The 126,268-nt window shown below is 39.3% G+C and overlaps 3 protein-coding genes and 1 non-coding gene across 6 annotated transcripts in view; 2 read left to right on the plus strand and 2 right to left on the minus strand.

Moving 5' to 3' along the window:
• The window catches only part of LOC139449972 (monocarboxylate transporter 12-like), a 4,214-nt gene extending 1,000 nt beyond the window's left edge, over positions 1-3,214 (minus strand). The window contains exons 1-4 of the mRNA XM_071231586.1: positions 3,150-3,214; positions 2,123-2,316; positions 1,573-1,716; positions 1-203 (exon numbers count right to left, since the gene is read on the minus strand). The exon at positions 1-203 is cut by the window's left edge and continues 553 nt beyond it. Of these exons, the coding sequence (XP_071087687.1) occupies positions 1-203; positions 1,573-1,716; positions 2,123-2,316; positions 3,150-3,214 (606 nt within the window). The remainder of the gene's footprint in view (positions 204-1,572; positions 1,717-2,122; positions 2,317-3,149) is intronic.
• Positions 3,215-27,222: 24,008 nt separating this feature from the next.
• LOC139450264 (uncharacterized) lies at positions 27,223-27,928 on the plus strand. The gene is made up of 2 exons (XM_071231941.1): positions 27,223-27,729; positions 27,851-27,928. Exons 1-2 carry the CDS (start codon positions 27,223-27,225, stop codon positions 27,926-27,928), a joined length of 585 nt encoding a protein of 194 aa, XP_071088042.1.
• A 32,826-nt stretch (positions 27,929-60,754) lies between these two features.
• LOC139450395 (uncharacterized) lies at positions 60,755-121,050 on the plus strand. Of its 3 annotated transcripts, none has more exons than XM_071232086.1 (6): positions 60,755-60,842; positions 96,880-97,044; positions 113,467-114,450; positions 117,013-117,189; positions 117,641-118,060; positions 118,840-121,050. In XM_071232086.1, the coding sequence occupies exons 2-6, from the start codon at positions 96,969-96,971 to the stop codon at positions 120,159-120,161; spliced, it is 2,979 nt and encodes a 992-aa protein (XP_071088187.1). In that variant the 5' UTR covers positions 60,755-60,842; positions 96,880-96,968; the 3' UTR covers positions 120,162-121,050. The 3 variants fall into 3 exon arrangements, with proteins under 3 accessions (XP_071088187.1, XP_071088189.1, XP_071088188.1); XM_071232088.1 differs by having other exon boundaries at positions 117,025-117,189; XM_071232087.1 differs by lacking the exon at positions 60,755-60,842 and having other exon boundaries at positions 96,833-97,044.
• On the minus strand, positions 74,453-74,526 carry Trnan-guu (transfer RNA asparagine (anticodon GUU)). The gene has a single exon. It is a non-coding gene; the product is annotated as a tRNA-Asn (tRNA).
• Positions 121,051-126,268: the final 5,218 nt, after the last annotated feature.

Raw genomic sequence — 126,268 nt, forward strand, 5'->3', positions numbered from 1 at the left:
GAGATTGAAGACGATGGCACCCAGAAGCAGGAAGGCTCCTCTCCATCCATATATCTCAAGCATCCAAGCATTAAGCATTGGGGAAAAGAACCCCCCAAGCCCATTCCCAGCCGTGAGAAGGGAAACGCCCAGCCCTTTCCTGGTAGTAAGGACAGCATCAACAGTTATATACGAGGCAAGATGTGCGAAGCTCAGTCCAATTCCTGGAGAAAAAAAAAGCACAAGGAACGTCAAAATGGTATATTGCAATGTAGACTGTAGTGAACATATTTACAGTTCCTTACATTTTGAGAGAATGTACATTGTTTCATTTTTGGTTCAAGCTTTGTCTATGGTAACATACATGGCCGAATTGAGAATTGATATAATATATCCGAATCATTACTCACAAATGATTAATGTTTGATGCTTATAGTTTGTCACTGATTAGTTTGACGGAATACGACATATTAAACTGGCGGATGATGTATTTTGTAAACAGGTCTGGGTTCCTGAAATATATGAGTCGCTCCTGGTCAACAACAAAAGTGGAGAATGACTACATAGGCTTTCCGAATTCGACAAATAAAAGTTCCCAGGCCTTTCCCTAAAATTATTATTGGGACATTGTGGATACACCATGCCTTTTCTGAAAGTAATCAAATGTTACATTTGTGATTAGGCGCCTCCCTCTGAGAGTGTGGGTTCAAATCTCGGATCGGATGCATCCCCAAAAAGTACTGAACTCAACCAAAAACAGTACTAAAATTTATACTTTACTTTGGAGATTGATTCGGCCCATGCCACGCCGTATAAACGAAGTTTGGCTTATTGGAGGAGTATTACAATTATCATGTCATCTTTAACGTTCATTTGGTGTTTCTCTTCACAACACTTTCGTCTTTTTTGGTTGTTTGATTGGCATGTATCACCTAGTAACACCTAGTCGTTCTTATTCTTATGCATCAACATGTTCCCGAGGCAAGGGTGTTAACTGACAAGAGGCCAGTTTCCACCCTTGCCGAACTAGTGTGGAATTTCGGCTGTCCTAACGGGTCTATGCTGGGTCCAATTATAATTCACGTAATGAATTCGAAAACAACATGGCGACTGCCAACCGTTTGCAGGATTTGCAAAGCATGTGTACCCTCAACTGGGCGCCGACAGATACTCTTCAAATCCTTTTGTAATAAACGTGCACACGTGATTTGATGCACTTCGCGAGACCCTTTTTACTACAATATGGATCTTGATTATCGATCAGATCATCTTATTTGGCGCCGTCATTTTCTTTGAAGTAAATGCAAGCGATATCAGAGTTGAAATCTGATTAGTTCAGAGGAAGCACACAGAAGGGACATTACTCGAAATAGCCACTGGTGGCGCTGCGATCGAGCCACGAAATTCCAGGATAGTTCGGCAAGGGTGGAAACGGGACTTTTCCCTTTTTGTTTTTCTGTTATCATCTGTTATTTGATATTCCCTATGTCTTTTGGAGGGTAAATTCAGCCACTTCATCAACTGATTGTTTGTTGCCATGTGATGTGATGAGTAGGGTGCTATTTAGTTTATGGATTTGACCGCAATATTGACCTGCCACAAATCCGATCGAGAAAATGATAATATCCATGTTTGGGGCAAAAGATCCACCAATGCATCCTGTTAGTGTTATTGCCCCTCCCAATATGATGGCATTTCCGGGTTTAATCTTCTGAACAATTGGACTGGTAACAAAAGCTGAAAATAATTAAACATGTAAGATTAGAAAAACTGTGAATATATATATATATATATATACATACAAACGTACATACATACATACATACATACATACATACATACATACATATATATATATTACTAGTGGCTTGCTGTACCAATGGATAACATTCTTCAAAACTTTAAATTCTTCAAAAACTAATGTATATACACATTGTAAGCTAGTAATGTCTTATTTCGCCCGTATGACAGTTGTTGATTTATGTTTAGGAGATAAGCTTCTATTTAAATATGTCAATGTCCTAGAATGTGGCAAGCTTGCACGTTATTTAGCATGGCATGAAACAAAACTCTCGCCATCAGTTTGTCATGGTCCTTTACTATATTCAACACGACAAGAATATCACGGCGTCGATCAACTTACACCCAGTTAATACGATACCAACACACAATGACAACATCAGTGAAGTCACAGCCCTGCTGGTCTGAAATATTTCCTGTATTGGTACAAAAAGAACGCCCAAGCCAAGAGCGAATCCAAGAGACAGGAAGTTGACGAGGAAACACGTGATCAGCACCACCACCTTGGTTCCAGTATCTACTACTGTTGGACTTGATCTTTAAAAGTAAAAATCAAGCTGTCGAACAATGGTTATGTGTTAAGTTCCTAGAATAAGCACATGCTAGGTTAACCCAGAACACGGTACGTACCGAACGAAATTAGGCAAATCCGCGGAAAATAAGGGGTATTGAAAATACCACACTTTACAATCGATACCTATCAATGATAATGTAGTATGTAATTTCAACATGTTTAATTTGTTTCCAGTCATATGAGGATTAACTTCGGCCAATGATGACAATGTTGTTAAATATGTTGTTAAGGTTTATATAGCCCTGAAGGCATGTTTAACAAGAGGCACTTGTATTATTTTATTGGAGTGTTCAAAAAGTGGATATTTGCATCATAGTTATTCCTTATTCATTCACTATGAATAGATAAAGGTCATCTGGAGTAAGTCATTTGACAGTATGTTTGGAATCAACTATGTCATATACTTATGATTAAGAGAAAGGAGTTCCACAAGGTACCATACAGAAATTCATAGTTTATCGAAAGAAAAAAAATGACTCTAAAATGTGGATTCTTTAAATTTAAATCTTGCCGTAAAAATATATGCTCTATTGCAGCTTATCCTTTAGGAAATAGATGTTTGTTCACAGTTTTAAATTTTCCACAAAAAAAAACAACAACAAAACAAATTGCATTCACACCTACCGTGAAATATAAACAACATATCGATCCAGAACTTTATGCAGCTGAACTCCAATTGAGGTAGTTCAGGGAGCCAAGTTCTTGTGTAACATCTATACCCATCACCTAACGTTTTTGCAGCACATGAAATGTAACACAAAGTGTGTCCATGCACAAGTAAAAATATTCAACGAACTTATCTGTCTTGGATTCATCTGTTGGACTTCTGTCAGACTCATTCATTCTTGAGACGTCTTCCATTGCAGTAGTCGTGTGTCCTGAAACTACAACTCATTAAGTTTGGCTCCTGGAGATGATTGACAACTATCAGTTATTGTCAAGCTGAGTCTGGGATGAGGATATTGCACCCAAACATTGATATGGTGTACCATGTAACAACATTTGGATTTTAAGTTACCAAAGAGAGACAAATTATTTTAAAAAGTATATTTTATGACGCATTAAGCTTTTCGCTTTCATTTACGAATGTAATTCTTTTATATGATATTAATCTTTATCAATTAAACTTACAGAGATGGTAATAAACTTCGAACATAATCAACTTTTCAAACAAATTTGGTATTGAGTTTTGTGTGAAATGTCACATGCCCCTTCTCATAGAAGGGCATTGGCACGTTTCTCCTATAAGAGTTGAAACTGGACGATATGATAGGTCTCCTTTACCTGAGAAATATGTTCCCGTACTTTTTTACGGTGTACTACTGAATTGAATGTGATTGTGACGAATGTCTCCGATGGGTCAGGATATGCCCCCCTTTTCGCGAACATCTGGTATCATCACAATTTGATAGTGATTCATAAACGTGTGGTCATGATTTAGTCGAATCCCACAATGGACCCTGATTTTAGTTGAGATTTCTGATGAAAATGGAATGTTCTTCTCACTAGTATTTTCAGTTATTAATCATTTAAAGAGAAATAGTTGTACTGATGCATGGTTTGGCAGATGTCTTCCCCAGTAAACATACATGCCTTAGTGAGTGAGTGAGTGAGTTGGGTTTAATGCCGCTTTTCACATTATTCCAGTTATACATACATGCCTTATGTGCGACATTATTTGATGTGTCACTTGTACCAAACACTTGATCAAACAATTAATGTAGCGATGCTTACATATAATGGTCATGTTATTTGAGGTCCTGTCAGTGTAAACAAATACAAAATGTTCATGTTAAGGAAGCAAGACTTTGAATGACGGCTGTTTGGGACATAACTGGTTTCAACTCTGCTTCCTCTCTTTCATTTTGAGCATTTTTACTAATGATAACACCAACATGCACTGAAAGACAATACAGAGGTTCTTCTTCTTTTATGGCCTGTTGTTTTGGTTGATGCTTCAACAGGATCCATAACGATTTTGAAATTGTGATCCCAGTTGGCTTGAGGCTGTTCATGATATTTTAATCCGCATTTGAATATCTCACAAAGGTTGTTCGTGTCAACAATAGAGACGTCACCTGTGGTTATATGGCCTACAGGTTGGGAGCAGTGTGATGAGTCTTGGCAACCACAGGCAGTGGCGTGTACATCATGAGCTGCCAAGTCCATGGTGTGCAACACATTCCTATAATTGAACATCCTGGATGAAATGGTGTTTGTTCTGAAAATAACATTTTTGGTGGTTCCTGCAGTTTGAAACATCGTGGGACAATATGAAAAAATGTTGTTTGTCTGGGAATGCCACTTAATGTTAAGGCATCAATTCCCTTGTTTGCAATTTCAAAGTCAAGAACATGTGATCTTTGTCGGATTTAGGGGAATCTGTTTCTGGTTTGGCCAAACGTTTCCAAGCAATACCAAGAACTATATACTATCTAGTCGATACTGTGGGTTCTTACTGTTTGTTGACCCCCCTCGGGAAACGTTGCTGGAGTCGTTTAATTACTTTCTTTGTATAGTATCGTTCTTACTTTGTGCAGACCTAATGGTTCCTGAACTTAAGGCAACACATCTTCCAAATGAATGGTATCATCTGGCCTTAGTCCTTTCCTGTGACCATGGCTGAACCTGCGTTGACGTTGACGTCAAATGTTATACATATCATATAATTGTTTCAATATAGCCTTTTATAGAGAATGTAAAGCCTGTAGAAAAGAGGGGAAAGATGGGTATAATGGTTGGGTGTAGATGCATGACAGCATGTATGCCAAAAGTAATTTTGGTACAGAAGATTATAACATATCGCATTCACTTGTTCATTCTATGATAATTTAAGGTTAAAATGTTTACCATGTGCATATTGCCAAATATGTACAAATTTATGTTTAATGACAAACCAAATAAAATACTACTGAGAAAGAAATTTCTGTACAAATATAAGGCATGTATATAAACAACGAGAAGGTTTTGTTACACTGGTCATAACCACTTTTCGTAGTGAGGTAATGTTTTAAATGTACATGTTTCTATCACCGTGTACTAGCATATGGTCTATATACTGAATACAATACATGCTATTGCTTACGAATGTAACTCAAACTGAGGGGATCTCTTTAGCTTCTATTTCAAATACTTTATACTCTTATATAGATCCCCTGAATATATTTTTACATGTTTCCATCATATTATTATGTAAATTTATGTATCCGCACATTTACATGAATTAACAAGATCAAAAAACAAACTACTTATATGTCGATCTCAATATTCAGATTCAGCTAGTGCTGAATAAGTTACACCCGAGGCATTTCGAGTCTTCTATTTCTGTCTCAAATGCAGGACTAGAATTCAGAAAGATAACAGAGAGGATAACTATACTTGTTTCCATCTTCCCGGTTTAGTAGCAGGATGAAGTTGCAACTTCTAAACCCCAGTACAGGCTAAATTGCCTTTAATACGTTTATATCGAACACGCCGAAGACCCGGGTTCGATTCCCATCATGGGTACAATGTGTGAAGCCCATTTCTGGTGTCCCCCGCCGTGATATTGCTGGAATATTGCTAAAAGCGGCGTAAAACCATACTCACTCACTCATATCGAACAGGCACTGTTTCGCTTAATCAGAAAATCAAACCTGTTGGTGAATATCTGCTAGGAACAACCAGAATCTATCGGAACTAGATGCTTCCTGTTTTGTCAGATGACTTCATGACTTAGTTTGATGCCTCTGAAAGAAGTGTGCACCTGTGGTACATTGCTGTCATCTGTCATGAAAAATGGAAGGAGCATCTTCTCAGGGTGTTGGCTACTGTCATGTCTCTGACACTGAGGGCATTGATGTGTCTGTCATGGCAATGCTGTCCATTATATATGTAAGTTTTAGTTAGTTAGCAAGTACCCCCAGTAAATAAATTAAATACATATTCAAAATAAATGCCTCTCCAACGACAACTTGGATGTGGCAGAATTTGACCTAAATCGTGGTTATTCGTCACCATTGTCAATGGCTGTCAATGTTGTTATTGATAGTCTTTGTGCATCTGAAACCAGGTGACAACTCATATTTCTGATGTGGTTTAACATCAACCTGTACATTTACTGAGAAGGAGCCTGCTTATACATTGCCAATGGAACAGTGTTGCATGGAAAAGGAGGGGATGGCCGACATAAATTTAGAAAACCACCGTGTCGTGTTGTGTATTGTCCAGCGATATGGGTGAATAACTACCCCCGGGGACATCACGAGTCACAAGCCATATCTATCCTGATACCTGGACAATGGGCGGTAAGAGGTTAATCACCTTGTTTCCAGAGCAGCAGCAAAACTTACAACGTTCACTTAACATGGTCAAGTAGTTTATACACAACTTGACATATTTCTACGCTTAACTATGCACAGAAGGAGTATGGTGTTTTCTCTGTAAGGGTCAGACACATGACCTTGGTGAGCAGGGTATAACTGACGACGCACGACCTGCTAGGGACAGTGCAAGCCCAGGGTAAAAGTTGACGTATTCTCTCACGTCAGAATGGTTGTCCGAACCTCTGCCTCCTGTACTAGCATTTTGACTTATCGTGTCATTTCCTTGTTATTTTGTAACAATAAAAGTTTTCGTCGCTCGAAGTGAAATGGTTCTCTGATGTTAATTTTCTCTATGTGAATCCAGAGCGATTTTGTCACATGAGATCTTTTGGTGCCGTGACCCGTATCCCCCAAATTGGATGAAGAGGGGCTAAAGGAGGCCAGGTTGACATCGGAATCAGCCACTGGGGAATGATCGTTGATAGGTCTTAAAATCTTTTTTCACACAATGGCTAGTCAGGAGAGGCTCTCCGGTTAACGGGGAAGTTAGGAGGGCATCGAACAAGTTTGTCAACGACGATCGGCGCGCCATGGATAGCTCAGATAATACGTCCATTTGAAGAGGATCTAGCAAAATGTTAGGCGTTGTCAAAGACTGTATTATCTTTGATACAGATAAAATAAGACTAGTTGTCCAAATATGTCCAGAGCTTTGCTTAGGTATATACCGGCATATTAAGGCTCAATGGCAGGAGATAAAATACTGAAAGCCAATTTTGTTCATTAGGATAAACGAATAATAGTGATGAGCGCAACCCTCAAACGGGAGAACAAGGTTCATGTAAAGAATGGGGATACTGGCAACTTATGAATGCTAAGACATGCAACGTATTCTAGTATAGTCAGGGATTGTAGTTACCTAATGAGATTCAGTGTTGTTTTCTTTGCTACGAATCTTAGGGAGCTGTTTTATTTATGATATTGTGTAATAAGCAAACAAACAAAATACAACTGGTTGATAAATGGGATGGAAAGTATAAACAGAATAAAAACTAGCTCGACAGTATAAGAAAAAGGGACAACTTAAATGCAAAAACGTGAATGCAATCAAGGATCTAGTTATCAAGGATCAGTATTCGTTCGCTGATAGGGTCAAAGGCGTACTGACTGATAACGGGATTCTCAGACCTCACTAAGTCCAGTAGCCACAACAGTGATAGAGAAATTATCCCTTTAAAAAGATGGCAAATAGATATCCAGGGAGAGATCGGGTTCAGAAGAATAGATATTATTCATCTGGTGGAGCTGGCCAAACGAATCAGAGCTAGGGACAACAGCAAACAATGTGGTGACAATAGACAGTGAAAGGGATTCCCCAACAGAAACCAATATGAACAGTCAGTTAAATCCGCAGGGTGATATTTCATCTGACATGGATATTCACAATAGGTCAACTGTGAAGAGACCGATACGGACAGCATGACTTACAAAACAATATTTTCGGGAAATCAAATATTACCACTATCAGGTCTAGAGTGAGTGAGTGAGTATGGTTTTACGCCGCTTTTAGCAATATTCCAGCAATATCACGACGGGGGATACCAGGTCTAGATAGCTAGTTACTTTTGTAAAAGATTTGAAACCATACTAGGATTTCGTGAACAAATGTACAACCAACATAGCAGAAGTATTCCTAGCAATAAGCAATTAATAAGTCAGTTTTATTCCGCAGTGGATACTGGACTGACTGACTGAGTACGGTTTTACGCCGCTTTTAGCAATATTCCAGCAATATCACGGCGGGGGACACCAGTAATGGGCTTCACACATTGTACCCATGTCGGGAATCGAACCCGGGTCTTCGGCGTGACGAGCGAACGCTTTATCCACTAGGCTACCCGACCACCCAGGGGATACTGGAATGATGATCATGTTTCTCAAATGAGACGATGAGACAATAGGGTTAAATAGAATACTGAATACTGGAAATTGCAATCTTAACACAAACGATTAATTTTACCGTTTGTTGGGAAGGCTCTGAGTTTTCTTTTAGGTAATGATCCTGGTGCTGATTTAGAACCCATTAAACAAAATATTCGCAAATTATCACAGAAAAGAAGATATGGCACATGTGGTAACTTCAGGTCTTTCTGTACTGAATACATCTCGAGTACAGATCTCCGAGAACAGACATGCTATTAATGAGATAGTTCATGATCACACCATTGATGAGAAAAAGACTAATGGCTATGGAGCTAAAGAGAGTAGAGTCATAAAACTGGAACAAGCAAAAAAATATATTTTCAACTTGAACTGGTTTGGGAAGAAGTAAGAGACATGCTGCAAACTATGACATTTTATTTGGAACACTTACAACCACAATTGAATATGTAATGGTTGGGTCATCTGTCTCCCAGCACCATAACACAAAGCAATATGAGAATACTATTAAGAGAAATTCAATTTCACTTACCAGCTCGTTTCAAGTTAACCCAGACACTGATTTGGGGTACTTTTGTAGCTCACTGACCCGTACAACAATCTTAGAATATGATAAGATCTGTGAAATCCAATTACATCATTAGACGCAGATGGCAAATTTGAAATATATAAAGCACATAATATACAAGTGTGTGTGAAGAAAGTAAAACCCTTGCTAACCAAGAGAGAACGTGTTGGGTGCCTTTTGAACGTGCCTTGGTCGCACCTGAGTTGAAACTGAGGCGGAAGAGTATCCTCAGCACCCCTCATGATGAACAGTGGTCCACAGACAGAGCAGACACTGGAAGACAGGAGTGGCTCATCTCCAGCCATCAGACGCATTTACCCGATGTTGGACAGGTCGACTTTCCCGTGAAAGAAAGTAAAATTGACCTTATAAAAAGAAGTGCGCAGTGATATGCCATTAACGCACCTGACCCAGGGAATACCTATTAAATCATGGTGACTAACCGTGTTGCGTGTAAAGGGACACGCGTATTTTCCGGAGGACACAACTGTGGTTGTGTTTTAGTGAACATAGGTATAATATTACCTGTGTCACTCTTAGTGCTAGACTATGAGTGTTACGGTGGACAGTCTGATACATATATCGCAGGAGGAAAGGTGGCTATCAATATGTTTGATGCAACGATTAACTAAGTACATTACCTAGACGAAAATCGGATGTTTTGTAAAGATATGTAACTTTTGTAGATATGTTAGATAACATTATGAAAAAATGGAAATAGGCGTATGTAGCATACTATTCAGCCAGAAGAATATGTCTGACATATATTTATAAAATCACTGTGTCATGTTGGGTATTGTCCAGGGATATGTGTGAATATCTACACCCAGGGACATCACAAGTCACAAGCCATATCTATCCTGATACCTGGAGAATGCGCGGTAAGCGGTTGATTTCCTTGTTTACAGAGCAGCAGCAAAACTTACATTGTTCACTTAACATGGTCAAGTGGTTCTACACTGACTTTTTGTTGTATCAGGACCATATTTGCTCGGTAAAATTTAACTTCATAAGTGTCTCAATGTTGTCAATCACATTACTGTCAAAATTGACAGAAAAATCAATGATATAAATGTTTTCACTGGATTAATCAAAAAGGACAAGATCAGGTTTGTTGGCCTGGATATGTCTGAGGCTGTATACGGGCCTATTCCAAAGGATTTGTATTTATCATTTTCCATGACGCCCTCTACATATTCCGGGTCGTACAATGGTAGGAAATGGTACAATGGTGTCAAAACCACAAGCTTGGCGAAGACGGTAATAAAATGATCGAGCTACACCATCATGTCGTTTAAGCTACTGTGTTTGTGCCAAAGCTGGGCATCCACTGACAATGTGTTGGACAGTCTCATTAAATTATTACATAATCTACATTTCATATTAACATTTTGATGCAAAATCACACATTGACGTTTTCGAGTGGGAAGTGACTGGTCCTGAGCAGCAAACAGAAAGCCCTCTGTTTCATTTTTCAGGCCAGACGACTTCATCCAAGGACTCTGCAGGATTGCTGATCTTCTCAACACACTGGACATAAGCTCTGGGCCGACTTGATATGGCACTTCGCTTGGTTGACACTCATTTCTGTACCGTCCAGCAGTACAGCACCATCAACATCATTAGGGCTCCAAGCCGAAAGGCTGTAGAGACCTATTGTAATCGTTCGATTTATTATTATCATTATTTATTATATATTATTCCGCCGATGTTTGTACCAGACCTAGCAAAATAACCACTTGCTCGAATTTGTTCAAATTTTGTGTGTGTATGTAGAGCGTTAGGTACTAGTGTCCGAAAACCCAAGGCCGTAGGCCCAAAGGCCAAGGGCAGATTATTGAAAAACAAGTATTTTTTGACGATATATTTTGTCCTGCTGCTCCGTAACCGCTTTTCCGATTACTTTGAAAACTTGCATGTGTCTGTTACTCTGGGTGCTTGACAGTTTTTGTTCTTTGACTTAGGTAATTGGTCACGTGTTTTGGCAGCCATATTGGATGTAAGGTTTTCCCAGTGTGTTTGGGTACATGTCTTCAAACGCAAACTCCTCCGAGCCCACTGCATGAAATGCTTCAAAACTTTCTGGGAATTCTCTCCATACATAACACATCAAACCTTAATAGCCGATTTTTTATATATTTTTTTAGTAACGGCCGTATTGAATTTTGATTTTGATCATTTTTTTCAATGAAATTTTACTTTAAAGATCATATCTTGTAAGGTTGTTGACAGAAACTATTGAAGTTGACATGAAGTTAGTCGGACATATGTACCTCATCTTTCGTTCTTGGTTGCATGCTAAAAGTAACACCGCTTGGTGGTAATATTTGATTAATATTTGGGACACCCCTGGAACACGCCAATTTCGTAGCGGCGATGTCCGCTGACTATGTTTTGACGGAGTTGGTACAAGCAAACCCTTTGAGGATTCGAACATTGCCGTTTGTGCACAGTGTAACTTGGAGCCCGCCATTGCTGCTTTGCAGTTATTATTATTATTATTATTATTATTATTATTATTATTATATACTGCAGCTATCCATGTACTAGTATCTGCTCAATTGCGGTTTTATTTGTTCCCCGAAAATAGATATTCAGTATTTGTATTTCGTTCAGAAGATATACTAGCAACTGATTTTTTAAATGTATGAAATCCAAACACTGACGTTGAGCTTTCGAAGAAACAATATCCTATGTAAGTCAAAAGCAAGTCAAATTCTGATTTTAAATAATACATCTTTAAATCCGGTGTTTTGAAATTTGATGTAGTTTCACTGTGGAGTAGATGCCTCTTATTTTAAATTGGAACCTAGTGGTCATTTCTTTGAAATCAGTGCGACAAGTAATTTCTTGGAAATCAACATGACACCTCCCATTGTAGGCGTGGCAGGTTGTAGGAATACTGAAGAAAATGCTGAAAGAATTTATTTCTCAAACAAAAGTTAATATTAATTAACATTCGGTTGTTTATTTAAAATATGCAACCCTTCGTTCTTAGCAAGTATTCCAAGTAAATTAAACATTGGCTGCATCCGGCCTCGGCCAAGGACGTAAACATCGTCACCAAAAACAACAAATATCAAATTACCATATTTCATCTATAAGAAGCGCGGCCTCTATTAATACGGCATGAGCTGGCGTCTATTTGCGTCACATATACGACTTTTGTGGGCGTCATTACTTAGACAATAGAAATAGAATGCGTTGTATATATTATTTAAAAATAACTCGTTTCTTAAAATTAATCGATCAAACTGTCTTCGGGAATTAAATTCAATGCTAATGTACTTGTAAAGTAGAGTTTAACGTTCCTGCCAGGTGAGACTAGATATCCGATTGAAGTAAAGGCTTTTTGTTTAAGCGGGAATATTCATAGTTATGTTACAATTCTTTATCTAATATACGGGGCGGTCGGGTAGCCTAGTGGTTAAAGCGTTCGCTCGTCACGCCGAAGACCCGGGTTCCATTCCCGACATGGGTACAATGTGTGAAGCCCATTTCTGGTGTACCCCGCCGTGATATTGCTGGAATATTGCTAAAAGCGGCGCAAAACCAAACTCACTCACTCAGTCACTATCTATTATACGGTATGGTTGTTATCAAATGTGCGTCCTGATGTGAGTTGTGTAATTAGCAACCACATATATATATATATACAGACAGTAAGTCAGACATACTACGCACGCACGCATATATACATATATGACAACTTTACAGAGGGAGACACAACCCAACCACATACATATTTTGACAAACATATACTAAAAATATACACAATATATAAGAATGACAGCTGATTTAACGTATGTTATGTGTGGGAAGTATTAGTAAACAGATATCTATTTACAGCCTTGGTTGTCTCATTCCGAAACATTACATCACTTGTATATAGACCAAACAGTAATGGGCTAAGCATACAACCTGCATATAGCAGTGAGAAATTCCAAATAATCTGTGAGACCGTTTCTCGTCGAGTGAGTGAGTGAGTATGGTTTTACGCCGCATTTAGCAATATTCCAGCAATATCACGGCGGGGCACACCTGAAATGGGCTTCACACATTGTACCCATGTCGGGAATAGAACCCGGGTCTTCGGCGTGACGAGCCAACGCTTTAACCACTAGGCTACCCGACCGCCCCGTTTCTCGTCGAGACTTCAACTTACTGTATATATTTCTACATCTAGTGTTTACCATGAATACCATAAGAAAAAAGATGGTACCATAATCGCCCACACTATATGACAGACACTATGAAATACATTCGAAATCTATAAATATATAATATAATCTACCTTCACGTTGAGTGTAAATATTTTCGTGCTATCGCTTACAAATTTAAAATGTGATTTGTTGTTGAACTATTTTAATGAAAACAAGCTGAATATTCGGTTAAAATACTTTGGTTATGTACCCGCTTTGAAAGTCTTGCATTTAATACATGCAGACTAAATGTAGAAGTGGTCATAACACCCTTGGTATCCAGTTGGTTCGTAGAGGTTTAGTGAGTGAGTGAGTGATTTAGTGAGTTTTGGTTTTACGCCGCATTTAGCAATATTCCAGCAATAACACGGCAGGGGACACCAGAAATGGGCTTCACACATTGTACCCATGTCGGGAATGGAACCCGGGTCTTCGGCGTGACGAGCGAACGCTTCAACCACTAGGCTACCCGACCGCCCCAGAGGTTTAGTGTTATATACTACTGTGTGCTTTACGATAGTGAGCCGAAATATTTCATTCGCCAAACTGCAAGTGTTAACTATTATTCATTGCAAAGAATACGTATACGTAAGTCAACAAATGATAATGTCATGTTAAGCCAGGTTCCTCTATTACATCTTCACAGTAAGATAAAGCACTTGTTTATTTTCCCTTAAGAAATAATTCTCTAAAATGGTACATGTATATCTTTTTGTACCATTGGTCTGATGGCCTTCATGTCTGTCTATTGTTTTGCCTCGTATGCGGTTACTTATGGTGGCCGAGAGGGGACTTCGCTTCCTCGCTCTATCGCTTCCTCGCTCTATCGCTTCCTCGCTCTATCGCTTCCTCGCTCTATCGCTTCCTCGCTCTATCGCTTTCGGTGACGAGCGAACGCTTTAACCACTAGGTTACCCCACCGCTCCCATCGCTTTGACAATGGTGTTATCACAGATGATGGGTGCACTTTGGTAAACTACACATATGGAGAGGGTCCCTACTTAGTGTTATCATACAGTTAACGTTGACACACAGTTAACAATATGAAGTGCACTACTATGGTTATCTATAACATATGTTAAATCAGCTGTTTAGCCAGAAAAATGAGGTCACAAATGATGCGTTACACTGCGTACCGATCTGAGGTTCAAGGTCAAGTGTCTTTGTAAGAGGCCATAGAAACAATGTTTATAAATACATGAATAGCTATTGTTCAAAATGAGAAGGATTCATATTACGCCAAAGCAATAAGTATATCTTTGGTTACAGATATAAAGAATCTATTGTACAGATTTGGTATCGGTTACTGTTGGATTGCTCAAGATGGTAATGACGTAACTATGTTGTTTATGCAATTTCCCCAGTTTTCGCAATTGTCGGGGCCAAGAATGGTTTTCAGATATGAATAATTCTTCAAAATGTGTTCATAGAGTCTCTAATTTAAATCTCTACTTCAATCTGAAAAAAAATATCTGTTTCATTTAATACCTTACAAATATCGTAGCTGTCGTAACACGTTACGTCTGTGGGTATTTTGCACAAAACTATAAATGTTATTGAAATTGAATGCATCTTCATTTTCAGCAGATGCTTTTTTAAGACATAAATATATTATACATGACATTTTCAGAGTAAATCCTGATAAACAAATAATTATTAATTCCATGTGTGTGTGTGTGTGTGTGTGTGTGTGTGTGTGTGTGTGTGTGGAGAGAGAGAGAGCTTGACTTTCACTGGTTAATGCCCCGTGTTATGGGAAGAGTGACGATGTCTGACTATAGGGCCACTTGACATTGAACCTCAGATTCGTGTAAGCTTGCTCCATTACGGCCCCCTATTTAACTGAGTTCAAAACGTTTCCAAACAAATGTTCAACACATAATCTAATGTCCGGCATTTAGACCATAAACCTTGTGATTAAATTCACATGGAAAAACTATGAAGTGGATGATGATTTGCAAAATAAAGTAAAACAAAGTAAAACAAGACGCGAGCGTCATATCTGCTGAAACAAAACAAAAGTATGATGATTATGCTGTCGCAAGTAACAGTTACAATAACTAACTTCAGCGGATAGTAAGAATCAAAAACAACCTACCTGCGATGGATATACAATGTTTCCAAGTGAACTCCTCGGACGTGTGAAGCAGTTTGGCCACTCTTCAAGCGTGCTACTTAACATGACTACAGACACCTCGCCTTTTCAGAACTCATGTGATGAAAAGATCTAGGGCTTGTTCAGAAAGCAGCAAAGCGATGTATTTGGTTCACTGGACATTAGTTCAACAGCATTCTTACACATCACTGGTTAGTGTCCCGTGCTATGTCAAGTGTGACGATGTCTGACTATATTAGCCTGACAAAAAAAAGTATAAAAAGATTGAAAATATTTGTTACATGCCAACGGAAAAATACAAATCGTGCGTGCGAACAAACATTACTGCTTTCAACCAATCAGATTGATCCACACACAATAAAACCATGAGCACAGACCTTCATGCGCGGGTAACCGCCGGGGATAAGGACGATGATAATCATGTTTGCTTGACACGGTATACTTTTCGGACGGAGGAAAAAGTACGATGGAGACTGTGGCAAAATTTAGGCTTGTAGAACTTCTTAAATCAGTCGGATTTGTTTGTTCGGCTTTGGACTTTTTGACTAGCCCACGTTAAACCTCTCTGCATCATTTTCCCTCCTAAATCATTTCGAAAAAATGAACTTTGATTAGTATTTGCCGAAAGGAAATCGCTACTTTGATACGTTCTTAGATCCCACCATACTATAACAATAGTAACGTTAAATGTGACCAGTTCTAATTAGAAAACAAAATGATTTAAGAAATTAGTGATTCTTACACAGTTATATGTGGTGATAAGAATGCATGTAAAGGTATGAATGCATGTACAGGTGAACAAAACAACCAACTTGCTAACTTTGATGATGCTTTTTGTAAACACAACATTCCATTTAGTGAGGAGGAAGATCTACCTGTTGTTGATCGTAAATCCCATGACAGTGTGATAAACAGATTTGGGCAGATATATTTAGGAGATAAACATACTGTGTTTTCAATGTAGAGCTGGGTTATCTGAAGATTTAACACCGCTAAATTGAATTTGTAACCGAACGCACAGCGTGGGTTTCAAATGTTCAATTTAGCGTGACTAGTGACTACCATGACTAAATAAAACGCGAACTATTTGGTGCTATTGTCAATCAAGCAACAGCGTCTACACCGGTATTTCTTCTTCTCAGATTCATTGGTCAGTTCTCGCATGTTAGATTACAGGCCGGAGCTTGACGCTGCACTCGTAGCACTTAGCGGAAGAGGTGACTTCAATCGTTCTGCGCATGCGGATTGTTTAATGCTTTATCCAAATCTTCCGTTCTGTGGATGTGCGATTTCGCGGATTGTTTTCTAGATTTAATGTCACCACTATTTGACAGTGATTCATAAACACATTCTCGTGATTAGGTCGGAATCCCCTCTCTCTCTCTCTCTCTCTCTCTCTCTCTCTCTCTCTCTCTCTCTCTCTCTCTCTCTCTCTCTCTCTCTCTCTCTCTCTCTCTCTCTCTTTCTCTCTCTCTGTAACATTCATGGCTGCCTATCTTTCTTTGATGTTAAGACTGACGAAATCTTTTGAGTTATGATAACAGGGCTATTTGATATGTACATATTGTAAAATATTTACGATATTTATAAACGTGTAATTCGATGCATGCAGTGCCACGTGAGTATGAGTACGGATACAGGAAGGCGGTTATACATGTAGTTCCAGTTATTGTGGGATGGATGTAAAGGAATGGTAGGAGGGTGTGTGCGTGAGTGCGTGCGTGCGTGTGTGGATACGAGGGTTGGCGGAGATATAGTGAGATGATTGTGTATGTAAGTTAAGTGGTTGAGGATGCATGTTAGCAGGTATGAGTATGGGAGGACAGGAAGACTTGGGGTAAGGGGACTGGTGTCCTTTTCGTGTTTACTGATTTATAGTGTTTTCTTTTAATCTATAAATCGTTTACGCTTTTTAATTACTTTAATGTCTCATATGTCATATTGCGGGCATTCTATTTATCTATCCGAACTACGTAGCACTTTTCATGCTGTACAATGCGTGACACTTAAATGAAAATATTATTCTTCACACACACAAACGCACGCACGCATGCACGCACGCACGCACCCACACACACAAACACACATGCACACAATGAATTTTGTTTATTGAAAGTATCCTCGAGAGTCAACAAGAGACTAGAAATAACTGCCTTTGTTCTGTAAAACTCACAAAGTTTCAGCTGTCGCCTCTTCCTTTGTGGAGTAAGATTTCACAGGTGTAAAATGATCTCTCCTATCTGTCTGTACCATCAACTACCCCTACCCCTGCAGTTCCGTTCCATATTGCCAAGCGAGTTTCACCTGGCCCTCGCTCAGTCCAGTTATACTTAGTCTGTCATACAGACCCTGATACAAACATATCCAATACACCCCATGCAAATCTATAATGTTGGGCAAGTCTAGATAACTGCTGTACCTGAAAAAGAAGAGAGTGTCTGGGCTCCTTTTTATTGTTGTTTTATTTAGACTGAACAACTTTTTTTCTGTAAGATATGTCCCTTTCAGTTTTATGTCATCCCAATATATCAATTGAATCCTATTTCACCCGTGAATATCCGGGTTAGAATAGGTCTTTAACAAACGATGGTTGCCGTTAGAGGCGACTATGCTTGTCATAAGAGGTGACTAACGAGATCGGGTGGTCAGGCTCGCTGCCTTGGTTGATGCCTGTCATCGTATCCAAATTGCGTTGATCGATGCTCATGATACCAATCACTGGATTGTCTGGTTCAGATTGAATTATTCACAGATCGCCTTCGTATAGCTGGAATATTGCTGAGTGGGGCGTTAAAAAATCAATAAAAAACCCAAAACCGAAGCCTACTTATTGTGTGGATACTATAAAAATATATCAAAGTTTCTTTTGAGTTGGCATGAATATCATAAAATAATTAGCAAGTGTCATAATTCCCTCTATTGGTCGTAAATAATGAAATTAACGCAAAAGTGAGTCACCACATTAATGCATTAAAACGCGTCATGAAATTTATGCGAGTAGCATTGCAAGAAACGCCCAGAATGTAGGCGCATAATTGCATAATGTAGTATTGGCTAATATACGTTCAACCGAAAAATATAATTCGCTATCTTCCCACACTTAACTGTTCATCTAATGTATGTTAAATAGTTAACATATTCATGGGTTTCTTCACCAAATGCAGAGAGTATAGAACTACTTCAGTTAAAGATAAGTAACATATAAAATAATTATGATGTTATTGTCATTTATATTCCTTCAGATTATTACAAACAAAAGTTATTACTTTTCATGGAGATTGGAGGTATGGAGATTATGCAGATTAATTTTAACAATGTCATTATAAACATAAGTCCTAATTCTAATGGATATTATGTTTTGGGGGTTTGTTGTTTAATGCCACATTCAGTAACGTAGGGGTATTACAACATGCACACATTTATTACAGTTTGAATTATTTTGCAGATATTACAGAGACTGGATCATGCATATCTCGTGCGACCGCCCCGGGCAGCATATATCACGGCTCTGCATCTCCTCGGCACTGACTGGATAAGTGTACGAATTCTGTCCTGCGGAATTCCGAGCCATTCTGCTTGTAATGCGTTGGCCAGTTCTGGGAGTGTCTGCGACGCGTTCTGACGTTGACGTACACGTCGATCGAGTTCATCCCAGAGGTGTTCGATTAGGTTGAGATCTGGAGATCTCGACGGCCAGGGAAAAACGTTGATGTTGGCATTATGAAGGAAGTCTACCGTGACAAAAACGAGCAACTATGTTTGAATTAAAAAGGAGCCTCATTGAGATGGATATTTCAGCCTGAGCCTGTTGATAATCTTTCTTCATTTGGGGTTAATAGCAATACAGTAAGGGCTGGGCTGGGCGGAAGGGAAATTAATATTGTATAGGGACTTTGAGACAAACTACCCAACGGTCTTAAGCGCCGCCGTGGTCTTGAGGGCTAAGCAATTTGAGCAATCTGAGACAGCAACTCGACATCCGTTTGCACCCATCAGACTATCACGTCTTCTCTCTCCTAACGAAATATAATACGAAAAATGTCGGAAGTGCATATTTTTAAACCTGCTAATTTACGATTTAGATGCATGCTTTAACTTTAAAGTAATTTTATGTATAACGTGTTCAAATTGAATTTATGTTATCTGTGATGATGGTACAGTATTTGTCGTCATTGTGTAGCTTTTGTGGAATTATAAGTAATACCAAATACATGTAATGATCTTTGGACTAGCAAAAGAGCTCTTCCGTCCGTGAGTTGTTTCTGTCTCTGGTATTAATGATCCTAGGGCTATTACAAGTGTTCACTGATCAACTGGCCGGGCATTGAAGGTGATTGTAAAGATGTGTCAAATAGGTACTGAGGTAATTCATAGATTGCCGTAGACTGTCACAGTTGTCTGGACACGGATCCAGTCGATACTACGATAGTTTGGATGTGCCTTTCTTTGTTTTGTTCTCTAGGATGAGTTGCACGAGGAATATCCTTGAACGGCCATGCAATCAAACTCGCTGACTTATGCTAAAACGTTATGTTAAAAAATAAAGGGTCTAAATGATCAGAAACAATGTTTCTGTATTTTGTCGTGCTAGGAAACTCCCCAGGAATGTGAAAGTAGTCCTTCAGTGTTTACGTCATTTTACGAATACAATCTCGTGAAAAACAAAATATACATATGAGCTTCAATTTCGCCGCCATGTGACCGACCCTACGTCCAATGGAAAAGCTGTATATTCGTTTAAACTTCACATTGAAATAATATTTACTGTTATAACCAAACTCATTGTCCAATAGAGGTAGCTGTGAATAGCGGATGGATATGTTATCTCAATTACTTTGGTAACATGGTTTAGTTTGACTTCTTGGCGCGTATCTGAATACCATTAAGAGGTTACATATCCCAAAACTGACTTATCAGCAAATCTCGCTGCACTGCGCGCAACAGATACTAGAGCAAATACGAAACCTAATGCTTTCTAAAGGAGGCATTGGGTAACGTGTGCGAAAAAGGACCAGCGCAATCTGATTGTCAAATAACAGTTAAGGCGAGCAAAAAGCATTGTTTTTTCAGTCCATTTTACGCTTGCAAAATTCGACACTTTTCTGGACACTTTCTAGACGCTCACCAATTAATCAGTTTTAATGAATTTGTAGTCGTTTTTCCGTCCAATGACCATATACGGGGAAAAAACGACGTTTGCAGTGTATATTGAGTGAGGCGGCACGGGTTGAGTCCAGTGTTTTGAGTGGGTGGCCGATGTGATTTAGGGATTCACCGACAACAGATTTTAAACAAAATATGGCGCTGTATATGCTCAGACAGTTTGTTTACACATAATACTTCACTCGAACATGTGACAGATATTGACAGCATATAAGCTAACATGAGTTGGTCACCCCCCAAGAAAACTAAGCAAGCTTTGCAAAGGTTTCGTTCTACACCACACGTCACCATTATGACGTCATATAACCCAATGTGACGCAAAAGATATGACGTCACAGTCTTATATAGAAAAGCGTCAAATTCTAAACTCTCTGTTGTCCCCAAAACTTAAAATACATTCTTTTTGTACATTTCTATCGTGTTTTCTCCACGACATGTATTGCCTCACATACTTTGAATTTTGTCGTAACCGTAACTTTGTTTTTTATAACATATAACTGTAGGTATAATTATGTAAAAACGCACACCGACAAAGACTGAATACAGTTCTATGAATATGAGTGAGTGGGTGATTATGGTTTTGTGTCATGATACTTGAAAGATATACATATATGTATTTGCGAAACAAAAACATGAGTTTTGAGTAAAGGAAAATATTCTCGCTCATGGGCCAAACCTTTTGCTCACCCATGGGCGAAATATTTCAATATCGCTATAAAATCGTTGAATTAAGTTAAAATGAGTTACATTTTGTGTCGTGATACTTGAAAGATATACACATATGTATTTGCTAAACACAAACATGAGTTTTGAGTAAAGGAAAATATTCTCGCCTATCGGCCAAACTTTTTTCTCGCCCATGAGCGAAATATTTCAATGTCGTTATAAAATCGTTGAATTAAGTTAAAATGAGTTAAATTTTGTGTCATGACACTTGAAATATATACATATATGTATGTGCGAGACCAAAACATGAATATTTCAATATCGCTATAAAATCGTTGAATTAAGTTAAAATGGGTTACATTTTGTGTCGTGATACTTGAAAGATATACATATATGTATTTGCGAAACAAAAACATGAGTTTTGAGTAAAGGAAAATATTCTCATAGTGTAAATTTTGAGTTTCTGAACAATTATTGTTTTCATTTTTTCTTCCTTTGTATGTTCCCATGAAAACAGCATGTTTAATTTTGTAAATACCTTTGACCGAGACTGGGCAAAGACCGTAGAGTTTCTGGACTATTGGGTTTCTAGAATTAAAATGGGACGTGTTGAATGTTTTTGCGCAGAAACATGGCGAAAACGATCAGCTTTCTCTCGTTGTATGCCATAAAAGGCCTCGTTACAGCTGTGGAAGCGTTGTCATGGGTGAAAGTTCAGGTTTTACCTCGTTGATTACGAACTTTTTAAAAAAATAATAACACATATTATGATTTTAATAACGTTTTTTATTCACTAAGAATACACGATATCGTAAAAAAAACATGTTGCATCACAAAGTATACGTACATGTGTCATATAAGCTTAAACAAATTCAAAATCACAATTATGTCAATTTAAGGTGTCGTGTCTGGCCTTAATGAGTATTCGGGAATAGATTTGTTACATCAGTAATTATTCGAGGATTACTAATTTGGCTAATATGCAAGATAAGATCCTGGAAACTCAAGACTGTTTTAGAAGAAAAAATACTCAGCGTCAGATCCTATATTCACATTATAATCAAAATATGTCTATCGGGTCGTAAACACAAAATGTATGTAGCCTTTGTTGATTAAATAAAAATGCTTTTGACTCCGTTGATCCTTAAAACTATGGAACAGTAAAAGAACATGGGGAAAACGTACTTTCTGTGAAAGGTATTTATTCAAATATCAGATCATGTGTACCATGTGGTGACCGACAAGGATGTATCCTGTACCCGAATATACAAAACCAATAAGTAAATTACATGTGAGACTAAATATACTCTTATCAAATAATACAAATATCATGTCTGTGTAGTGATTAATAAGCCGACGCAGACCATGTTATAGTGAAGTGTGAACAGACACGCCCACTCAGTAGTTATACTCTCTGTAGTTCGTGAAGACACTACTCGGGGAACGTTGTCTCTATACTTTCCTTGGTTCAGTTGTTCCATATCTCAACAAGACCAAAGATACTGTGATCAGTGCAAAAATACTTGAAGATGTCATTATTTATTTTATTTTATAAACCGTTGTGACTGACAGTATGCTGCCTTGAGGATCGCCCTGATCTTGAGTGAGTGAGTGAGTTTGTTTTAACGCCGCTTTTAGCAATGTTCCAGCCATATCACGGCGGGGGACACCCTGATCTTGATCGAATGATCAGACAGGGTAAAGCCTACGCGTACTTGAAATATAATTGTATCTTGTTTAAAAAATGAGATATGAACTGAGATAATCTGCCCCTCAATCCAAATTCATGCAAATGTTTTAAAATACCACATTTCGACCATGACGACACAGAGCTGATCCTACAAAGTCTGAAGATCTGTTTGGCGGATAGGTTGAGGAAGGTGGAAGATACAGTGAACATAATGTTAACATCATGTTCAAAGTAACAGGAACAGCAACAAATTGTAGAGTAGTGTTGAGTTGAATGGATTATGCCCTGCTTCACCAGGATAGAAGAATTTGGTAAAGTTCTATCACCAGGACGGGAAAAGGAGTGGTACGGACTGTACTGACGGATATCAAATTGATCTGTATTTTTCTAAGTATACTGACCTGCTTTGAATACGCACCAACATGAATCAATGAAGATATCATGACAGTTGGAAAAGAACAACGAAAATACCTCATGGTTAGGACTTAAAGAAGCTCCAAAACTGTTGTCGAGTTTGGTAGCCGTTATGAGTCGTCACCAAAAACGCAAAAGTGAACAGTACCCACAAACACGTTTTTACACGTGAAAGCAACGAAAAATGCTAACTATCATAACCGTTTCGTACAGAAATGGACTATGAAGGGATGGCTTTCAAATCATTCATAATCGCTGAAGCCGCAGAATCGCACTGAGGGTGTAAATTCCGAGGTCGTCATCATTTCGTAAGCTCGATTCTGACCATATGGCACCGCAATGCATGTCTACAATGGTCGCAGGGGAACAGACAATATTTACTTTGACGCTGGCATGGCGTTCTCTTCTCTGACGAATCCAGATTTCACCTCAGGAACGCCGACTGACGTATTCGGATATGTCGTCGCCTTGGTAGACGTTATCACGATAATTGTGTTGTGCAGACTGATGTATAAGGTGGCGGAAGTGTGATGGTTTGGGGCTATATCAGTGTTTGGCACAGAACACAGTTCCATACATGCATAGGTCGTGTTAATGTAGTTGACTACAGGGACGCCATTTTTAAACGCCACGTTGTCATATTTCCGTCAACACCAAGAGCTGCATACTTTCCAACAGGACGCCGGAGCACACACAACAAGTTAGAGAGCTCGCACTTGTCCTGCAACGTGAGTGGCGTAGGATACCACAAGTTATCCAAAGACTGATAGTGTCCATGGGAAGGCGTTGACATGTATTTGCATTGCAAACAGGGGCGGTCATACCCGGTACTGACTTTGTCTTAGTTTGGACCCATTTCTTCTACATTGAAAATGTGTACCTTCTTTCCAATGACACTTGCCTTTACTAATGTGGAACATATTTGTTTCATGCGGAGATGGAGTTACCTCCATGTTCCGAGACAAAAGGAGTTATGGACCTCTGTGGGGTCCTCTAAAGGAGAGGAAGCATTTGCTGTTGGGTGTTCTTTTTGCTGTTTTTGTTTTAATAATTTGTTCTCTTTCTTTGAAAGGTGAACAATTTCTGTTGCTGGTCCAGGTGCTGGTTCAGTCTGAGACTCAACATTTTTTCACAGTTTTGGGCTTTGAAGGAGAAACAGACGAAGGTGTCACAGCTGATGTTTGGACGGAAGCAGTTGGAAGTGGCTGGACAGACTTGACCCATGTAAGATCAGTCTGGCAGTCGATAGAGGTAGTGGTAACAGGACGAGAGACAGCAGCAGAGTAGGAGACAGTAGGAGTGGTTGTGGTAAGACCTACAACCCTCTTCTTAGCTTCATGGTAAGAGAGATTCTGTTCAGTTTTGATTTTTACAATTTGGGATTCACCTTTCCACACAGGATGGGATTGTGAAGAGGCCAAATGGTTCCCACCCAGTTTGCACACTTCACATCCTTCATGCAGTCAGCTCGTCATCGCAGCGGTAACAAACAGTAGAGGCATGGCAGGACTTGGATCCAAGTCCAAACGCTTAGCAGGTGTAGCGCCGGAGCGGATTGGGGATATACACCTCCACACTAATGCTACAGTAACCAGCTTTAATCGATTGAGGGATAGATGTTCGAGGATATGTGAAGAGGTAGGTGTTGATCGTTTCGACTACACCATCCTTCTTGACGGTTAATCGTTTGACAGCTGTGACGAATGTTGGTCAAGTTCCTTGGTTATTTCATCTTCAGTCATGCCGGACAGGCAGCGAGCTCTGTCACACACAAGGCCTTTACACGATTTCAGTGTCTTGAGATAGCCACCCTGATATTGCCAAACTCTTTTAATTTGAGTAGACTGACAGATTGTTGTGTCTGTGCACATTCTACAAGGAGAGATCCAGAACTGAGCTTTGTGAATTTGTAACCTCTCCGCAGATGCCACTGCCTTAAATTACTAAGTAACGTGGTCAATAGTCGACTCGATTGGATGTGCTCTCGTTAGACGATGTATTGTCAGTATCTATGTATCATCGTTTTGAAACAGGGTTTTGGAAAGTCATGTCAAAAGGAAAAAGATTCAACACCCCTTTTACCCATCCACCATGGAGTGTCAACAGGGACAGTCTTATACTGCAGTGGATCTCATAGCTGCAAAGACCGGGGATAAAGGGGTGGTATACTCAAGCAAATGTAACACGAAAAGTTATAACTATCTACCAAATTAAAGGCCAGGCTGGTTAGGCACTTAACAATCAATTGGAGACGTGCAGAATTCGGAGAAGAGAATAAATTTATTTTCTATACCGAAACTTTGTGCGAAATAGTTTATGCACAGGGCACATGAGATGACCAGCCGATTGATAGAATCGGGCCCATTCTACCGCACGTCTGGGCAAAGTTAGGATCGAATTGATGTGTTGGACTAAGGCTCCGGCGCCCTCAACAAAAAGACTCATCTGCCGACACAGGGACGCAGCCCACAGCAAACAGGCCCATTCGATCGCCTTTTACGACCATCAATGGGGTGCTGAGGACACATCTACCGCGGGTCCCCACGGGGGCCGAAGAGGTTATGCCCTTTATGTCATTCAGCTATGGAAAATGAAATTCATTTCACTTTTGCATGTTCTTATTATTGTGATCTAAGAAACAAATTTATACTAGAACACTATCTGTCAAATTATCCCTGGTTTTATTTCTTTTCTCTCTTCAAAAGATGATACTGTCATATGAAAACTGGCTGTATATGTTAAAAAGCAGTTTCACCCAGAAACAAATTGTTACGCATCCAATTATCTTAAACTAATTATCTGTGGCATGATGTGGTAGTTTGCCTACACTCATAGTAATACATCCCTAACTGACAAATGGATAAGACCAGTCACTTTCTCGTTACAGGTTAAAAAAATTAAACAAAGATACTGTAACAACATATCAACTCTCTGATCTTGTTATGTTGTTACAATGTATTTACCTGAGTATCTTTCATGAGTAGAGAGAAGCCACCATATAATTAACAACAAAGTATAATATCAGTAACAACATTTAATCAAGTATGAGGTGAGGTGAAATGTGGTTTAACGTCGCGTCCAAGATTATTGCACTTATATAACGACGTGCATGTACGTGTGTGTGTTTGTGTGGCTGCTTTACTAGTCCGGACTGATGCCGATTTATAGTGCTAGCACACTGAGATACCATGCCGCAGTTTAACACGAATACCCCACTCAGACACAGTATACTGACTCCGAGCCGACCAGTCCTTGTTTTAGCCACTTAATGCCGAGCGCCAGACAGGGTAAAAAACAAGTACCATCTTTTAACGTCTTTTGGTATGACGCGGCTGGGGATCGAACCCCGGGCCTTTCGCTCTCCGAGCGGACGCTCTACCATTAGGCCACGGAGGCGGTCTAATCAAGTATGAAGGCTCAGCCATACAAGATGATACCTGTTAGTCCAAACATGCAGCTGCAGTGAGTAATAGGGATTGAGGACTCAAACTGGAGTTTAGCTACAGTGAGTAATTGGGATTAAGGACTATAACTGGCGTTTAGCTATAAAATATGTTGGTTATTTAGTGCGAAATACGCTACAGTCGGAAAGCGCACGTTAAATCTCCTATGTCAGTCAGGCAGTCAGTCAGTTGTCCGAAACAGGTACGCCCCACAACCATCCTCCCGAAGATGAGGCCAACAGCAGATTCCTTAGCAATCTCCGAGGTCGAGTTCAGGAAGAGACAACGCCTGTTCAGGCCATCTACAATGAGGAGCTGCAAACCCTGAACAGAGAAGAAGCTGCTACCCTTCAGTCCTACATATGTCGAAGAGTGGATTGTACCGTCGACGAAGAAAGACAACACCTGCCCTACCAAGGTCCTTGACTCGGGTTGACCTGCCCGACACATTGAAGACAACAGATGGTCAGCGCTTCCTCTGCATTGATGATGGACAAGATGACAGAATCCTATGCTTTGCAACAGATTTGAATTTTCGCTACTTGCAACAGCTGACATCACTGTATATGGATGGTACGTTCTACTCGTGTCCAGCCCTCTGGGATCAGCTGTATGTAATCCATGGACTCATTGGCACCAAGATGACCCAGTTTGTCTTCTGTGTTCTGCCTAACCGTCGACGTAAAACATATGCCCGCCTCTTTGACAGATTTAAGGTAGTTGTCCAAGAAGTCACCAACCATCCTCTTGCGCCAGAAACCATCCAGACAGACTTTGAAGCAGCAGCTATCCGTGCAGAGGAGGATTCATCCCCGAACACAGACATCCGCGGGTGTTTCTCTCACTCTACTCAGTCCATTTGGAAGAAGGTACACATATGTTATGATATAAGGTCATTACATATTATATTTTATATATTATTATAAACATGAATATCAATTTTAACATGTTATCAATATTAATTGTAAATATGTTATTATTTTCACTTAGGTCCAGCAGCTTGAGATGGTTAACCAATACCGAGACAACCCAGAAGTCAAGAAGGATGGCCCAGTCACATCAACATGACGGTCCAGCGTGCCCATCCAAACATCTTCGCCTTGATCCGAGTGTTGCAGCCACTGGAGAAGACCAAGAAACTGGTACAGTTCCAGCATGGTGCGCAACTGGTAGTCTAGATCAGGTACTTTGAGTACCCCCCTGACAAGTGTAAATTGGCACGGCTCACGGCTCAAGTGTTATCCCAAATATAACATTAGTTACATTTGACCACTTTCTAAATGACATTGTGTATTCATAGCTTTCGGCCATGGGAGCCGTGCCAATTTACACTTGTCAGGGGGGTACTCAAAGTACGTGATCTAGACTACCAGTTGTCGGACTTTCATTTTGTGGAAGGCTCGGTGGCTGAGTGGGTTAGATCGCTGACTTTGTGTGCTGGCCATTAGGTGCCTCACCCTGGCAGGTGTGGGTTCGAATCAACCCCAAAAAGTACTAGAATCTGTACTTTACTAAGAAAGTGTTATCCCAAATATAACATTAGTAACATTTGACCACTTTCTAAATGGCATTGTGTATTCATGTATGGCAGTACTTTCCACGGGCTATGAATCTCCTGTTCAAATGTTCAGTTATATATGACTACTGTAAGTTATTATCTTACGCGCATTTGTAACACTTTGCTGCTCCTAAATTTCGCCGATGCAAAGTCATGTTCAAATGTTCATTGAAGCGAGCTGTTGTTAAGAATAATCGTTTTAAAGACTAATACTGGCTGGTATAAATGATTTCCGGACCCTGTTTATTTCAGCATCCACATGCCCTTTTTTTATCAATATTTTAGGAGTTGGCATTGCAAGTGAGTTTTGGATGGTCTTCTTCTCTTTTGGATGATTCTTTTGACATATGCTTCGTCAGCATCCATCAGATGAAAACGTTGTGAAGCCAATTGGTGGGAGGCTTCTCATGATATATATATATATTTATATGTCGAATGATCAAACCGGTGAACAAAACAAGTGACCGTACAGACTCGAATTCATATAGAACCATTACGCTTCCATGGTAAATTGTTAACGATGAAATTAAATGAATAACTAGAAATTATTATTTTGTGAGCAAAAACACAAGATGGATTTCGACATAGCTGTTCTAACTCGGATGGCATTATTAAATTTGATTTTATTTAATATCATAGAACCCCCAAAAGGAAAGGTTTCGGTGAGGTCTTCGATAAAGTTTGGCTTTTCGGACAAGTTTTTGAAAACATTATACAAGGAATATGTGTTCAAGTAATATTTGATATGCACCAGGACATTACGTCGTGTATTACTATTAATGGAGAAAAGTAATCTTGTTTTAGTAGTCTCATCGGGGCACGGGTGGCCCAGTCGTCTAAGGCGTCGCGATTCGCTGTGTAGAATTGCGTTCCTTGGACACACAAAAACCCTATGATTTTGGGTTCGAATCCCAGTTCGCCCCGATTATGTTTCTAGGTTTGTCAGCACCATACCCGTGCTCGTGGGTTTCAGTGGAAGGGTAAACGTCTAAAACCTGCATCATTTCGGGCTTTTCTCCCACAATAAGCTGACACGCCGCGATATAACTGGAATACTGTTAAAAGCGGCCTTAAACCCAACTCACTCACTCACTAGTAGTAACATCAGAGTTTGGCAAGGTGAAAGTGTATCGCCGATTCGTTCTAAGGTCGTAATATTTGTTTAAAAAAAGAATAGCGATTTGTTTAGCATTATAGTTATATGTAAATATAAATACGTGGGTTTGATATTTAAACGTACTGGCAACCAAGACGTCGTTAGTTGCTTACTAGAAAAGCCATGTATTTACTTCATGGACATAAAAAGTAATTTAATCATCAATATGCGGCGGTCTGACGTGACCCGTAATGGGATGTTGTTTAGCGGTATCGAGATCAAAGATCTGATTTTAATGAGATTGTTCTGTAATTGGAATATTTTCCCATCAACTCCAATACTTGGATCAAGTCTAAAATGAATCAGACTATTAATGTTATCTTAGTTTGAGAAATGTTGTCAATAACATTTAATACTTTCTTGAAAGTAATTTTTTCCTTATGAATGTCAAACATATTTTCGATCATGGTAAGGTTTTCGAATCCCCAAGTGTCATAGCCACATCTTTATACGTGAATAACAATTGTATCACAAAGTTGACTGACTGTTAATTGACACATTATAATACCTAGGAGAGAGAATTTGTAAATGTCACCTTTTTATTATGAGGTACACAGCGTTTCGGAGTAGATGCATACTCTTCATCATTATATTCCCCCAAGAGATAATGTTCACGAGACAGCTCAGTGTAAGTACACAAGATAGGATCAGTGGGCGTCGGATAACAGCTCCATTAAGATAACTTCAGAATAAAAGATGATATACCTTGTGAATTATTTAGCTGATGTAGCTAGATGTAGAAATACACTGCTGATTAAATCTAACTCTCCCACTACTCTACCCTAGACGGAACATATGCCATCTGTTCTTCAGCTTCTGATGGGTGGAAAGGTATTGCATATATATTTGTGTTGGTCTACGCCTCAGTAAGAAACTTGTCAGAAATCGTAACTGGACCAGACAAATCAATGGTCGATATTAAGAGCGAAGCCTCCGCAGCACACTCAAGATTACATGCAATCAAACAGGTTACCGAGTCTGACCACCCGTTCCAATTTATTCGACTCTTACGACAAACAATGCTAGTAAACACACACATACACATACACATATACACAAACACATATTCACACACACACACACACACACACACACACATACCTAAACACACACACACAAAACCAACAACAAAAGCAAATTAATATATTGTGGTACGCGAGGAGATGCAATGTAAAGTCTTTTGACTCACTCAACAAATCATTCAGTTTCTAATGCTAATTTTACAATTGCCAAGTACATTATGTCACCTACAATGCATACTTATGTATCGAGACACAAACCATCTCAGCATATCTCTGTCTTGGTCTTCATCAAATGTAGACCAATACCACAAGGATCCAGTCAAAATCATGGACGGTCGAGGGGACCTCAGTTTTGTAAAGTACTGTAGTGTTGTTCTTTGTCTGCTCTGTTGGACAATTTCGGACGCCACGAAACACAGCCAAGATGCATTTGTCAACGATGCCAACTATTACATGGGCTTCATTGATGATTCTGTCGGTGGCTGCTATTGACGAACCAAAAGTACATGAATGTTTTTTTAAAGTATTTGAAAAAAACAATACGGATGTTACTGTATTCCAACAAAAGAAGGCGGTTTCTTACCTTGCGTGTGGATTACGGTGTGCATTTGTACGAGGGTGTCATGCATTTCTGTATCAGCCTTCTACGCCAGTCTGTATCCTGTACCGTCTCTTCAGGGCAGAGTACGGCGCTCCAGCCACAAGTAATCGTGGCTCTGGTGGCAGACTCTACACTGTGTATGGTAAGTTGAGACCCGGCAACAACATTCAGTCCTATTATGTCCCATTATCTCAAATTCTGTTACGCCTTAAACGTTCATTTAAACTGCAAACATGACATAGTATGTGCATTTATACATGTGTATGTAATGCCATGTATCCAAATAACGACAGCTATTTAAAGAACACTTATTTTAACAATTAGGAAATAAACATACTGACTGTGTTTTCAGAGTAGAGCTTAATCTACAGGTAACCTAGCTCTCATAGGAAAGGCAGTATTTTTATTTCAATTCTACCATGACCAAACAAAACGTAACCTCTTTGGTGTTAGCAAATATATTGAGTGAAGCGGCATGGGTCCGGAGTTTTGAGTGGCTTGTCGATCTGAACTACGGAATCAAAGACAACAGTCTATAAACAGCAGCGATCTATATGCTCAAGCGGTTTGTTTCCACCGCAAAGCTTCACCCTAACATATGACATGCATTGAACACACATAAGTAAGCCTTGCAAAGCTTTCGCTCTATAGCGCTCGTCACCATTATGACGTTATATCGCTCATTGTGACACAAAGATATGACGTCACAGTCACATATAGAAAAGCGCCACGTTCCAAGCTCCCTGTTGTTCCCAAATATAAAATACATTCTCTTTGTAGATTTCTATCGAGTTTTCTACAGTAAATGCATTACCACACATCCTTTGAATATTGCAGTAACAACAATTTTGTTTTTTGTAACCTATAATTGTAGATATAAATAATAGTTTTAATATGTCTACTGACAATGACTGAAACAGTACTATTCTGTGATTATTAGCCTCCGCAGTGATGCGGCCGTCATATCGGCTGTTTCACCCAGAGGGGATTATTGTGTTTTGACAACCTCTGATTGACCAATCAGAATCGAGTAATTTCCAAATTTATGGTAGAATACAAATTAATGTATGACAGCTTGTATGTTGAGACAGTAAAACCTTCAAACGAGCGCTTCAAGACATTTCTTTTGTTATTTTGTTTTGTTTTTTTTAAATTTAGTCCTGATGGAATTTGTCAAATTAAATATTGGATTTAAACAATATCATATTCAGGACCACTAAATATGTCTTTTTTTCAAACGTAAGAGGCGAACTAACAATATCGCAAGATTTGTCATTAAAGTAAGCGTCAGTTCTGAAAATTGGTTATAATGTACATTTGAATCTAAAATGTTCATTACCAAGCATTTTCAAATGGATGTTCAGATGAACAAGGCGAATCGAGGGAGCAGTCTATAATCGTTCTATAACCCTGATCTTAATCTAGCATGGATGTTTTGAAAAGATCAATCACCTGGAAAGAAATACGGAGGTACTGATGAGTTAACGTTACATCCTACAGCTGGTTTGTTGGCGATACTTTCTGCTCCCGAGTAAGATTATATGATTATGTGACAAAGGTGAACAAATAAACGTTCCGAACAAAAAGGGTACGGTTGTGACTATATATGACACTATATTTTCGAAACGAACTTAAAATCTACAATTGGTCCGAACCAATTTAGCTAAGATCATTATTATCCCCGAATATACTTGACAAAATGACGTGCGAGAGAATATTCAAATAAAGAATCTGCTCTACGTTTCAACATTGACATTTCGTTTCATGGTGTTTTTTTCGTTCTTTCTCTTTTCATGGTTTCATTTCAAATTATTTTCATGCAAAGACGTACATCGGCAGGTAATACATTTCATAACATTTAGTAGCATTTTAGTACACTAGAAATGTTTAGTTAACTAACGATGATGAAAGTGCAGATCAAGTTTAATGACGCTTACAAATTTCAGGTTCATAACTTTGTTGTTTTTCAAGCCTGCTCATGCATGAGGTAACAGATAATACTGTGTTCGATATGGGGAGATTTCAATGTCTTCTTTCATGATCAGGTTAACAACAAATAGGTTTACAACATATACACTGTGTATAAATGTCACTTTAAAACCCTCATATCTAACCGCCCTTCCATGCACATACACGCCCATACACTCCATACACCCACTCATAAATTTGCACATGCACACATACATATAAATACATATTTCATTTCATGTTTAATTGCTCGATTCAAATTGACACTTCGGAAACACTAAGAACAAATTCACAGATTTCACGTCGGAAATTGTAACATGACACCTGTTCAATTATTGTACAACATACAACATAACTGAATTATGTACATGTGTCTTATCAAGTATTACACTACATTCAACACAGCTGTAACATGTACATATGTCTCAGCAAATACTGTACTACATTCAACACAGCTGTAACTGGTATATATGTCTTATGAAGTATTGCACTACATTCACCACAACTGTAACATGTTCATATGTCTCATCAAGTACTGTACTACATTCAACCCAGCTGGAACATGTACTAATGTCTTATCAAGTACTGTACTACATTCAACACAGCTGTAACTGGTGTATATGTCTTATGAAGTATTTCACTACATTCGCCACAACTGTAACATGTACATATGTCTCATCAAGTACTGTACTACATTCAACCCAACTGGAACATGTACTCATGTCTTATCAAGTACCGTAGTATATTTATCGTAGCTGTAACATGTACATATTTCTTATCAAATACTGTACTAAATTCAACACAACTGTAACTGGTATGTATGTCTCAGCAAATACTGTACTACATTCAACACAGCTGTAACTGGTATATGTGTCTTATCAAGTACTGTACTACATTCAACACAGCTGTAACTGGTATATGTGTCTTATCAAGTACTGTACTACATTCAACACAGCTGTAACTGGTATATGTGTCTTATCAAGTACTGTACTACATTCAACACAGCTGTAACTGGTATATGTGTCTTATCAAGTACTGTACTACATTCAACATAGCTGTAACATGTAAATATGTATTATCAAGTATTGTACTACATTCAACATAGCTGTAACATGTACACGTTTCTTTTTAAATACTGTACTACATTCAACACAGCTGTAACATGTACATGTTTATTATCAAATACTATACTTCTTTCAACACAGTTGTAACATGTTCATATGTCTCAGCAAATGCTGTACTACATGCAACGAAGATGTAACATGTACCTATATCTTATCAGGTACTGTACTACATTCAACACAGCTGTAACATGTACATATTTCTTATCAAGTTATATACTACATGCAAAACAGCTGTAACTGGTGCATATGTCTTATCAAGTACTGTACTTCATGCAACACAGCTGTAACGTGTACATATTTCTTATCCAGTTATATACTATATTCAACACAGCTGTAACTGGTGCATATGTCTTATCAGGTACTGTACTACATTCAACACAGCTGTAACATGACATTGTGCACGTGTTTTATCAAGTACTGTATCGTTCAAATAATTAACACGTACATCTATGTTTTCAAGTACTTCACCACCTTCCAAACAGCTGCTACACGTACTCCTGTCTCTACAGATACAATGGGACGTGCAGTACTGGGGTTACTTTCATCTTCACCTCTTTGTAATCAGCACAGCAGAATAAGTGATGTCGGCATGTCTCTGTATCAGCAGTATAAGGTGTAAAGGTGATAAATAACGTGAATTGCACCTTATGGGATGAGAAACGTGTACATGTATAGCTTTCTCGGTTACAGCTCCTCCAACGTTTGCCACGACACCTCCTGCCACGACTACTGCAGCTGGTCCATGTGCCGCCTCTGTACACCAATCACCAGGGAATGGTCATATTTATATTATCTGTTTGACTTAACATTGGGGTTGTACGTGTCTCTCGGTTCAGTGGGATAAACATTAGAAACGGAAGAGAATTTCCTTTTGTTCAGTTTTCAAATTTTGATGCGATACATTTGCAAAGCGTAGTCTGGAATGGAAGTCGCTAGTTTACCCTCTCCTCCCACATTACACCATATTTAATCTTTTACACTAGCCACCCCATAGTGGAGCAGAAATCTAAAAACAAAATTAAATTTCCATTTTGTTTGGCACCTTCCAACAATTCGTTAAGCAAGTAAGAAAAGACATTTGGCATTACCTTACCGAAAAAGCATTACTGATCAGGGGAATTAACACACTGTCAGGGGAATGGAATACTCAAAGTAAAGTAGCAAATTAGGAAGGATAATCTTTACTTATGTATTTGTAAAGGTAAAATCTTGATGGACACGCGTTCGGTTCCAAATTCAATTTAGCGGGGTTAAATCTACAGGTAACCTAGCTCTACATTGAAAACACAGTATGTTTATCTCCTAAATAAGGCAATGGATGATTAGCACAATTTGCTATCATGTAGATAACCTGACGTGGTTAAAGACACTCAGTTTATTAGAATTAAACTCAATCTCATTAACTGTAAGATCTGAGGACGTCCCGTTAAAATGAGGGTGGTATTTGCATACAGTGCCAATACTTTCATTATCTTCCATTAAACTCTCCAAATGTGTCTTAGGCTAGTTCGGACTGCTGCCTATTGTCTTCACAGAAATCAAATATTATTCATTTGCGAGGATGGAAGCGGATATTGATGTCTCTGAGGTCTCGTTCCCTAACAACGCTCTGTACTTGTACAAACTCTGTTAATCCCTTAAGTACCCACACGTTAGATTGTGTCATTATTTTTTTCTTGCAGTTTCCTACAAGTATATTGGTTGTTACATGGACAAAACGATATCTCGTGTATTGCCCGACACCTGCAGGAAGAGTGACCCAAGACAGCTGACAACTGAAGCATGCTTTGTGTACTGCTATGCTATCAACTTCTCTTTCTTTGGTACTGAGGTAGGTTGCATATTGTCTTGGTTGTCAATCAGCCGTATTGCAATCTCATCAAAATCAGATCTTCGCTCAGATTTAAAACAAGGATCCGAGGACAACCTTTTAGAAAATAAATCGATATGAATAGTATTAATTGCACATGAACATATTTTAATGTTAATTGTTGATATGTATTTAATGTTTATAAACTTGACCCCATCGCTTAACTGCTGAAATATTATCGATGCAATATGAACCTTTAACTTACTCACTAACTAAAACGAGGCATACAGAGTGGAGAATATACATGTATGATGCCGCGGCTTGCCTTTCATTGATTAATTTTGTATATCGATACAAAAAGATGTAAATGCAAAAAAACTACTCCACAACAAACACGAGCTAACAAAGTATACCACAAACGACTTCCAGTGTAGCATCCATATGAGAAGATAGCTGATTTGCTCTCTCTGACCATCCACTCCCAATCATCACAAAAATGAGAACATCAAAGGGCTCAAACAAGTCTAAACAAGATTTATATATCAAACACTTCTAACAACAAAAAACTACCCGATCCAGAAATCAAAAAAAAAAAGGTTCGAAACAATCAACGGGAACCGCCATTACGGTTGATGCACAGGGTGACATGAAAAACTTAATTTGTGAGTCACTCAAATCACACACTGCTGAAATTGTCGGAAAACCATTGGTCACCATGTAATGAGCTCTATTGGGGTATCCAATCCTATCATTCACCCTCTTTCGTGACACAGCACAACAAAATTTACTTCCGATTAACAACGTTTGCACGGATGACAGATAGACAGGATGCTATCAATTGCGGCTACAGGGAACCTGAGGTCCTGCGAAATAACCAAGTCGTTTTCTAGCATGCAAAATATTAAATTATACAGGACATAGTTGGTTGGTTGGTTTGTTGTTAAACGCCGCACTCAGCAATATTCAAGCTATATGACGGCGGTCTGTAATTTATCAAGTCTGGACCAGACAATGCAGCGATTGACATCATGAGCACCGATCCTCACAATGTGGGATCGATGACATACATCAACCAAGTCAGCGAGTCTGACCACCCGATCTTACTAGTCGCCTTTTACGGCAAGAATGGGTTGCTGAAGATCTATTCTACCCCGGATCTTCACGGGTCATACAGGACATAGATATATAGTAATGAGTTATGAAGATTACACTTAAGACCATATCAAATCCTTCTGATGAGCTATTGAATGGAATTATATACTCACACGCAAAGGAAACGCAAGTCGAGTATGCAGTATACATGTTATTTATTTTCAACAGTAAAGACAAGAAATACTAATAGGGCAAGATTGACAAATATTTGACTGAAGACAGTTTAATGGATTAAAAGGGAGATGATATAATTGTTTTTTTCAAAGGTTAAGGGCTTACACAGTTTCGGGTCAATACCCAAAATGTCAGTCAATACCTGGTGTGACCACCAATAGCATTGATCACTGCCACACATCTCCTGTACATTGAGTGGATCAGACGATTTGTGAAGGCCCTAGGGATCCTCCTGCACACATCCAGAGCAGCTGTGCGTAGTTCATCGTCAGTTATAGCGACGCAGACGCCTTTGAACCTCATCCCACACGTGTTCGATGGGGTTCAGGTCAGGGCTAAGGGCTGGCCACGGGAGAACACGGAAGTTGTGTTGTTGCAGAAAGGCCATGGTAGCTCTGGCAACGTGGGGACGAGCGTTGTCCTGCTGGAAAATGTGTTGTTGATGTTGAGCAAAAAACGGAACAACGTGGGGTCTGATCACTTGGTCGATATGCCGCTGAGCAGTGACGCCGTGTCCCCGATCTTGACCAACATTCAGAAAGCACATGGGTCCAAGTCTCGCATTAAGTCCAATCCCTGCCCATATCATGATGCTAGGTCCACCCTGTGGATCCCTTTCCACAACGTTTCTGTCAGCGAAACGATCACCTCGACGCCGCAAAATTCTGACTTCTCCGTCTGCATGGGAGACACAAAAGCGACTTTCATCAGAGAAGATGACACGCCTCCACTCACGATGACGTCAATTGTGATGACCCTGTGCCCACTGAAGTCATGCTTGTCGATGCCGTGGTTGGAGAACAGGACGACGTGCTGGTCGGCGACATCTGGGGTTGTTGGAACGGAGACGTCGGATCACAGTGTCCCGGCTAATGTGTCGATTATGTGTTCCTATGGTCTGTCGAACACTTTCACTTGCAGTTAGGAACGGATGTTGCTGGTGTTGACGGGTAATCCTCCGATCTTGTCGAGGTGTGGTGACTCTAGGACGACCGCTCCGAGGAAGGTCATCTGTGGTCCGTGTAGCATTGTGTCGATGCAGGAGACTGTAAATTGTGGTTATGTTAACGTTGAAATGACGGGCAACATATTGGACAGACTCTCCAGCTTCCAAACGTCCGATAGCCTGGTTTCTCTGAATTTGAGTTAGGCATGGCATTGTTGACCCAGGAGTGGTAAGTCCAAGAATCGGCCACAGTTTTATACCCACTACAGTTCGTGACAGTTCGTGCATTTTCGATTTCGCGAGAAATGGGTGCATGATACCCACATATTCATTGAAATGGTGCGTTTTGGCGATTCGTTTTTTATGTTGCATTTTTACTCGGGGCTTCCAAAATGCAGCCAAAAATATTGATAACATCATCAGGCTTCACTACATGTTAAAACTCGTATCACTCGAAAATTCTTTGAATGGTAGACTATTTCAAACTAGTATCGCAAGCAAACTGGTAATGTTGATACCCATCTTATATGATGCCCAGGACAGACTTCATGCTAAATAGAACGTCAAACGTATGCAACTGCCTCATGTCCTTGTATAATAATATTTTGATTATAATGAACTGATACATATACCCGTTTTATGTGTGAATTCAATAAATGTGAAAAGTGTGTTCATGTCATCAATTGTTATGAAGTACTGATATAAAAGATATGTAAACTTATACTGGTTTTAGGTTGAGTTTGGCCTTTACTGATAAACAGATTGATGTAATCTGGGTTTCTTTTCCACAATACAAAATGCGGCCATTTTATGTTATATCCATTAAGGTTCAATGCATAACCTTGAAATCATTTTCTGGTTGGACACTGCAGTTGCCTTTGATAAATATTCACAGAAAATACAGCCTGAATCATTTGATGACTTTATTTCGGAACTTATCTTTTACATCAAAGCCATCACCATTGGTGAAGAGATTATGTTCAATTCTAAATGGTTTGATACAGGTGTCAGCCAAGTACTAGACTCTATTAACCCTGACGGAAACACTTGATTTAAACAGAGGTAACAAGAATTAAAAAAATAAGTTGAAAATAAGTTAACCCACATTTTGCCCAAATGAATGGTAATCTTATTGTCAGGTAATTGCTTTCAGTTAAGAAAGGAGCAGGGGATGTGTTCTTTTTGAGTTAGAGTGGGAAAACATTTGAAAAAAGCTTGAGATCCAAATTGAGATGGTTTCAGTTCAGAATAACACAGAATAAACTTATCGGACAACAATTTATGCTCTTTTTGTCAATGTGCAGTTGAAACAAGTACCCACTTTTGGGGGGAATTTAAAGAAGCAATCACTATTTATAAGCCTACTTAATGAAACGTGTCCATATATTCAGAATTAATAGTTTGATTTTCAGGTTATTCTGTTTGCTTTGACGGAGAATATATATACTGATGATGTGTTTGACATATTCTTGCTTTTGACCAAGTTCGTTATTTATAAATGTAAAGTTTTTGAAAGCAACTCAAAATATTAATTACTTTAAACATTATACTCACAACAGATTTAAAAAACAGTTGATGAAAAAAAAACTATTTTTGATGAAGAAAAGGAAAGTACATGTATGTGGTACTTAATGTTAAAATAGGCTAAGGCTGGAAAGGAAAGCTTGAAATTATTGGCATAATGGATTTAAAGACCATAAGAGAGAATCACATCTAAATGAGAAGCGCGTTATATGGCGACAGCCAAGTCCGCTAATGCATCTCATATAAAAATCTGCTGAATATAGCAAATCATTCAGAAATTATAATATCACAGTCAGAAATGCAGTGGGGAAAAAGATCTTGGAGTCTCTTTGTTGTATTATAGAGATGTAGACATGGTAATGAAAACAACTGCTTCAACATTATTGCAATATCGCAACAAAATGAACCAAAATCATAAACTGCATGTGATAAATAATCAATTGCTTTGGGAAATGCTAGTGTTGGAAATAAGAGCGATGAAAATATACTGCTCATCAATAAAAAAGGAAAATGAGATAGAGTTAGGAGATAAATTGAAAGATTTAGAAAGTGAACAGTTGTGCCAAAATTTTAAAATAATATCTCCGCAACCTCAGAAGGATAACTACTACTCGAAAACCTGTAGCAGCCTCAAAGAAAATGAAAAGTGAAAAAAGCCCAGGGCCAGTGGTTCTACAACAGGAATACTTAATTAATTAACTTGACTAAGCATATTGATTTCGATCTTTATCCTTTACACAGAAGCAAGGTTCAATGACATCACTTCCAAAAGGTAAAACACCTAAACAATGTTTGAAAAAATTGCGTCCAATATCGTTTCTAAATACCTCAAATAAGCTTTCGTCAGCTGTAATTGCAAAGTGAATTAAGAAGATATTGCCTGAAGTAATCAGTGAATCTCAAAAATGGTGTGTCCGGTCAGATGAATAGGAAAAGTTACTGTTCCCTTAATATAAAACATGAAATTCAGCCAACATCTCTCTTAATTGGGAGGTTTTTAACAGAAACGAAATTCAATTTCCCTTTTTTCCCATCTACGTCTGACATTTGCGAGTAGTGATGGAAAAATAATCATCTGCGAGACAGGAACTGCAACATTGTCCCCAACACGTACGAAACGCAGTGACTTGTTGCTCCTGGTGATCCTCCGAGAAGCGTGTGTACGGATTCCACTATATAGTTCACTGAAGATCATCGTTAAGCAATTTAAAAAAATAATAATGGTTGATCGCATTTACTTGGTGCGCATTAAAGTCCAAATTTGGTCCGACGTACTATTTTCGAGCCGTATTTTATTTGTATTTTACAATAGTTAAAAAAAAACCATATAAATAGTAATGTATGATTTAATGTTGATGCATCTGTGTGTGAAAACAATACAGTGAATAGATCCTTATAAAATAACTTTGTCCTTTTGACTTCTGTGAATAAGATTTTATACTCATATACGATTATTTACAGACCGGCTTCATATAGCTGGAATATTGTTGAGTGCGGCGTAAAACAACAAACCAAACCAAACCCAAACAATTGCATGCATTAGGCAAGCTGTATTGCCCAATGCACGAAATGGGCAGTTGCACAGATTAGGTGTAAACCATACATGTACATTGTTCACAAATACTGCTGTTAGAAAGGACAAAGCATTGTTAACAAATACTAGTATAGCACATACTACGTCCCATCAATGTGATGGCAGACGTTTAGTCATTGGTCCATGCTGTTTAATTGTGATTGGATGAGCAGCGATGAGAGACGATTACAGTACCCCATTAGTTCATTGGGGTATGGTTCTTATAGAAACTAACCAATTATTTTGAAGGCTGGACATGAATGTCGCTGTGGTGACGCATTGGCAGCTGGGAGTAAGAAGACGTCTGGATGCACCCACAAATGTCCAGGGAACAGCAAGCTGAGGTGTGGGGGACGTTATAGGACATCTATCTATCGAATCAACTGGAACTGAGGGCCTGTAGTCTTAGTCCCGAATGTTGAACCAGAACTTTTACATTCATTTTGCTTAAAGGTTTCATTTAATGAACATGTCTATATGATGCACGGTAAGAATATAGGTGTGCGTGGTATTGATATGTGACTTTAATGAATACAGTCACTATCATATGAATGCTTAAATTCCTTAAATAAGGCCACCGGCCCAGTATACGATATGAAAAAGTATCATTGTACATTTCTCTTGGAGACACACAACAACTTTGTTATTTTTCAAACGCTTACTGAGTTTTTTAAATGCTAGAACGGTAGATTTAGCCGAGGCTTGAATAATATGAACATAATCAGATGTCAACAGCTGGACAAACTTTCTTACTGTGGGATATATAATATAATATAATATAATATAATATAATATAATATAATATAATATAATATAATATAATATAATATAATATAATATAATATAATATAATATAATATAATATAATATAATATAGTTGGGAAGAAGTTGTTGTCATGAATCTAAATAGAATGGACAAATGCAAAGGGAAAAAAATGATTTTACTTTTCTACAGTGGGAAAAATGCGCAGTGGGCATAATCGGTTATTTTTTTAAACATCCAACTTTCCACCTTCAGAAACCATCAAGTCAAGAGATGAGCTACGATGTCGAGATAAAACAATTCTTTGTGGTTTAACATTTACAACAGATATATGTAATCTTCAAGTATGACATATATATATATATTTATCATTTAACTAAAGCATTTATCCATGACATAAGCTTAAGACATAAAAACATGTATGTCATACCCCAATGACATAAGTATGCAAATTAGATATGCAAATTAGATATGCAAATTAGATAACCGGAAGTGGGACTTTTTTCGCCTGTGCATGTGAGTAGGTGTTTACAAACAACATGGATACCTTTGATGTTGGAGACAATGTTTTAATAGATCAAAGGGGAAGTGCTACAGTGATATCCGTGTTGACAAATGGATATTACAGGTTACAGGTTGATGGTACCGAATTTGAATTTGACTGTCATGAAGGCAGATTATCAAAACTTCCCTGTGGCCAAAGTTTCATCATCGAAACGCCATCGTCGAACACGGCGAAGCAGACGACGAACACAAGACGAAATACATGCTCTCACATTAGCATACATGTTATGTAACAATATTACCCTTGATATTTCCATTCCATAGTTTATGTAAGAGGGCCTTCCGTGATACAGAATCGAAAGAAGCTTTCAAATCAACCAAAGCACAATACCATCTCCCTCCATACAAAGTCATATACTTTTTTTTATTAGTGCCTAAATTATAAAAAAATATTATTAATTGTTTGGAGACCACTTCGAAAGCCCGGCTGTCCATTACATGAAACACTTTCTTGGTCCGCCCGCGTTTTGCCAGCTACATCCAATTGAGTGATATTGAGTGAATTGAGTTCCTGTTATGTGAAAGATCATCGAGATTTCCCTTTTTATGAACGGGTGTGTCTACACCCGAAGTTTTACATTAAGGGTTACGTGTTAATATATATGAAAGTAAATTAGACTGTGTTGCTGTAACTGTTTGGATATGTTAGGGTTACAATAAAAGCCAATTCACCCCGGGCAGAAAATCCGTAATTCCGAGTTTTGAGTTGGTTATTCCACATGTTACTCGTTGATATTTTAAGAGAAGACGTATGAAATGTCAACCCTCCTGGGACACTTCACTAAATTCGCAATTGCATTTAGATGGCGTAATATTATCACTTTGTGACGTCATATCGTATTTTGCAGAATCGGAATTGACAATCGCTAAAATAAATATGTACGAATGTAGAAAAGTTATTACACACGATTATTCTGTCCTGACTGGTAATATATGACTTTTATGTAGATATTTTCCACGGAATTTCAACCTGTATTTATTAACGTACATTATAATGTGTTGCTGAAGCTCTTGAAATATGCCAGGATCACAATAAAGACCTTACATGTTTGCATGGTACGAGTATTGTCTAACTGCTTTCGGGCGTCCAGTGCGACCCTGATACAGTTACTAAATGTATTGCCGTTCCTGGTCCTTGTGGTCAATTACGCCATGACATTGCCACTCGCCTTGTCCGCCGCGGCTCGGCTCCGTCAAGGAGTGATTGGTCTAACGACGCTTACTCCAAGTTGTCTCTATCAGCATTCACACACGCATAATAAAGAAACGCAACACCAGTTTTATACTCACATAGTTTTACTTACTCTCAGCCCATCTATCCATACAGGACAGGATCAGACCGGCCAGACTCGTCACTAACTGGGGTAAACTTAGAACGATCGGGATTAGACTCGATCGATTGCAAACCGCGCTCTCCTCTCCTAATGTGGAAGGTATCATTTTATAGTGTTCGAGCCTGGCCTGTCCTTTTCACAGGTCACAATACCTCATTTTGATTCGTTAAAAGTTAGATCTGACCATGAACTCATGTGTGTCGTAATCGGAAAAATACAGAAGCCTACGTGCCATATTGCTCCTCTCTCTATTGATTTTGTGACACGCATCCGGAAGCTCCAAATGAAATATACCTTGAAACTCTCTCTTTGTTTCATTAGGGGCGGTGGGGTAGCCTGGTGGTTAAAACGTTCACTCGTCACGCCGAAGATCCGGGTTCGATTCCCGACATGGGTACAATGTGTGAAGCCCATTTCTGGTGTCCCCGCCGTGATATTGCTGGAATATTGCTAAAAGCGGCGTAAAACCATACTCACTCACTCACTCACTCTTTGTTTCATTAACTAATGGACGAAAGCCAGGAACCAATCCAATGATAATTATGAAATGTCCAGAGTACACTTGTGATGAATGTGAAATGTCTTTTATCTATTAATTCCTTTCAAACTAAAAGTTCTGTCACAAACTATATCTAATGCAACTCCTCATTGCAGCTATAATGGTTTTATTTGTTATCATTATCTAATGTTTTTTAGATGCATTTTTAACCTTATAACACCCTCCGCCTGTGGACAAGAGCTGGCCACAGCTCGGAAGACCTAAGCATGAGTTCAGGTCTCAGATGTAAAATACAATCACAATAAACACAATGGAAGTAAAACAAGATCGATTATTCCCTATATGAAATTGTAACCGATTTCAATTGTTTTAGAAAGATCCGGAAAGCAGCGAATACTCTTACAATCAAAATGTATTTACCTGGTAAAGAATAAGAGAAATGATCCTATGTTACTTTGTATAACCACAAAGCATAGTCATCACGAAATATTATTCAAATACAATATAGAATTAATTAATAGCGATGCAGAAATGTCAAATGTCACTGCACATGGCCACAATATGGCACCACCATTCACAAAAGTTCATTTGTCGCTGATGCCAATCGAATTCACTGGCTCCTTTCTTGTTTCGAACAATCAACTGGCGGAACGCTGTCCAACGTCTTTGAATCCTTGAAAACACACGGCCTATGCACACAGTCTGGTCCTCGGTTGGGGTGGCAAAGCGAGAGGTCAACTTTTCTTGACACTGCTTGAGCGTTGACCGGTCGCTGTCGAAGGATGTTGTATGCCGATAGAGTCACAGCGTGTATGCGGGAGTCGTGAGCACCTGTAGATGTAGACGGCGGGGGTGCTGACAGATATGGATAACCCTCTGTGGCTTGCGGTCTGTGTTTAGCGGCAGAGGTGATAGGACAGCGTTCATGCTCGACAGCAAGCGTGTAGCCAGAAGCCAGATTAATTATTTGGCGTGGACCAGACGACAGCGGGGGAAGTGCTTGACTGTTCGCCCTATAGCATGGGGTACGGTCATCATCTACAACACTTAAAAATACTGGTAATTCACGAACAACAAGTGAATAATACCATACTAACCATAGAAATATGAAGACATATAAAGATGTGACAGCTGCAGCTCAGACTTCTGCCTGTAAAAATAAGACTATATAAACAATAATAGTCTTCTGGCATATGCATATCTGCATATAAGGATGGTAACGGCAGGAATCGAATTTCCGATCGATTGCAAACAGCGCTCTCCTCTCCTAATGTGGAAGGTATCATTTTATAGTTTTCGAGACTGGTCTGTCCTTGTCACATGTCACAATACCTCTTTTTGATTCGTTAAAAGTTAGATTTGACCATGAACTCATGTGTGTGGTAATCGGAAAAATACAGAAGCCTACGTACTATATTGCTCCTCTCTCTATTGATTTTGTGACACGCATCCGGAAGCTCCAAATGAAATATACCTTGAAACTCTCTCTTTGTTTCATTAACTAATGGACGATAGCCAGGAACCAATCCAATGATAATTATGAAATGTCCAGAATACACTTGTGATAAATGTGAAATGTCTTTTATCTATTGATTCCTTTCAAACTAAAAGTTCTGTCACAAACTATATCTAATACAACTCCTCATTGCAGCTATAATGGTTTTATTTGTTATCATTTTCTAATGTTTTTTTAGATGCATTTTTAACCTTATAGCAGTATGTATAAGCACATGAGCATTAATTAAACACCACCTGATTGAAAATCCAGTTATGAAAATTGACGACGAACCCTGATCTGAACCGAATTGAACTCTTTTGAATTTACCTTGGCCGCCAAGTGAGAGCTAGTGACCCTCCAGTTCAAAACCTGAATTAACTGACCCAGGCACTGACTGCACTGGCAGTGGCAGAGGATCCTCATTTTGAAAATCAGATGTCTGATCATCAGCATGAGGAGACGCCTCGCTATATGTCATCCATGAGAGGGGTGGACTCTCCAGATACTGATTGTCAATGGTGATTCCTTGTTTGACAATAATCGTTTTTCACTGTATAATGTGACAGTCCGATTCGTGCTGTTAGTGTTGTTGAAATAAACGTTTTCCAACTTCTTCGCATAGCGCCAATACATTGGTAGCTATTACTAGTGTGAGCTGCATTAGTTGTGTGATGGTAGTGCCAGGCGTTCTGTTTGTCAGCACACTACTAATTTGTCCCTAACCCTTTTCTGATGTAGCTCATATCTGAAGACGTGGTTCAGCCCTCCGTTAGCCAACAAATAAATAGTCTGCATGTAACACCATTATGCCATGCTTACACATATTTGCTTTGATAATATTTCATGGACTATACTTTAGATTATACTTTAGTTAAATGATAAAAGTTTGTTCGCAATCAACCACTGCTAGTGCCGAAACTCTGGCACAACCTTTCAGTACAATTTCGCCGTTTGTCCAGTATCCGGTCCGTATGAAGATTATAAGCCAAAATGATGAAAATTATACAAATGAGAATTTAATTTATAATGTATAACTTATTTACGTGAACCATCCATTTTGCATCCATTGACCCTAGGGCGACCTTCACCACGCCAATGTCTTGCAATTGTAGGACATCTTTGCAGAATATCTAACTTCGTGCAGGCACAGCAGTAATGCACCAGCACACAAAGGACATAAGTGAACCTTTGTGTGTTTCTGAGATTATTACGTCCGCCCCAGAATGATCAAAACAAAATGAAGTAAATAACTGAATTTAACATCAAGGTGGTAATGGGAACGATGAAGGTCTCGGGTGTTGCATATTTGGGGTCGGATTTGCATATTATTTTTGTGCCACATTTTCATTTAAAGGAAGCAAGTTTGTTTTCGAATTCTATATATTAATGCTCATGTTTGTCTAGATCTATCTTTAAAGAACAGCTTCATGATACTTTTCATCATTAATCAATTGTTCATAACAATAATATAAGGAAGTATACCACCGACAAAAATGGACATCAGTATTAATCATAACATCAAGATTCATTTTCAATTGCGGTTTAAGTGTTAAACTTGTACATGTATTTAAATCTATGTAAATGCTTGCATAGATTCCAAGCTGGGTGGGGCGGTGGGGTTGCCTCGTGATTAAGCGTTCGCTCGTCACGACGAAGACCCAGGTTTGATCCCCAACATGGGTACAGTATGTAAAGCCTATCTGGTGTCCCCGGCTGTGATGTTGCTTGAATATTGCTTAAGGCCTTACTCACTCACTTAGAGCTATTGATATCCCTGAAAAATTGATGACGTCATTGGGAACCTCCTGGCTAATTTTACCTAGGAAGAAGACAGAGAACCATGGGCCAGTCTAACTGTCTTAGGAAAGATTTGTGTCGTAAGTAAGATAACGTTGCGATAGGTTTAAGGTAGGTAAGATTTAATGTTTTCTTTGTTTTCGATTAATTGATCTAGTTTCATTTTCGAAAGGGGAGTCACCGTCCGCTCCGCTGGGATCAAAGGTATCCGCGCCACTAACGTGGCGTCATTTTAAGGATATAATGTAATATATGACGTCATTCTGTTGTTGTTTCTTCACAAATGTTCCATGACGTTACGTACAAAATTCCGATATGGGTTACACTGTCTGCAGGCAGCGGGCAAGATATATAGTACATATCAGGACTTATGCATGCTGTATTAAGTCGCCGTTGTACAGTGTCATTGCATTCTGTTTTAGGGATTTAGTGGCCCAACTATTTCGTTCTCTTGTGGTCTAATGACACTCTTAAATCATGTATATCAAATCATGTTTTATCTCGTATATGTTCGCTACCTTATTATTGTATTGAAACTGTTATTGTAACTATCAGCGTAATTTATATGTACACTTAGATATTTCTCATGTTTTTATGATCATTTTTGCCTCAACAATAATTGCACATAGCTTGTTGTATATCCTTAACCGTTGGAAAGCTAATGTTCTGCGCTTTATTTTGATACTTACATCTTCAGTATAGATATAGTAGTTAGTCTGCTATTCGCGTTTTCAAAATGTTTAGAACCCCTCTTTGGCTGAGCGTTCCTTCTCATGATTTTCTAGCTTTTTGGAATTTTTAATATTTCCTTGCTCAGTCAAAGAGTGTCGAGTTAATTGACTCAGGTGTTAATAGGTCGCAGCCGACTTAATTGTCTGTCTACACCCCTGGTCGCTATCTTGTTAAAGTATTGTTTTAGCTACTCTCTCCGCTTGTGTATTTGATCCGATGTAATAAATCATTGATCTTGATCAGATTGGGTTTATCTAATCTTTTATTGTCATCTGTTTGTACAGTTAGCTGTTATTAATATACCGGTGAACGTATTACCACGTTTTCATTATTAATTTATTCCTATTTAATGACACCCCTGAACATTGGACAAAGGCTCATTGGTTATCTAGGAGAGTTACTTTATTTATCTAACATCAGAAATTACTTTTTTTTTCACACGACCTTCACCCGACCTTCACCTCATAGCAGTTACCAAATATGTATAACATATGTCTATGTATGACATCACAACCGATTATCGACTTTTACAAAATGGCGTGTCCATTGACATCATTATGCGGAATTGTACATGTATGTAGGGACTTTCATTGATTCAGGGATCGTATATACATAAATGTGATGTGCAAGTATTCAGAAACATTTTTAAGTCTGGGTATTTGTATTTGTTTTTAAGCTTTTTTATTGCAACCAAGAGAAATAGTCAGAAACGCCGATAAAGAGACGTCGTAGTTTTGCGTGATTTTGCGTCAGTCTTGCCGTCACACAGGACGGAAACTTTTACTTCTGTTGAATGTACCAAATCATGGTAATGTATCTATTTTCCAACTGCCAAATTCTTGATCAGATGCTCTTCCCGTGAATATTCTAAAAATATAGAGCCATTGTATCTATCAAAATAGGAGAAAATGCTACACAGTGTAATATGTGAATTTGCTTTGTTTACATTTCAAACATCTGCAGTTTTCCAAGCACAGCGTTTCGCTTTCACACGTAATATATTTCGCTTGACAGTTTGTATTGGTGACAAAGACCTTTTAACAATTGATTCTAAAATGTATGAGCAGTGCAGGGATCTATGTATCGCAGATGAGGTGTAATAGGCGTCTCATAACTGGCATACGTGAACGTGATCTTGTAAACATTGTCCAATATGGCTGTAAGTTCATTTTGGCGTTCGTGTTTGCGTATTTTCCACAATATTCTAATCGATTCTAGAGTTATCGGCGACGTGATTACAAAACTCCGAATAAATATCCGAAATTTAGATTTCAAAACATGCTGGAAATAGCGCCGTGAAAGGTGATTTATTAATTTAAAAAATGGCGACATTTACGATGTTCTTAATTTTCAAAGGTCATTTTTAATAATTTTGCTTTGCCTAAAATGACAGTGGCTGATATTACAGAAAAGCGAATATCCCACAGTATTCAAAACTGTGAAAGTGAGGGTAGAAGAGGAGGGACATATTTGTCACTGTGGCATCCCCTGGGTAATGCGAATATGTGAATAAGTGTTTCATGAAACCTTGAGTAAAAAAGAAATGTTAATTTATTGTCCGACTTTGCCGACCCTGACGATCGTAACCAGGGGAGAGAATAGAAACTTATTCCTCTCGGGGGTTACTTTGTAAACGTATTTTTTTAAGTTTGTTGAACAATGAACGTGTCATGTGATCAGCAAATAAACCAATCAAATCATCGGAAATCCTTTAAACTAGATATGTATGTAATTCATTTGATCAAAAGCACAATATACACACTAAACAATCTTGAGCAGCAACCTCCCACAAAATTCCACAAATCTTATCATCTGTAATGATTAACATTGTCATATTTACGCGAATTATATAATTTTGGTACGTCATATTTTGTTATGAAAAACTTTATATTTTGCCCGAGGTTCGGAGTTGACGTTTTAAGTTTACCTCATTTGCATTCCAAAGGTCAAGATAGTATGAACTGGCGATTACTAGTTTGATGATAATACTTTTATTATTGATGCCCTGAATGCCGTGATGTTTACATAACTAGGATACAAGGTTGTGAATCCCTAAACTACAATATATGCTACATCCAAAAAGCATGGCCTTTATAAAGTTAATCCAAAATATGAGCACCATACGCGTGATTGTGGGTAACGTCTATGACCGAAATACGGATCACGACGGTGATGAAGCAAACTCACCCACGAAATGGGCGAATGGGCCAAAAGAAAGATAATATCATAACACATGATCAGAACTGTACACATATTGAAATATTGTCAAATGAAACTGTTTTAGACGGCCTAACCGATGACTCGCTGTTACACATGATGCCATGTTAATGTGTGATGCACAGACCATGCATGTCAATATTAACCGTCAATGCCAGTGAATAACTGGTCCCGATCCAACGAAACAGGATCTATCGGACGTAAAAGGTAAATATAGCAGTGAAACTATGTGAAAGGACATCTATTGTGTGTATTTCTTCTCCACGTGGTGTCTAAAGTACGGTGCAGGTGCACAAATATATTCCTGCATTCATGCACTCTTCCTCTCGGGCCATATATGTCCTTCTCAGACGAGTGTATTGAACAGATGCTCTTCGTGACGAAAATGTTTCCCTTTTTAGAAAAAAAGATTGTGGTTTGTATAGTTCGAGTAACGTAGAAAGCAGCATCTTGTTTCGTAAAACTGCAATAAACTCACTTTCAAAATAGTTTGATTAATTGTTTGCAACAAGGGGTACATAGTGTATATCTGTTCCCAAACGCTATAATTGGCACATATACCGCCCTGGGACTACCAACTTTTACGTATCACACTATTTCGCTTCATTTATGCAAATATGAAAATAACAGGAGTGAATTTAATTAAACGCAGCAAGTGTATTTCAGTCAATTCACAGAGTTTGCGCTTGCCGCTTTGAACAGCATTTCAGTTAAATCACGGCGTGTCAACTTCAAGCGAGAGGAAAGCCCGTGATGCAGGTCACATTAGTGAAAGACACGAACTCGATCTGTAACCAACCAATCCTGGTATCATAATCAGGGGGAATACTGAAAATACTCGGAAACAAGTAATACACTGAAAGGCAAAGGAAACGTCATGTGGATGTATCATATAAATATCTTTATTTTCAAATGCTTATATATGTAAGTTAAGACATCGGAGAAAATCAGTGTTTGACCCATTTGAAATTAACAGTCTGGGGAATGTTTTTGCGAATTGTGAATTTGGGGATGCACCAGAAGACATCTCAGCTGGGGGGTTCAAAATCAGTACCTGGTGTGGCCACCACGGGCGTTGACTACAGCCACACATCTCCTGTACATGGAGTGGAGTAGCCTGTTGATGAAGGCCATTGGGTCCCCCATGAACGTTACACGCAGTTCTGCTGCAGTTGTCGGCCTTGGGCGTACGTCGTTGAGTCGGCGTTGGATCTCATCCCACAAGTGTTCAGTGGGATTCAAATCCGGACTGAGGCAGGCCAAGGCATGATTTGGATGTTGTGCTGCTGGAGGAAGTCCCTGGTGACTTGGTGGCAGTGTGAGGACGGGCGTTGTCTTGCTGAAAGGTGTGGTTTTGATAACGGGCACAAAAAGGCACGATAAGGGGTCTGAGGATTTGGTCAATGTAGCGCAGAGCTGTGATGCCATTACCCCTGCCTGGACCAATAATCTGAAAGACCACAGGTCCCACTCTCTGGTTCAGTCCGACTCCACCCCAAACCATGATGCTTGGGCCGCCCCACGGGCCTCGTTCCATAACATAAGCATCAGCATCCACCGTTGAAACACAGTCGCGACTTTCATCACTGAAGATGATTCTTCTCCATTGCTGTTGACGCCAATTTTGATGCTGCGCATTGCAGTCGGGCCTGTCGGTGACGATCTCTCAGGATGAGTACACGCGCAGGACGGTGGCACGAGATGTTGTTGGCAGTTAGGCGACCTCGGACTGTACGATCACTGATGGCACGCTGGTGGTTGCAAATAGTGCCGAGCTGTTTCAGTGGCCATTCGGAATCGGTTCTGCAGATGTTGGCGTATCATGACCGATCTTGGCTGTAGTGACTCTAGGACGACCACTACGAGGTCGGTCGTCGGTGGTGTTGGTGGTGTTGAGGCGAGTTGAGTGCAAACGATATATCGTTCTTACGTTGACATTGACTGCATTTGCAACGACCTGTGCACTCTAACCAGCTTGCAGTCTCCCGATCGCTTGTTGTCTCTCATTTCCTGATAATCTTGGCATGGCTGAATCGAAATAACGACAGTTTTGGGTGTCTTTTATACCCATACCATCCACAATATGCATGTGCATAATGTTTTTGACAAGACATTTCCGCAACTGAGTCCCATTGCACGTTTGTAGGCTGCGTTTGGGCAAAGCACTCCATTTAAACTTAATTGTCAAATGGACTTTAAGGCAAAACAAAGAAGCAGTAGAACGATAAATGAGTTTATTGACCACAGAACATGTAACTGCCAGTGTGTGTTACGTTTTATCAGTATTTTCAGAAGTGACGTTTCTTCTGCCGTTCAGTGTATTATGCACTCATCTGCTATAAACTGACTGAAGCGGGGATAAAATGTTTATATTCTTCATAAATAATGCGTTGGAAATCTATGCTATCTAGGCCCCCTTATTATTTTGTCCCCTTAACGGAATTAAAACCATTGAAACAGTATTCCATTATGGCAAATGCACAGGTTGATGCACAGTTTATTCCCAGTTCTAAAGTAGTTCAGTATATGTTTTTTGCTGGATACAAGATCATGATTAAGACCAGAAGTAAACAATTCATTGGATTTGGAGCTACCATGAACACCGCACAGTACTTCGTCACGAAGCACAATGGTATCCTTAATTAAATCAACCGAACGATTCAAACCTGAAGAGACTTAAACGTAGCCATCCAAATCTGCACTCATTCATTGAGAAACTGCAGCTGGAGCAAGACAATACTGAGATCAAAGTCACCTAGCTCCGATCAGGTAGATTGATGCCACTCGAGAAGAAGCAGTATCGAGACCTAGAAGAAGAGTCAACTTCTCGTCAACCATAAACCAGTGAACGATTATCACAATGCTGTTCCACACCTAGTTTGACTGTGAATATGAAAATGGAAATGATAAATATGAAATTGGACAAAAAAGACAATATTGTATACAGTGCTCATTATTATTATAAATTAAACGAATGCCAGAGGTATGTTATGTGATGTTGTAAATACACCAAAATATCCACATTAAGCTAATCATGATCAGGGTCTATTTTACTGACGGGCAGTCAGTTTGAAAAATTCTTTTGGGAATTTGATACGCTGAGCTAATTTAAAAAAGATGGTGAAGTTGAGCTTGAAATGAGTCGACACTGTCTTTGTTACTATTTGTGTTGTAATGTAGACTAATTAATTTGTAGAAATCATGGAACTTCGCCTTCGCTCGGAAAATATATTCTACGACACAAACTGTGTAAGATACAAGATTCTCCATTGTTACTGATGTTAGATAACAGGTACACGTATGCACCTATTTGTCTGACAGTTGCAAAATCACTTACTCGAAAAACGGATACTATTGTTCCAAGTCAGACTTTGCTGAACGTTTCGCGCAAGATAGGCCACCGTCAAAACTCGTGTTTTATTGTATTGTGATTGATGTTTAAACCCGAAAATAGGTGTATACCTCAAAGTAACATGGAGGTTAGATTGAAATTCTCACCACTTCTAAATCTATCAGACTTTCAGATCAAACGGGAAACATATGAACGTGATCATCTAAGGTATCACACAGATATAAGGTAAAGCGAAGCCTTATATAGCATACAAATATACCAGGAATTCGCTATCGTGTCACTTGATTGTCTGGTTTGTTGACAGGCCGCCGTTGCTTGGCATGGGTACTGCCGTGAGGCGTCAGGAAACACACAAACATACAATCTTATGCAAATTGTGTGAGTGTCGAGTGTTAACGGTAGATTGGTACATGTTTTTCCTTTTCACGGAGAACTGGTGTGTCATCACTGATTTTCAGTGATCCATTCATAAAATTCTCATCACTATTGTGCATTTTTCGCCCAATAGATTCTTTTTCTTCAGATAAAAAAGACTGGTTAGTCTCTGGCTTTGGGACGAACCCAATTTGACTTGACAAAAATGAATAAGTAGTTTAGAGCTGTCATTTATTTGAATTTGACAAAATTATAACAAATCTATGCATGATATAGGTCATTTTACACAAGAGGTGAAGTTGTATCAAAGGAACAAGGAACGCGAATACGCCATTATCACACTGTGAAAGGAAAGCTCTGCTTATTGTATAACAGTTTACCAGCAGAAATATGATTCCATTATATACGTCGTACGAAACATTATCTGTGCATGTTTTAGAGAAAACATATAATCCATGATCTTTCTTCAGTGAAAACCAAGTCAAGATCTTAACACGTTGAACTGTGTGCGGCCTCGTTACATAATATTATCACGAAGTGTCATGTTGGTCTCCATGACATAAAACCACCTCTGTAATAGTTTCATCAATTTCACTCAATATTTCATCGCGAATCAATACGAGATGATTAATTTATTACGTCGTAACGACGTGGAAGCCCACCATGTAATTCTATGTCGTAAAAGTGATTCCATTCATACCTCATACAGCGCCTGGTTCATTGATCGCAAACAATCACGGTTAACACTGTCGTAAAGTGTTCATAATAGGATCTTTTGAGACCTTGTATTGAATAATGAATTCTATTTTAGAAAGGGTATATCTTGGTTCTATTTTTACGTTCACCTCGAAATTATTGATGTTATGACGTTCAAAGCAAGATCTTCGTTTAAAAATCCCTTTCAGTTGGTTCCTTTAAAGGAATTTGTGTTTCATTTTTAACGCGTGTTTTTGCCGAGAAATCTTTTATGAATATATATAATAATGAATCGTGCACATACATTGTACAACGTCAAACTAATCTCTCTCGGCCTATGTAACATTTATTAGAAGATATAACAGTGGGATACGGTTCTATATGTGATACCAGTACATGTAAAGTTCATGGCCTGAAATAAACAGTTATATATATGTAATATAAATATGTTATAATTTTTTAAAAGTTTTATTTACCGAATCAATAACAAAATAAACTGCAAAGCAAAAAATCCAAGATTCGGCCAAATTGTGATATTTGGTATGTCTGCAACATACTCGTCTCGTTGGTTTCAACGAGGTGATAAATACTTCCTCCGATTGTTAACTTTTTCTCCAAATACATGTTCAATATTGAAGTTGTGAGTAGTGACGATTAGGAATGAAATAATCGCCACATCTGGGAGACCTTGTACAACTTGAGTCTGAAATATGTCATCGGCCCCAATGACGGCCTTTTGGAAATACTCGTATATTGTAGTTTGATAGAAGTTTTACATTGCGATCATATTGATGCCTACTTACATCGCATGTGACTGAGAGTGAGCTTTGCGATGAGAGGCAGCATGCATTTTTATTGGCTTATACACCTTAATTGACCTTCATTTTCACACTTGTGAACGTAAACATGTTCAGGGATTCAGTGTTAAAATGTGACATAAAGAGTGTGAAGATCTTGTCCATAATCTATCAGTGATATCATGGCATAGCCCCTGCACAGCTGTCAGACTTAATATCAATGTACACTCCAACTAGAAGTCTTCACTCTGACAGTAAGATGCTGCTCAACATTTCTCTGCCAAAACTGAAGTCATTTGGACATAGATCGTTCCAATATTAAGGTGCTGAACTATGGAATCAACTGCCGCCAGCATCCTCTCTAACATCATTCAAGACTGGGCTTAAGAAATATTTGTTCACAAAGTTCTATTCTTCTACACGTTGTTAAACTTACCTGTGACAAATCCCTCGTTTGTGGACAGTAAAGACGTTGTATAAAGCTAATTTCCTCATGTAATCAATGTTGTGCTATGAGCATTCACTGAGTGTATACAATTTGTCGCCAAATAAATGTTCTTCTTCTTCTCATTATACATTAATGCTTAAAGTATTTTATACGTTTTGGTCGAAACCCATGGGCATGGGTATGGTACTTAAATAACAAGCATAATAATTTGAGAAAATAGGAAGTCTAAATCAAAATAAGCAGATCCTGACGCGCCCAAGGGACGCAATATTACACGGTGAATTAAGACGCCTTAGACCCCTGCCTCCCTGGATTTAAGAACGGGTTTTGTCACATTTCCCAAGCTTAGGATTTGTGGTCATTTGTCTTTCGGCTTTCAAATAATGACAATACTATTTCAATGTACAATGCTCTTAAATCCAGCAAAGTACAGACGTTTTTAGCTCATGCGTTGAATACATGTCATCCGTTCATATAATTTTCACCGCTATTTTCCTTTAAATTTCACTCCGAATAGAATCTGTTTCGGGAGATAATCGAGACCGATTATACTCTAGCATTTACGTTATATATTTACATATACCACATGGAACGTCCACGTACATATCACTTTAATAAACGTACAAATATTCGCCAAATAATTTCATTATTGTATATCATAATTTGCCTAGATATAGGCCTCTCCTTACATAATATAATACAGTTCCCCCTCATGACACAATGTGTACCAAAATGGTGGAACAAATCTGCTGCCACAGTAATATGCAGTGTTAGCATCCAGGCCACCGCCATAGTACACGGACTTATTCTAAATATGAATACATTTGAAACATTCAGTCTGTAACAATGACCGTTTTAGTCTCCTGTAAATCTATTGCAAGATATGATCCTGTTAACCCTTGACGCCATAGACTGTCTAGCCTGCAGTCGACCTATTGCTCATTGACTACAATGCACGTGCATTGATCTGCGGCTTTGTTCCACCAGAAAGCCTGATCGACTTTCTCCATTGTGCCACTTTTCCTGGCTAAACCTAACCAGCAGCAATTTCCCATTGGACGTCCTTTAATATTGATAAAAGCTCTGTCGTTATAATCATTCGTTACGGATCGTGATTGCATTGTTCTTCAGTCTGTTACTGCGTCTGTCAAACTGACTTTCTCTATATGATAGATACTGATTGTGATATAATATTAGGTTGTATTGTACCTGAGTAATGTCAACTGCTAGCAGTGGTTAGAGCTATGCTGAGGAATCCGTACTCGTTGGCACGGATATCGATCGGTGCTAAGGTAGCTGTAATGCCTACCTGTAAGCCGCGCTGGAATGGCGACTGTGAATGAGATGGATAGGTGTAATGCGCTTACCAACATGCTCCACTTTCTGAATGTAGGGCTGTGTGACACTGGTATTTGACAGAATCACGGTTCTGCTGTACCATTGTTCGTGGGGTGAGCAGGATGGCCTTCCCGGGTCAAGGTGCAGAGGAGAATTTGGGGCAATTGTTCACAAGCTGTATGACAGTGGGGACAGTGGGGGGTTGGGGTGGGGGGGGGGGTGGGGGATAAGTTGTAAATACCCTTTTTGGATGAACGAGCTGTTAACATTTCGACAATAAGTTTGAGAATTAATACACTTCACATGTCTGATTAACGCCATACGTGATAGATCTTGAAACACTTATAGATATGTATTGTTTTTGGTCAAACAAGAACAAACTCAGTACGCCATGTCACAGCATTAAGGGGAGCAAAACAATCCGTATTTAAGAAATACAAATCTTGGTTTCATCAATGATTTTCAGTCATCCATACAAATAATTTTCATCCCTGTGATGCCTTTTTTTCAAATGGAATCTGTTTCGGTAGATAATCGAGACTGATTGTTCTCTAGCGTTGGCGTTTTATATTAACTGCCGAGAGACGCATGCTTTGGGACTCATATTTATTTTAATAATGTTTGGTTTTACACTTTACAATAAACATTTGATGTGTTTCTTTTTCAAGTCACAGACATATGTGTGGTTGTTGATCAGCGAATGAATGAACATACATAGTATAGAGATAATATTTCACCTGTAGGTTCTAAAAGACATTGACTTTTTTCACTATTTTACTTCACACGCTGACCTTTTACCCATTGCTGTAGACGGCGACATAGTGGTCTGATGTACCTCTTCATCGTTCAGCATCCCCAAACCCTTGTCACACGTGGATATCTAAATATTTGCTCAGCGGTTGGATGGTTATCTTTGTCCTGCTTGCTGCAGTTCTACTGCCTTTAGATATTGTGATAGGGGTGTTGCATCTAGAACTGGGAAATTAGTTGTGAACTTTCGAGGGAGTGTGGGTGAGAGAGTGTGGGTGAGGGAGTGTGGGTGAGAGAGTGTGGGTGAGAGAGTGTGGGTGAGGGAGGGTGGGTGAGGGAGTGTGGGTGAGAGAGTGTGGGTGAGGGAGTGTGGGTGAGGGAGGGTGGGTGAGAGAGTGTTGGCGAGGGAGTGTGGGTGGGGGATTGTGGGTGAGGGAGGGTGGGTGAGGGAGGGTGGGTGAGGGAGTGTGGGTGAGGGAGTGTGGGTGAGGGAGGGTGGGTGAGGGATTGTGGGTGAGGGAGGGTGGGTGAGGGAGTGTGGGTGAGGGAGTGTGGGTGAGGGAGTGTGGGTGAGGGAGGGTGGGTGAGGGAGGGTGGGTGAGGGAGCGTGGGTGGGGGAGTGTGGGTGAGGGAGCGTGGGTGAGGGAGTGTGGGTGAGAGAGTGTGGGTGAGGGAGTGTGGGTGAGGGAGTGTGGGCGAGGGAGTGTTGGCGAGGGAGTGTGGGTGGGGGATTGTGGGTGAGGGAGGGTGGGTGAGGGAGGGTGGGTGAGGGAGGGTGGGTGAGGGAGGGTGGGTGAGGGAGCGTGGGTGGGGGAGTGTGGGTGAGGGAGCGTGGGTGAGAGAGTGTGGGTGAGGGAGTGTGGGTGAGGGAGTGTGGGTGAGGGAGTGTGGGTGAGGGAGTGTGGGTGAGGGAGTATGGGTGAGCGAGTGTTGGCGAGGGAGTGTGGGTGGGGGATTGTGGGTGAGGGAGGGTGGGTGAGGGAGTGTGGGTGAGGGAGGGTGGGTGAGGGAGGGTGGGTGAGGGAGTGTGGGTGAGGGAGTGTGGGTGGGTGAGTGTGGGTGAGGGAGTGTGGGTGAGGGATTGTGGGTGAGGGAGGGTGGGTGAGGGATTGTGGGTGAGGGAGGGTGGGTGAGGGAGTGTGGGTGAGGGAGGGTGGGTGAGGGAGTGTGGGTGAGGGAGGGTGGGTGAGGGAGGGTGGGTGGGGGATTGTGGGTGAGGGAGTGTGGGTGAGGGAGTGTGTAAATATATAATTCTTTGTCAACGAGTCTCAGAACGACAGAACAGCTCAGTAACATTGATGCCTAAATGTTGTTTTGAAGTCTGTGATACCACTGTCAACTATAGGGGTGTGAATCATTCTTGTATATAGAGTACGTACGGCCGTCGGAAAAACCCTGCGTCACTACCTACAATTATTATCTGCTCGAAGTTGTCAACCGATCGCTTCCTTTTTTGACATTTGGATTGTGTTTTCCTACTTTGAAATCTTAGATAGATGCAGTGACAACAAGGATAAATATTTAAATGTTTGGATAAAACGGTGGTTATTATTGTTTCTACCCACACACCACAATATAAGACGATGTTTGTATGACAACAATGTTGCTCATATGGGTAAAACAGTACTCTCCCTGAGTCACGACGTGAGTAACTATGTTTCCCCATTTGTCACCATCACTTATATTTCAAGAAATAGCGATCACACATTAATAAATTATTTCTCACTTTACAAACAATGAATACATATCGCGAATAAACTGGTTCAGTGTTATAATTAAGCGCCCAAACAGTATAATCAAAATCCAATTCTCTTTGTCTAAACCCGGCGGTTTAATACAAAGACGTACCAGTGCCACCCAGACACCTTGGCAGAAGCCAAACTCTGAGGAATCAATAAAACGGACCAATCACATCATCGCATGATATCACGTGCCTCGTCTACGAGGGAGTTTCCATTGTAGTGCAGTGTACAACCGAACTGTACTTCGAGTACAGGTGAGCTGTCTGCAAGTGTCAATTATTCATCAGTCTGTGCACGGCTGAATGAAACTGCTCAACCGGGGAGCAACTTGTGCCGAGTGAGCATGCGCGGGCATCGTTAGTTGTCGATAGCAGCAACCCTGACCATGGTTCCATGTGACAGGGCATGTACATTTCTCTGCGATACACACTGACAGAGACAACAGGTGATGGATTTCTAACTTTCACACCAGGTGAGAAACATGACCAATATTCTATTTCAATTTTTCGTTAGTTTTTAAACTATTTTTCGCATTAACAGTGTCATTTTAATGAGATTAGATCTGAATGTATCGATTTTAAGTCATGGGTTCAGCCTAGGGGCGCGCATCGCAGTCGTCGCGATTTTCCTGTATGTTCAGGTGAAATGAACAAGCTTTGTCTGTCATGTATGTCTGCCAGGCACTAGAGTGATGAAGTGTGTGCATCTATTTCCCTCTGTCTGACAGGCATGTGCGATGTATTGTATGACAGATGTCTATGAGGCTGTACGTTCTCACAGGTGTTGCTCTAGCAGTGTGGATTCCATTATTAATTACAGCTGCATCTCATAAAAATGGTAGTAGTAATATACATTTACCATAGACAAAACTTAACCGCGCATAGGAAATGACAAACAGGGCGTAATAATTAGCCATTGTTAAATACAAACTGGATCCTGGAAGTTGTCCATCACCCAATAACACGCGTGCGTGTGTGTTCCCTTTGCTATTTCAACACATATTTTACTGCGACGTTTCTCTCGAAGATTCATTGTTTTAATAGTTAATGGAAAAAACCAATAAGGTGGGATATATACTTGTATTTATTCATTATACACTTATAAGTAAACCCGAATGGAAGACATTGTTTCAAATCGGTAAGTGACTCCTTTCTGACGTTTCGTGTGAAACCATGATCCAATATAGGCATCAGTTCATAAACAAAGACGACGGGAGTTCATTTGATAGCTAAGGACAAGGTGGTTGTTCAAACCCTTCAACACTAATCCTATATTATAGTTCATGTGATAATAAATTTCCTCTGTTGTTGATACAACATTGGAGAAATGTGTGGAACAACTTTGTCTCTTCAATAACCGAGTTTAGATATGACATCCGTACCAAAGTGGAAATATGCTGATGTTACCAGGACGACACACCCGATCACAGCTGGTTTCATCATGGGGTAGATGTGCAGACTGATTGTTTCAGGAACTGTTCAAATATGTCTTTGTTCACATTGTGATCAATATTCTTTGAACGCAAGAGCGTGCAAATCACGTTCTTGAGATTTGGTCGATTGCTCAGTGATTACAACCATTCCCATGAAACCTTTACCCTTACTTCGTTCAATATTAGTTTCTTCTTTGTCAGTCTTGTGATCCATCGATAGAATACGACAGCGAAGTTATATGGTCTGATCTCTTTATATTCTGGACTGGAATATTTATCTTGAATTAAAGTCAACATTATATCTGTACTTTTGAGTGATACCAGTAATACATGAATAGTAACTATTCAATTGTATATTATCATAAATAAAACATAATACGTTTGGTTATTGCAATGTATTATTATTATTATTATTATTATTATTATTATTATTATTATTATCATTATTATTATTATCATCATCATCATTATTATTATCATTATTATTATTTACAGATTGAAATTAAAAAATGTTTTGTTTGGGTGATCCTGGCACAGTCAGGCTGGTTAGGCTCATCATCAGCTCAGGGCCCTTGCTCCCTCTACACGCAGCCCAGACAGCGAATGGGACTTCTCCCAGGAAGCGCTGCCTAGTCAAACCTACCCAGAACTTTTCGGAGAATGTGAAAACAACCCAACACTGCAGCCTTCTGCATTACTCAAAATGTCAGAAGGGCTGTATTCCTGGTAGCCTGGTACCCGGATACTCTCCCAATGTCAGTCAACAGATTGGGAGGTATCAAACCTAAGGCACCGAGAACAATGGCGAGTCAGACAAATTATTATTATTATTATTATTATTATTATTATTATTATTATTATTACTGAATAGTCATTGTCCCTTGCATATGCATTAGTTAATTATATATCAACCTTATGAAACTATACATTTTGAAGTCAAATATAGTTTGCATATATGACTACCGGGACATTAAAAAGATTGCAAATGTTATTGATTATTTGCACGCTGGCATAAAGTCTAATCTAAAGTAGACTAGAGTAATCCAACTATATTTCATTACATTATTTCAATCATGTAATCAGCTGTTCTAAGACCGATCACACACACTAGAGCCATACATTAGTCTGAGTGCTGGCTGATGACGGTATTTCGAGATCCTCCTTCCTCCGACGTGTGCTGTACCAAAGGCTACGTTTCAGCATGTTCGTGATTCCAACAATGTCATTGTTCAGTCGGTATCTGCCGAGTATTGAGTTACACATGGGCCCTGAGTCTCACTGCATATGATGCAATACTGATTGGGTCATGAAAACATGTTGCTAGACGAGACCGGTATCTAACTATTAAAACAGACTGGTTTTCCCCTAATGAATGACGTCAATCATTTCAATTTTCTTAATACAAAACGTCAACGCCAGAAAATATCTCGATTATCTGCCGAAACAGATTCCATTGGGGGTAAAGGGCAAAATAGTGGTGACAAATATATAAATGGATCACTGAAAGTCAGTGATGACACCAGGTGTTCGCGAAAAGGATAATTAAGAATGTCCCGTTCTACCGGGGGCACCCACCATTCACACTATAGCTATTTGAACAAATAAGGGAATGTTTGTTTGTTGCCTAACGCCGCACACCAGTACTCCTGCCAAGAAACTTTAAATCGTTACGTCCATGAACGGTTGCCACGCTACGTTAAACCGTTCAATTATTTGTAAGAATAGCGACTTAAAAACTCATGTTCATTCAAGGGATATGCCAAGGTGGCTCTCCAGGTGGGGTCATTTTGTAGTGATACTTCCACACTAACCCTACTGGTCGTGTTCGGAGGCATTGATAGTGAAGCTATCATCCACTGGTTTGCTTTAACTGTTGTACTGTTGTGGACTGGTACACTAATCACCAGGGGAGAGGGGATATTAAGTACATGTTTGGAATTCGCACAATGTGTTTCGCCATGACACATAAAACAACCATTAAGCAATACATATAAATAATATTTTAAAATAATGATTTTTTTTATTATATCATGTTGATATTTCATCGAGGTTTCATGTGAGGCATTAGAAGAATTGTCAATTCTTTCCGATCAGTTACACACCCATGGCCATACATGATGTTTTTACATTCAGTAATTCGCCAACAGAAAGCGCATAACTCTAAGATGATCACTCCTAGCGCAAAATAATCACTGTCACTTGCTTGTCTCAAATCTTCAGAGCAACAAGACAATTAATACAAAGTTAGTTTTCTCAAAGGAATCCCATTCTGACATATAAGTAATTGTAGCACGTAGGAACTGTAGAAATATCTCTTATAGCTACTGAACAGACAGGATGGTCTACATCTGAAGCGACCTGTGTTTCCCGACGCCTTTGTGATCAACCGTAAAGAGGGATGCAACGATCCCTCCAAACCACAAGAGGGATTAGGGGATTTGTAAACATCCTTTAATAAACCGTACAGATCCCCGCAGGATTAACACGGTTATACCACTGTGATTTAAGATGTGTCATGTTGTGATTGAGTTCCTCCGATACAGTATCACGTTGCCATCTCAGGTAGGGTTATTTTCACACTGTTATTCTTACTATTCTTGGGCATGTACTGTTTCTGGAAATTGAAATGTTAAAGTTGAAATCCTACTTCGTTCAGAGAACATTTAGATTGAAAAACTTGTCTTAATGTTTTGTTAATATAAAACAACTTGTGGCATTTATGAAGGTTTAATAGAAAATATATTGCCTTTTTGGAACGATTTTTTAATGAAAATATATCTTGTGTCTATTAGAAAATGATTCATTTACCATCATTCTGTAAGTGGCTAATATATCTCAACAGTTTGAAACCATTCATTGCACTTCGTTTCAAAGAAATTAGTCAAGAAGTGATCGTATGCGTGTGTCATCATCTACATGCTGCTTTAATTATGTTCATTGGTAGAATAAACCATGAGAATGAATTCGAGAATCTACAACAGAAATAATATTGTACGTGTCAAGTGCCGATATGTCGATCAGTACTCAGAGGCATGACATTGTAGTTGATGGTTATAGATTTCACATTATATTGCTGGAGATAATGACACTTAATTGATCTTTATTGCTGTCGAGCGAGAAGCACAAGTGCATATCGGGAAAACTCTCATCTTTAGAATTCGTAAAACAAGATATCGCAACTTAAATTTAAAATGAAACTTTTATCAAACTGATAACTGGAGAAGCTGTGCATCCGTATCATGAATACTGAACGAGATCTAGATGGAGTGTTTCAGTGACAAAATGCGAAAGTGAATAATACAATATATAGGATCGTTTTTTCCAAATTTTTTCCTGACATCTAACAATTTCTTACATTCGTTCCTAAATACATAATTCGCCTTCTTGATCAGGAAATGTTGTATAGATCATTCAAAGTTGCACCAAATATAAGTCCTTTTCTTTCCCATGGCCATAAACCTTTTTTGACAATTGATGCAATTGATTGTGAAATAATATCGATGAAGATAACACCCATGGATCGAAGGCTAGGTTAGATTGATATTGTTTGACCCTGTCAGTGACAGGAATGGGACATGACGCCTCTAAGCATTGTTAAACCCAAGATTCAAGTGTAAAATATTCATTTGGACACATCAATTCCAGGCTGGCTTAGCGAGGATAGTTCCTTGTCCTGGTCGCCATTGAAGCCAATATCCCTGCTAATACCTGCCAGACAAGCTGAACTAGCTTCATCTAGGGTTCCCTCGGGGACATCTCTACGTCACGGCTTGTTGATGGCTCACACCATCACTGCCACCTCATTTGCCGTTGTATCTGAACGTGCCACTGAAATATTTGTAAATAAATGTATACTGACATGACCCTTTCCTGTGCATTTTCATTCGCAGAAGAGTAATGCTGTTCCTTTTATTGTCAACAGCACCTACTTGTAGGTGCTGATGTGTAACATACAGACATAGGGCAGGGGTGGCCCAATCGGCGTAAACTACGCAATACGAAGTGATGAGTTACGCCCCTTAGACGTGCCAGGACATTATGACTATGGGTTCGAATTCAAGATTCGCCTTAATAATTATCCTTGGCTAATTTGTCAGCAAGTTATCAACCCTCGTATGTTAAACTCAAGTGCTATGGTTTTTCTGCCACATTGAGTTGACACATGGTTATATACTGAAATCCTGTTCAATGTGGCGTGATCCATTCACTCAAAAGTTGATAGAAAATACTACATCCGTTTCATATTAAAGCATATGTACAGATAATTTCTCCTCTTCAGCGAGAATTGAAAATAGTAGGTAGCGGATTTTCTTGATACTGTCAAACGGTGTCAATCTGACACATCATTACCTGTCAATACACATTACTTCGCGGATGTCCTTGATCAAATGCATTGCTACTCGGTTTTGTATATAGTGAATTGATTGCTGGCAATGCTTTCGACCTTTAGATAAAGCGCACAAATACATTTCTACTTTGCATGCACAGACCTATTTATGTTGACTTATCACTGCAATCATATAGTACCAGGAGTCTGGTACAGCTCTGGGAGATCATATTGTGTAATACCATATGAAAATCAATTTTAGCCGGTAATACGGATGAATCTCCTGATGGCTTTTAGATAAGGTGAATGTGATTCTTGTCAAACTGTTTCATTTTTTTATTAAATGCATTTGATAAAAATCACAATTGACAAGGTATCGTTGTGAAGTGGTAATAAAGGAGTTATATTTCGCTCTTCGAAACGTAACATTTCAAACCTTACATCTCAGCTCAGGACAAACTTCGAAACTACACGCTTTGAACCACAGTCACTTCGCATTTTCAATATAGTTTCACATCTTTGACATTCGCCCAGTTAAACATGTATAATTTATTTTATGTTCATACAGAAATCGTCATCTCATCCATTCCAATGTATAGGTACATGTATGGCATGCATGTGATATTTATTCTAAAACAAACAAGCTTAAGTGTCCCGTTAATATAGTAAGAATTTGCAGAAATAGAAAACGCAAGAGATGTGTTTTCAGAAAATATGTAACCTAATAGTTTCTCAATTACGTCCTCCATTTCCCTCCTCAAGGTACAAATGCAAGTGCAGCTACCGCGTCTAATCACCAGGTGGTCTCCATGTAAACTGCTGCTTCACTTAAGTAACGTACGCTAATTCATCCAAGCATAATCAATACTGTCGCACTCATGACTACAGTCCACAGAGCAAGCGGGGCTGCTGGTATGCAGGAAACAGACAGCTACACAGATTCAAGTTTAATCAAATCGCCCATGTATAAATCTAGAAATCTGGAGGAGGTAAAATATCGTGTTTCTTCGTGAATAATTGATCAGATAATATTGTCAAATTTCCTCCACGTTTCCACTACTCACTTAATCAGAAAGTAATGGCTGATAAGATGTGACCCAGCATAATTTATCTTTATTATCTTGATGACCTTTGCATTTGAAATCAGATTCAAGGAAACTATGATTGATAACAAACGATTACTTTTTCAATTGTACTTGTAAAGCTGTTCTCGATCATATATACAATGGTATTCAAACATGATTTGACTGTAGGCATAGCAAACTGAATGCGTACAAACAATTCTGGCTGAAAATATCTTGTTCCCTTGTATTGCTAACACTGTACATTGGCTGAAACAAATTATGCTTGACGAATAAAATCTTTTTGAATTTGAATTAGATTTTAACCAATTTATATAGCACTGTTGCCCCAAAACCAATTACTATTGCCTTTCCGCTGCTAACACCCAGTGGGAGATGTCATCCAGTCTCGAAAAAAAATAATCAAATAATGTGAAAAACATTCCACAAAAAATTGTCAGCGAAGAGCATTAACGAGACTACGAATCTCGTTTGAAGCTAAGTCTCGGTATGACCCTTGAAGATGACCGTTATTACTCGCGAAGTTCTTGATTTGACTTTTGCATGAGCTTGGCTGATATTGAAAGTCTGGAATGGGATCTTTGACTTGACATCTTACACGCTGGGACTATTTTTTTCCCCCGTAGTTCATTCGGATCAATAGGAAAATGACTCTTTCGGTGGGGAAATTATTGAGCGAGAAACAAGTATTTTGTGTAATGCGGACGTTAACACTTGTTACCGACTCACTGTAAGACTAGCAAACGTGACTGTTATAACTGAGGAACAAAGATCAATGGCCAATGCCAATGACACCAACTAATGAGAGCTTATGGACAGGAATAGCTACTTTAGGCAGGAACCTGAGGCCATGTCCTCATGCAAAGCGTTTTGTGTGAAATTAGGAAGTTGACCGTGAAAACCCTTTTTATTGTTGTGTTTTGTTATGAAGGCAGCCTATTTTGGTTTGTCGTTGTATCGTGGTACATGAACCTAAATCCCATGGTCCGCAGTGTGGGATACCATTGTTATGGTGACATGGAACATGTGGAAGTGATCAGTACTTGAGCCGCGGGCAGTGGTGTAGACAATATAATGTCCATGGGTTACTACATTATTGTGTTTGATAATCTCTGTACACAGAATGTGTCAACTGGTTTCTGTTGATATAGACTGATGACGTGCTGTGTTCCTGTACTTCGTATTTCGAATTTAAAATGCGTGAGTGAGTATGAATTGTTTTGTCATCTTCAGCATAATACGACTGGGGGGACCCTAAGACTGTCAAATCGACCTCGGATATTCGGAGTGAGGATTTACCCGCTAGACTACCCCCATCGCCCCAGTATATTCAGTTAGCTGCTATTCGCGTCTACTTATAACGATTAAAAAAAGCTTGCAAACATAACTATCGGAGGTCAATGCTCAGAGTGGCAGAAATAATAACAAATTGTCACAGAGTAGAAATGATAAAATCTGTTGTTTTTGTAGGTCATCTTTGTCATCACATACATTAGTGTAATAGTTCTGGCTCCTTGAAATAAACAATGTTAATGATATAGAACAGAATGTAGTTAATAAATTTCTTGTGAAATGTGCAAATCCCTCGTCAATCCCGCAGATCTTATATATCTGTAAATCAGAGCAATGACAAGAATCACTATCTAATTTGATCACCAGTCGTTGTCCGGCTGGTCCCAAGAGACGTCAGAAGGTTGGCATCGGAGCTAAATTGGTGAGACCGGATTAACATCAGAGTCAATTATCACTGCCCAGACAAACATCTCTGTGTCAGCTGCAGTCGCTGGTGAACGACAACCATGTGTGTCATTAATTGATGTTATTTGCTCAATGTAATTTACAAAACGTTTCATGTCTCAATACACAGACTGACGATTGTGTCGTTGGTAGACACGGATAATTATTTCAGATATTAATATCCTCATACATTTACCGTGTAAGTGACTTTGGTTGATAGATACTCATATGATAAATGCCGCATTGGACGCTCTGGTATTCTACATGTACAGTCTGTCGGGGTTTTGTATGGATGCCTGACTTGATAAACTGTGATCGTATATAAGATATATGTGTATGTGGTATCTGAACATTATTGCTGTGTAAAATGTTTGAATGCAAACATATTTGGAAATGTAGTGCCTCCTATGGTTGTGATGCCCGGCAACTACTCAAAATACCACACACATTTCTAAAATACTTTGAAACACATATCCGAACCTCCCGAACAATATCCAGCAAATGTAAACAGTTGGATTCCATTCATTTATGTCCCTCGAAATGCATTGTCTTCTTTCATTTGTGGAATTCCAACTTTCAACTGTTACTGTCAATTTCAGCGAACATGTAGTCCTCTCGAATGAAACTGACATGAAAATGACATAATCTCGATATAATAACGTGTCATCTAATATTGATTAGCTGATCAACGTTAACAGCAATTGGATACACGAGGGCTGAAACAGACAACAGCTGTTTGCTTACCCAGCGGACAGAGACCTCCTCGTTGTTTCAGTCATCTCCGCAGTAATTGTCCGAGTTCTTCATAATTACTGTCAACGTATGACCAGGCCTCGAGATGCCAGTAATCAGGGCTTCATTTATTTCGTCATAATTACTGTCATTATGTCTGGACAGTAGTATTATGCCCTGCAGATAGCTTGATATTGACAACCTTTAATGATCAAAGACAATGGCAACGTGATAGAAATTGATTACTTGTCTGATGCAATGTTGAGAATTTTTCATCGAACCGAAACTTATGACAAGCTTTGGACTTTTAATTAATGTAAAGATAGGTACAGGTAGGTAAGATGCTCTGTGGCATAAAGTATGTGACGTGATGTCGTGTTTTGAGGGAGCGAGTAAAAGTAATTAATTAGTTTCATATAAGACGTCTGTCATTTGGCTGGTATTCAGAGAATGTGTTGTCATTCATCTCTACCAGACAGCGACCATGGTCAGAAACAGGTCACCCCTAGGGGTAGCCGAGAAACATGTTTTCTTCGACGATGTTCCTTATGTTTTTGCACTCGGTATTGTAAACGAGGTTGCGGGACTGACATTTTCTATGTTTGTCTGACCACAAACATCATCAAATTTGAGATGGGTTAGACATGCTACTATGAAAACACCTTGCATGTGATACCAGGCATGGATTTGCAAACACTACAAACACACATCTAAAGAGGATGAGTGACCAGAAATTATTTAATTGTGAGTTGCTATTTGAATGTATGATCTGTAATAGTCACACGAACACTACTTTTGTAAATTTAGTCAAGGAACAACACTGGACAAATCAGGACACTGGAGGGGATATGAAATGGGGTTTAACTTAGCGTTCAAGATTATTACACTTACATAACGGCGCGCACGCGTGCGTTTGTGTGTGTGTGTGTGTGTGTGTGTGTGTGTGTGTGTGTGTGTGCGTGCGTGCGCGTGCGGGTGTGTGTGTCTGTGTCTGTGTCTGTGTGTGCTGGTGTCTGTGTGTACTGCTTGTACTAATGTCGATTTTATAGTGCTAGTCCACTGAGATACCATGTCGCAGTTTAACATGAATACCTCATTCAGACATTGTATAGTGACTCCGAGCCGAATAGTCCTTGTTTAAGCTCTTTAATGCCAATGTAGCATCAAGTGCCATCTCTTCACCTCGACTGGTATGACGCGGCCGGGGATCGAACCCCCAACCTTCCGCATTCCGGGCAGACGCTCTACCACCAGTCAACGGAGGCGGTCTCGTGACACTAGGACAGCAATAAGTTTGGATTAAGTACAAGGAGAACTGCTCCGTGTTATTATACATATAAACAACTTTTTAAAATGTTCTAGAAAATTGATAAATATAAATATTTACGTGAATGCTACCTATACCAATTTATATCACACGACACACAACGGCAGAGAATGTTGAAATCAACTTAAGATATTCCTAACGACGTGGTTCAACGCTCTTTCAAAGGCGTTGTTTATCAAGTGGTTGTATTTTTATTATACTATCACAAAGACCTATCACATAGCACACAGTTAAACTATTCACGTCAGTCAACATAATTGTATATACCGTGACAGCGGAATGTACTGCCTGCCAACACTGTTATACAGTTCATGAAGTCGTCCCATTATCCATCGTGGTCATACCTCACCATGTCAAATCTGACAACAGTAATTGTTATTTAGTCACTTTATTCCGTGTAAAGGCGTCTTAAAGTAGTGTTCGGCCGCCTTTAAGTCACGGGAGAAAGACCTATGTATATATAGGAGTGGTTATCATACGTTATCGTTACAATCTTGATATAATACATTACCGATGCGAAAGGAGGCAAATTCTAAAAAAACATTCCTTTTATCCTGAAATTTCTTATTCATGTGCGATGACATTACATGAGTTTAACAGTTATTGTCCATTCAGGTCATGTACGAGAATTCCATCCGGATTATATCATAAAACAATTTTAGAAACATAGTCACATTTGTGTTTTGGCTAACAATGACATTTTTGTTCAGTCGGGAAGACGAAGAAAGACAGTTTCGTGACAAATATAAAACAAAATCTTTCGTGTTGTGATACCTTTCAATCAAGGTTAAGTAAACATTTTGCATTCACATTAAATTTCTGCTAAGTTCTGTATTATTTTACAAACAATGCATGCTATTTCTGTATCTATCATATACATTTTTTTTTCTCAAAAGGTATCATCATCAACTTCCTTCAATCGGACCCTTTTTATAATGCCTTTTCAGATATAATGACTGCAGTTATGTCCAAACGTAAACAGGTAAGATAATACCTTTCCTCCCCTTAGCATTCAATGATCCTGCAAATTGGTAGCATTACAAACAGATAAATGAAGGTCGTTGTTCATTAGAAGGCCCATGTGTTGTCATCCCAGCGTGAAGTCTTCTGCTTCCTGCGATCTGGGGAAGCTGAGTTGAGCCATCTGAAGACGATCGATACTTTGCCGAGGGACATTAGAAGCTTCAGGGTTTAGTTCTGATCGCTAGCTTTGGGGAAAGCTTTTGAAGATTAATAGAGGTTTCAGGTTTTCTAAAAGCAGTTTGATGATGCATGGTGGTTTTTCGATCTGCGAGTTTATCTTTACTGCTTGTGATTCGGAGGTTATTTCCTTCCTGTGTAAAACTGCTTTTCTTGTAAGTCAACTTGTGCAGATGACTCGTTTAATTTGTATAAAAGTCAAATACCCACTGAACCACACTTTGGTAGCTAATGGTATGGTTTCAGTAATATTTGTGATATTGTGTCGTATGTGTGATTTTCATCACAATCATTCCTTAATGCCATATCTGTGACATGGATACCCGGTATTTCCCACAACGAAGGGAACGTAATTGTCATATCGATTCTGTTCTTGTACTGTGTTCCTTATTCCCGTGAAATAAAAAGGTTCCCTAACACGTGCATTCCATGTGTGGACACATACATCAGTTCAGCCTTCACATGCATCGGCTTAGTCTCCCGGGAATCTGAATCTTTAATCGATAAAATATCCTTAAAATGTTACCTGCATGAACTCGTTACAGGGAAAGCTGGGTTGATACGACAACCCATGATTCTACCACCGCTACCGTTATCCCCATCGGTGTCGCTCCCGACACCCCCGCCTTGCCAGTATCCACTTCCACTATCACCACTTTCTTATATGCCTTTACTAAGCACTGCATACATCTTGTACCCCTATTCCTGGCTACACACCAACTCCATCTCTGCCCGACCCGTGAAGATTCCGGGGTAGAATAGGTCTTCAGTAACCCATGCTTGCCGTAAAAGGTGACTATGCTTGTCGTAAAAGTCGACTAACGGGATCGGGTGGTCAGGCTCGCTGACTTGGTTGATGCATGTCATCGTATCCCAATTGCGTGGATCGATGCTCGTGATATTAATCACTGGATTGTCTGGTCCAGACTCGATTATTTACAGACTGCTGTCATACAGATGGAATATTGCTGAGTGCGGCGTAAAACAACAAACCAACCAACCAACCAACCAGCTCTGCCCTATCACTAAAACAAAGGATGTGCACGATTGAAGAACGTGTTCACTTGACGTACTTGAATGAACCACAGATCATATGAGATGACGTGACGTCCTTCTTAGGTAATTATGTAAACATGTCACGGCTGTCATACGTTATTTATACCACCACCACACAGCCTGTCACATGTGACACATCCTTGCCACTCCAGGCAGCCAGTTTCACGCACGGAATAAAGTGTCGGGCATAACCTGAAGTGTAGACCCCCATAGCTTGAGATGCGTTCATGTACGTGGTTGAGAGAAGGGTGTGTGTCACAACATGACGTATACATCCGCCTTGTATTGAAATGTGTAAGTGATAATTATTTCAACAAAAGATTTGTCCCGCGGTATGGTCATGTTTTAATGTCTATGTAAGAGGATTAAGAAAGCGTGAACGATATCATTATGTATTATCGCATTATGCGACTATCGATACGTTTTGTTATAAAAATACACGATACGGTAAGGAGGATGCGTAATAAACCTCATTCAAAGAAACCTTAAACACCTGGGTATGACGTTTACGTCTTATCACATGAATGCATCCGACCGAGACCCATCACGTTAACAGTTTCGTAATAGTACGGGTAGCTTCAGTCACTACAATGTATGTCTGACGTTATAAAAGTCATGTAATGTAACAGTCTACATTTACAGCGTCCTTAAATATAAATTGTCATTGCAAGAGAATAACCAGCCATGATTGTCTACCGAAACAGATTAAATTGGCGTAAGGGGCAAATAAGTGTGGATTTTTATAAAGTCAGTTGTCATATTTTCACTTTTATGGGAAAACCGTACATTGACTTAAGTGTCTTTGAACATCGGAAAATGTAAGCAGGGGCAAGACAGAAACACCGTTATATGAAATGTGACGCACAGATATTATTTCACAGAATGTCAAACGTCCAAATATATCTGGAATCACAAAATGACTGTGGTCTTATGCCTTGGCGCCGATGTCCACGGCGTAGTTTTGCGACCGGTTTGCGATCAAACTGCTAGTTGATGGTTTTCAATGTTGGCTCTGATTATGACCCTTGACATGTTGACTTCATGCTCAAGCTGGCGGAGTGAAACTGTGAGCTGAAAATATTATGGTTTTTTTATCTATTATAACTGAACCACTATTCAAGAAGGCTTTTAATCCAACTATCTCACCCACCGATTAATTTACGATGGGATGTAACGCCAAAAACATCAACGTCCCTGGGTGGGCTCGAACCACCAACCTTTCGGTTAACAGCCGAACGCGCTAACCGATTGCGCCACAGAGACACTGTACAGGGGTTCGCTTAAAGATAAGTGTCACACATTGCTAGGTAAATACCCAGCAATATGTGGTGAGTCTGTCTGCTGATCCTGCTAGCCTGAATCTAGCTACTACATACGTTATCGTCCAACGAGGATTGATTTAAGCCGAGGCTGATAGATCCCACTACAATGATTACCTTGAAAGAAAATCAATACTAATTTCCGGGTAATATACATGCGACCTATTGTCCCTCTCGCCTGCTAAATGATTGACTACATACGCACAAATAAGAATGAAGCTTATTATTCAGCACGTTTCTGTTATATGATGCGTGAAACGGATCTTTACATACAACATATCCACATCTATAATGCATAGAGATCAGGAATAATTACTGCTTGATATATAATATATACATGTACGTTTCAATGCAAATACACAGTCTTTTATAATGACAAATATCATCAAAGGTGAAAATGCCACTGAAAAGGGAATCAGTTTTACCTTTTTCTTGACATCATTCTCTGAAACTCATTCCAATTTATGTTGGAATGCATTACGACACCCGATTTGATATCAATGATTTAATTAGAGTTTAAGCTTATTGGCTATCACAAAGGGGGAAGTCATCACGGGGGATTCTGTTCTGACCCTCACTTCACCATAGGTCAAGACGTTATAATGAGAGTCTCTGTATTCATGATGTACCTAATAACTATGTTTGCCACACAGCGTAAGATCTGAATTGTATAAAATAAACACTTAGATAAAATATGTCAGGAATGCGAATTTGACCGCGTAGCCTCCCTTCAACTGCTGGACTGACTTATATTAAAAAAGACCTTTCTTTAATACATTTTTCCCACGTATATCATCATAAGTAAGCATAACGTCTTTATATTGACTCGTACCGCAAATATATAATTTAGGTCGCAATACGACCGAGAGAATATTCATTCATTCAGTCAGTCAGTCAGTCAGTCAGTCAGTCATGAGAATAGAAACTTTAGATCAATGATTTATTATTTTCATCCTCTTATATACATCGCAGTTAAGCGTAGACATCAATACAAACTAAGGCCTGCGAAAAAAGTGTTCATATACAAATATGCTACATCAGTAATATAGGGAAAGGCTTTTACAAATGTCTGCAGTGCGTGTATCTGTGGGTAAACTCTCCCCTACGTGTTTAGTCAGACTATATACACTGTAAACACATTCAGAAGAACCCGTGTACTAAGTATACTGTTAATGCACACATACGTATGTGATAAATAAGAGGGATGGCTGAAACGTTCTGAGCCTAACTACGAAGGATGAACATTACTCCCTTAACAGTAAGTACAATACTTTCCATACCTCTAGGCTGCATTTTAACCAACTACACTACCAGGCAGAATATTTCCTAAAGTCTCAAAGTGAAGAAAATGAAAAAAAGTTGGCTACGGCGCTGACATCAAGTTACTCCGACTGAAAGGGCTAACAACCATCCATGCGGATATGGTGTCAACTTAAAAGGAGGATACTCCTTCCTTTGCCACAGTTAACAGGGGACGAGATTTCAAGAGGGAAAGAAGAGAGTCTCGAAGATGATACAAGATCAGGAAGACCTTCAACGGCAACCACAACGGAAACTCTTACTAACTTACATAAGAGTATAGATGATCGTTGAGAAGGTTGTTGCGAAATCACTATTCTACTACATGATAGATAATTCTACTTTTGGAATCAACAGATTCGAGTGATTGTTTTGACTTAAAACCATGCTGTGTTAAATATAATGTAGCTATAATTTTGCATAATGACCAATATTTGCGTAAGTTTTACTTGACTGTATAAAATGCAGGTTCTGAATGATTAGTGAAATTTCGATTTCAAAGGAGTCCTCCTGGTGGACCACCTCCCGAAAGGACAGACCATTGCTGGCCAATAGAATAATAATGTCCTTAGGGAACTGCTTGAGAATATCTCGGCTAGGAAAACCTACTAAAGGTGTGTTGTTCCACAAGGACAATGAGCTGCATGCATGACCGTGGCTTTGAACTCATGGCACATTCTTCGTATTCACCCTATGTAGCACAATCAGATTCACACCTCTTCAAAAAGTTGCAGAAAGAAGTGTCCGGCAAGTATTGTGCAAATCATGATGACGTCATTTCAGTCGTGGAGGGCATGTAACACAACCAGGAGCAGACCTACACCAGTGGGATCCAGGCACTCCAGCGTCATTGGAAGAGGTGTGTGGATTTCGGAGGAGATTATCTTGAAGAATAATTAGCAACGAACACTCTAAACACAGTCCATCATAGTTAGGCTCAGAACCACTTGTATTATGTGCATTGAAACAGAGGTCTACCAATAGTGTTTTCGGTAGACAAACGATAATTTGTCGTTATAAAATGACATAAAATAAAGATTGTATCAGGCATAGCCTGGTGAGTATAGTTCGGAAAAGGCAAAAGTAATTTGAAAGAACAGCTACATATTTGGAATTTGTATTTGGTGAGTTTGGTAAACTCAAAATCATCAAGTGAGATTCCTGCTTGCTACAGTTGCTTCCATGTACTGACACTCAGTATTACTGCAGGAAGCTGAGCGTATCACGTACAGGCCATTACCTCGTGAAAATATCGGGTAGATGAGCCGATCTTTGAACTGTCTGATTATATATTTACACTGATCTTCAGCGAGCGGCGTTACTAATTACCCGCCACTGTTCCAATAAAGAATTTGCATGGGGCTCTGGAAAACTCAATACGCGGAAATTGCACAACTCCGCAAGTCGGGTGGGTTAAGATTAACTATCGAACGTGTACTTATGGAAGGATAGCATCAATAGTAGAAATCATTATGCAAATACGCAGCGTCAGAGACGTGGAACCAGCTCTTTCACGAGGAAGAGGTCTGGTTTGCTTTCTACCATCACATCGTTATAGGTTCTTGCTTCTTTTCATCACCGTGCGTTGAGTTAAATGGGCATCTGTGGGTTTATTTGCAGAAACATTTGATTCTGAGTTTATAGATAACACCGGTTGTAGGGTGATGAAGCCATGACACTTTAGTTACATCAATTATAACATGAGACAACACCTCTCCTCGAAGGCCATAGATGATTAAATGTCGATTATCCGCAACTCCAAGCCCATGAAGTAAACATTGCAGTAGATTATACCTGTGTGCAAAATATATAGTCAATGCGATGTGGAAAATAGTCCGCATTAGCGAGGTACCACCCAGGGCGCTATTAGGTAATTGGATGATAGGGCTGTAGTGTCGTTACTCCTATGTCGTAACATAAACGGTAATTGTAGCAATAAGGTCGCTTTGTGTAACAAGCCCCAGCCACACATTATATTTTATTTCAAGTAATTCTTTCTTGGTGTTTTGTACCTATCTGGTAGAGTCTAGGTTAAAGTTTGCAGGGTATATGCCTAAACTACTCTCATCTCCTCACGCGGAACCCCAGCCCAAATAAACAGTTTATTAAAGTCACGTTCATTGGAGCCACAGACTACGACGGTCACATTAATGTCAAACGATGCACGCAATCACCATCACACGGTCTGTGTGTCGTTGCATAACGGAAATGATGAAGTAAAAGAAAGATATTTCCCTTCAGCAGAAGAACCTGAAATAGAAACCGTGGAGCACATACGTGACATATACTATGGCCTGGCTATTACTTTAGGTGCTACGATCCTCTCTGTTCACGACTCTTTTCACCTGGTAGGCCTCGGTAAGCAAATATATGTACCCCCATCTACGAACGTGTTCATGGATGCCAGATTCGATCCTTTAAGTATCCCCTTAGTCCTGCACCATGACCGTGGAATATATTTATTTGCATTAATCTAGAAATGCATACAAAAGCAAGTCTAGCCAGCTCAAGCTAGCTCTTTTTTTTAGTCAAGAAGGATCTTGTGTAATATAAGATTTCAGAGACTAAATGTTAGTCTAGTATATCTTTTTAAGCAAGACATATACATTTTCAACTTCCAGTGCCTGTATATCTTTGTAAAAATGCTATTACATGTATTTTATATGAACCACTTTTTAAATGAAAAATAACATACCTCACGTGACTGATTTTGCATTTCAATTGTGGAAAACTGACACTATATCTAACCGAGTTACTGTTACAGTTGTTTCAGCTCTGATAACATTTCTGTTGTAATTGTGTAGGATTTTCACATCTATAAAACGTTTGTCCCACATATTAAACTTCCCACAAACGTTTGAATTATGTACGGCCGTCACATTACATTAGCCAGTATGCACTCGGCTGATACAGTGAATGTGAATGATACTGACGTCATGACAATAATTATCGACACCAACCAGTCATAAGCGACCGCATTCTGGCCAAAAAGAACCCAATGCAACGAAACACTGGGGACAGGGCTTGCCTCTTGCCAGAATCTCATGGAAATGATCAGACAGACACATGGATGTCATAATGTTGTGACAGTCATTGCAGTGGTCAGGAAGAGTTAAGGCAGTACCTGAAAATTACAGGAACATAACAGTAAGAGATGATGGCAGAAGGACACTAAGAGTCTCAATGAAGACGGTACACACAGTCATAACGTTAACATTGACAGGAGAGGTCGCTGTTCTTTATTACCCTTTTAATGCAAGGATCATCAAGTATAATTATATCGATATCATATTTCACTAAAACATACTGGAAATGGAAATGCAATCACGTAGTGTATGAGGAATAGATGAATATCAAATTTTAGCAGGAACATGAAAAGGGTATTATTTCTGTGACCGTTAGTCCGGGGTCTCCAAATGCTAAATAAAGGTTTGAATTCTGGACACAGTCATCGACATAGCTGTAGTCAGCCCATTGATGAAATCATTAATCTTTGCAGTCGTTGACTCAATATGCTTGACTAAAGGAGGCAGTATCGTGGTGTGCTTCCCCGTCTAGGAAGGGGCCACCTGAAGCTGGCTACTCACACAGCAGTGATCGATGCACACCCGGCAAGGATAACAATGATTGATGCCACAAAGAGTCTCTCGTTGCTTTGTTATCTGACAGACGGGGAGGGTAGATGGATGGGTTTCCGGGGAGGATGCGCACGCAGTTACTGACATCCTACTGGTCATAGTCGCTTGGGAAGAGTATGTCAGGCTATTGGATATCCTCTCATGCGGTGCATGTATTGTGCCTACAGTCATGTCCTATTGTGTGGAGCGAAGAGCAGGATAAATGTCCTCAGCTTGTTCATGGTGTTATAGAGTAGATACAAACATGTCCATCACCATCATATACTGTCGGGGCGGTCGGGTAGACCAGTGGTTAAAGCGTTCGCTCGTCACGCCGAAGACCCGGGTTCAATTCCCGACATTGGTAAAATGTGTGAAGCCCATTTCTGGTGTCCCTGGCCTTGATATTGCTGTATTATTGCTAAAAGCGGCGTATCAACCATACTCACTCACTCATATACTGTCAGTCCTACACAGACTTCACCATACATGTAAGTGTCAATATATATATACCATCATATACTGTCAGTCCTATACAGACTTCACCAAACATGTCAGTGTCAATACAAATTCAACCATATATTGTCAGCCCCTATACCGACTCCAGCATACATGTCAGCGTCAATACAAATACCATCATATAGTGTCAGTCATATACAGACTTCACCAGACATATCAGTGTCAATACAAATAGCATTATATGCTGTCAGTCCTATACAGACTTCACCAGACATATCAGTGTCAATACAAATAGCATTATATACTGTCAGTCCTATACAGACTCCACCAGACATATCAGTGTCAATACAAATAGCATTATATACTGTCAGTCCTATACAGACTTCACCAGACATATCAGTGTCAATAAAAAATACCATCATATTCTGTCAGTCCTATACAGACTCCAACAAACATGTCAGTATCAATAAAAAATACCATCATATACGGACAGATCTGTACAGACTTCAAAGTATATGTTAGTATTATTACAAATACAATCATATTCTGTCGGTCCCATTGTAACAGATTTCACCATACATTTCTCGACGGGTATCATCAGGTATTTTACAGTCTCGATACAGACGTAACCATGCATTATCTGGATACCAGGCCAAGCGGTACACATTAAATCAAGTCTAATCCTGTTCTCTTTCGATAAAAACTGATCATTGTAGAGCGGCGCCAGATCCCGTACGAAGCGAGCACGTGCCAGACTGATTGATGTCAGCGCGGTCAAGTTTGAGGAGATTAATGTCCAAGCCATGGATTTAGCATCATATCTGACCAAGGGTCAAACCTCATCAAACTAATTACTCGGACACACCCTGGTTGAATTATTGTCAGAATGATGCCAGACGTGCTATTTGTGCTTTACCTGCTCAATTGATATTAATGTCCAAGGATACCTTTGGAACATTCAACTCAACCCCATCCCAAATCAAAGCCCACCCCAAACCCTTCACAACTCCAACACGAACCACACTCCAACCTCAACACTAAACCCCATCCAAATCCCAACACTAACCCAATCACAACTGCAACACGAATCCCATCTTAACTCCAACACTAACCCCATCCAACCTCCTACACTAATCTCACTCCAGCCATAACACAACCCCATCCCAATTCAAACACCGACCCCATCCCAACTGTAACAATAATCTTACACAAAACTAACTCATCCCAATTCCAACACAAACCTCATCCGAAGTTTGCCAAAACTACCCCCATCCCAACTCCAACATTGATCCCATCTTAACTCCAACACTCACCACACTCCAACCCCAACACTAACCCCATCCAAATCCCAACACTAACCCCATCCCAACTCCAATATTGATCCCATCTTAACTCTAACACTAACCCCATCCAGACTCCAACAGTAATCTCATCTTAACCCCAACACTAACCCCATCCCAACTCCAACACTAATCTCACTCCTGCCACAACACAACCCCATCCCAATTCCAACACTAATCCCATCCCAACACTAACCCCATCCCAATTCCAACACTAATCCTATCCCAACACTCACCCCATCCCAATTCAAACACCAACCCCATCCCGACTCCAACAATAATCTTACTCCAGCCACAAAACTAACTCCATCCCAATTCCAACTCTAACCTCATCCCAATTGCCAACACTAACCCCATCCCAACTCCAACACTAATCTCACTCCAGCCACAACACAACCCCATCCCAATTCCAACACAAACCTCATCCGAAGTTTGCCAAAACTAACCCCATCCCAACTCCATCACTGATCTCATCTTAACTCCAACACCAACCACACTCCAACCCCAACACTTACCCCATCCAAATCCCAACACTAACCCAATCCCGACTCCAACACTAATCCCATCTTAACCCCAACACTAACCCCATCCCAACTCCAACACTAATCTCACTCCTGCCACAACACAACCCCATCCCAATTCCAAAACTAATCTCATCCCAACACTCACCCCATCCCAATTCAAACACCAACCCCATCCCGACTCCAACACCAACCCCATCCCGACTCTAACCCTAACCCTTCCAATCCCCAACCCAGCCCCATCCAACTCCATCAAAACCCCAACCACAACACTAACCTCATCCCAACCTCAAACTACATACACCAATGTCAATTAAAGCCGTTGGTCACATCTGGAGCTGTACACACACTGGAAGTGTGGTAGTGCAAATAATGGAGCAGGTAAATACAATCCGATGCTGAGTTTGTGGACAGTTTTAATGTATACACCCAAAAGGCAATATAACGAGCGTGCCAGTTCAAGGAAAGCTGTAACCATGGTAATTACATTACCTTTCCGTTCCTAATTATGAGCCAAAGTCATGGAAAGCAGCTAATCTTTACGATTTCAGAAGATTATTTGTGTTTTGTGTACAATGTAACGCAGTCAGTGCCACACACTACCACAAAAATAAAGGAAACCCGTCATAAAACATAAACATAAATTTCGCAAATCCTGAATCAAATGCAGTAATGAAACGCCCCCGTGCTTTAATCAGCAACACGGTGTTGCAATAAAATGAGGATTAAAACAAAAAAAATACCCTGAAATTGACAGGTATACGATGAATCTCAGAGCAGAAAGTCAGAAGAATCCCTCACATTTACGCAATCTATTGTATTCCAAACCATCCCTATTGAAAAATGTCACGTAAAATAACCCGTCTGCCGTTTGAGCTTACAGCCACACTTGTCCTTTTCACGTTGCCATGACAACGTGGTATTGAATTATTTAATGACAATAGTTAACGTTCGTGGATAATTATTTGAAATAGCACGTACATTTACCATGGTACCTGACAATCCTATTTTGATTTGCTACAACCCTGGATCCCTTCACATTCTATACAGTTTATAAATCGTTTGTGTACACTGACATAGGTAATACTTTTCGAGCCAATCGATTACCCATAGATAAGTAAAGGAAAGTGCATGATTCTCCCGGCGGGCCCAGTGCACATGTGATGATATATTTGATATCAAAAGATACGAGGGTGAGATTTTATTTATCATCCAACATCATTCTTCCAAACTTTTTCAGTTTGTAGACAGTAATAAGCAGTGTCTTAAGTGTAAACGTACTGCTAACAGCTTCAGTGGCAGAGCCATTAGTGATGTCATTTGATTATGACGCCATGGTAACCAATGACATCACAATGGTATGCAAAGCATTGTGATGCAATTTCATTGCAGCGATATCTACAATGTAGATATCGCTTGATCTCACCTATGCAATATCTCCTGTGAGAGCAAGTTTAAGTTGATGAATACAGTATATAACCTGGCGATGTACAATTTTGTTACGTCATAGTTTCAAATGACGTCATTATCAAACTTGCACGAACAATTTAACACGACACAGGTGGTAGTATTAATTTTAAGGTATAAACAAATTAAAATTTAAAATAATTCTCATTGTGTGAAAATAGGTAACATTGCCAATCCAGGTAAAACGACACACGGTGCAGCTACACAGATGATACTGACAGATCTAATATTTTTATGGGATACAATCCTTGCAGATAACAGACACTATCATGCAGACTTCCTAATAAATCATGCTTCTTCAATTACCCTGTTCCTTTACTGAAGTGGAAATATCTGTGAGATTGCACCATAAACTGAACCTTCAATATTCCAGATGTGCATGACTCTGCACGCTCTAAATAATTGAGCTGTCAATCACCAAAATAGCGCATCTGAAACAAGTGAGATAGATCTCCCGTTTGCTGTGAAGGTATGGCATTGCATGAAACTAAGAGATTAATTGTGTTGTGAATGGCTTGATGTTTTTTGCTGTTAGCCAGCTTGTCAACCTTGTTTCAACCAATCATATACTGTTCACCTAAAGCAGTAACTTCTATGTCACTACCAAGATAAATATTTACAGATGCTGTGTGTAAACGCAACTGTTTTTGTTTTTGTTTTCATATTTCTGTAGTATTCATCAAGCTAACGTTTCAGTTAATGCAAAATGAGTAATTTTTACATTTTTGATAGACATTGATGAATGCCATATGCGACATTTTGTCATTGCTTCTAGGGTCACTTGACCAACGAAAACTGTCTCAGGTGTATTGCCGGAAATCAGCCAAATGATGATGTTAAGTGGATTCTTGGATATGAGTGGAGTCACGAGACACAATATTTTGACAAAATGGGTAACTGAAGGGTCATGAGGTTTTCTACATGCGCCTGTATCTGGAAATACCTAGAAATATCATAGTTGTCACATAGCATTCATAACAGTTAACATACAATTGCCCAAACATATTATTCGTTGTACGAATATACCCGTAGACTTACTCTATAATATAACCACATCCACTTGGACGAGTCGTAATGCACATCATCCTATCCTTTGTGTAAATACAGCCTTCCCTTCACGATATCACCTTCACAAGGTGACATTAGAACACTCTCTATTTGACAGGTGCGACTTCATCAAGAAGTGGCCTTTAAACTCATGGAAATAGTGACACTGTTGAACTTTAGTCACATCGTAATCTAACAATCCTCAAGGCAGCCTCGCTACTCCTTAAGATGTGGTTGCTAGGTTAAGTCGGGTGGCGAGAAGACTGCACTTAGCCAAACATACTTAGCGGCAAGACGTTGGTGGCTTTTGGGTATCGAACTCGGACCAAGAGTGTTTGATAACGACCACCAGTCGGCCTGGTAATTGTAGCCCCGCGCATCTATTTGTGAAGCAGGTGGTTGAAACATTCACTACGAGATAGCTAAATGCCTAGGTGCTCGCAGAGCCTTGGTGGAATGTCTGCGCTGGGTGATGATATTTCAGGTTGAGTGTAGTAATGGTAATTGGAAATAGTTTCAGGAAAATACCTTCAAGCTCGAGACTGAAGATACATTACAATAAAAATATGTATAGTATACACACGTTGCAAAATATTGTGACGGAACAAAAGCTGTAACATACTGCGTTCCGTTCCATGAGCGAACTTGGCATTTCAGCTGTCTTAATGTTATGTTGACGCAAGTTATACTTACGTTTACAGTATATAAGGGCGTGGTCAAAAAGTTCTAAGTCTGACTAACTTTCATCTATGGGCCATAACAAAGTTAACTGGTCAGTTTAGTACATTGTTTGAATACTTAATTGCAAGTGTATTTGGTCTGTTGAGGCCGCGTGTATATTAGTAACAGACAGTTGAACGTGACAGGGTTTTCGTGACAGGGAAAAAAGAACTGACATTGCCAGAGAAGCTTTAGAGCTAATTCAGGCGTATTTCGTGATGAAACATGGGTGATGAAACATGGGTCTACAACTATGATCCCGAGTCAACACGTCAATCCATGAAATGGCATCATTCCACTTCTCCGGCACGAAGGAAATTCAAGTCATCAAGATCGGTAAAGAAAGTTATGGCCAATGTATTCTGGAATGCAAAGGGTATGATCCTTGTTGATTACTTAGAAAGTCAAGAGACGATTACCGGTGCCTTCTAACCTGATTTGCTTCATCGCCTGAGATATTCTCTCAAAGAAAAGCGTTGAGGAATGCTGAATGCTGGAGTTATATCTTTTCATGACAATGCCTCTTGTCACACCTCTTGACTTGCAAAGGCTGATGTGTGACAATGTGGGTTCGAAGAGCTTCCTCACCCTCTATACTCGCCAGACATGGCACCAAGTGATTTCCACCTGTTTCCTAAACTGAAAGAACATCTTCGTTGACCTTACAGCTGACGTGAATGGTGTTTTCATGGTGACTTCGGAAAACTTCTTCCTGATTGGAATTGAAAAGCTTCACTATAGACAGGAGAGGTGTATTTGAAAAGCAGGGGGATTATTTTGAAAAATCAACACTTTCGAAATTGTTGATTTTTTTTTTGCCAGCCCTCGTATATCAAGAGACTCTCTTCTTCAAGTTTAAAAGTAATTATAAGTCTAAAATCTTGGGCTGATATCGGTTAATGGAACGCGACCCTTGGCTGTTCGTCAGAAACTGTTTATCGGAGAGAGGAAAAATGAATTATCAATACACAATCCGACTGTAACATTGACTATACATGTACTAAATATGAATACTGACCTTTCCAATCGTTAACGTTTTCGTCGCTATTATTGCTATGAAGTGCAGCTGGCGCAATAACTGTGAAACCTCGCGAGTTGATCCTTTTGGTGAAAAGATTGGTAGTATTGTTATCCCGTGAAGAGTGTAATTATTAATACTTTGTCCGAAAGAAACACCGCGGATGAATATAAACATAGGATGTAATATTTACATATACATTATATTGAAACACAACTTAATACAAAACTGCAATATAGTAATTACTTTCTTTGTCCTGCAGAAGGTATTTTGTTTTGCCACCCACTGATTATACTGCGTATGTCTTCCGCCTGATTTCATATCTAGACATTTTAGAAGTCCCACTGGGAGAAATATTCCAGTTTTATCTTCAAAGCTCTTTTGATCGTTTTAATAGCTTTCCAGGATCAAAGTTTTCGTTTAGCGGCTGTGACGAAACCGAACCGAACACGAAAATACCTCGATCATTAAGCGGATAGAGCGCCCCCTGGTAAAAAACGTCAATTCATGCAAGGGAGATAATAATCACATTCATAATGGGTGTTTGTTTGTGGTAATCGCTCTTGTTGATAAGTTGGAAGAAGTTGTAATGTCGACATGCCAGGTGTCGACAGCTGTACTTATGTGTGATATGACAGATAAATATCAGTGTATGTACGTGAAATTGAGATTCTTGATTTACATAGGTTCGTGTATTATAACACTAAAACAATTAAAGCACCTTCTTACGTGTACATGATAAGATTATCTACTTGGACAACAGAGACACTATACATAGTCACGTTAGACAGATACATCCGCTTAACAACACACGCCTGTTCTGAACATGAAGAATTTATGTGGTCGTGAATTATTTTTTCTCACGAAACAATGCCTGTGGTTGTCTACGTATGACTTGAGTACTTTTCAGAGATGACAGCCACCTCCTCGTTTACGAAGTATGATTATCAGATGTGTTTTAGTGTAGTGCACGTATCACGCCAGTGTCATGAGAATGTATCGCGCGTTGTAACTAACTCTTTCAAGTAGAGACCGTAGCGCTACAAATATCGTTAGAGAGTTACGGTCGTCGTTGCGCCAAGGTGGCTTTATGAATGTGGACCAGACTGTATACTTGGTACGCCCTGCCCTATTTCAACGCATCCGGTTGTCACTGACTCAAATGTGTCCATGGTCACGTGTTCAACTCATGTTGCCAGGGCAAGATGCAACCCTTCTGATTTCCCAACCTTTTTCTTAGTAGCACAAAGACACAACACCTTATCAGCCTAATGCCCTATGTTGTGAGACTGTCATGTTCGCCAACATCTGTGCCTGTGGGTTTGCCCTAGGTGTCCTAAAAGTTATTATCTCGCCATGCTGAGTCTCAATCATGCAAGCATATCGATTACTGATTCATAATTCTTGCTTGGCTTGCGCTTTTGACTGGTGTCTATTTGTAACAGTGTGCTTCTGCTCTGATGCAATGCAGGGTTATAGCGATTAACCCATTGGATAGGATGTCACAGCTCCTTCTGGGTGGATGTGAAGGTGCAGTTCACAAAGTTACTTGACTCATTGCATAGTATCTGTTATTGTATGGATGTTACACAACATCTCATGCGTTTATCGTACTTATCAATAGATCGTGATATTTCTGCAAAATATCCTCCTGCGTTTGCACTGCGTCCTTATGCGTGACACTGGATGTGTAGAATGTCCATAGCAATGTTAGGCAAATATAAAACATCAACGCAAGGGAATACTCAGTCTCTATTATCATAAAAGTCTTACAACATTCACTTTAAAAGTGTGACGTTGCTCGAGGGTGGAGTAATAAGTTGCAGTCAATGTTTAAAAAATAAATATTTGGCATATCTCGTTTTACACGTAAAATCCATGTTTGTTTGTTTGTTTGTTGTTTAACGTCGAACTCAGCAATATACTAGCTATATGACGGCGGTCCGTAAATAATCGAGTCTGGACCAAACAAACCGATGACATCATGCGCTTCGACCTACGCTGGCATGCATCAACTAAATCAGCGAGGCTGGTCACCTGATGCCTTTAGTCGCTTCTTGAGAAAGCATGGGTTGTTGAAGACCAATTCGAACCCGGATCTGCAAGGGGTATGACATGACCGGGAGTTTAAACACAAGACAGTTGACACAAACATGTTGATGTTTTGTTTCATTAATTAAAAAATATTAACGTGACGGCAGACCATCTTATAAAAAAAAGGTATTTACTCCGGTGAATGTTTCGTAGATTGCCTCTCCGACTGTGGTATTGACCAGTAATCAGTCGAACTATTCTAATTCCCGTTCTACCGAGTTAGACACACTGTCGGTTGACAGTACTGAACATATCATGAAAAGTAATAAATCATCAATGAAGGAACTCTTTATCTACCCGTAACACAATGTACACTGTCAAGCACAAAGTCCAACACATGTTCCAATAATAAACTCCAACGTTTTGAATTAATAATGATCCACTGAACGTATTGAATGTAGCCTGATGCGACCAGACTGCCTCCCAAAGTGGCATTACTTTGTAATCCATTTCATCTCCGGGGGTCAGACATTTATACTTTATAGCCACGAGATACAGCTTTTGATTCTTTTGATGACGAGGCTACTGTTGGGAGTTTATGTTGCCATTTGAGGATTCACGTGGATTAGAAAACGTTTCATTTGACTCAAAGTTAAAAACAGCGTTTGTAAGGACCTGTTCATTATCTGTACCATGTGTAAGCGATAGCTTTGTCACAACCCACTTGATACATTATGTGTACATGTTAGGAATTGGTTAAACATTAACATCAACACATAAAGTATTGGACACACTGAAGCTCCATGGATACTGGGTTGTAGAGTATACGAAGCCCCACGTTTGCAATAATCTTGCGAGATGCGTAAGCCTTGATCAGCGGCTCACACCAGAAATCCCTGTAGGCAACTTACTAAAAAAACACTGACATGTTACATCAACTTGTAACACTTTCATTCAAATGTTATCTTTATTGTTGTTTTAGTATATATTTTATAGACTTTAGGCACAGGGCTAGCATAAACCAAATCTCCATTGCTTTTTCATGAGAATGTTTCTGCCTCAGCAGTAAAATGATATTGATATATTGCCACGTATACGGACCAGATCTCTATTTTCCATCTCATGTTGAAGAAACATTAGATCTTACAGCGTTGCAATTATCGCGGGTCACTGCTCCCGATATCAAATTATTCTTCAGGTAAACACAATGACATTCCACTGCGTCAGACGCCAATATTACCTTGAATGATGTCTTTGGCTTCCAATGACAGAGACAAGAGACAAACAAATAGCATATCCCCGCCTCCTGGAAAGAACACATATATTCACGGCTTAAGAAGTCACTGACTGTTCGTATGTGTTGCAAATTACACTGAACAAGGCACTCGTGGCTCTCTGTTCTGAGTCGTCATTAGTAAGATTGGCAAAGAGATTGCCATGTGGATTATAAATAGACTACCATGAAAGGTGTTCTCGGTAGGTGTTCAGGTTGAAACGTCTGGATGACTGTCATAATGGAGGACGCGGTGGCCTTGTGGTTTAAACGTTGCGATTCGCTGTTCAGAGTTGCATCCCTTACTAACTTGGAACAGACTGTTGGTTCAACGTTTATTTGTGTAGATGTGGGACTTTCTCCACACATTCAACTGCCACGTCGTTGTATAAAACTGAAATACTGAAAACCTCCATGTACATGTATCATTGAAGTAGATCAATGGTCGACTTATGCTTCACATTCATCTATAGAATGTAAACCTAAGTTTTTATCAAATATCCGTCACTAGATACACAGACCGTGTGCAACTTTTGTGTAATAAATACGTTTTAAAACAAACTGAATATTGCATTGAGGGGTAATATCATAAACTGCCGGACAAAAGAAAGAATACATCTATGTTTGACCGTGACTACACATGAAACAAACAAGATCTGGTTAGTCGATGGTGATGTAAAGATAAAGATATCCTGGTTGTGTTTTGGACCTTATGTTTGCAGCGTTTCGGCGACTTTTCAATTCAATTTTTAAGAGTATACTCTTTTTGCCCGGCAAAATCCCAATATTAGTAGAGGGATCACATGGCATGTTCGCATCACATTCCACATGTGAAGAAGACATAGAAGGATATTGGATCCTTGTTAACTGCAAACATAATTTCTATCCGCTGTCATCCATCTATGCGTCTTTTCCATAGATGTTGACACACCCAATGCAGATATCCGGGCATCACTTTAGACCTTGCAACGCTACACCGCAGATAAATGTCAATACACCTTGTCCCATGTAATCCAAAAGATATACAGCACAATTATCTGTGGTGTTTCACGTCGTATTTCGTCTTAATGAAGAGTCTGCAGACATGTCTCCTATCATCAATCAGAACTAGTTCTAGGTTGACGTCGATCCAGATTAGATTCAAAATTAATCTGCCGGGCTGCAGTCGGTGAAGTTAGTACTGAAGTCAGGTTTCAGGTGGTCCGCCTTGTCTATTACGGTTAAATCTGGGGCTCGACAGGAGACAAAAATCAATACCACATGTTGATTGTAGATAATAATGCACAATTAGGCAAACCTTATATGCTTTCATATTGACAGAAATATATATGAATGTTTATGGATTTCTGACGTATGTGCATGATCATTAAACAGGCTTTACAGAGATGGCAAAATATCTTCGTTCTCATATTTCTGGACATAAATTAGTATAACATTTGATATTATCATATAATGCCGAGGCGAAGAGTGCCGGTGTGTTGGGCATTCTCCACCTTCCCAAGAAATCTGTTCTCTCCTTACTATTACAGTAAATAGGGTTTGGGTGATCTTGCACATCATCAGCTCAGGGCCCTTGCCCCCTCTACACGCAGCCCAGGAAGCGCTTCGGAGAATGTGAAGACTCCCCAGCACTGCAGCCTTCTGTATTACCCTGATTGTCAGAAGGGCTGTAGTCCTGGTAGCAAACCCGGGTACTCTTCCAATGTCAGTCAACGGATTGGAAAGTACCAAACCTAAGGCACCAAGAACAATGGGGAGTCGGACAACTTGGTACTTGGAATGCAAGCGTGTCATTTCGAAAGCATGTTCAGCATATTTGCCATGTTTTTCCTGAATCTTGTCAGTCACATTAGTGTCAAAAGGGACAGAAAATCCAATGATATAAATGATTTCATTGGATTTATAAAAATTGACAAGATCAGGTTTGTTGTCCTGTATACGTCTTAGGCTGTATAGGGGCCTATTCCAAAAGGATTTTGTATTTATCATTTTCCATGACGCCCTCTACATATTCCGGGTCGTACTATGGATGTACCTCTGTGTCAAGACCACAAGCATGACGAAGACGGTATTAAAATGATCGGGCCACTCCATCATGTCGCTTAAGATACTGTTTTTGTGCCATAGTTGGGCATCTACTGGCAATGTGTTGGACAGTCTCATTAAATTATTACATAATCTACATTTCATATTTAAATGTTGATGCAAAATCACACATTGACGGTTTCGAGTCAGGCTAGCCGACTTCATCAAAGCGAAGGACTCTGCACGGTTGCTGATCTTCTCTACAATACCCACATAAACTCAATGCACTGGTCGTTCACATAGCCTCTCCTTGAAAACATGTGTTCGGGCTGACTTGATATGGCATTTCACTTGTCTGACACTCATTTTTGTACCGTCCAGGGGTACAGAACCATCAGCAAATTCAACATTAACATTGAGATTATGTCCCACATCCTTGGCTCGTTTAAGAAAACTGTGGAATGCCTTGTTTTCATCATCTTGACATGCTTCACAAGACAAATAAATGTGTACAAATTATTATTAATATCATCATCATCATCATCATCATCATCATCATCATCATCATTATTATTATTATTATTAATATTATTATTATTATTAATATTATTATTATTATTTACAAATTAAAATATGAAATGCATCAAAGAGGGTTTGGGTGATACTAGCACAGTCAGGCTGGTTAGTATTATTATTGTTGTTGTTCTTATAATAAACATATTAATATAAATATTTAAAGGGTTAATTGGTTGTTCTTTTATCATGTACTTATTTTGGACTTTCAACATTTGTCCTGGAAAATTATAAACATCACTAGCTTGTGGCACACGCTTCTCACTGCCCTGCACGCATGGTGACTTGATATAGAGGAGTCATCAAGAAGAGCTTTGTTCACTGGGAGAGTCATTCTGAATGCTTGTCTCGGCACAGATAGACTGCGGATAACATTCAAGTTGAACAGACCGATGGGACTGGCCGTGCGGCAGACAATGTTGCGTCGTATTTATTACAATTCTTTTGAAATACAACTCGATTCTTGAATGTTCACGGAGATCGTGCAGTCAACTCGGGAGTTATCATTGTTAAAACACTCCTTCACCCGTGGTATCTTATCTGTTGATAAACTGTAGTTCCCTTCTACTTTGACGAGATCGTTTTTATCACATGAAAGACAGTGAAGCAGGTGGTAGCTCTCCGTGTTGTTAAGAATGAAGTTCGTCTTCTTACTGCGTGCGGCTCAGTTCCGATGAAATGCTGGCACACACAGGTTCATCTGAAGAGAGTAGTTGGGCAGGTTATGTCACTCCAAACAGAGTTCATGTAATAATATGTACATGCTTTATGAACACAGACATATACAGCTGACAATGAGTTTCGACTGTATGAAAATAAATGTAGTATAACTTCATTTATTTAAAATGGGTATGGGCTCTTAAATAAATCAAACACTGTACACAAATCATAATCAACAGCAGTTAGGCTGATACTTAAAACACAAACATTATTAAAGTTAAATTAAATTAAAGTTCATTTACGTTCAGGAGACATCAATGTTTCAAAGGCAGATACGCTTGTTGGGATGATTGCAATTACAACTGATTTATGATGCTTTGAAAGCCATGCCTATGAGGAAAACACCCTAGGTAATTCATTATATTTCCAGACTCTTGGTTTTTTTTGTTCACTGAAGGTCATCAAATAATCATAGCAGTGGCTGAATGCTAGCCGTAACAACAAAGAATAATTAACAATTCTGGTGCAGCTATTGCGATCAAAGAGAAAACAGAACATTCATAATCTCCAATCTGCTGTTTACGACAACCGAACACGAGTTCCAATACAGTTGTTGGCAGTTGCCTAGCAACGGGAGCGCGTGACAGACACACTGCAGTAGGCGTGCAGTTGAGGATGAGCACCATTAGACCTAATGAAACTGCATCGTACAAGTATTGATTGTAGCTTGTCTATAGGCGACAGTGCATGCTTCCAGTCACCTGCATGTTGTATTGTGCATGTTTATGGATTATGTATTATATTCCTTAATGTGACAGCTTTAATCTTTACTTTATTGGGTAAGGAATTATCAACACCAAATTTGTATTGCAGTTTTAGGGTGGATAAGGCTCGGAACAATGGCAGTCCGAGGATGTGGGATTCAAATTCAAAATCTGCATGGTTTTTTTTTACTGTTTGCTACAATTGTATGGCATTTTTAAAAGTTAATTATTACTCTAATCTCTCTCTCACACACACACACACACACACACACACGCACGCACGCACGCACGCACGCACGCACACACACACAAACACTGCAAACATACTTTGAGACATATTAAAAAGATATCATGCTGAAACTCGTGGTTGCGACGACGTGCCAAATGAGGTATGGCGTGTGGTTTCAAGACTTGATCAATGCACCGAGCTGGACCGATACTCTGGAAGACCACAGGACCGACCCTCTGTGCAAAACCAATTCCACCCCACACCATGATGCTCGGACCACCCCACGAGTCTCTCGCAACACACAAGTATCCGAATAACGTTCCAAACGACGACGCCAGACTCTCCCTCTCTGCCATCTGCTGTTGAGATACAGTAACGGCTCTCGTCTGAGAAGAGGACTCTTCTCCACTGCTGGTGGTGCCAGTGCTGGTGCTGTGTGCCCCACAGAAGATGGTCCCGTCGATGACGTGGTGTCAGAATGGGTCCTCGGTGTGGCCTGTGACAGTGGAGGTGTCTGCTCGTCAATCGTCGACACCACGGTGTCCGCACTAATATGTCGCTGGTGTGTCCCCATGGTCTGAAGAGCAGTTTCCGATCTTGAAGATGCTGTCACACAATCTGACGATCTGGTGGTGACCCTTGGTCTTCCACTACGTGGTCGGTCATCTGTAATGTTGCTGGAGCCTGTATATGGTCCTTACGTGGACTTGAAATGCATTGGCTACTGCCCGGCGGTTTGCCCAGCTTGCAATCGTCCAAGGGCTTGGAGTCGCAGATTTCTTGTTAATCTTGGTAGCACTTCAATAACGAATGAATGTTATCCGATCTGGGTGGATTTTTATAGGGCAAGAAATGCGGGAACGCATGTCCATTTCAATTTGCACGGAACTCACGTGCATCGGGTTACCATGGCCGTTGCCGTGAGGCGTTTGGGCGATCGGTTTTATTGTCATCTGCATTGTTTTTTTATCATCAAATTTCATATTTCAGGACAAGGTAATGTTAAACTTTAGACACTTTGCCAAAAAATACCCAGATATTTAAATGACAACTTTTCATGCAATGTTACTTGGAGTGACGTTTCTTTTGCGATTCAGTATATAAAAAAAACACTTTCACAGCCTGGAGTCAGATTAATATATGTAACGACACAAGATATACAATAGTTTTCCAATAAGACTTCGCATTTGATCACTTGCTGTGCCCATGTATCCTGAAAGCTGTATTATCGGACTCTTAATGAGATGCTCTTTGTGGGCACACTTTACGAGTTTCCAAGCCACTCAACTCGCGAAAGTACGCCATCCGGGCATGAAATACCGCCTCGCGAAAACAGAGGCATTGATTTAGGCGGCGCACATCCCAACAATGTGCTGCCATTCGTCATAAACAATAACCACAATAATTAAAATATATCCAAAATGATATGTGACATGTATTCCATGTCCTTTCTTTGTATTCAGTGATAAATGTCTGCGTCAAATACTCCTATATAATATCATCTAAAGGTTACTCACTAGTCCTTACTGCGCAACTTCAACTAAGCCAAAATCGATCTTCAGCACTTTGTCCGAAGACGCTTTAGTCCTGGGTAGCAGGTGGGTCGGTACATTAGTTGGACTTATGCCTCTCGCTGCTTCATGCAGCGTTATTTATGATGATGCGCATATTCCCTGTGACAGATTGTGATAGTAACGGTTTCGCAGGAATGCACTACATCAACGCCATTGTTGAAACATGTATATCAGCGTGTCCTGGGGTTGTTACCTAGACGATTGTTGTGTTATTAAACCTTTTAACCCATCAGGAACAAAACCCGGATGCTACTGTTAGAGCAGCACAAGCTTACCCTTTTCGCGAACACCTGTTGTCATTACTGGTTTTCACTGATTCGTTCATATAATGTCAACCACAAACTTGCCTTTTACGCCCAGTAGAATCTGTTTCGGCAGGTAATCGAGACTGGTTATTCTCTGCCGTTGACGTTGTGCATTTACGACAGTGTCCATCGGTGATGTTATTGTGATGCTCTAGTGACAACACTGCATGCAGCATATCTTGATCGTGTTACTTCCAATCCAGATTAATGAACATGTATTGTCAACTTGATCGGGTTTTGTCAATGTGGGCTCTTTGTTGAAATTGTTTGATGAATTAATGCATAAATATTTTGTCGAAAGCAAATTTGAACACTAACTAGTAATTTTCTTTTTTATAAACATATAAAGGCTCATTTGTTGACCTTTTCTTTGATACAGTCGATATATATATTAAGAAAATCATCGTGATCTTACGTGAGTTTAACCCTGCAACTGCTGTAAATCCATTAAATCAAATAAACAAATAAACAAGAGCTACTTGATAAAACAAAGTGTTACTCTTTGGTAAGTGCAAGAGCACTTCATGTCGAACTATTACCTTAATGTGCGAAAATGCAAGTTTCTATATTTAGTTCGCCGGTAAATAAGTAATTCACTTATCTTAGACTGGTCTTTCAATAATTGACACTGATAAGAAGAATATATATATTTCATATTCAATGTGTGTAAAATAAATCGTCTGGTAATTTAGAGCAATACAATTTCGTGTATACTTTTGAAATGTAAGAATTATTGTGATATATTTATACATGTTAAATACACCTTCACCTTTCACCTTAGTTTACCGTTTTTTGTAGGCAGAAGATAATAAAAGACGATTGCTGCATGGTATTTGTAGTACTATTGATTGAAACGAATACTAGAACAGGTATTACAATAGTGTTAACATTTATGTGAAGTCTTTTGCTTGAACAAAACCCAATGAACCACTTCAAGAACAAGCCATAAAAATTGTAATGTAGTTAAGTTTTACACCCCTTAAGAACACAGGGGAAAGTTGAGAGACTCTGTCGGGTCATAAATCTCTTAAAATGTAGTTTAGGTGAAGATTGTGGCTCCGCGCAGTGATAAATTGTCCGTGTCAACGTGACCCGCAATCAACAAGTTAACTAAAGACGCTAAACTTCACAATAGTCCTCGGAGAAGTCTGATGCAAGAAAAAAGGGTCTGCATTTATTTCAAGGTAACTTGCTGCGCGGACGTAACACCTCATTGAGGAGCGTGTCACCCTTGACCTAGAATCGAGACGTCAAGGCGAGGCGAGCGCTCTGATTGGTTATAACATGTGACGGACAGGTTGAAATGTACATTGTGTGTACGCAAACATGGCTGACGAAGTAAACAGTTGTGCCTCTTTGCGATTATTTCCAGGTAAAGTTTTGAAGGAAAGTGAGCGACAAGGAATGTGGATACCCTCCTCTCACCGCACATGAGTTCGTGCGTACGACAGTCCGTCCATAATGCAGAAATGTGTCCCGAAAAGCTGGGAATACCTTGCTGGGCTGCTGCTGATCCTGTCGTCTGCTCGTGTTGCCGGTAAGTTTGAACATATTTGTGTCCCCCTTCTCTGTAGACAAGTAATTGTCGCATCAATCATATACACCTCTTGGCTGTAGTACACCCTTCCAGATTCAAAATCACTTTTCGTGTTCCTGTAAACTTTGTCTGGGACTTTCTTTGTTGCTTTATGTACAGCTGTGCAGATGTTATGTGCCGCTTTGTACATTGTGTTGCCTTCTGAGTCACACACACTATCGATTTTTTAAAATCTTTGACGCGAAAGATATTACGAGACTTGATCATTTAAGCACTACTAAGTATTAAATAATGTTGTATCATAATCTGTTTTCAAAAATTGAGTTAAAATATAACGTCAGATGATAATTGTTTGTGTCAGAGATCGAAGGAAATTGAAAAGATACAATTATAAGTGTAGTCTGTTATGAAAGTGTTTGTAAGTTGAACCAAGTAATATTATATAACTACGTAAAACTATGAGTTTATAATTAAATGATTGCAATGGAAGTCTGGCTGCGTCCATACAAGTGGGGTCGGGAAGGTTGTGGTGGTGGTGGTGGTGGTGGTGACGGGAGGGGGGTGCTCTTTCAAATCGTTGTGTCCTGCTTGTCGATGCTAGGAGGAAATAGAGACCGTTATGCAAACAATATCTCCAAAAGTTTTAGTTCGCATCTAACACTGCTGACCTCACGGAGATCCCCCAAATCCACGCACCTTTGAAATCAGCTCAACATTAACGCGTCTCCACGCATTCTCACTGCAAGCGAGTTGTAAAACTTATGACAGGGTGATATGTGTTGAATTGAACAACGCGGATCGCCATAGAAGTAATATTGAACAGATAAATTTACAATACTGTCTTCACAGTTAGAACCGTCAGTCCGCAGCAAACAAGGCGTCCGGGACACGAAGTGATGTTTGCTAACCCGAGCGACACACGTTAATCACCAGCACAGAGTCAAATTTCAGCTAAATTCCTAGCTACAAGTTTTGGATAGTTGAATGGTTACTATTATTTTCCCATGCCTCTTTGTTGACCTGAACCTAACAGCTTTTAAACACACTACGCAACAAGGCTTTGTTGTTGAAAGTCCATTGTGAAGTATGCATTTACATGTACGGTTCTACCATTTACAAACGAAAATTATGATTTAATTTGCACTCGTGTAAAGGGTGAAACGATGGAATTTGGCAATTTTGACCAGCATTATATGGGATCTTTGATTAGCCGGCAGCTGCGTGTAAATCCGTCGTATTAGCGATAAGCCGGAGTCCATACACCGATTAACTGCATCATTACCTTGGTGTCTTAGATGGCCCGAACACAAGATATTACGCTTGTGATATTTACTTTTACCCGTGAAGTTCATGCTGCCTCCACAAAGCAGATGATCGCATATTAAAATTTATTATGTGTTATTATAGAGAAAAGTATCTCTAAATTAGATGACTTGACACCTTAGATACAGACATGTGTCTAAAATTACATATTTTATATTAAAGACATAGGACACTAGGCATTAATTATTTAATAATATTTAGTCTTGACTCTTAACTTTGCACCTAGTTGTCCTGAAGCCTCTCATAGTTACCGTTGTCTGCGAGAGGAATCGTGAACATTCATGTTATACCTGGTAAATCGACATATGTAGCCATGTTTGGCTTTTAGATTTTCTTCTATTAAGCTCGTCTAATCCCTTCACAGAGGTTCCCAGTGTTTGATATTTTTTTGTTTCGTGTAGAGTTTATTATTTACAGCTGTGACTGGGGTGTTTCCTCTCGCCCTCCCATGGTACAATGTCATGATTTATCACAGCCTGACAGCGGGGTTGGCATTGTCAAACAAGACACATTCGTTATCATTATTTGTGGCAATAGGCCGAAACATGGGACTCATCGTATAATTGACCCCAGTGCGCCACAACGTCTGTAACAGAGCTGAACAAGTACTCTGTGTGTTGCATTAGCTAAATATTACCATCTGTAAATATTGTCTACGTTATATATATATAATTCTGCCCTTTCCCATCGGCAATTAGAGTCGGAATTGGATAGATGTTTGCTTATCTTCACATTATGATTATAAGATTTGATTATCAGAAGGAATGTATAGGAGGTACTACTGAATAGGCCTTCAGGAGGTAAAAGTAGTGATTTCGATCTTCGTATCTGTTGACAGTATAAACACACCATTTTATAGTTATGGTTAAACACTGCTTGCGCTACAGGGAATTATGTATGTATCCCCTAGTGAATGTAAGGTGCCGGGTTGCCTGCACGCTATTTCAAAAGTTAATGTAATTTTATAGCGATCGTAAAGAAAATGCTTGAAATGTCAATCTGTTTCCCAATGACGTTACGTTATCAATTTGTGACGTCATGAATAATGGATGACATCACAAAGTTTTATTCTCAACAATACAACAGTATGACGTAATATCATCTTTTAGAACCCCTAAAAGTACATTCTGGGTATTGTGTAGTTAATATTGGTGTTTGTTTTACGTGCAGATACAAACATACACTGGCAAGAACGGTTGTCGTAAAAAAACGTTATATGTTTGAACCTTTTTCAATATGTAAAATGGCAGATCTAATGATAGATGTACATGGTGCAGTAATCTAATATATCATTGATATATATCGATGATATCTCGGTTACACAAGAACTGCTTTACCGTGTGATCGATTAAATCATCGAGGATATACGTTACATGTAGTGTAACTAATAAGACGCTCGTTTCGTCCGTGCAATACGCATGCAAGTACAATCGTGCCTTCTGTGTAACTTCAGCTAAGGACACCAGCTGTTTCGCTCATCGATGTAAGAAATATGTGTTTGATCAACACAGTTATTATCACCTAAATCGATCCCTTCATTCGTGTTATTACAAAATGTGTGATCTCGGCACATGTCATATTTCACGATTGGGCCTGTCAATGCACTGAACGACACTGTAACTCCATGCTTTGTTCAAACAACATATGACTGAATGATAGCTGCTTGTTGTCTAACTGCATAATATCCATGTCAAGAGCGCAATGTACACTCTGGTACCAGGCGTGTTATAAAGCCAGTGTTAGTTAATAGCTTGTCAATTGCACATGCTCCAGTTGTAGTCATCATGTGATCTTAGATTATTTCAAGAGTAAAGGGTTGATTTAAATATCACGTGAGAACATAAATCAAGATTTTGTTTGACAGTAAAACAATAACGTTTTTCTCATAGAACGAGCAGCAAGGCCACTTGCGCTTTATCGGTCAAATGTTATTTCATGACGTATTGTGTTTCAACTTGATACTTGCTGACTGGACAACTTTTAACTTTTTAGATGGCTCATATTAAATTGACCTCAAACTCAAGCGTATGCAATTGGTTAACGGTAATGTAAAAATACACCTGTTTTGCTTCGTTTTTATTTTTGTCACTTTTTATAGTGTTGACATTTGGACAATATGTCAGTACAACAGTTTAAAAATGATATTGTAAAACTCCATTAACCTTTTGTATGGTATATGTAGACAAACACGAAAAACGAAAAACATAAAACATAAAACATACATGATGGTGGTACACGTAGTGCGCAGCATTGTTCTGACATTCAACTAAGGCTATCGGTTGACGATGAAACACATGTTACAGTTATATACATAACAACAAAGGAGAACATATGCTAGGAATCCGAGAGGTTTTAATTAGATATATGTCAACGTGTGTACCAGATGTGGTAGTGGAGAATATTTTACTTGAATAATTAGTTGTTAATCAGAATATATATCTATATTACTGTCACATACACATACAAATGTAGACTTCAGAATGAAATGACCGTATGTGGATATGACTGAAATTGTATGAACATAAGTGAAACTGTTTTGAATATGCTGTGGAGTGTGAACACCCAAGGTTGGAGTCACTGTTCAGGCTTTGTTTAGGCGTAATGCATGACATCATTCTTTCAACCCAGTAATATCAAGTAACAATAAAAAAACATAACATAAATCAAGACATTTACACCACTTATATCGTTTATTATAAGGTTAAATTATTGCACGAGTGGCCATGCACTTTCTCCGAGTAAATGTAATACCATACTGCAATGGTACACGAGACGACAAATACACGTACGTTCATGTATAGAGGAAGTAAGTTCATGTATAGGTGGACGTACGTTCATGTATAGAAGGAAGTACGTTAATGTATAGGAGGAAGTACGTTCATGTATAAGAGGAAGTACGTTCATGTATAGAGGAAGTAAGTTCGAATTCATGTATAGGTGGAAGTACGTTCGAATTCATGTATAGGTGGAAGTACGTTCATGTATAGAAGGAAGTACGTTCATGTATAGGAGGAAGTACGTTCATGTATAGAGGAAGTAAGTTCATGTATAGGAGGAAGTACGTTCATGTATATGAGGAAATAAGTTCATGTATAGAGGAAGTACGTTCATGTATAGGTGGAAGTACGTTCATGTATAGGTGGAAGTACGTTCATGTATAGGTGGAAGTACGTTCATGTATAGGTGGAAGTACGTTCATGTATAGGAGGAAATACGTTCATGTATAGGAGGAAGTACGTTCAGGTATACGAAAAGTCAGTTTCACGCCTATCTTCAATATTCCTATGATCATGGAACAAGTCTATGAAATATAAACACTACACACTCTTACATTTTTAGCATTACACATTTAGAAATACCCGCGCTAATATTTTGTATTTCTCGTTTAATAGTGTATAATGCATTCATCTATAGAAAACCTCTTAATGAGTAACTGCAATGGTAGAGGAGAATCATGATTGATTGTATATTCTTGCCAACAGAGTTAATCACTGATGGATTACAGAGCACGGGGTGTGCCCTGTAATCTGTCAGTGACGTGTATGAATGCTAGATCGAGTCAGCACAACCAAGAGATATTTGTTACAAAAAATAGGTGGTAAATATAGCTTTGGTGCCTTCATACGGGTTCGAAAATGCTTTCTAGTGAAGACAAGCCTTATTTGACATACAAATATACATCACCACTTTTCACAAAACCACATATATTCGATATCAAACATTTCAAGATTTATCATTCCAAGCCACAGCCCCACAAGCTCCCCTTTTGGTCCTTAACCCCCACTAGTCTTTCATTCCCCGAGGTATTGAATCAGGCATGGACTACCTGTGCATACTACCTGTGGTTTTAACGCTAGGGTGATAATAGTGGGACATTGGTATCCCGGAGCTGGGATTAAGGGGAGAAAGACGCCCAGACAATCGCGTCCTACCGTTGTATTTGGTCATGGATATTGACTTAAGATGTGTCAGGCACATTTCCCTATGGGTGTCTTGTACTGATACTTACACTGTTGGATTGTAATGGATCACAGATATGTCAAATATACCACCAACTGGGTTCAACTGCAAGGTAACATGGCGTGACAGGTTGAAGATTGTTTTAGTTTTAGATGATAGAGGATTGAAGATATTGAGATACATACATATCATCTACACAAATACGTGTACAACTTTAGAGTTTGGGTAAATTCAGTTATAGCCAAGGGTAACATAACGACACAGTTGTACAGTGTTTATACCTCATAGTATGCTTCAAGTAGAGTTTTCTCTCTAGTTCCACCAACTGGTTACTGGATATTTCCACCAACTGGTTCCTGGATATTTCCACGATACGAGATATACGTATGATTACTAAGACCTCGATATTTCATGAACCTCTTGTTTCAAATTAGTAATTTGATAAAAAGCAATCAGAAGTTTTTGTCCACTTCCATGTGTAATATCTGTAAGAAATTGGTTTGAAACATAATGGTAAACCCATGTTAATATAAGTAAACTGTTTCTGTTATTCCTGTATGTGATTTTCTAATATTCATAGGAATGTACTGCTCCAATATACATAGCATCTGGACGCTATGACCCCAAATACTGTATCATACGAAGTCTCATCCAGATTTGAATTTACCAAGGAATGTTTTAATGGAACCCCATCAAAGATTCCCATTCTCCGACCCCCAGTTCAATACTTTACAAGACCCACAGGTTGGCATACAAGTATACAAACGCAGTCTCAGCCCGAACAGCCTCTTACAAAACACAACACAACACAACCTCATTCCAAACTAACCTTGATGTCCTTTTTATTCAGTCTGAGTAAACCCCAAAAGGGATTATATTTTATTACTTCTGCCATGGTCTACTTAACAAGCTTCTCGTTGAGTTTAAGGCTGTCGTTCGTAAAATACCGTCAGCTGTGCAACTATCTGGTACATGGATGTGGGTCACACAGATACACAGACGTTGCAAACACTTTTTATGTCACGTTTTATAATGCAGGGAAACCTGAAACTAGATACAAGATTGAACAAAACATGCATAAAACATGAGAACACAATGCTCCTTCATTGGGTGTGAGTGTCAAAGCTTCGCTGGCGAAATGTCGGTATATGCCTCATGTTTGTCGGATATATTACAGAATACGCCTAATGATATTTGGATGGGCTAGAAATGTCAGTTCAGATTACTTGGTTTATGTTTTCCATTACAAATCCATCCGATATCCAAACAATTATAAAAAAAATGTATCTACTGTCCCTTCAAAACTACATGACATATTCGTGTTATCGGCATTTGTATGGAAATGCAAAATCTATTTGGAGACAGAGTTGGTATTAGGGAATAATAGTGTGCCAAGTTGACGATATTTGACTTCCATTTAGAATACAAACACTAACTGATTATTATTCATTTTCCAGCACTGATAGACAAATGTATGCCACGCGTGTTGACCTCACTTATGTCACCTCTCGCCTCGTTCTGAGTGATTCGTGTTATAATTATCTCCCCTGATTAGACATTAAACGTTCAGGTTACGCAACTTTGCTTTCTCGCTGCTTGGTAGGGTATAATTGGCTTGGTAAGAGGGAAGTTACCCCGGGGATATTAGCGGGGGGTCAGAGATGGGCATTACTTGTATCGTGTAAGGGTGTGAGGTCAAGAACATTACAATAGGTCAAGGCAGATGTTCGCAGATAATAATCACCTTGGAAATTAGTAGTAGCTGTGAGATATACATCATTGATTAGTCATCGTGACACCAGTAAGAGTTACGATCTGTGAGATTATGTTTGTAGCGCGATGGCCATTAATCTATGGATGTACCACGTCTACCTTTGCGACAAGGTGATGGCATGTTGGGCGGGGTGATAATGTTGATGGCATAGATATCCGCGTTGCCTAATCCAACAATCTACGCATTATTACAAAGTGTTAGCACATGGATCGTAGTAGTTATGTGTATTGTGAATTCATTCAAATCAAAACCTTGGTTACAGAACGCCGATGCATAAAATAGAGATAAAAGTGTCACGCAAATAATTTATATATTCTTTAATTCACGTGACCGTAACGGATATACCCATAACTTATTCATAATTATTTCAATAAAATATTTGATAAAATGTTTCATGCTGTTTCTATTCTTTGAGCCTACACAATACCATTAAGTCGTAAATGTTTGGCAGTTGTCATCATTTGAAAAAATGCACATTATATATCTGACAAACAACTCAGCGCTTTCGGTATTTGAATATGTGAAGGACGTCATGACAGTGCACACAGGGAGCTGAATATACATGACCTGTATATGTGGGGCTGTGGTATGTGCTTATGTGAAGAGTATTTTAACATGAGTCAAGACATCTGTCTGTGTGTCTCTCGGTGCGTGTAATCAGCTCTGTCACCACTTGAACAACTGGATGTGTTACTTTTTTCTGAGGCTACATCGTTGTCCTTCTAGCTCAAATATGTTATTCTAAACACCTTGATTGAAAACGCTGAATGGAATAAGTGTCTGGGTGGTGTGCACGCCCCATTATGAACGACTCGGCTGTTTGAATATCACCATGCTTACTTTTTCATGCTTATGTTTACTTCTGTGCATTATTGAATTGCAAAGCCATGGAACCCGGGACCACGACAGTTAGTATATTGTTTAGTTAAGGTATGCCTATAGATTTAGGAGCAGCCGCGCGTTTTCTGATGTGATAATTTACAATACATGTCCGGAACACACAGTGTGAATATACAACTTTTTTCACCAGTTTTAATTTTTCAGTAAACAGTTCAAACGTAAAATTAGAACTCAAACACACATGTATTCTGTTAGCTTTGTTGCAAATAGAAATATGGTCGGTCATAACAAAATAGTGTATAATATGAAACGTGCACATTTCAAATAATGATTTGAGTTATAGTAGTGATATTGGAACATGTGTTCATGGACTCTTCGTGGACCTATGATGGATGATGACGTCCTCTATCGTATTATCCGCCATCCTTTTTCATGTTCGGTTGTGCTTTACAGATAAGGGTTTATCAGTGGCTCCAACATTCCATCTCAGTAACTCAGCTGTTCCCGTGTCAAAGAACCGTTATCTTCTGATTGAACTATGTATGACCCATGATTCAATATCCCGATAAATCTGACGTCTATTGTAGCACGACAACCTTACAATATCAATTTGTCGGCGTTGATCATCTTCATTGAAGCTGGTGCTGTAGCCGAGGGCGAGTGTCATTGCCGGACCATCTTGTCCATGTTGCTGATGACAGTAGTCAAACCTGTTAAGTCTAAGAAGTGCAGGCCCCAGGGACAGCTTGAATTCCGGGGTCAAGGAGGAATATGGCCAAAATGCTATTGATTTGTCTCTAAATGACTTCAAGAAGTCTAAATTCGACGTTTAATCATGGTTAGTATAGTGAGTTGTAATACGCTGAAATGTTGTCAACACTTAAGGCCGGCCACAGTGTTTTATAATCCTTAACACAGCCAAGGAAAGACTTTTTATTCACAGAAAGTATTTGAAACAAGTGGAATTATTACCATGTGGATTCTCAAAATCTCAAAGGATTTACTTAAATTTTGCAATCTCAGAAAAGAATCAGTCATGTCAAAAAACATTTGTACACCGCTAGCCCACACGACAAACTTAAGAAAAATAATTAATTGATCCATGGGCCATTTGTCACTGAACATGGTGACCATGGATGTAGTTACATGTCTATCTTCAAAGGCCGAGGACAGAAATTAAAGTAACTATCATTTGGTATTTACTGAGAAAACAATATGTGAAATGTTGGACTTCCTCTTAGATAACCTCTGTGTGAAATTTGGGGATAGCTAGGCCACTTTGGCAAGAAGTAGGCATCACCGCGGTATCCTTCCTGGTATATTTCTTCATTCGTTCGACTCGAATTGCTTCTCGGATTGGCAAAATCAAAACACCGTAATTTATTCAAGAGGGTAATAACAAATTTAATGTGCATCGATGATCTGATATCGTTCAATAATGGTTAAATAGTCAATTCCCTTCCATTGATTTGCCCACCTGACCTAGAAATAAAAGAGACCAGTGAAACCGCATCGTCTGTTTAACAATTAGATATCTGCATAAAGAGTCAGTGATAAAGCTCTGTCCACAAGACTGTATGACAAGAGGGTTGAGGTATTTCCCTTTTATGCCGAGCAATATTACAGCAGCTGCAGCCCTTAGTTTCTACATTTATTAATTGTTGAGGTACTATCGAGGATTCGCTTTCGTACGACTGTTGTTTTATCAGGGTGACAACGTTCAAGGCCTTATTAAGGCTTTGAAAAGGTTCTATGATATAGACGTGGAGGACATTTCTAAACATCATGCCTGTAATTAAGGCCAACTAAAATTAGGCTCGAGTAGTCAGACCAAGGAGCACGGCTGATTGCGTTTCGACATACCACAGATGTCACTCGTCACTGGTTTGCCTGGTTCAGACTCGGTTGTTTGCAAGCCGCCGTAATGTTGCTCATACCGGCGTTAAACAACATTCATTCTCTGTCTATGATGGGGATCGTGTTGTCACTTTAATTATGTGATCCCGGAGAAGATCAACTTTGACATTTATACGTAATAATTGTTAATATCCGACGACAGAGATAATTGTTCACGCTGTTGACGACTCTCCAGACTCGATATTCATCAATTTACGTAATTTGTGCTGAACAAGACGTAAGCTCACACAGTTATTGTTATATTTTCTAGATTCCAATCTAGCATTCCAAGAGTCAGACACTTGGGGTATTATATTGTTGATCGTTTACATTAATATCAAATCATAGATTATAATGGCCTATACTACCTTTGATCATTATACACAGCGACGTATTATGATCTCAAAATGCAATCATTTCATGTCCTGACTGCTGTATAATTGACCTAGGGTCTGTGAGGCTCTCTACACAGGAATTCGATCCTCTTATCACAACAGGTGATCATTATGTCCACAGAGGCCATGCTAAGTGTCCCACTAAACACTCAGTCTAGAATCCCCTCACTGCATTGATCTTACTCGGTCCAAGTGACATTCGATAGCATCCAGAGTAGTTGGTGTTTACATGGTTTGCTTAATAACTTCTGTTTCACGTTGAGATCGCCCAGCCAAATTGCAATTCGTATGTTTGCCAAGGATGAATTACCGTACAAACAGTACGCAATGTGTTAATGTCAGATCTAGCAGTGCTTGTATTGTCACAACAGGTAAATATCGAGATTAGCCTTTCCGCCCATGCGTCAAAGTTCAGGTTACGAGGCCAGTGAAGTAATAAGTTGGATTACCACAACGCGACAACGCTAGGCGAGACGGAGAATTGAACACCGATGAAGAAACCTCTTCAAAACATCGATTAATGCTTGTTACTGTGTCCAGCTAGCAGTGTAATGGAACACCACACTAAAAACAAGGATAGAAATGTATGTTTTTGTTACGAGTGCCACGAAGCACTCATTGGAAATTAAGTGTGCCATCTAGAGGAATACTTTCGATCCATCCTTGATCTCAGTGAATGTCATTTCCACATGGGCTAGATAGAGGAATAAGCAGTTGTAATTTAGAAAGTTTGTCCCCTTCCTTACCATTGAGATTGATGATACTCTTTTCGAGTTCTGAATCTGCTTTTTTTGTGACCCATGCCGTGCATTAGGAGTGTTCATATGCTCAATAAATTCCATATGTTTCCAATTATTTGTGCAAAAGTGATTGTCATGGGCTTCATATAATAAACATTGTCACAATTGCAATGAATTGACGTTACAAAAATAGGATTTCTAAGTGTGACATTCAGGCACCAGGAAACTATTCTAACTGTGCCATTAAGATGTCAGCTGTGCCACCGTCACTACACTTCAAGGAATGTTTAACACTGATGGTTAATGTACAAGAAGAAATTGCAACATAACTGAACTCATTTACCCCAAAAATGTTGAGGATAAAGCGTAACTGTGACACAGCTCGATCGGGGACAGATATGCCACGAAGAAGGATTATCAAACTGCTATATGGACCAAATGGTTTAACTTCGTGAACTAAGAGAGCTATATCCATTTGCTGACCGACTGTATGTTCTGTGTGTTTTCCCAACGTAAATAGCACATTACAGTACCACAACACAGGTGGATTCTTGGTAACTGCCATCCAGCCTGACACCAAAGCTAGAGGTGATTTAATCTGTGTTTTATTAAATTGAAGGAGAAAAAGAGTATGCATTTAACACGGAGATAAGATTGCATCTGATACTTAATGTAAAATAGTGGCAACCACTTTGAAGTAGCAAGTGTTACTCAACCTTGGTCAACGACACTGGCGGTTTATTTTATTTCGATTTAATCTTATGCATGGCGTGATAAAGACCAATCTGTTCTTTAGATTTTATATCTCCTATCACACGACGATATAATTCAGTGTACATGATCTCTGCATTACTCAATCCTTTGATCGTAACAGCTGCCTGGAATGTTCAATAACATCGATTCGACAAAATGGCAATATCATTGATAGCCCTGATATGCCTCTATAGCCGTTTACAATGACACTACAGAAAACGTAAATGGTCGGTTTCAATAGAGGGCATCATATCAAAGGTAAGGACGAGTAACTGAAAGTGTTTCTTTATGATGCATCATAAATAAATACTTAAAGAGGACAAAACGAGATTCATGGTTTACAAAGCTCGGTGAATAATTAGCTACGTGTGGTACAGAGACATACCTTCCACCGCCACCGGGTCATATTGTGTTGCGTGTAAATATAACGGACATTCCTTGAAAGGGATATACAATGATCAGTTTGTAAAATACAAATGGTGTATGGTGTTTGGTGTTTGCATGAAGGTGAAACACTGAAGTTATCGAAGACCGACATCTCGCTCCCTCTTCTTTTCTCTGTTTCTCTCTCCCTCTCTCTCTCTGTCTCTGTCCCTCTCTTTCTGTCTCTCTCTCTGTGTCGCTCTCCCTCATTTTCTGTCTCTCCCTTTCTGTCTCTCTCTCTCTCTCTCTCTCTCTCTCTCTCTCTCTCTCTCTCTCTCTCTCTCTGGGATGGACATTTAGGCATGATATGTCATTAAGTTCATCAGTGTCATTTATTTCACACTGAAGGCACTCAGCGTGGTTTCCGATACGTGCCTGAACGTTGCATAGATGGGTTAAATATTCATTTACCATACCCAGTAATGCTGGACAGCCATATCAGGGCACGTTGCAGAGTTGTCCCCTAAAGTCGAGCAACTTCAAATAAATGCATAAAGACTTAACACCTCTTTTCTTCATCGGACTACTTCAGTGCATTTTCCTGGTCCTTGCAAAGATATTGTAAATAATATACCAGGCGAGCATCCTTGGCTAGATTTCATGTGTAGCGTTCCTGTATGCGGAGTTGTGCAGTTTCGAGTTATTGTTTGAGGACAGGTCGTGTAACATAACTCTTTTGAACCACTAATGTTATATTTACATATTTCAAGAAGCAGTAAATACCTTAAACCTAATATATGTATAATTCTCAGAAACGTGTAATGATAATATTCGTCATGTTTTAATGTAGATTGTCTATCCACGAACTGTATAAACAGCATTGTATACACGATAGGGTTTCCATATCTCTTTCAAAATGATAATCATACTCGTGTCTCTCGGGTGCACATGAGCTATAATTTATAACATAAAATGCCCTGTTTTGAATATTTATTCAAGCATAAATGAAATCACTTTGAAAAGCATCACATACCATGGTGGTTTTCTTGAATAACACATTGCTCTGTTTTCATGTAACAGTAAGAGCAATGTTTACAGTCCGTGGTTTTTCCGCATGCCGTATGTTACTTGGCTTATCAAATATTGACAGTTACGCATTGTTGCAATTCCAAGACACTGGACTGTCAGAAGCATAGTTTAAGCGCCTTAATTAATAATTAGGTTTAACGGGTGTTTGTATGTGTTTCCGATATGCCACACGTTCTTCTGTCTTTTTTGGCTGTCTTTGTCGTCATTACAAAATCAATAGAAACAGAAGTATGACAGCAGTATCATTCATGTTACTATATTTAAGATATGCTGGTAATTAATTAAAACAGGAGCATAGCTCATTGTCATATTTGATTAATCCTACACGGAATTGTTCATGTATTTACCATGTAAGCCGTGACGGAAACTTGTTAACCCCTATAAAAAGAGGTGAGGTGAAATGGGATTTAACGTCGCGTCAAAGATTATTGCACTAATATAGCGACACCTATAACAACAACGTTGTTCATACCCATGATTACCTCACACAACTATTCGGAGTTGTGATAATGTATCCATATGACTGGTGACAAACTGGATATCGAAAGGGGGTGTACATGGTCCGATAATTCTGTGAAGTATGTATACGTGTATATCATGCTGACCCACACTGTCATAGGCCTCGAGGGTAAGGAGAAGCTTATGCATATATACTTTGCCGTAAACATTTTGCACATCAAGCATGAAGAGGTGGTTGAAACTTTTAGAATATATAAATTTTCTCAGCCAATGTAACTGACAGTACCTTATAATTACCCCCAACAGTTTAGCAAGCTAAATGGTTTTGTTGAGTGAGTGAGTATGGTTTTACGCCGCTTTTAGCAATATTCCAGCAATATCACGGAAGGGGACACCAGAAATGGGCTTCATACATTGTACCCATGTCGGGAATCGAACCCGGGTCTTCGGCGTGACGAGCCAACGCTTTAACCACTAGGCTACCCGACCGCCCCTGGTTTTGTTGGAAACAATTATGGTGATTGGATAACAGTGTGTGATATCTGGACTGTGGGCCTGTACTAGTAAAGGTCCTACGGATCACAATGACATATCACGGCGGATCCTGGTTCGGCTTGTCTCGAGGCTCGGGACAGGCTGAACGTGTATTACCATAACCTCTTATCTCCCTTTAATTTGGTACAGCGATATTGACTTTATTCTCTGTACACTTTGAAGTAAAGACCTGAAGATTACAATCACGAAGGAAGATTAACCTGTATGTTATATGCAAACACTAATGCCAGTGACGTGATTATTTCAATATTCGTAACGTACTGACTAAAATATTTGTAGGCTTACAAGTAGACACTTGATATGGCCGGGACTGCTATGTTTATGGCCCTTGCTACATGATTACACGTCTTGAATGGTAGGCTAATTCGCATGTATTCATGCTCTAATGGACTTCTTACGTGACTCTACTCCTCGAGTTTGCTCCTAAATGACAATAACGAGAGAGCATTACAGGGAGGCGTGTGGCGTTGTGTATGTGTGACAGTGGATCCACCAGGTATACTTTCTCTGATTAATTCCCCTGTATTCTTGTAGGAGTGTACTATTTAGTATTATCATTGTTAAAGACATTCACATTTACAATATTGTTTCCCCCTCATCATGTGCGTGTAATAATTATTTTAAGCAGCAAGCAAATGAAAATCTTAAATCATGTCCTATCCATCGTGAAATGAATGTAAAACCAAATTAAATTTCATTTGGAATTACTACCCCCCACAGAGAGGATATAAACACTACTGGTATTGCTGCTGAAATAATCTCCATATTGGTACTAACATGTGTGAATAACCCACACCTCATTCCCCTTGAATACATCCAATGTGGCATTATAAGCAAAATCTCTTTCTATCAATGAAACTAGAATCCTCAGGGACAGTATCAAGAATCAATTTTGTTGTTTTTCAAAGCCTTTATAGGCCCTTTGTCCACCGAGAGCACTCAGAGAATTTTTATGTTAGCATATTTCTATGGCCTGGCTCGCACATGCATTCTGCTGCAATAACCAACCCAGCCAAGCAGCAGTAGCAAATGGAGGCTTTCACAGTCCTTCATTAAGCTCTGCTCTCTATAAAACTTGTCTCAGTGAGGATTTCTCGCCATGTACGCGGGATCACGATAATGACAGCTGTTTGATATCTGAACGTTTCACAGGATATGAGGCTTCGTAATAATTATTTCTTTATGACTTCAGTGCCATACCAACTGATCTAAGCCTCTGACAAAGGCGAACATTAAGTCTCAAAGAACAAATTTAGTCCCTATCGGCGAATACAGTTTTGACTATGGCTGTTTTGAATGCGCACATAAACATTCATAGATCTGCCCATATTTCACATATTGCCATTATTTAACATGGGTATTCAAGTCAGTTATCTATATGCAGATTTCCTGTACCAAATGTTGTAAATATTTTCATAGACAATCTGCCACCTAACTGTTATCAGTAAGTAAATGACTTTAGGTCAAAACAATGTATGTCATATGTGGGTCTCCTACTTAACGTAATGTTCTCATCATAGACTTATTTACCTGATAAACATCAAAGGGAGCTATCGACAGGTAATCGATAGCTAGGTCTATCTCACCCGAAGCGTTTAGAGCTTGAAAGGCTTAAGCAATGTTCCCAAAGAAAACAGTGAACGGGGTTCTATGATAGATATGCTATTGACTGCACTGGGTTATGCTTTAGATCACATCTAAGATTGTCATGAGAAAGGTATCGGTATGTATTACTGCTTAGAACTAACATTCGTAAGTATGCATCTGGATTGATCTTTTGTGGGCCAAATAGATGCACACATGTTGGTGTAAGCTATATTGCCCAATTCTAAACCAAACATATTTTGTTCTGAAACTATGCGAATACATATAAGCTTCACATACTTCCCGGACGATAACACACAGCCTTTTCCTACATGAGTTTTTAAGTAGTTACATAATTTATGCCTCAGATTCGAGCATGACATGTAGCCTTAGTGTGTTCATTTCAAATCGCGTGGAAGGAAGTGGTGAGACAGTGTCACGGTGTGTGTATGAATCTTCTACAACACACATTCTTGGAACACATGTTGCTGATTAATAGGGACATGGGGGTATTATATGGAGCTATTTTCTCATGAGAGTTTAAACAAAAGGGAAATTTCAATATCAAAATAATATTAAGATTATGACTGCATATTCAACCAGTAAAATTCATTGTTGATGTTATTAATTATATAGTATAAATTCCATCACTAATTATTCTCACTCTGATTATATCGCTTGTTTCTTTCAGGAGGTGTGTACCAGCTCACAGTGCCGTCCACGCATGTTGCCTTCTCCGGGGATCTAGAAATAGGATACAGTGTGCCACAAAATATATCCATGTCCAGTGCATTCGTCACCATCCTCTTTTCCGAGGAAGGACTGAAGGAACACGAGATTACATCTCTACACATTCCACCAGGCACGCATACAGGAAAACTCATCCTCAGTTGTGGCGTCCTAGAATATGCAGGAGCCTACACATTACAAATGTATATGTTTGTAGGCAGCCGTTTGCTAGCACAAACCACATTCATTGTGGAATGGCCTAGGATTCAGTTATTTCTTCCCGATCGTCGAAGGTTCGCACTCACAGAAAATGTCCCGTTGCGAATTCAATCACGAGCAACATGTGAACCCAAAATACATCGCGAATCCTTTTTTATAGAATTATATTTCAAAAGACGTGCTTCAGCAGTGGCTATTTTACCAATGGAAAGTTCAATGATTAAGTATACTTTTAACTACACAAACTTGTCAAAGAGTACACAGACAATTCAATACCAGTGTGACTTGTTTGACCTTGATGGATCGTACCAAGCTGTGCTTAAGTCCACTTTCAACTCAGGGACAGTTGTGACCAGAAGCAACGTATTCAATGTGACATGGAGTCAATCTTATAGCATAAATATCCGCAAGGAAAGTATATTCCCTTGTAAAGGTGCAATAACTGTCGTGTATGTACAACCAGCATGTGCCAGAACTGAGAAGCATCTTCAAGACAGGATACGAATGTACGAGCTGCGGACAACAACGAATGGTTCGTTGGCAGCTCCCCTCAGACAGAAATACATCATTGAGAAACATGCTAATCCAAATAGGAACTCGTTTGAACTTAGCTGTAGATTTTTCAACAAGACAGCTGCTGGGTTTTGTTTCAAATATGTCAGCATTTCAAGAAGTGGAGCAGTGCATCTGCAGAGACAACAGTGTCTTGCTGCTCATCCGGATTCAGGTATGCTACTAAAATATATCGTTGAACGTTAATTAATGCTTCCAAAACGTGGAGCGATACATGGAGTTTACTGTTAACCCTTAGTCATTATACACGATAAGTAATACAGTGCATGGATGGAAGGGATTTAGTGCATTTGATCCATGGAGTATCTACTATAAAGTAGAAAGCCGGAAAAGACTCAACCATTCCATAATGTGAACTTAATGTTTGTTACAGCTACAACTGGTAACTATTAATGAAATCCATAAATAAGCAATCTTATTACCTCAATACGTTTTAACTACCCAATAAATACTGCCAGCGTGACCATGACATCCTCGTAGTATTTAGGAACGTATTGAATTCATGCGATATGTATTACTTTGTTGCGCTTCTTATTAATATTGCTCCTCTGTTATGTGAAATTGATATATTGTACAACTCTTCTGGATAATCGTTAAGAGTGACTGGTGTCCCTCTATTAATTTATGTTCATCACTTAATCACCATTATTGAAGTACCACTAATTACATACACCGTTTTGACTTAATGGTTGTGATGAGGCACTTTCAGTGATAAATCTGTGCACATATTAACTTTGTTGTGAACCTTTCCAGTGAGTGACCACGAGACTATAGAAATCTAGATCCATTGATCTGAATTTGAGGAAATGCAAGGCAAATAATTAGAAGAATGTTGCACTTGGTTAGTGACTTAATTGCTATTGAATGGAATCATTGGTTGTTGAACCTTAAATGTTGCTTGATTGCTTTCATCAGCACATGTTATGACTAGTGGCGTCAGGTTGGCAACAAGTCTCATCCAAGAACCTGGAATGTCTACGTTTTCCAGGACTAGTGACGAGCTCTATGTGGCAATGGTTACATTTGCTTTAGGCTATATCTCCTCTGACACACGCCTATCTTACAAATGACTCAATCATGTGAGTGTCAGAGTAGTGATTGTTTATGAAACCTAAAAGAGGTTTGGATTTTCGAGAGCTAAGAAGATGTTTGTATAGCCCTTTTTATTTGTTTCTCCCCCGACGTCCACTTATTTATGGCATCTGTCAATCAGAAGAAAAACAATACAACCGTATAAAACCTGTGTCAGCTATGAAAAAATCTGTATGTTACATTCTTTGACATTTCTGATAAAGATATTGATTTTTTTCACATCCTCACTTTATATGGATTTTTACATTTCCGGTAAGTATATCGCGTCAAACTGTTGTTTTAATTGAATACTTATGTATTACTTTGTGTACAGACACCTTTTGTATTTCGTTTTTATTTCAGTTATGTCTGCTTTATCACACTTCTGTGTATACTTTACATCTTTATGTTATCAGTGTTTAAAAGAATCAGTTTACCTTTTTTAACTTGATGTTGTCTCATAATCCATCATGCATGTTATAACGTCATATTTTATTTTATTAACGTAAGTTGCTAGTCAGACCTTTCTTTGTCTTTTAGGAGTCATAGTATATACTAGTATTGAATGCTAGCGTGTGGAGCTACAACGGATAATCAAAGATCAATGTTTGTTAGATGTAGTCAGACCTAGATCAAGATATGGCGCCAGATATACATACCACCACAGTGATTTAGTTTAAATCAGTCAGTATTACAAGGCTTAGACACGTGTTCAAAGCGTAAAAAACCGACATGTCTGTGAAATTCATAGCTGAATGAATTTATTACATTGCTGAAATAAGCAAGAAAATATATTAAATGAATATAAACTGTTATGTCCCGTAGCTTTGACATTGGGGTTTTAACGGCTATTGTCATGACCAGAACAACGCAGTGGGAATATAATTTGATCTGTTCCAAGTCAGGCCTCTCTGAATAGCGCAGCTGGAGTTGTCTGTCAAGTTGACTTCAACTGTCAGTCCTGGAAAAGTGTGTGTTGATCTGTCATCTCTCTCCGAAAACACAAACAACTATTCTCTTATGTTATCAGTGAATGAGCATTAACAATGCACGTTTATGCGGCCATTGGTGTGTGAACCCTTTGTGTGCCTAATGCGAGTGTTCCTAAGAGCACTCATCAGCTACATACCTTAGGCCTGTCAATCATCAATGAACTGAAGTAGTATCCCAAGCCTGTGTTTTCTTAGACGTTGTCTAGACCAATTATTAAGAGATGTGTATTGTTTTGGTTTGTCACACATTTTATTTCGTTTTGTCAATGATGAATGTGTTCATATATCTAGTTTACATTGATGTTAGTATAAGGGTTTCAAGTTGAATTAATATTCCTCTACATACTCTTCCTCTTGGTTTGTGTGGGCGAAACAGGCAATCGACACATAACTCTTAAAGCGTTATTCATAACGCAGACAAGGCGGTTATTGTTAAAATAAGATTCCCGCTTCAAGTCATAAAGTAAATATAAAGGGCTAATGAAATGTTCAGGTTTTACGTGCTATATGTATGCCACTAGTTTGTGAGTTTGCATGTCTTCTCACAATGTTTAGACCTTCTACATTGTGAGAGGCTGATGGATAACTGCTCTTGGGCTTAGTAAATTGCTGCAACCAGGATTTGAAATATAACATGTATTTCTTTGTTACAGTGTTTTACATAGACGGCGAGTGGAGTGAATGGACCGAGTGGTCTCTCTGTACCGTCGCCTGTGGATCTGGAAAAAGGAACCGCTTCAGAATTTGCAATAACCCCGCCCCTCTCCATGGGGGCAAGTTCTGTGAAGGTGACCCCGTCCAGTGGAAACCTTGTACTATGATATGCCCAGGTAGATACCTTTCCACAACTTTTAATACACTCTGGTAAAATATTTAGCCATTTTCAGATACAATGTAGTTAAAAGATATCCTGAAGGTAAATACATGTACATGAGTGATGAATGTTATAGGTAACATTTCAACCTTAAGACGGCCACAGGACATCAGAGCAAGATATATATTTTATGTGTTATACACCACGAATGAATATTACTGAATCGTGGGGCGGTGAGGAAGCCTTAGTGGTTGAAGCATTGGCTCGTTACGCTAAAATACCTTGATTTGATTCCCCACAAGGTTAAAATCTCTATTCCTGGTGGCCCTCGTCGGGATATGGGTGGACTATTGCTAATGCTGCGTAAAACCATACTCACTTACACATGAAAGTAACTAATACTCACTTTTATTCATAAAGTAACATTTCACTGATCATTGATATTCTAATTGTCTCGTTTCTTGTAGGATATCTACCCAATGGTCCACTGAAATCCCCCAAATTCGACATGCGATGTGCATGTGGGTGTGGGATGTCTTCTCATTCAGGGGAAATAATAGCTAGTGGCAGGTGCTCCGGCAGAGCTACGTGGACAATAGAGGTAGAAGACACACAGCAGATTAAACTCACGTTTACACACTTCGATATATTGGAGTCCAAACAGTGGGTGAAGGTCCGCGATGGTGACACGCCTGTATCAGACCTATTGTACACTAGCACCAATGGTGAACAACCTAATAATGACATCAGCTCTTCGTCCAACAAGATGACTGTTGAACTGATGACTTCTGTCTCTGATGAAGTTCCAAGTTCTGTAGCAATATTCCCCATCAACGCAACGCTGGCTATTCACCTCCATGGATTCATCGCATCATATAGGGTAGTTGGTGAGTGCTTTTTTTTAAAGAAAGATGGGTTTATCATTGATATGTTAAAAGTAAAATAACCTTTAAGGAACATTCAAAATGGATAACATGCAGCGATTATATTGGCTATGAGAGAACATTCGCCATGGTATATCCGATCAACTTGAATGAAAATGAGCTCCTATGTATTTCTTCACACTAAGGTCGTCTTAGGATGACATACATTTAACCTTTGTTTGAAACAAGTACTATCTTTCTCTGTTCACATCAACAGAAATAACTTGCTTGGTCGTGGTAGAAAGGAAAGATAGATTTTGATAGTAGATTGAATAAATAAACTGTGGGGCAGAAAAAAGTATGCACTTGAAATTATAAACGTTATCAAAACGTTACTAGGATAAACACAGTCTCCCAAACACAACAAACTGAAGGTCCACAACACATCTATCAGATGCATCGCCATCAAATACCTTTTGCGTGTTTGTTTCTTAGTCATTTTCTTTTGCCCGACAGTATTTATTGAGCCAATTATGAACAGATATGTTCTTACAGTAGAAATATTTAAATGAGATTGCTGGAATCTTCGCGAGGACATAGCCCGAAACATAGCCCCCAAAGAAAAGAAGTGTATATAGTTACATTAGAACAAAAGTGCCATTAACCTTAAATCTGTTGCGTGTGTAAGGATATATGAACTGTTTTATTGCTTGAGTATAAAACGTAAACACAATACACCGTCCTCTGTAACACATCTAACCTGTATCTCGATCTCTGGTAACAATGTTTCATTTTTTTTACAGCTGGAGGTGGTACACGTACATCCACCATAATTCGTCGGCAGAAGTCATCTATTCTCGACAGCAAAGTGGCCGTCGTTGGAATAGCCTTGTGTGTTCTCATTGTGTTAGTCGTCATAACCTTCGTGCTTTTTCACAGACTCTATCACAAACGGCATAAATACGCAATGGCAGCCTCCGAGAGCCCACTTCACATAGCTCGTAGTACCAGTATGCACAGTAGCCGATGTAGTAGTCCGCCCCCTGGGATAACTAACGTCGACGTTGAGGCACCTCTTACCGGTGAGGCGACAAAGAAGGATACTATGTTGTCAAGGGGTTCTTCAATATCTAGTACATGCAGTGCTGGGTTCAAGAAACTACGTTCGAAGGCAGAATCTGTAACAGGTAGTCCTAAACCCTCCACTAAAAACTATTCCCCCTTACCTAGTCCATATACTGCGCACTCACCTCCTGAAGAGTTTCTGCATAATGCAAATTTCTTTAAAGCTAGTCCAAATCTAAAAAACTGTAGACCAAGGTCACCTAAAATTCACCCCTCACCAAAGTTCAAACATTCTCCTGGGGCAGCAACTCCATGTTCACCATCTAAAACTAAACATGAACTTCTTACAAAGAAGAGAAAGGAGCAGCTAACTAATGATTCTGAAAGGATAGTTACTGGTTCCTCAGGATCATCAAAAGATGCTCCAATAGCCACGCCAGAGACACCAACACCAGTTGTGAATAGAAGCGTGATACCGGTGAAAGGTTCTTTAGCTGTTGCAAGGACACCTGGTGGTGATAGGACACCCCAGAATGAAGTGATTATTCTAGAGAGTCTTCGTGAGGAACATTCCCGATTGAATGGGGATGAAAGGTACCCTGATGCAAATAATGAAACTACTTCATTCATCCAGTCGTCAGTCAAAGCAAGACGGCCAACCTCTCTCACAGAGAGTTATTCAACAGAGTCTATTGGTGCTAAACCCAAAATACGAACTGAAAAACAGTCGAAAGAAGACAAAAGGAAGCCGTCTGCAATGGAAGAGCGCCAGAAACTGCTACCTAAACCAGATGGGCAGAGTCCAAAATCTCCCACCAGGGAGGAACATTCCAAGAGTTCCACACCTCGTAGTACAAAAAGCAGTCGCAGCTCCAAAAGTGCTAAAACTATGTCTCCTACCAGGAGCATTAACACGCCTTCTGAAATCGGTTCTGTGGACATTGAACTGGAATATGATGACTTTATAGAAGACGACCCGTTGTCATACTTTGAGGTATCAGATCTCCAGAAGCTTCGATGGCAGGGCGGAGAAAAGATAGGGAAACCTGTAAAGGATTAGATAATTTATGAGTTTTACGTACCTGTAAAATATTTTCCTAGAGTATTAATATATAAGAATATTTGAACCCAGAGAATGACATTAACATTATTGGTTTTATGTCAGTATTAGTATATTATTTAATGAAATGATTAACTTCTGGTAAAGATGTGGACAGTTCACGGCTATACAAAAACAAGAGACTCAAACTTTAGATACTGAGAAATTAAAGTGAATTTTTAGACATTTAATTTTCTTTTCGCTTAGTCGGTTTTGCATACTACTTGTATAGTGCTTCCAATGCCCACAGCACTCTCATTTCATCACATATTGCATTTTCATATGTAACTCAACACCAGTGTGCTTTTTATTGTAAGTCAATTTTGTGGCTGTAATGTAATTTGTGTCAACTCACCACTAATACTATTTAGTGTAATGTAAGACAAGTACAACTCTGCGAAGATGGTTACACGTGTGATTCATTGTTCATACATGTACCTAACTTGATGAAATCCATGTCAGTAACAAACTCGCAGCTACGGCTTCCCCTTCTATGAGGCAATGTATTATAATGTAATGATTTTAGCCTAATTTGAGCAAACTCAGTATCGTTGTAATTTATGTCATCTGTTTGAGAAACAAGGTGAACTTCCACCAAGAATAGAAAATTACAGAAAAAATTACGATTGGATGTAAGAGTAATAAGATGTATTCAGTTGAATAACATGTTTTTATTCAAAGATAAATGACTACACCATTGATATGATTATCTTCTCTGGTGTAAGATTCGATGTCCTTCATCTTTCATCTGGTTGTGTACATTCTCAACACGACCTCAAAGACGTGTATTTGTTGTTGTTTGTTTATGATGCATATCACATTTATCATTGCAATGACTTTATCGCTCAAGGTGAAATTAAAATGTCAAGCAAAATGTCAGAACTGTGTGTTATTTTATATGTTGTTTCTTGCTGGTAGTGATAGACACGATATAAATACCACTTGAAAAAAGTAAACACGGCTGACAATATATTATGCTTTTGAAATCGAATCATTTACCGAAATGTATGACATGTTTGGTATCTGTTCCTGTGTATAGTTACTTGATTTCCCCGCATCGATGTATCATAGGGGCGGTTGGGTAGCCTGATGGTTAAAGCGTTGGCACGTCACGATTTCCCACATGGGTACGATGTGCGAACCCCATTTCTGGTGTCCCCCGTCGTGATATTGCTGAAATATTGCTAAAAGCTGCGTAAAAGCATACTCACTAACTCATACACTGTCAGTACTGTTTCAACATGTTCTGGCGGCATCTTAGACAACATCAATAATAATAATAATAATAATAATAGTTACCCCGGTCACTGAATCAGTGTGCACTTAACAATCATTCTCAGCTCCATGGGGAGTATTCAACCTATGCTTATTCGTTAGGCGCTAGATGGTTACCAACCACTATGACAATGAAGTTATGTGTTTACTTATAAGTTCAGAATATATGAACATAATTTAGTAAGTGAGTGGTTTTACGCCCCTTTTAGCAATATCACGGCGGGGCACACCAGAAACGGGCTTCACACATTGTACCCATTATGGGTGGTGGTTAATCTATTTCCAGGTGTATATTACACCCGAAAGGATATGTTACATAACTTACACGTTTATGTATCAACGAAACATATTTGTTTATTAAAAGTACTGCTGATTAACAACAATTTTAAAAGATAGGAAATATACCATGTCAATCTTAAATATCCATGTTATATACTCATTAGTTATACGAACGAAGATTTGGAGATGAAGTAGACTGTTTATCGCTGATACCTGCTCTAAACTTCAATAATGCGACGAGCTACACAACCGGATCTTTTTTACCCTTTTGTTTCCTTGACTGAACAGAAAGTACTTTAGTCTTTGTTGACCGATGACCTAGGAAGCCTGAAACCTGTCACATCGCTCCACCCCGCTCATTTAGCCGTGCATCAAGCATCTAACCTTCGTTATCACGAAGTAAAACAACTGTCTTTGTATTAAGTCGTAAACTGCCTCAACCGCTGACGGAATTTTCCAACATCCCACTTAACCTGAAGTACGTTTGCTGTTGAATTCCACAATTTGGATTGCCGATTGAGCCCTGATCAAACTTTATAGGCGCCATTATGTACACATGTCAATCTCGCCCAAGGATTTAATCGTTCTCCATCACCAGCAAACTTCATTGTTCCCACAGTACAAGGTTTTTGTTCGCTCAAACACACTTGGTCTCGACAATTCGATCAGTTGATTTTGACACGCAGGTGTAATGCTGATCAAATAATTTCACTTTGCACAATTAATCAAATATCCAGCAGCTTTGTCATGTAACGTTTTGTCTTCGGTCAGTAGCAGAAATACCATCTGGATCTTAGTCATATGTCCGTTCGAGTGTTTCTTTTTGCGGAATAGAATTCAGCCACTTATAACTGTAATAATGCAGTAGCAAGTAGAGATGTTACATTAATTCTTCGGTTCGTTGTAACTGCACTGCAACTGACGTATAACGCAGGAACCTAAAGACGATGTATCATGTCAATACATTTGACAACTTACGCTGAATATCAAAATGTTACTGTTTTATCTCATACAATCTCCTCAAGGGGAAAGCACATACTCACGATGTTCATTTGGAAGCATTTATACACACACTTGACACTGAACAAACTGACATTGAGTAATGTTGACACGCACACACACACACACGCACACACACACACACACACACACACATATATATATATATATATATATATATATATATATATATATATATATATATATATATATATATGATCACCGGATCCTGGCTTTACACAGCGATGTGCAACGCATGTGACCATTGCTCCCTCACCCATTTGTGTCATAAACACTATTACAGTTTCCCAAAAGGCATATTGTGCTAAAGCACAAAGATATATATATATATATATCTTTGTGCTTTAGCACAATATGAACCTTTTGGGAAACTGTAATAGTGTTTATGACACAAATGGGTGAGGGAGCAATGGTCACATGCGTTGCACATCGCTGTGTAAAGCCAGGATCCGGTGATCACGGATTGGATTCCAGAGTCGCCACGATTATCATGTTTTTCTGTCAGCCCCGGACCCAAGCGCCAATTACAACAGTGACATCTCAACATGTTGTACCATCAGTGGGTATCTCTGTGGATATGCATTGACAGAAAAAACGGCCACATTTCAATTGTCACAAAGTAGCCTACAACTTTCACATGATCATTTAATCTCCTTCTAGTCGGCACTCATCTCACATCGGATCAAGCCTATTGAGTGACCCACCCAGTTATCTCCCTCTAAGTCAGCAGCACAGTGGTATCAAGCCAGATGAGTTTAAGAGATCTGAACCAAGTGGCGCCCGGGGGTCTTGCAATAACGGAAGTGCTGATTGGATAACGAGAACGAGGTCACGAGTCCCATAGTCTTTATTGACTGCTGAATGATTGTGGATGTCTCTAATGACAAATGGTCTATCGATGTTGCGTTTTGTTTTAGTGTTACGTGTTCTTGGTGTCAAATTGGGAAATGAAGATGTATTGGAATCAATGGAACCCGAAATAGAATTACCTCAATCTCCCAGTCAATGCGTGAGATAGGAATGTCGAGGATGGCGTCCTTTTTGCTGATACTCAAAGTTATGTTTAACTTTATTTAATGAAACAGAAAAGCAATGCTTGAGTTCATGTACATAAGAATATTTTATTCTTTCATCGTATATCGACATGGTATATATACACCAGTTGTAGATAATGCAACAGTTGAGTATTTATTGAAAATTCGATTTGCATAATCTACAAATCTACAGCCCGACCAGTGCCAAACGTGCTCTGAGAGATTTGTCTCTAACATGTCACCTGGAATCTCCTCCATAACCCTTGATGCGATTATGGGTAGTTTCATTGCACTAATGAACCTACGGACTGTGGAATGTGAAATGCTCCAATGTTTCACTAATGCCGGTTTGTTCCTTCGCATGCTGCACAGTCAGGTCCCGTCCTCTCACAGTGGGGCCAAGGGAACGCCAGCGTTCACATTCCGGTGCCCAGCAACCGATGGAAAATGTCAAATGTGTTACAATTCAGGTACACGACATGGCTGGACTCTGGCTTATCACCAAAAGATACTGGTCAAGTTTCATCTAACAAGGTAGTGTTTCTTGTTGATTTAACACTAATGCTACCATCCCAAATAAAATGATCGGCCTCATATAAATATATATATCAGCATAAACACCCGTGTCATTTCCTAATCAGCTCCTGCATCAACATGACTGACAGCACTACGTGCGAGTACCACACATAAGGTGACGAGGACGACCGCATTCGTGTTGACAGTAGGGATTTAGAGTTATACCTCACACCTCACAAAGTGTCAGTTGCAAGAGTGTTCTCCCGCGAACAGTGGCAAGCATATAACGCTCCTGGGGATTGAACTAATCCGCTTAAGTCAGCGTTACCGTTAAAGGTTACTGAAAGTTATACGTTGCTAAGAATAGACTGCCAGTACTATCATAATGTGTGGAGATATTCAGATCAGTCTTCTATTAAAATCTCCGTTAGTCGGACCCTGATTGTCAGGAAACCCCACCTTGTGGACGATCTCTGTAGCAATGTACATACAAATTTGGAGGGACATTAGTAAGTTCCCGGGATTTCGTTAATGCGAAAATATAATTTCTTACACTCTATGTGTTTATGTTCCGATGATTAATGGTATATTTCTGATTAATTCAAGCATTTAATCACCCTCGAATTTTCTGTACCAATGACAATGAATGTATGTTGCATCAATAAGCATGTGAACTCCCTCACTCAATCAGTAAGTGTCTGTTGTAATTTGTTATAACCTGAAGTACACAGGAGACATGTGTAGCCGAGTCGTCTATCGTTATTCTCTTTGTGGGTACGTCCATTGGCTGTGCCACAAACCGATGAGATCAAGGGTCAGAATCCCATTATCGTCCGGATTACATTTTGTTTTGTTTTCAGCGCCATGACCTCATCACTTGTTGTTCTTCGCGACGCTGACACGCCTTGATATAACTGAAATACCGTTCAAAGCGGCTTTAATTCAATCTCATGAACTCTTCAGAAATCTTATCTCAACCGCTTATTGAACTGACAAGATGTTTGCCATCAGCCCACAGATAGCGCAGCACGAGTTACTTCCCTTGCAATGGAGGCGATGAGTTTATAATTGAATGAAGCGTTCGTAAAGTATATCTAATCTTCCTTAAAAGTTCAGTAAGCGATTCCGTTCGAATGTGCAGCTAGTGATAACACAATGGAGATGATTTCAGTTGGTATGGATCACTGAATATATATATTGAGAATGTTATAAATGACTTGTATTGATAGTATCTAAAGATGTCCAAGGTCACCGACAGGTCATATCAGCATAGATTCATTTTATGAGTCCCATGCTGAACTTGTTGATGTGTATTGAACTCGTTGCAAGCAAATATTTGGAGGGAAAAATATTTGTGATGAAGGGGCAGCTTATATTGCTTATTATAAACTTCACAATCCTAACATTTTAACATTTTGACCAGTTGTCATTGTGGGCCCTTAATGTGTATTTAAACAGTAACGGCCACGTATTGTCTTCAGATAACACCCGTTTTTGTGCAGGTGAATCCATCAAAATCATGGCCATAATACCGCACGTGTTTTTAGCCATAGTTTTTAGCAGTCATTACCAAAAAAAGTAAAAACAAAAGTCTTTACGGCCATTTGTCATGCCACGCCTTTCAAATGTGCAACGTGAATGTGCCATCGGCATGTTGCAGACGGGAACGTCCGTAGCTGAAGTCGCAAGGACGATGGGTTGTAGTCGACGGACTGTTTATGATTTACAGACCCGTCTACAGCAAACGGGTACCACCGCTGATCGCCCTCGGCCAGGTCGACCACGTGTCACATGCAGAGGATCGTCAGATTGTCTTACGTCACCTCCGTAACCGATTTTTGAATGCTACATCAACAAGAAATGAACTGTTTAGGGGTAGACTGAGTGCGCAAACTGTCTGAGAACTGCTCACCTTCAAACACGACGGCCATACTGCGGGCCGAT

Source organism: Haliotis cracherodii, unplaced genomic scaffold (genome assembly GCF_022045235.1).
Source record: "Haliotis cracherodii isolate W230 unplaced genomic scaffold, xgHalCrac1.p SCAF_8, whole genome shotgun sequence".
Taxonomy (NCBI): Eukaryota; Metazoa; Mollusca; class Gastropoda; order Lepetellida; family Haliotidae; genus Haliotis; species Haliotis cracherodii.

Bases quoted from the DNA above. Each gene is read 5' to 3' on its own strand.
- LOC139450264 (XM_071231941.1), top strand. From the start codon at position 27,223: ATGTCGAAGAGTGGATTGTACCGTCGACGAAGAAAGACAACACCTGCC. The intron at 27,730-27,850 runs GTACACATATGT...ATTTTCACTTAG, and splicing joins CTCAGTCCATTTGGAAGAAG to GTCCAGCAGCTTGAGATGGT.
- LOC139450395 (XM_071232086.1), top strand. From the start codon at position 96,969: ATGCAGAAATGTGTCCCGAAAAGCTGGGAATACCTTGCTGGGCTGCTG. The intron at 117,190-117,640 runs GTAGATACCTTT...CGTTTCTTGTAG, and splicing joins TTGTACTATGATATGCCCAG to GATATCTACCCAATGGTCCA. The intron at 118,061-118,839 runs GTGAGTGCTTTT...TTTTTTTTACAG, and splicing joins CGCATCATATAGGGTAGTTG to CTGGAGGTGGTACACGTACA.